The sequence below is a fragment of a genome, unplaced genomic scaffold (assembly GCF_019419815.1).
Source record: "Pyrus x bretschneideri cultivar Hongxiangsu unplaced genomic scaffold, Pyrus_bretschneideri_v1 Contig1, whole genome shotgun sequence".
Taxonomy (NCBI): domain Eukaryota; kingdom Viridiplantae; phylum Streptophyta; class Magnoliopsida; order Rosales; family Rosaceae; genus Pyrus; species Pyrus x bretschneideri.
In genome coordinates, this window is record NW_025999390.1 from 3,285,284 (window position 1) to 3,399,050 (window position 113,767).

General features: G+C 37.8%; 8 protein-coding genes, 1 long non-coding RNA gene and 6 pseudogenes across 12 annotated transcripts; 9 read left to right on the forward strand and 6 right to left on the reverse strand.

Annotated features, from left to right (window-relative positions):
• Window positions 1–844: 844 nt before the first annotated feature.
• On the reverse strand, window positions 845–8,277 carry LOC103955348 (annotated as a pseudogene).
• A 1,537-nt stretch (window positions 8,278–9,814) lies between these two features.
• LOC108867778 lies at window positions 9,815–12,548 on the reverse strand (annotated as a pseudogene).
• A 6,404-nt stretch (window positions 12,549–18,952) lies between these two features.
• Window positions 18,953–23,402, reverse strand: LOC125468271 (glutamate receptor 2.8-like). Its single transcript, XM_048579650.1, has 5 exons — window positions 23,084–23,402; window positions 20,762–22,092; window positions 20,346–20,661; window positions 19,798–20,204; window positions 18,953–19,701 (listed from the first exon to the last, which is right to left on the reverse strand). Exons 1-5 carry the CDS (start codon window positions 23,379–23,381, stop codon window positions 19,081–19,083), a joined length of 2,973 nt encoding a protein of 990 aa, XP_048435607.1. The 5' UTR covers window positions 23,382–23,402; the 3' UTR covers window positions 18,953–19,080.
• Window positions 23,403–34,572: 11,170 nt separating this feature from the next.
• Window positions 34,573–39,335, reverse strand: LOC103955331 (annotated as a pseudogene).
• Window positions 39,336–41,209: 1,874 nt separating this feature from the next.
• Window positions 41,210–43,162, forward strand: LOC125478792. Its single transcript, XR_007259598.1, has 3 exons — window positions 41,210–41,436; window positions 42,025–42,063; window positions 42,533–43,162. It is a non-coding gene; the product is annotated as an uncharacterized LOC125478792 (long non-coding RNA).
• Window positions 43,163–44,151: 989 nt separating this feature from the next.
• LOC103955321 lies at window positions 44,152–45,540 on the forward strand (annotated as a pseudogene).
• Window positions 45,541–45,666: 126 nt separating this feature from the next.
• LOC103955313 lies at window positions 45,667–49,776 on the reverse strand (annotated as a pseudogene).
• An 8,041-nt stretch (window positions 49,777–57,817) lies between these two features.
• Window positions 57,818–60,945, forward strand: LOC125467919 (zinc transporter 4, chloroplastic-like). Of its 2 annotated transcripts, none has more exons than XM_048579660.1 (4): window positions 57,818–58,172; window positions 58,246–58,303; window positions 58,467–59,197; window positions 60,239–60,945. In XM_048579660.1, the coding sequence occupies exons 1-4, from the start codon at window positions 58,158–58,160 to the stop codon at window positions 60,692–60,694; spliced, it is 1,260 nt and encodes a 419-aa protein (XP_048435617.1). In that variant the 5' UTR covers window positions 57,818–58,157; the 3' UTR covers window positions 60,695–60,945. The 2 variants fall into 2 exon arrangements, with proteins under 2 accessions (XP_048435617.1, XP_048435618.1); XM_048579661.1 differs by having other exon boundaries at window positions 58,481–59,197.
• A 598-nt stretch (window positions 60,946–61,543) lies between these two features.
• LOC103952097 (probable beta-1,3-galactosyltransferase 12) lies at window positions 61,544–64,579 on the forward strand. The gene is made up of 7 exons (XM_009363629.3): window positions 61,544–62,180; window positions 62,454–62,606; window positions 62,706–62,788; window positions 62,876–62,975; window positions 63,091–63,204; window positions 63,380–63,522; window positions 64,188–64,579. The coding sequence occupies exons 1-7, from the start codon at window positions 61,756–61,758 to the stop codon at window positions 64,274–64,276; spliced, it is 1,107 nt and encodes a 368-aa protein (XP_009361904.2). The 5' UTR covers window positions 61,544–61,755; the 3' UTR covers window positions 64,277–64,579.
• Window positions 64,580–72,520: 7,941 nt separating this feature from the next.
• LOC125478807 (putative GATA transcription factor 22) lies at window positions 72,521–74,728 on the forward strand. The gene is made up of 3 exons (XM_048587453.1): window positions 72,521–73,035; window positions 73,495–73,956; window positions 74,169–74,728. Exons 1-3 carry the CDS (start codon window positions 72,784–72,786, stop codon window positions 74,514–74,516), a joined length of 1,062 nt encoding a protein of 353 aa, XP_048443410.1. The 5' UTR covers window positions 72,521–72,783; the 3' UTR covers window positions 74,517–74,728.
• Window positions 74,729–77,446: 2,718 nt separating this feature from the next.
• On the forward strand, window positions 77,447–82,878 carry LOC103952059 (glycine dehydrogenase (decarboxylating), mitochondrial). The gene is given in 15 exon segments (NM_001302318.1): window positions 77,447–79,042; window positions 79,192–79,437; window positions 79,549–79,626; window positions 79,716–79,816; window positions 79,903–80,098; window positions 80,232–80,357; window positions 80,512–80,697; window positions 80,802–80,915; window positions 81,045–81,197; window positions 81,349–81,537; window positions 81,645–81,722; window positions 81,806–81,931; window positions 82,017–82,115; window positions 82,207–82,324; window positions 82,454–82,878. Coding segments are annotated over 15 exon segments (3,150 nt in total). The 5' UTR covers window positions 77,447–77,791; the 3' UTR covers window positions 82,543–82,878.
• A 2,134-nt stretch (window positions 82,879–85,012) lies between these two features.
• On the forward strand, window positions 85,013–94,611 carry LOC125480119 (annotated as a pseudogene).
• Window positions 94,612–96,982: 2,371 nt separating this feature from the next.
• On the forward strand, window positions 96,983–103,692 carry LOC103952008 (serine/threonine-protein kinase EDR1). 2 transcript variants are annotated; one of them, XM_009363533.3, is made up of 13 exons: window positions 96,984–97,483; window positions 97,927–98,367; window positions 98,572–98,675; window positions 100,215–101,221; window positions 101,303–101,343; window positions 101,613–101,681; window positions 101,778–101,878; window positions 102,165–102,243; window positions 102,331–102,429; window positions 102,516–102,584; window positions 102,698–102,747; window positions 102,830–103,006; window positions 103,105–103,692. In XM_009363533.3, the coding sequence occupies exons 1-13, from the start codon at window positions 97,052–97,054 to the stop codon at window positions 103,205–103,207; spliced, it is 2,772 nt and encodes a 923-aa protein (XP_009361808.2). In that variant the 5' UTR covers window positions 96,984–97,051; the 3' UTR covers window positions 103,208–103,692. The 2 variants fall into 2 exon arrangements, 1 of the variants encoding a protein (XP_009361808.2); XR_007256595.1 differs by lacking the exons at window positions 102,698–102,747; window positions 102,830–103,006; window positions 103,105–103,692 and having other exon boundaries at window positions 96,983–97,483; window positions 102,323–102,429.
• Window positions 103,693–105,198: 1,506 nt separating this feature from the next.
• LOC103952021 (protein REVERSION-TO-ETHYLENE SENSITIVITY1) lies at window positions 105,199–107,359 on the forward strand. 2 transcript variants are annotated; one of them, XM_009363552.3, is made up of 3 exons: window positions 105,199–105,386; window positions 106,012–106,413; window positions 106,576–107,359. In XM_009363552.3, the coding sequence occupies exons 2-3, from the start codon at window positions 106,126–106,128 to the stop codon at window positions 106,996–106,998; spliced, it is 711 nt and encodes a 236-aa protein (XP_009361827.2). In that variant the 5' UTR covers window positions 105,199–105,386; window positions 106,012–106,125; the 3' UTR covers window positions 106,999–107,359. The 2 variants fall into 2 exon arrangements, with proteins under 2 accessions (XP_009361827.2, XP_048435671.1); XM_048579714.1 differs by lacking the exon at window positions 105,199–105,386 and adding an exon at window positions 105,419–105,866.
• A 7-nt stretch (window positions 107,360–107,366) lies between these two features.
• On the reverse strand, window positions 107,367–109,579 carry LOC103952041. Its single transcript, XM_009363577.3, is given in 7 exon segments — window positions 107,367–107,734; window positions 107,971–108,061; window positions 108,134–108,240; window positions 108,242–108,605; window positions 108,722–108,780; window positions 108,886–108,956; window positions 109,383–109,579. Coding segments are annotated over 7 exon segments (921 nt in total). The 5' UTR covers window positions 109,525–109,579; the 3' UTR covers window positions 107,367–107,647.
• Between the last annotated feature and the right edge of the window lie 4,188 nt (window positions 109,580–113,767).

The window sequence follows — 113,767 nt, forward strand, 5'->3', positions numbered from 1 at the left end:
GTGGGAATTACCCACAATAGACCTTGTGAATATAAATTAGATTTACCATGTTTATTACACATAATCCAAGTAGGGAATTATATAGAGTTCCTTAATTAAATTCGTAAAATGATATGTTATCGCATTGACTTAAGATCATGCATCTTTGATTCATGAATTGATTAATTGAAGGGATTGTGGAATGATGTTATATATGATTGTATTAATATGATTAGACTCATTGATTAATGTGGCTTGAGATTAATATTGTGCTTTGTTGGTTCTTTAATATGTTGCATGCTATGAATTGCGATTTTATGTGGGAAACATGGTGATTTATGTGATGGATGAAGTGGAAATGTTAAGTGTCATATGAGATTGATATGTAGCCCTGAACCTAGTAATTTCATGCTTGTCAAGTTCTAATAATTGATTGATGAAAGCTATAATTTTCTACTTAAAAGTATGGTGATACAAGTGTAGTGTTTGGGAACTACGAATGGCTTGATCCTTGTTTAGGGTACGTAGGTAGTCTAACGAGAAGGTTAGATGTAGTCATAAAGTATACGAAAAATTACTAGGCGATTCGATTATCGAGTTGTGCTTTGACATATCCTAGAGGTGGGGTAGGTTAGAGATATGGGTATTTGGCGACATCATATGTCGATCTTGGATGAATGTCGGGATCGGGACGTGACAATTGGAGTGCAGATGTGCAGTGAAAATTTTATCGACTAATGTAGTATCTAGTCGAAGAGTTTTCAAAATGTTAGGCGGAGATTCAGGGAGAACATAGCCCTGCAGAGAACTTATCTCCGGCTGCATATAAATTCTTGCAAGTGGCGGGTGAGGGAAGACATCAATCTCTTCAACTCCCTTTGCATATCATAAATCATCAATTAAGATAAGAAAAACAATATAGGGAGAATATATATTTACAAAATAATTTACTCTGAATCAATAGCTTTCTTGGGCAATAGTCTAGTCTAATTTAGGGTTTAGGTCTGTCTCTCATAGCTTGGGGAGGAAGTTAATTCAATACCATATTCATGAGTACTATTGTCTTGGGTTGCTTGACCATTGGGATTCAGATCGCCACCATGCACGGAAGAATTAGGAGTTCCCACCAGCACTTGATGAACAATGTGCGGTCCAGCGGGGTCGGAAAAGCTTGATGATGACCTTGGGGGACAGCTGCTGTTTGGTGAAGATTCAGCCGCAGCTATACCATAATCACTATCTTGCAGCGTGCTCTTCGTAGAAGCATCGGAAGTGAGGTCTTTTCCGTAATAATATACTCTTAATATTTCATGAATTCTTGTCCGAAATGAGGCTTCGGAATCTGCGCGTGTCAAGATGTGGCTATGCTCATAGAGGAACATAGCCGTAAATATGAGGATAGCTAGTGATGAAGCAACACCAGCAATGATGAAGAGGCCCCAAAAGCTATCAAGACTAAGAGTGTTGGAACTTTCCACGGGGTTGGAGTTTGAACAGCTTTCGTTTTTCTTGAACCACTTATCTTCGATGGCCTTCATTTTATCTCCCTCGTGCACTTTAGTGATTGCTGTTGAAAAATCGTGCGTGAGAAGCGAACGTTTCGGAAAGACCTGCAGGTAAGCCAAAGGAAAAATAAGTCCCACACCAGAAAACATGTACTAGTTAAAGGAGAGAAGCCCAGAAAGAGAAACAAGTGTACTTACAAATGCAAAGCCATCGCCTTTAAATGTTGGCTCGACAATGGTATATTTTGAGCAATAAGTTGAAACAAAAAGTTTCAAGTAGGGCGTTTCATCAAAAGCAGCAGAAATACCTCCGTTTTCATTCCCCTTGCGAAGAAGTTCATCCAATTCTTCTTCATATTTATAGGTCCTAAATTTATCATCCTGAAATCCTAGCTGTTTCAGAATTCCATAAATAAAAGAACCTGCTTTGAAGCCAACATAGTCCCCGTTCCTCATGAGATGGTTTAAATCAGTAACGACTGGTTTGAGCTGTTGGACTGTTAAAAATGACGTTAAACTAGCTGCATAGCTTTGAGTGAGTATGAGGACAACAAAGCACCAGATGACCACTACAAACCTAGCCAAGTTGCTCGCTACTCGCTCCCCTGATTTAAAATTCAAAAGAAAACCCATTTACCATTTGGATTTACTTTTTTAAGACTGGATTCACAGAGTATATATCGATTTGTTTTAAAAATATTAATTACCAGTAAAGTGTAATTAATCATGAAGGAACTTACGATGTGCAAAAACCATGGTTGAGAAGGAGAACCACATACTTGCGCCAATTTGGTGATGTGCACGCCCCTGAAAGTCTTTGTTTTTTGGGTGTTCAAGAAACCAGACCACAAAACCAATGAAAATAAAAAAGGAGCCGCTGGTTACCCAAAGGTCCCAACTCAAAGGCTTCAAGAACACCCAGGTGTTTTTCGCACCATTGTTTCCCTTCATAGGCACGACCACTGATACCCCGGAATCTATATATGGCAATGTAAAGTCAACAAACAAGGATCTATTTGATCTAATGGTAAAATCTCCGACTGCAGCGTCATAGTTCTGTCAAGTAAAAAGGCCAAAGTTTCAATTGAAAAGTTTTGCTAAATCAAGAATGTAATCTGAAATAAAGAAAGCTTAGAATAGGAGTTTTTACCCCGAGAAATACTTGATAGATCAAATCACTGTAACTACCAGCTTTCTTACCATCAGGCCTTGCAAAGGGATGAAACTCGTAAGGAACAGAATACGGCAATTCTTCTATTACCGCAGTAAAGACATCTATGCAGTATCCAGTGACCTTGGTTGTATTAGTGCTTGGATCATATTTCACACTCAGAATTTCTTCAAACCCTTCTTTCACTGGGACTCCAATTCTTAAGGTCCCATTCGCACTAATCTGCCAACCCCTTGGAACCGAGGTGGTGTCTCCAGGCCATATAATAGGTCCAAGACTGGCATTAGAAGTAGAGTGTCTGCCTGCATTTTTGTCCGATTTAATGTTTCTTACGAGTCCATTTTTGGGTGTCCAATATCCAATCCCTCTTTCCCCATTATCATTCACATTAACTATCTGAAAAGTTGATGATTGTAGTTGCCTATTAATAAGGCTGAAATCTCCTGAAAGACCTCGGAATCTTGTACCTGATAGTTCTCGGACAAGTTCAGTACCACTTTGAGAGACCTCTAATCTCTCCGAACCAGTGGAATTGCCAGATCGTTCATCTTCTGGAAGCGGAAGTTTGTTGTTCCAACCTTCTCAACTGCCATGGCTAGTGCCCAAGCGGCATCATACGTCCACAACCCAAAAACATCCAGTTTAACACTAGGGATAGTTGGATTGTCTTGTCGGAATTTTGTTTGCCATCTAGCTCTAAAACTTTCAAGCTCTTTTGTAATGGGAACATAAGTTTTTAAACCCAACACCCCTTGCATGTCATCTATGTCGACAGAAGAACTCGAGGAAATAAAACTGTTAGTCATCCCATTTGTCATTATCCAAACATAGCCTTCATCCATCATGCCAAAGTCTTTTGCTTTTGAGAAAAACCGAGACCCAAGAGATAGGGACATATGCACTATGAAGACCCTGGTTCGCATTGACATCAACTTGCGAAGCTCTGCAACAATTTCCTCATCAGTGGCGATTGAAGGAATGAAACTCCAGTAGGGCACACGAGCACCAACAAATTGCAATCCAGTAGTCAGGTAAGGTATTACTCCCTTTCCGAACTCATTGTCAATGCTGATGGGCACTGCTTCAGTCCAATCAAAGGCCTGGATGACACTACTAATGGCTTTAACTTGAGATGAGTCATTCTGCGCAATTCGGAAAAAGTATGAACCCTGAAGAGAAGGGCTTGTTGCGGAAAATGATATTATGGGCACCTGAGCTTTATTTCCAAGCTTAATTACAAAGCTGGCTTGCATTGATGATTCTAACCCTATGATGGCTCGCACTTTCTCATTTTTAATCAAGTCTAGAGCTGTTTCAAAGGTGAAAAATGGAAATTAATTAAACTCTGATGTAACTTCAGCTAGAAATAAGCATTTCTAGAAAATTATAATGGTTGAACACGGTATAAATCCAACCCAACCAGATCCAAACAAACTTGGTTCTACCCAACTAAGCCTAACCGACCAGGTGGATGAGCCACGTTCGAGCAATTTTAGAAAACAAACAAAATTAAAGATATATGAATTGAAGAAGAACAAGAACAACGCGCACTTATTAGTTAACAAAATTCGAAATTTGATAGCACATATATAAAAAAAGGTATTATAACATTCATTTATGGTATAACAACAAACTTATATAAAACATCAACAATAAAATTATTGAGTAAAGTTGTAGAAAACTGAAACAGATTTGACGGCAGCCAAAAAACAGTAGCAAGCCAAAAGATTTGACAGATCACAGACATTTAGCATCTCCAAGTGAAAGTACCGAACCACACCAAATAACATGGAAGAGCCCGACTATTTGAACCAATTGGGAATCAACACCTTTAATATTCTAATAGATAGTGAAACATATTTAAGAGAAGAAAAAATAACACGCAAAAAAGAGAAGAGGTAGAGAAAGAACCTGCAGTAGCTGCAACAATGTCATCTTCTGCAGAGTCCCTTTTGTGCATGACCAGCCTCGTATTGTAGCCTGCATGAGAGGCGTTGAAGTCGGCGAAGGCCATGTCAATGCAGCTCATCCCCATTTTCCCAAACCCGGCGTCCAAGTCAAGAACCACTCCCACATGTACTGGGATTAATGTTGTGTTTTGTGCCCTGACGAAGAAAATCATAAAGAATAGGAAGAAAAGAAAGACGGGTTTGATCATAGGGTTTTTTGTCATGTTTGAATACTCTCTCTTGGAAGGTTTGGAATTCATGGCCGGGGGTGAGGGAGACTAAGAAACTTATTTATAAGATGATAGTAGGATTTTGAATGTAACAACGGTCAATTTGAATATTTCAAACGAAGAAGTGTCCCTTACTGCTGAATCACTGACTGCTGATGAGGAGGTATTTCAAAGAAATTTCCTATTCATTCCTAAGAAACAAGCTGGCATGGTTTTTCATACTAAGTAGTTTTCTTGTACTGGTTTTTTAGATGGGAAGTCAAGGTTCAGGTTTTACCACAAAATCAATTGAGAATATGAAGTAATCCAACTCCTTAAACTCTCGTGAATGGGCTTGCTTAACTTCCGATGTAGGACCTTTCCTCACAAAGTAAATTAATGCAACTTTTGGGTTTAAAAGTTATAATTGGCAAATGGTTAAATTTTTTGAAAGGTTTGACCAAACCTGGAAAAGAAGAAGAGTAAGATGAAGACAAGAAAAACAGGGTTGATCATATAATTATTGGTCATGTTCGTATGCTCTTTTAAATGGTTTGGAATAAATTGATGCTGTAGACCATAAGGAAGTTTTCCCTTACCATTGAGTCACTAGTTGTTGATCAGGAGGGAATTCGAAGAAGTTTCATCCTCATTCTTAAGAAACAAGCGTGTATGGTTTTTCGTTTTGTATACAGGAAGAGAATTGACTAACACAGTATTTTGATTTGACCAAACTCGTCAGTTTGGTCTCTAACAATAAAAATCAATAAATATAAATGACTTTGACCACCGCACATCAAATGTGGTCTTTTCGTCTGAATTTAGTCGATAATTTTGTTTGTGTGTTGATGTGGCACATAAACGATCTCACAAGTCTAATAATGTGGTGGATGTAGTGAGTCAACAATAGAGTTTCACCCTAGCTACATCCACCGCTTCAGCTCGTCTAGAGTCTTGACCTAAAAAATATCAAAGGTCAGTAGCACCTCAGCATCTTAAGTAAATATCCACTCTTGTCATGCATCAGCCCATACGTTCGAATTCAATTCAAACCCCAAATTAGCAGGAGACTTGGTCTTCTGAATTAAATTAATCAACAGCGTAGTTTATACTCCATAGTGATATTTTTACACTAGTAGTTTTTTCGTACTTCTTTCTCAGAGGGAAAGAAGGAAGAAAAACCTTGATTACAGTATCAGAAAGGTAAATGCAACTTCTGGGTTTTGCTCTAAGAGTTTTGTAATTGCATACTTGACGACAGTAAAAAAATTTGATTAACTGGTATCAACACAACGTCACCTAAAAAAAGTTACCTCCAATGAAGCTTCTTCTTTGTGATCCATGGAGATTGTAGTTTCATTTTTTGAAGTAAATCTCTGGGGCTGGCCAGAACTTTCAATTCACACTTTCTGCTAAAAGAAAAAACCAATTTCATGTTTTCTTTCTGGTGCCATGTATGAATTAAACAAGTCACTTATCGTAGCTCTAGCATACCGACATTGGTGAATTCTTGATGAATACCAGAATCTTGTCTCTTTCAAGCAATTCTCAATGGGATCGTTCCAAGAAACTCTACACGTCAGTGGAAATCAAATCAAATTCAAACGTCAGCTTCCTGAATCTGTTGCCAACTGCACAAAATTAGTGGTTTTAAACCTTGGATACAATCAAATAACGGATATTATCTCCTGCTTCTTGAAGAACGTTTGTTCTCATTCTGCGATCCAATAAATTATACCGAGGCATTGGATGTCCGGGATACCCAATGCAGTTGAATGTTAAATGGAAGCGATTTGAATTCAGGCAATGAGATTAATTGGGATGTTCTGAGTGTTGAAATTGCATATGTTGTTGGCCTTGAAGTTGTCATTTGGCTCACTCGTGTTTTGCGAGGGATGGAGGAACTGGTATTACCAAGCTTTGGAGAACGTATTCTTTCTGAAAAGCTTCAGGTTCATGCATGGAGATGAAAGCTGCTAAATTTACAACCAACAAACTGCAAGCTTAAATCTGTTGGTAGTAAAAATTTAAAACACAGCGTCTTACAAAGTAATGATATGTAAGAAACATTAGCATACCTCTGATATGTAAGTAACATTAGCATACCTCCAACGAAGATTCTTCTTCATGATCCATGGATATTGTAGCTTCCAGGGGCCTGAAAGAGTAATTTTCTGGAATGGTCATACAATAATCTTATTTAGCTTACCTCATCAGAAAAAAATAAGAGCAGGGAGAGATTTTGAAGCACATAAAAATCAGCAAATTGTGAAGTTACAGGATCCCATGTGCGGAATAATGTCTTTGTCAATTGGGGAGCATTGATGAAAAAGATGGCATTCTTAAGCTGCAATATTTGAACACAGTGAATTTAAGGGCCAAAATTCTAACATTCTCTTCGTAGAAACAATCATCACCTCCAGATGGCGAAGGGATGATCCACCAACAATGTCGAAGTGGGGTGGAGTCAAAGAGACATTGAAGGGATTTTAAACGACTTGGTTTAAGTGAAAGATTTTAGAGTCATGTAAGATTCTGCAAAGTCTATATGGATTTGAAAGGATGTAAAAAAAAAAAAAAAAAAAAAAAAAAAAAGGACTCCTAATACAAACATTCATGGATTTGAAAGGATTTTAGAAGACTCACTAGAAGATGCCCCATACTTTGCTGCGGGTGGTGAATGTATTATCCAAGATATACATGAGTAATTTCCGCTTATGTCCTCATTAGAATATGATGAGGCTTAAATTTGGAAATTCATATTCAAAGGCCAAAAAAATGAAGTAATCTTCTATTCTTCTAGGACTTTGAACAATCAAAGTTCCCACTTAAAAAAAAACAAATAGCACACTAAAGATAAAGTACAACCCACACATAATGGCCTTGGAAGTGCACGAAAAATCTTAGTTTAATGATAATTTCCCAATCTACATATCTAGAAACTATCATAAAGACCCTTCTCATTGCTTAAAACTAAGATGAAATAGGGAACAATAAAAACCTCATCTCAGGAGCTTTCTCTTCATCATAAATAAATTTTGATAGCTTCCTCATCAAGTCTTTTGTGTCGGCTCCTGCTAGAGCATTGCTTATCTGTTAATATATATGATATAATATGTCGGTCAAATACATCCTTTCGCAAAGATTATGTTGTGTTTGTGCAAATCTAAGTTTTCAAATAGGTTAATGCTGCTAAATATATCCCAGCATAAAGAAAATTTGGCCTGGCCAACTTTATACAACCTTACAGGGAATGCTCATTATTACCTCTGCTCGTATACAATTTTACTTTTGAATTAGAGATTCTGTTGTACGCTTGTCTAATATTGAATTTGCATAAAATTAGCCTTTCAACGTATATGCAAAAATAAAACACAAACGAAAGTAACAGTCATTTCACTAAGCAAATTGTAAGTTGTTCTTAAAGCTTCTGACAAAACAAACTATAAAACAAAAGAATATAAGGTGATACTAGCCTTTCCAGATTTCAGCTTCTCTTTTCCACGACTCTATCCAAAACTGTACCTAATACATGGTTGGTAAGAAGAAGATGAGGAATATATCCATGCGGCTAGCTGCCAAATTTCAGTCCATCCGTTGGATTTAGAATGCAGAGAGGGTAAAAAGGGCATGCTGCCTTTCAGGCCTTGAACCTCTTCAATGGGCCGTGTCAGCCACTGCACAAACCAACACCGAATCTCACGTTGGGCCCAAAAACCAAAACTCAACTCAGTGGTAGAGTTGTAAATCTAGCAAAATCGAGTCATGAAAGAGAAAGGGGGTGCCCAAACCCAAGCCCAACACAGATTTGGTGGTAGCAATGAGTAAATAAAGCAAAATCAAGGGGCACAAGTTTGACCGTAGCTAAGCTACTATTACAAGAATTTGAGGTAGTTTCCTTTTTGTTATCTCTGTCATGGCTGCATCAACCAATACTGCGCCCTCCTCGTGGAGCCATAACTCCATTATAATCCACTGTCTACAGACCCATCTTACACAGTAGGAGTGCAAGATGGATAGTAAAGCCTGATTGCTTCCATGAATATTTCCTTCAAATGCCAAGAAAAAACAGTGACTCCATTTCCTTCACCCTTAAACCCAAAATTTCCCAATTGATATGGACATCCACAGACCATTTTAGATTTTAAAGCAAAGTTTATTCATCCGTTTCAGAATTTAACTACTTCAGCTCCTCAAAGCAGAAGCAGTTTAAGCAGCAAGAATAGCAGGATAACTACTGCATTTCCCAGGCTATTGTGGTTAAGTGATAGTAATAAAAGCCCAGGTCTGGGGTTCAAAAGGTGGTCAAAGTTCACCCTCCTCGGGTGGGAGGGCAAGAAGATGATGAACAATCATCTTCTTCTTTAATTTGTCTATTATTTCAATTTTGTTAGACTTAATTTTATCTTTTTTATGTGTGGAAAAACTTGTCTAACTCTGTAGTTTTAATTGCATTCTAATGCTTTGTCTAATCTTTTTTGGCTTATTTTTAACTACGCTTCCTAAAATATGTGTGGGACCAACACCCACTAAGATTATGTTGCATGTGCAATAAATATGATTATAAATTTCATTATGCGTCAACATTCAACAATTATAGAATATTAAGTTTAAAAGAAATTGAAGAGATGAAAAAACAAAAATGATTAGTCTAACTCACCCAAATCAAATCCACATAAGAAATTAACATTTTAAGGCAATGGAGAGCGAATTTTGAGTTTTAAAAAGACAACTTTTAAGTTTCAAGGGGCAAACTGAGATCAAAATCAAGTTCCAGGTAGCAAGATGAAATGAATTTTGAGTTTCAAGGAGTGAAGTGGTGACTTTTGAGTTACAGAGAGTAAAATGAGATTAAAAAATCGAGTTTCAAGACGCGTGGCTAAAAATAAGTCATCTTTCTTCTAGCATATGGAATTCGGGGCCAGTTAAAATTCAAGAAATGTAGTTGAGATTACTCAACACACTCATATTCCATTGCTGATTATTATATGATGAGTGGGTTGATGTATCTAATTATTGAAAGACACTAACATTAATCGAAAATATATTTGCATTTCTCTAGACACATGATAAGTTGGAAATATTCCCAATTATGCTAAGGTTTTTTCTTTTTTCCCCTAAATATTGACACAATAATCAATAGTTTTCTTGGGCAATAGTCTATTCTAATTTAGGGTTTAGGTCTGTCTCTCATCACTTGGGAAGGAAGTTAACTCAATACCATATTCATGAGTACTACTGTCTTGGGTTGTTTGACCATTGGGACTCCGATCACCACCATGCACGGAAGAATTAGGAGTTTCCACCAGCTCTTGATGAACAATGTGCGGTCCAGCGGGGTCGGAAAAGCTTGAGTATGACCTAGGGGGACAGCTGCTGTTTGGTGGAGATTCAGCCGCAGCTATACCATGATCACTATTTTGCAGCGTGCTATTCTTAGAAGTATCTAAAGTGAGGTCATTTCCGTAATATACTCCTAATATTTCTTGAATTCTTGTCCAAAATGAGGCTTCTGAATCTGCGCGTGTCAAGATGTGGCTATGCGCATACAGGAACATAGCTGTAAATATGAGGATAGCTAGTGATGAAGCAACACCAGCAACGATGAAGAGGCCCCAAAAGCTATCGAGACTAAGAGTGTTGGAACTTTCCGCAGTGTTGGAGTTTGAACAACTTTCATATTTCTTGAACCACTTATCTTCGATGGCCTTCATTTTACCTCCCTTGCGCACTTTGATGATTGCAGTTGAAATATCACGCGTGAGAAGTGAACCTTTTTGAAAGACCTTCATATAACCCAAAGAAAAAAAAATCCAGCGTTAGAAAATATGTATTAATTGAAGGAGAGAAGCCCAGACAGAGAAACAAGGGGAACTTACAAATGCAAACCCATCAGAGTTGAATGGGGGTGTAACAAGGGTATATTCTGAGCAATACGTTGCAATAAAAAGTTTCATGTAGGGAGTTTCTTCAAAAGCAGCAGAAATACCTCCATTTTCATTCCCGTTGCGAAGAAGTTTATCCAATTCTTCGCTAGAATAATAGGGCCTGAGTTTATCGTCAAGTAAAATTGCTAATGTTTTAACATTTGAATCGATGTTTTTCATAGAATAAAAATATGAAGTAATAATGGGAAAAAATAAAGCTTAGAATAAGAGTTTTTACCCCAATAACTACTTGATAGACCAAACCATCGTAAGTAGCAGCACTACCATCAGGCCTTGCAAAGGGATGAAACTCGCAAGGAACAGGGTACGGCAATGCTTCTATTACCGCAGTAAAGACATCAATGCAGTATCCACTGATATTCGTTGTGTTAGTGCTTGGATCATGTTTGACAGTTACAAAGTCGTCATACCTCAGCGGGACTCCAATTCTTAAGGTCCCATTCGCACTAATCTGCCAACCCCTTGGAACCGAGGTGGTGTCTCCAGGCCACATAATAGGTCCAAGAATGGCATTAGACGTAGAGTGTCTGCTTGTATTTTTGTCCGATTTAATGTTTCTTACAAGTCCATTTGTGGGTGTCCAACATCCAATCCCTCTTTCCCCATTATCATTCACATTAACTACCTGAAAAGTTGATGATTGTAGTTGCCTATTAACAAGGCTGAAATCTCCTGAAGACCTCGGAATCTTGTACCTGTTAGTTCTCGGACAAGTTCAGTACCACTTTGAGAGACCTCTAATCTCTCCGAACCAGTGGAATTGCCAGAATTGTTCATCTTCTGGAAGCGGAAGTTTGTTGTTCCAACCTTCTCAGCTGCCGTGGCTAGTGCCCAAGCGGCATCATACGCCCACAATCCAAAAACATCCAGTTAACACTAGAGATAGTTGGATTGTCTTGTCGGAATTTTGTTTGCCATCTAGCTCTGAAACTTTCAAGCTCTTTTGTAATGGGAACATGAGTTTTTAAACCCAACACCCCTTGCATGTCATCTATGTCGACAGAAGAACTCGAGGAAATAAAACCGTTAGTCATCCCATTTGTCATTATCCAAACATAGCCTTCATCCATCATGCCAAAGTCTTTGCTTTTGAGAAAAACCAAGAGCCAAGAGATGGGGACATATGCACTATGAAGGCCCTGGTTCGCATTGACATCTACTTGTGAAGCTCTGCTACAATTTCCATCCGTGGCTACTGATGGAATGAAACTCCAGTAGGGCACACGAGCACCAACTGCTTGCAAAGCAGTAGTCAGGTAAGGTATTACTCCCTTTCCGAACTCATTGTCAACGCTGATGGGCACTGTTTCAGTCCAACCGGCACTTAGATGCATCAACAATTTAATGTTACACTGTGTGCCATAAATTGGCACTTAGATACAATTAGTTGAACCCAAACATTTCTACATGCAAAATGCTAGGCCTAAGTAGTCGGGACTACAAGGGTATATAAATTAATTAATAAATTGTTGGTTCATTAACTGTATGCTTGCATCTAATGTTTATTGTTTAGGGCATTGAAGAATATGATTCGGAAGAATCTTTTGATGAATTGATGACATACCCTACAAGGTCATCTAGAGTTGGCAATGAAGAGGATGATGCCTTTTATTTAGATGAAGAGGATTTGGATGATTGATTGATATCTTTGGTTGTATTTTGATTTCTATGAATAGGATTTGGATGAATGATTGTTTTCTTTGTTTGTATTACCTTTTGAATGATGAATTTGGATGATATTACCTTTGAATGATGAATTTAGATGATATTATCTTTTGAATGACTATGGATTTGAATGAAAAATTGAGAATAGATGTTTATTTTACATAGTATTATTTTTATACAATTATATGTATAATATATAAAACATATATATATATATATATATATAATTAAATCTCGTGAGGCTTCGCCTCACGCCTCACGCTTAGGTTGGGCTTGACCTCGGACGCCTCGCCCACGCCTCACGCTTTTAATACATCGATATATATATATATAAAAGAATATACTACCCACTCACAGATATGTAGTCGAAACGAAGATGTCTGAAAATGAGACACACATCCACAAATTCGATGAGAGGAATTCAAAACTAGTGTCCAGAGACCTTACCTTGGTCGAACTCGACAAGAACTCATTGGAGAAGATGATGAACAGTGGCAGTGGCCACTGTGCAGTGCAAGCCCCACTCATGGTTGATGCTCATTGCTCACGGTCTAAGCTTACAGAATAGAGAAGGACAGGGCACGGTGGTGGTCCGACGGTCTAACTCTCCGGAGAAGTCGAGTGATGGTGACTGGGGTTGGTGCATGGCCTTTCGGCCCCTCTGCGTGTGCAGAGAAAGGAGAAAGGGTTTGAGAGAGTGAAGTTTGAGTGCTGTGAGTTGAGGACGGATTTTTGGGTAAAATCTGATTGGTGATGACTTTTGATTGGTTGCCCACATTGAGGGAAAGGATGTGAGTGGTGGAGGGGAAAAGAAGGAAAAAGCAAAAGTTGATTAGTGGATGGGTGTGAAAGAAAGAGGACCGGATCCCTTTTAGGGATTGGATGAATTTGTTCAATTTTTAATGTACAAATCTATCCTTTTGATAGTTTCCGACACTGTGAATTCGTACATGCGTGTACAAAATTATCCGTGACTAACATACTCTAATGAAGCGTAACTTTTTCGTTACAGATTTGACTCGAGTCTAACACGCGCTCACGCATTCGTGACAACGAGTACTAATTTAGTATGAAACCAGGAAAATGAAACCGAAAGTCGACAACCACGTCCACGTTAGATTCCACTTTTGTCTAAAAAGTTCACACCAATGGAAAAGAAATTACAGTGAAAAGTAGGGACGGGTTGTCACAATCTACCCCCGTTGTTGTACAAAAAGAGATGCCACTCCGTCGCGATTGGAGTGCCATACTTTCTTTTTCATGCCCCCAACTCATACTTTCCTTCTTCTTCAGTACAATACTATAATATAATAGTTTTCGTAAAAACAAAACGTCGAAAATATTTATATGTACTAACATCCCATCAAAAATACATATATATAACAACATAAGGTTTAGTGTACTGATAGCAAAACTGAACATAGGATTTTTCTATTACATTCCCGCATCGCGTACTCCAAAAGTAAGTACATAATATTCTTAGGTCAAGCCCAAGTAATAAATAGGTAAAATACAACAAACACAAGTAAGTACACTAATGTAAAAGGACCTACCTATTTACTTGCTTAATGAATCCAATAAATAAGTCCTTGATATTATGGTCTGCAGCCCACGATATCGACAACTCACTATTATCATGATAAGTAAGTAACAAATTTCCGAGGGTGCAATACTACCATCATGCCCCATTGGGAATTACACAAACAACGTCCGGTCAAGTCTCTACCGTGCTCACACACTACCCCCTTGGCAACAACAACAATAAAACAATTCTATATTGTGAACTCTCACAATTGAACACTTGTTCATAAAACTCCTCTGTCAAACAAGTGCTAACAGAAGAATCTTCAAACTACGCCTCAAATGTGTCACAAACAAGACCAAAAATTGTAACCGTAGTTACAAGCAGTTCTAACAGAAATAAGTGTCTAATACGATCTTGCTACAAATATAGAGCATATAAACGTAACACACCATGAAGGTCCCGTTAAATCATTCAGACTAACCGTTAGTCTGAGGGTGAAATGTAGCCGACGACAAAACTTACTACATGTGGTCTTCAAGAAGACTTCTCCAAAACTTAGTAGTAAAACTTGCTTCACGAAGAGATACAATAGTGGCACACCTGCCATGTAATTGAGCCAACGTAGTCTGCAATGCCTTGGCAAGTAAATCCATAGTGAAGTTCTCTAGAACTTAGTGAAAAGTAACTACGTCAAGAAGGCTAGAAAAATACTCGAGAATTTGAGGATCAAAGCAAGCCCATCAAATCTAGTGTATGAGAAAACTGGATCGAATGCATAACATCAACTACAACGGTAGTTTTCGAGATAATCAATCACCACGATAAGATTTGTTCAACTGAGTATTTCTTGGGTGATTGAGTAATTAATGGTCACGACTGCACTTCCAACGTCAACGATTCTCTTAGACAGTGCATCATTTTCAAGGCAATACGAAGTGTAGTAGGGTAGACATGTACCCAAGGTTAATTGGAATGCCTTTCAGTACATAGGGGTAAAAATGGAATTACCGTCATAGTAGGTATTGATTGAAATGTCAGAAGATCCAATGGATTCACGATTGGGCACTTTTACCAAGATGTGTAAAATCTTGTCCATTTGGACCAACGGAACACGAATTGACTTGTGAAGTCAATCAATAATCATCGTACATCACCAAAATCTCCACTTGTACATGAACTTGTACTAGGAGCGTATGGCAATATTTTCCTATCTCAACTCAGATACAGGAAATGATTATAACCACTCGAACGATTCTTAATCATTTGTAAGTAACGAAAAATCAATACTCATGAATCTCGATTAGAATGGGTTAAGACAAGCTAAAGACGTTCAAGGGTAGATGTGTCTTTTGTTGCTGTAGTAGTAAATACGTCTGCACAACCAGGATAATACGCAATAGTGCAATTGTAAACATTTGGTTTAGTTCTTCCAACGTCGCTATAAAAAATTTAGAATGCGATAAGTTTAGCGACTGATGTAGTATACAGTCGAAGAGTTCTCAAATTGTTCAATCGCGGCAGAGATTCAAGGAGCACATAGCGCTGCACAGATAAATACTTCAAATTCGAAACAGTTTTTTTGTTAGATATATGTAAAAGCCACTTGGGAAACAAGTAACTCGTCTCCGGCTGCCTATAAAGTCTAGTAAGTCGCGGGTGTGGGAACATATCCATCTCTTCAACTCCCCTTCCAAATGCAAGAGTAAACCAATCATAAAAAATGTGTTCATACTTATAAAAACAATCATAGAGAGTGGTCCTCAAGGAATCTATCTTTGGTCCTGGAAAAGTCTGCAAGAATTGTTGAACTCGTTTCGCAAATTCCTCATGAATCTGATCATAGTATCTACCGTGGGGGAAGAACCTTTCGGCCTGCGCATCACTTTTTAGTGCATCTGGAGGAAGACCATGATTGAACATGTTGGGAAAATCGAAATTAAGATTTCTCCTTGATTCCCAGGAAATTAGCCATCTTTTCGACAGTAGGCGGGTTCTAACCAAATCTTTGGTTGTTAATAGACACAATATATGATAGAACACAATCAGGTATTTCATTGATCTGGCCCCCATTGGCCTGATGCAAACAAATGCATTACCTAGGGATGGTAATTTAATCTGTCAAATTCGATCCCCGCAGGTAACTAACCCAAACAGTTTTGTTTCGGGGATCAAATTTCAGGTTTTTTACGGTTATGGGTAACCGTTGGATAAATTGTTTCAGATTTGGTTATGATTATAGGAGTATCCGCTCTGAATCCGTACCGAACCCGTCCCGTTTTCATTCTTTAATAAAAAATATAAACATTTTTATTTATAAAAAAATGAAATCTTTTTTTTTTTTTTCTCCAGCAACTTTAATACTTCTTGGGAGACTCCAGGGGTCTTGAAAGTGCAGTGCAAACTTCAATGGTTTATATCTTTATTCTAAAATTTTTAATGATTTCAAGTTTCAATGAATCATGAAATCTGGAAGAACTCGAAGGTTAGAAAAATGGTTCAATACTTCAATTTTGGGAAGGAATCCTATTTGTTCTGTGCAGCTCCTTCACTTGGTCTGTGCAGCTCTTTCTGGAGAAACAATAACAACCAAAATCAGCCACCTCCAAGCCATCACCAACAAAACGGTTTCATTGTTGGTCATCGATTTTGGATTCGGCTCCGGTGGTTGGCGGTGGCGAAATGGGTTACTGGAACCCGGCGTTTACCGCGTGGTCGTCAGATCTTCCAACAACCAATGGTGCATATCATTAAGTCTTTTTTATCTAAGGAGATTTCTTCTTTGTCTTATAGCTTAGCTAGGTTCTATTTTTCTTTAATTTGGTTTTTATTTTTGGTTATGTTTGTGTGGGTTGTGACATTTACTACGGCTTCAGCATCAGTAGCTAATAGCTAATCCTTCTCTTTCTTCTCTGTCTGTATGCGTGTTTTAAGGTGTAAAGGATATGAGGGTGTACCAATTAAGGACCAGAAATTAAATTAAACGTTTGTTACTTGTTAGTGGTTCTTGATGTTATCATCACATTATAATTGCCATAACTTGTAAGGGGCTCTGCTTAATTGGATGCCTGATATTGGGGTGTAGGATTATTTTTCAAACTTAGTGTGGTGCGTAATTCTTGGTCGGTTCATAACGGAAAAACCGTTACCTTATGGGGAGTCCTTTACCCAACGAATTTGGTTACGGGGAATACTCGTTCGGGTTTTTTACGGTTTCGGGTACCGAGAAAACAAACGGGTTCAGTTATGTGGATAACACATCTGAACCTAATCTGTCCCGTTGCAATCCCTAGAATTACCCCAGGTAAGTTGAACTTCTTTTAACTTTCAAAACAGAAAATTGTGCTGTGTGGGACGAATCAAATAGCAAAGTTCATACCTCCATCAAGGGTCTTGTGTGATCCATGGCCCCGAAGGTCGTCCTAGTCTCCTGACCTAGCTTCGTTTAACGTATGATACTTGGTCAGGTGCGTTTTAACGGGTACTGCTTTGACTTTTGGGATATACATATCCCACTGGTTTTAGGTTACTTTTACAGTTGAGTTTGAGATAAGAAACTAAAAGGAGCAAATTATTAGGAGACACTGTTTTATATATCAAGGGAATTAGATACCCAATCACAAAATACACAAAGGGAATTGAATATATCCAGGTAATTAGGCTATCTTCAATGCAAGGTGCTAAAAATCTAAAATTTAACCTCGTATTTCTAACTGTTCCTAGTGGATTCAAATTGTTTGTTTTAGGTAATGCTAGAGAGACTAAATATCTAAATTAAATTGTACAAAATAAATGATGCAATTGTTCATGATTGAATTATCAATTAAGTGTTGATTAAGTAATATGCTTATTTGCTATTGGTGACGCATATTTTTATCCGAATGCATGTGACTTGAGATCCCATCCTTTTGTGTGAAATCCTGTTCCCGGATTTCACTATTTAAAATTACGTATTTCGTATTCTTAGTTTTGACACTTTTATATTTACGGCGTATTTCATCCCTACGTATATTTTCACTTATCTTTATATATTTGATAGTATTCGTCGAGACAAACGTGTGGGCACAAACAGAACGTAATTTGGAATAATAACGAAGATTTTATAAGGTTTTGAACGTCGATGATATTTTGGTAAATTGATAATTAATTGGACATGTGATATTTTTGTCAAACCATTGGGTGCGTGCCACGTGGGCACCCAAAAAATTCTGGAACTCTCTCTCCTCCTTTTTCTCTCCCCGTTCCCTCTTCCTCTCGAGAGTTGTCTCATTCTCTCTCGGCTCTCCCTTTCTCTGTGAAACAAACCATCACCACCACCAAAATTTTGGCTTGTTGAACACCAAAACCACCATTATCTGCATGTCCTCACCACCATAAACTCTGTTGTGGTTTTTGTTTCAATGAAAACGAACCCGAAACACGAGTTCGAAGAACGAGGTTTTGGGCCGAGACTTCTAGGCCTGATTCAGAAAAATTTCAGCCATCTTCTGGACTCAAAATAGGTATAAATTGATTCCTCATGATGTGTAGATGAATTTTCATGTTTGGATCGTGTGATTTGGTTGAAAAATGAGAAAGTTACAACGATTTAAAGTTTGCCCAATTTCTGACGAACCCGTGACCTTCCAGACCATTTTCCGACCAAACCACTGCGAGTTAGCCATCGGGAAAGGTACCAATCTGTTCGTCTCATTCCAAGATATGATTTTCATTTTTGAATTACTCAATTTGGTTGAGTATTGACAAAGTGTTATGGACGTTTAAAGTTTGCCCATAAATTCCGGCGAGTTACCAGTTTTTCAATGGACGGTAGTCTTTCAGGCCATTTTTCGGCCACCTCCAGCCATTTTGTGCAGTGAAAAATTTTAGCGACTAATGTGGTATACAGTCGAAGAGTTTTCAAAATGTTAGGCGGAGATTCAGGGAGAACATAGCCCTGCAGAGAACTTGTCTCTGGCTGCATATAAATTCTTGCAAGTGGCGGGTGATGAGGGAAGGCATCAATCTCTTCAACTCCCCTTGCATGTCATAAATAATCAATTAAGATAAGAAAAACAATATAGGGAGAATATATATTTACAAAATAATTTACTCTGAATCAATAGCTTTCTTGGGCAATAGTCTATTCTAATTTAGGGTTTAGGTCTGTCTCTCTCACTTGGGGAGGAAGTTAACTCAATACCATATTCATGAGTACTACTGTCTTGGGTTGCCGTTGCTTGACCATTCGGACTCAGATCACCACCATGCACGGAAGAATTAGGAGTTCCCACCAGCTCTTGATGAACAAGGTGCAGTCCAACCCAGTCGGGAGAGCTTGATGATGACCTTGGGGGACAGCTGCTGTTTGGTGAAGATTCAGCAGCAGCTATACCAAGATCACTATCTTGCAGCGTGCTCTTCCCAGAAATATCCGAAGTCAGGTCTTTTCCGTAATATACTCCTAATATTTCATGAATTCTTGTCCAAAACGAGGCTTCTGTATCTGCGCGTGTCAAGATGTGGCTATGCTCATAGAGGAACATAGCTGTAAATATGAGGATAGCTAGTGATGAAACAACACCAGCAACGATGAAGAGGCCCCAAAAGCTATCAAGACCAAGAGTGTTGGAACTTCCCACGGTGTCGGATTTTGAACAACTTTCATTTTTCTTGAACCACTTATCTTCGATGACCTTCATTTTATCTCCCTCGCGCACTTGAGTGAGTGCATCTGAAAAATCACGCGTGAGAAGCGAACCTTCTTGAAAGACCTGCATGTAACCCAACCAAAAAAAAAAAAATCCCCACATCAGAAAACATGTACTAGTTAGAGGAGAGAAGCCCAGAAAGAGAACAAGAGGACTTACAAATGCAAAACCATCAGTTTTGAATGTTGGCTCGAAAATGGTATATTTTGAACAATAAGTTGAAACAAAAAGTTTCATGTAGGGCGGTTCATCAAAAGCAGCAGAAATACCTCCGTTTTCATCCCCATCTTGAAGAAGTTTATCCAATTCTTCTCTAGAATAATAGGCCCTAAGTTTATCATCCTGAAATCCTACTTGCTTCAGAATCCCATAAATAAAAGAACCTCGTAGGTAGCCAACCTTGTCCCCATTCTTAATGAGCGTGTTTATATCGGTGACGGTTGGTTGGAGCTGCTGGACTGTTAATATTGACGTTAAACTGGCAGTATAACTTTGCGTTAGTATGAGAACAACAAAGCACCATACGATCACTACAAATCTAGCCAAGTTGCTCAGCACTAGCTCCCCTGTTTCAAAAGTTGAAAACAGATATGGCATTAATGAGTCATCGAAAAAAACAATTGCTTTGCTTAGTTCATAGAGTGCATATCAATTGTTTCTACAGCATCAGTGATCACTAAAGAATGATTAACATGATGGGCACTTACGATGTATGAAAAACATGGTTGAGAAGGAGAACCAAAAGCTTGTGCCAATTTGGTGATGTGGAGGCCCCTGAAAGTCTTTGTTTTTTGGGTGCTCAAGAAACCAGATCACAAAACCAATGAAAATAAACAAGCAGCAGCTGGTTAACCAAAGGTCCCAGGTCAAAGGCTTCAAGAACACCCAGGTGTTTTTAGCACCCTTGTTTCCTTTGACAGGCACAACCATTGATACCCCCGCTTCTGTGTACGGCAATGTAAAGTCAACATACAAGGATCTATTTGCTCTAATGGTAATATCTCCAACCAAAGCGTCATAGTTCTGTCAAGTAAAAGTGCTAATGTTTACATAATGTCGATAGAATAAACTGTAAAATAGTGGGGGGAAAAGAAAGAAGAACTCGTAGAATAAGAGTTTTTACCCCGAGAACTACTTGCTTGATCATATCATTGTAACTTCCAGCTCTTTCACCATTAGGCTTTGCAAAGGGATGAAACTCAAAAGGAGCAGGGTATGGCAATGCCTCTATTACAGCGGTAAAGACATCTATGCAGTATCCAGTGACATTGGTTGTGCCAGTTCTAGAATCATACGTTACATTTATCAATTCATCATACATTAGCTTCGCCGGGACTAGAACCTTTAAGGTCCCATTCGTGCTAATCTGCCAACCCCTTGGAACCGAGGTGGTGTCTCCAGGCCATATAACAGGTCCAAGACTGGCATTAGAATTAGAGTGTCTGCTTGTATTTCTGTTCGATTTAATGTTTCTTACGAGTCCATTTTTGGTTGTCCAATATCCAATCCCTCTTTCCCCATTACTGTTCACATTGACTATCTGAAAAGTAGGTGATTGTAGTTGCCTATTAACAAGGCTGAAATCTCCTGAAAGACCTCTGAATCTTGTACCTGATAATTCTCGGACAAGTTCAGGACCATTTTGAGAGACCTCTAATCTCTCCAAACCAGTGGAATTGCCAGAATCTTTCATCTTCTGGAAGCGGAAGTTTGTTGTTCCAACCTTTTCAACTGCCATGGCTAGTGCCCAAGCAGCATCATACGCCCACAATCCAAAAATATCCAATTTAACACTAGGGATAGTTGGATTGTCTTGTCGAAATTTTGTTTGCCATCTAGCTCTAAAACTTTCAAGCTCTTTTGTAATGGAAACATAAGTCTTTAAACCCAACACCCCTTGCATGTTGTCTATGTCGACAGAAGAACTCGAGGAAATAAAACTGTTAGTCATCCCATTTGTCATTATCCAAACATAGCCTTCATCCATCATGCCAAAGTCTTTTGCTTTTGAGAAAAACTGAGAGCCAAGATAAGGGGACATATGCACTATGAAGACCCTGGTTCGCATTGACATCAACTTGCGAAGCTCTGCAACAATTTCCTCATCCGTGGCGGTTGAAGGAATGAAACTCCAGTAGGGCACACGAGCACCAACTGCTTGCAAAGCAGTAGTCAGGTAAGGTATTACTCCCTTTCCGAACTCATTGTCAACACTGATGGGCACTGCTTCAGTCCAACCAAAGGCCTGGATGACACTACTAATGGCTTTAACTTGAGATGAGTCATTCTGCGCAATTCGGAAAAAGTATGAACCCTGAAGAGAAGGGCTTGTCGCGGAAAATGATATTATGGGCACCTGAGCTTTGTCTCCAAGCTCAATTACAAAGCTGGCTTGCATTGATGATTCTAACCCTATGATGGCTTGCACTTTCTCATTTTTTATCAAGTCTAGAGCTGTTTCAAAGGTGACAAATGGAAATTAATTAAACTCTGATGTAACATCAGCCAGAAATAAGCATTTCTGGAAAATTATAATGGTTGATCACGATACAAATCCAACCCAACCAGATCCTTGGATGAGCCACGTTGAAGCAATTTCAGAAAACAAACAAAATTAAGGATATATGAATTGAAGAAGAACAAGAACAGCATGCACTTGTTAGTTAACGAAACTCGAAAGTTGATAGCATATATATATATAAAAAGAAGTATTATAACAGTTCATTTATGTTATAACAACAAACTTATGTAAAACATCAACAAAAAAATTATTGTGTACAGTTGTAGAAAACTAACTTGGAGATTGAGGCTTGTCTGGATGCAATGTTCTAATGAAAAACTTGGAGAAAACTAACAAACTTTTTTTTTTTTTTTGAAATGCGAAGATAGCTTGTATGAACAGAAAAAAATTTGACGGCAGCCAAAAAACAGTAGCAAGCCAAAGGGCAGCCACTTCAACAAAACAACACTAATTAACAACATTCCTCATACGTAAGTGGCCGGTGAAAAGGTGTAGAGTATTTGCATAACAACGCGGGTTCAAACCCTGCCAGTAGTTAATCTAATACCTAATCTGACAAAATCTATCGTTTGACCAAAAAAAAAAAAAAAAAAAAAAAACATTCCTCAGACACAGCACTTAATAGAAGAAGAAACAGCCACCGGTTAATTTTTTTTTTCATTCAATATCAAAAATCAAATAATTAATATTTAAATTTCCCACAAGCCATACTGGCTCATCCTTGGTCGTGCTGAGCGGAATACACCAAGGTTGTGACAGATCACAGACATTTAGCATCTCCAAGTGAAAGTAACGAACCACACCAAATAACATGGAAGACCCCGACCATTTGAACCAATTGGGAATCAACACCTTTAATATTCTAATAGATAGTGAAACATATTTACGAGAACACACAAAAAAGAGAAGAGGTAGAGAAAGAACCTGCAGTAGCTGCAACAACAACATCTTCTGCAGAGTCCCTTTTGTGTAGGACCAGCCTGGTTTTGTAGTCTGCATGAGAGGCGTAGAAGTCGGCAAGGGCCATGTCAATGCAGCTCATCTCCATTTTCCCAAACCCGGTGTCCAAGTCAAGAACCACTCCCACATGTACTGGGATTAATGTTGTGTTTTGTGCCCCGACGAAGAAAATTTTAAAGAACAGGAAGAAAAGAAAGACGGGTTTGATCATAGGGTTTTTTGTCATGTTAGAATACTCTCTCTTGGATGGCTTGGAATTCATGGCCGGGGGTGAAGGACGCTAAGAACCTTATTTATAAGATGATGAATCGCTGACTGCTGAATTTGAATATTCATAGTCGGTAGGATTTTCAATATAACAACAGTCCATTTGAATATTCAAACAAAGAAGTGTCCCCTACTGCTGAATCGCTGACTTCTGATGAGGAGGTATTTCAAAGAAATTTCCCATTACCTTAGTCTTAAGTAAGAGGGAAGGTGGCACTGTGCAGTTTTGGAGAGTTTTTTCAGTGTGATCGGTACACACGAGGTGTTACATTATGTGTCGCTATACAAATTGTAGGATATGTGTGCTAAAAAGTTAATAACTTCTGGTTTTGTAGTCACTATACAAATTGTGAGATTGGGGTGGGGCGGACGGAGAAGGGGATGAGAGTGGATCCACGGGGGAGGGGATGTGGTTGGAAAGGTGGTCGAAGGAGAGGTTTGCGGGACGAGATAGACGGAAATAGGTGGGGACACGGGGCCTGGGAAGAAGCAAGGAAGAATATGAGTGTTTGGGTATGGGTTTAAGATGAAAGGGCTTCACAAGATGTATTCATTAAATCATTTTATACATCAAATATTTAATGACAAAATTTGTGGTTTTAAACCTTGGATACAATCAGATAACGGATACCATCCCCTGCTTCTTGAAGAAGGTTTGTTCTCATTCTGCGATCCAATAAATTCTACCGAGGCATTGGATTTCTGGATACCCAATGCAGTTGAGTGTTAAATGGAAGCGATTTGAATTCAGGCAATGAGATTAATTGCGATGTTCTGAGTGTTGAAATTGGATACGTTGTTGGCCTTGAAGTTGTCATTTGGCTCACTCGTGTTTTGCGAGGGATGGAGGAACTGGTATTACCAAGCTTTGGAGAACGTATTCTTTCTGAAAAGCTTGAGGTTCATGCATGGAGATGAAAGCTGCTAAATTTACAACAAACAAACCGCAAGCTTAAATCTGTTGGTAGTAAAAATTTAAAACACACAGCGTCTTACAAAGTAATGATATGTAAGTAACATTAGCTTACCTCCAACGAAGATTCTTCTTCATGATCCATGGATATTGTAGCTTCCAGGGGCCTGAAAGAGTAATTTTCTGGAACGGTCATACAATAATCTTATTTAGCTTACCTCATCAGAAAAATATTAGAGCAGGGAGAGATTTTGAAGCACATAAAAATCAGCGAATTGTGAAGTTACAGGATCCCATGTGCGGAATAATGTCTTTGTCAATTTGAGGTAGTTTCTTTTTTGTTATCTCTGTCATGGCTGCATCAACCAATACCGTGCCCTCCTCGTGGAGCCATAACTCCATTATAATCCACTGTCTACAAACCCATCTTACACAGTAGGAGTGCAAAATGGATAGTAAAGCTTGATTGCTTCCATGAATATTTCCTTCAAATTCCAAGAAAAAACAGTGACTCCATTTCCTTCACCCTTAAACCCAAAATTTCCCAATTGATATGGACATCCACAGACCATTTTAGATTTTAAATCAAAGTTTATTAATCCCGTTTCAGAATTTAACTACTTCAGCTCCTCAAAGCAGAAGCAGTTTAAGCAGCAAGAATAACAGGATAACTACTGCATTTCCCAAGCTATTGTGGTCAAGTGATAGTAGTAATAAAAGCCCAGGTTTGGGGTTCAAAAGGTGGTCAAAGTTCACCCGCCTCGGGTGGGAGGGGAAGAAGATGATGAACAATCATCTTCTCCTTTAATTTTTCTATTGTTTCAATTTTGTTAGACTTAAATTTAGAGAGTTTTAACCAAACACTTCTGCTATTATTCACTTTTAACGTTAATGACATTTTTACTTTAAAAAGTCATTCATGGTATTATTAACTACAACACCTTTTTTGTCATTTCGGTTAAAACTCAAAGTTTTCAAGCCTTTTTCATTAGTTTTTCTTTAATTTTATCCTTTTTATGTGTGAAAAGACTTGTCTAGCTCTGTAGTTTTAATTGCACTTTAACGCTTTATCTAATCTTTCTTGGCTTATTTTTAAATACGCTTTCTAAAATATATGTGGGATCAACACTTACTAAGACTATGTTACATGTGCAATAAATATAATTATAAATTTCATTATGCGTCAACATTCAACAATTAGAGAAAATTAAGTTTAAAAGAAATTGAATAGATGAAAAAAAAATTGATTAGCCCGACTCATCCAAATCAAACCCACATAAAAAATTAACAAATCTAAGGCAATGGAGAGAGAATTTTGAGTTGCAAGCAGACAACTTTCAAGTTTCAAGGGGCAAACTGAGATCAAAATTGAGTTCCTGGCAGCAAGATGAAACGAATTTTGAGTTTCAGAGAGTAAAATGATAACTTTTAAATTATAGAGTAAAAAGAAATTTAAAAATCGAGTTCCAAGACACGTGGCTAAAAATAAGTCATCTTTCTTCTAGTATATGGAATTTGGGGTCAGTTAAAACTCAAGAAATGCAGTTGAGATTACTCAAAACACTCATATTCCATTGCTGATTATTATATGATGAGTGGGTTAATGTATCTAATTATTGAAAGACACTTACATTAATCAAAAATATATTTGATCATAGGGTTTTTTGTCATGTTTGAATACTCTCTCTTGGATGGTTTGGAATTCATGGCCGGGGGTGAGGGAGGCTAAGAAACTTATTTATAAGATGATAATCAGTAGGATGTTCAATATAACAGTCCATTTGAAAATTCAAACGAAGAAGAAATGTCCCCTACTGCTGATTCGCTGACTTCTGATGAGGAGGTATTTCAAAGAAATTTCCCATTACCTTAGTCTTAAGTAAGGGGCAAGGTGGCACTGTGCAATTTTGGAGAGTTTTTTCAGTGTGATCGGTACACAAGGTGTTACACCACGTGTCATTATACAAATTTTGGGATATGTGTGCTAAAAAATTAATAACTTAAAAAGTAAAATTTCTCACCACTACTATTAAAATATGTGGTGTATCACTTAGGGGTGGTTCGGTATGGGATCCCATACCAAAACCATTGTCCCGATTCCCAAACCGAAATTTTTGGGAATTCCAAATTCAATCCCAATCCCAAACCAAATTTTCGGGAATCCCAATTTTCGGGAATCCCGAAATAATTTCGGGATTTCGGGACAAATCGGGAATCCCGAAATGTTTTTGGGCTTTTGGACTAAAATTTGACATATTATGTTTTTAGGCTAAAATTTGACATATTATAAAGTAATAAATAAAGTAACAAACTCAAAAGCAAAAATATTAGTTACAACCCAAGGTTTATAAATAAAGTAACAAACCCAAAATCAAAAAAATTAGTTATGAGCCAAAATTTCAATAATTAAGTTACAAACCAAAAGCTAAAAAGCAAAGCTTAAAGTCTATAAATATTGTTGGCCTCTTCGGCCCCTTCGTCCCCTTGATCTTGTTGATGCTTGTGGTTGCTCCCTTCTTGTTGGTAATTGTATATATATATATATATATATATATACACATATTAAATCTAAAACAATGAACGGTTGAAATAATTCTCTTATAATAAAAAAAATTATATATATATATATAATTTTTATTTCAATTCGGTATGGGAATACCGAAAAAATGGAGATGGAATACCGAATCCCATACCGAAAATTTCGGTTTGGTTCGGGATTACATACCGAAAATTTCGGGAATTTTGGTTTGGGATTTTTTTGGTTTGGGATCGGGATTTTTTCGGTTTGGTTTGGGATTTTTGGGATTTTTTTCCAGCCCTAGTATCACTTGTGTTTCCGTCACAACTAAAAATTTCTCGCAATTTTAAGTTAATTTCAGTTTATTTACAAAATTACCACTTGTTTGATTTCAGCCCAAATTTCGCTTTATTTACAAGATTGCCACTGGACTTATTACTTCAGAACGATATTTCGTCTGGACTTGGAATTGGGGGGAGAGAGGGAAGGGGGGCAGAAGGGTACGGGTTGGACTTTGAGGGAGAGGTTCGCCGGGATTTAGGGGAGAGGGGAGAGGATTTTCGGCTTTGCCACGCGTTTGCCCTCCTTTTCCACGCGTGTCTTCTCTTCTTCGTGAACCACAGCCTCTCTCTCTTCTGGACTCTTATTTCCGTTTCTGTTTGTCTCACAAACCCTTTTGTTTCTCTCAAACCTCTCCTTGCCTTGCTCTCCGAACAACCAGCAGCGCCCAACTCTCTCTCTCTCTCTCTATCTCTCTCTCTCCTTCTCTTTCCAAAATTCCTGGTCGGACCAAAACTTCAGACCTGAAACCACCCCAACGAAGGTTAACAAAAAAACAGAGGAAAATCCAGTAATTAATTTATGTATGGTTTTTTCCTTTTTTTCTTCTTCTTCTATTTATGGTAAATGCAAAATATTGGACAGTTGATTGTGGTTGGTGGGTTGATCTAGGTTTTGTTGATTGCTGGAATTTTGGTCGTAGTGGTCCAGATTTACTTGCTCATGGTCTTCTCATTGCTTTACTGTGAAAAGAAAAGATGGATAATTTAGTGCCAACTGTACTTAATTCTATGGAGATTTGCTAGGTTTTTAATACGATTAGGTTAATTGGATGAGTTTGGTGCTGAGTTTGGATGAGTTACTGTGAAAAGAAAAGATGGTTACCGTTAAACCCGATAATCGTGGATAATTGTCTGAATGAATTGGATCTGGATACGAAAATTCGGATATATTTTGGGTATGGAGAAAAACCGTGATTATTATTCGGTAATAGTTCTGGATATGGTTGTAGGGGTTCTCAATCTATATTTATCTCCAAATCCAAACCAAATAATATATATTATATATAATATTAAATTATTAAAATATATTTATATATATATATATATTTATTATTCACTCAATTCATTATCTTGACAATACAGAACTTACATTTTGTGGAAAAGTTCAAAAGTTTTAATATGAATCAAAATCTATGAGAATTTAATGATACTTATGAGAGATATCAAAGATCAAACCAACATTATCAACGTTTAGCTTTAATTTTTATGCTTCACAAGATCCATTCATTAAATCATTTTATACATCAAATATTTAATGACGAAATTAATATTTACTAAATTATCATACGTCAATTGAATGAATATATATTTTTTATTAACAAAGAGGGATTTAACCGTTAACCGATAGGGAATCCGTTACCCGGTAGGTATGGTTATGGATAATCCCCGACAGTTAATTTGTTGTTATGAATATGGTTAGTTTTTGTGGTTATGAGGATGGATACAGTATTTCCGTTCCCAAATCAAACCGTTGCCATCTCTAATATACATATACAATCTTTATTCCATAAGGAAATAAATAAAGGATACAAACAATATCCTGCCAAATAAAGGACTCCTAATATTTACAATATTTTACATTCCTTTTTTCCCTTATATACCGACTCACGTTTAACAGTTTCATCCTCATTCCTAAAAAACAAGCGTGAATGGTTTTTCGTAATTTGTATACAGGAAGAGAATTAACTAATGCAATATTTTGATTTGACCAAACTCCTCAGTTTGGTCCCTAACAATGAAAAACGATAAATATAATTAACTTCGACCACCGCACATCAAATGTGATCTTTCCGTTTGAATTTAATCAATAATTTTGTTTGTGTGTTGATGTGGCACACCTTCGGTCTCACAAGTCTATTAATGTGGTAGATGTAGTGAGTCAAGAATAGAGTTTCACCCTAGCTACATCCACCGCTTCAGTTCCTAGTGTATTGACCTCAAAAATATCAAAGGTCAGTGGCACCTCAGCATCTTAAGTCTAATAATTTGGGAGAGAAAACCCTTGATTACAGTATCAGAAAGGTAAATGCAACTTCTGGGTTTTGCTCTAAGAGTTTAGTAATTGCATAATTGGCGACGGTAAAAAAATTTGATTAACTGGTATCAACACAATGTCACCTAAAAAAAGTTACCTCCAATGAAGCTTGTTCTTCGTGATCCATGGAGATTGTAGCTTCATTTTTTCAACTAAATCTCTTGGGCTGGCCAGAACTTTCAATTCACACTTCCTCCAAAAAGAAAAAACCAATTTCATTTTTTCCTTCTGGTGCCATGTATGAATTAAACAAGTCACTTATTGTAGCTCTAGCATACCGACTGACATTGGTGAATTCTTGATGAATACCATATCTTCTCTCTTTCAAGCAATAATCTCGGTGGGATAGTTCCAAGAAACTCTAGACGTCAGTGGAAATCAAATCAAATTCAAAGGTCAGCTTCCTGAATCTGTTGCCAACTGCACAAAATTAGTGGTTTTAAACCTTGGATACAATCAGATAACGGATACCATCCCCTGCTTCTTGAAGAACGTTTGTTCTCATTCTGCGATCCAATAAATTCTACCAAGGCATTGGATGTCCGTCCGGATACCCAATGCAGTTGAATGTTAAGTGGAAGCGATTTGAATTCAGGTAATGAGATTAATTGGATGTTCTGAGTGTTGAAATTGGATATGTTGTTGGCCTTGAAGTTGTCATTTGGCTCACTCATGTTTTGTGGCGGATGGAGGCACTGGTATTACCAAGCTTTGGAGAACGTATTCTTTCTGAAAAGCTTCAGGTTCATGCATGGAGATGAAAGCTGCTAAATTTACAACCAACAAACCGCAAGCTTAAATCTGTTGGTAGTAAAATTTTAAAACACACAGGGTCTTACAAAGTAATGATATGTAAGTAACATTAGCATATCTCCAAGGAAGATTCTTCTTCATGATCCATGGATATTGTAGGGGCCTGAAAGAGTAATTTTCTGGAACGGTCATACAATAATCTTATTTAGCTTACCTCATCAGAAAAAGATAAGAGCAGGGAGAGATTTTGAAGCACATAAAAACCAGCGAATTGTGAAGTTACAGGATCCCATGTGCGGAATAATGTCTTTGTCAATTGGGGAGCATTGATGAAAAAGATGGCATTCTTAAGCCGCAATATTTGAACACTGAATTTAAGGGCCGAAATTCTGACATTCTCTTCGTAGAAACAATCAATCACCTCCAGATGGCGAAGGGATGAAAATAAGCCATCTTTCTTCTAGCATATGGAATTTAGGGTCGGTTAAAATTCAAGAAATGTAGTTGAGATTACTCAACACACTCATATTCCATTGCTGATTATTATATGATGAGTGGGTTGATGTATCTAATTATTGAAAGACACTTAAATTAATAAAAAATATAATTGCATTTCTCTCTCTCATTTAAAAATATAATTGCATTTCTCTCTCTCATTTATCACCTGACATAGACCCATGATAAGTTAGATGGAAATATTCCTAATTATGCTAAGTTTTTTTTTTCTTTCTAATTTAGACTTGATTCCTTAGCAAAATTGTTAGTTAATGTCATAAGTCATTAATTAAGATGAAAAACAATATAGGGAGTATTGTAGGCCTATTTGACTAAACTGTATTTAGGACAGAGAAAGAGAGAAGCCGGCGACACGAGAGAGAAGAGAAAGATGTTGTCACGCCCCGATCCCTATATACGTCCAGGATTGACACGTGACATCACCAAATACCCATATCTCTAACATACCATGCCTTCGGAAAATGGCAAAACACAACTTAAGATCCAATTGCGCAATAATTCTTCGTAGACTTTATAGCTGCATCTAACATCCTTGTTAGACTGCCTACATACTCTAAATAGGGATCAATCCATTCGTAGTTCATTATTCATTACACTTCGACGTTTATCACAGTACGTTCAAATCGAAAAGCATAGCATTCCTCAATCAATTATTAGAACTTAACAAGCATGAATTACTAGATTCGTGGCTACATAACAAACCCACATGACATTCAAGGTTTCCGTTCCATACATCATATAAGTCACTATGTTTTCAACATGATACCTCCATCCACAACATGTAACATATCCAATAACCAACGAAGCACAATATTATTCTCAAGCCACATTGATCAACTAAAATAATCATAATAATAACAATCATATCCAACGTCATCCCACAATCCCGTCAATTAATCCATTCATGAATCAAGGATGCATGATCTTAGCCTTTAACTACGTTAATCAATCAATACGATAACATATCATTTCACGTATTTAATTAAAGAACTCTATATAATTTCCTACTTGGATTATGAGTAACAACATGGCAAATCTAATTTATATTCACAAGGTCTAATGTGGATAATTCTCATTCACTCGAATCTAGGGTTCTAGACTAACCTTTTGGAAATGTGCAAAAATAAGGATTCTGAACTACTCAACGGAATCCAACCACATCGAGTTCCGTACCACTCAACAGAACCAAAATATCAATCGGTTTCTCGTAATCTACCCAGACTTGTCGCATGTAAAATCAGTGCCTACATCATGGAAATGGTGCACTGGGCAAATCAGAACTTGGATAAGCTGCGAAGCGCGGGTGAGTGACAATAATACAAGTATGTGAAATTGAATAAAAATTAACGATCAATCACAATCTATAAACATCAAGTATATAACCATGCTTTATGAAATCATAATCAAGCCCCTGAAAACTCCGAATGAGTCACCCAGACATCCAACGACTTTTCTAATTCAAACCATAAGATTCTCAAAAATCATCGTTCATATGTACATTAAAGACTAAGGCTAGAGGGATGCAATTCGGCCAAAGCCTACATAAGTAACCAAACAGGAAGTGGCCCCCCAAAGCAGATTAACCAAGCAGAGCCACCCCTGAGAAAGTAACCAAGTAGGCAGTGACCCCCCAATACGAATTAACCAAGTAGAGTCACTCTTACAGCTGTTAGGAAGTGATCACCTACTGTGGATTGACCAAGCATGATCACTCCTAAGCATACATGGCCATAAGGATCGCCCAACGCGGATTAACCAAGCGCGATCCTTATATAGTATGGTCCCCCAATGCGAATTAACCAAGCAGGACCACTAGTGACCCCCTTAATACGGATTAACCAAGCAAGGTCGAGATAATCAGGTAGGTAGTGACCCCTCAACGCGGATTAACCAAGCAGAGTCACACCTATATAACTGTTGGGCAGTGATCACCCAACGCGGATTAACCAAGCATGATCACCCCTAAGTATAAATGGCCATAAGAATCGCCCAACGCGGATTAACCAAGCGCGATCCATATATAGTATGGTCCCCCAATGCGGATTAACTAAGCAGGACCACTACTAATGACCCCCCAATGCGGATTAACCAAGCAAGGTCATTATTAGTCATAGTCTCCTACTAGCCCTCAATTTACGCAATTTGAATTTCTTTTTTCACAAATATTACCAATCCATGAATCAAATCACATTTAATAAAAATAGATCGATGGCCAATTATAAAAGAATCACATTTTAACAGAAAATATATTTGTAAAACCATGTCAAATCCACAAATGATATTAATATAAAGAATCGGGTAATCACCATATCACATATATTAAAGTCATTCGCTGAGACAAGTCCGCAAAGCTTCATTGAGTATCTAGTAATACTAATTTTAGTAATTCAAATGGTTCAAGACTTGTTGACCAAACGTCAACGGTGGGGTCCACACCCTAGCAATTTAATCCCGAAGATCCGCACATCATAAGCTAGATCCGTAACTTCCTAAGGTCCACAATATGCTCAAAGAACAACATACTAAAATATCATCGCGATTCGACGGTCGAATCTCCGCCAATTACTAGAATTAGGTGACGGTTAATAATTAATTTTACTAACTTAGAAATCTAATCCGGGAAGATCCGTATGTCGGATTCCTGATCCGTCAGTTCCAGTTATCCTCAAATATTATCTTCTATAACTCATTAGGGTTTGGTGACGATCCAACAGTCAAATTGGCGATTCATCCAATGATCAAGTGATGTATCGTCATGAAACTATGTTTAAACAATAAAACCACACCATACGGATATCAAATCTGATATAAGGACATCAATTTAGCTTAAGATAGCATCGGTGGCCCACTGGCTAGGCGCCGCCGCAGGTGACGGTTTCCGGCGAACAGAAACCCGATTTTCCAACTAACTCTAAAAATTACCAAATTTTACAGAAATGTAGATCTCAATGAGTAGAGCAAGTTTCATAGCTGTGACTAAGGCCAGTTTGGCCGGAAAATACCTCAAATCGCCCACGAATGGCTGGAACCCTAGAATTGAGTGTTCTTGATTCGATGCCAAAACGAACTACGACACCCCAACCAATGCATGAGCTTTCTTCCTGAGGTTGAGGAAAGTCTTTTGGTGGTGGTGGTCAACGGTAATCATTGTCGGATTCAACGAAAAAAATGAGAAATCTGCCGGAAAACCGTGGACTTTGTGGCTTCAGTTTGTAAAATTGGGTTACAAATTGAGAAATATAATACCACAAAGATGTTGGGTTCGCCAAGGGCTTTCTATGGACACCAAAATCACCTTAATCAGACGTCAGACGGAAGAGATACAACCGGGTCAAGGAACTGGGTCGGGGTTTGAAATCGGGTCAAGGTTGCTTGTGTGTTTCCTCCCCTCTCTGCTTTTCCTCCTTCCTTTTTCTGATTGGTTCCCTTAACTCGCATAAATATGGTTGGCCTCTTTCTGTGGGAGTTTAAAATAAATTTAAAATCTATAGTTTAGTAATACAACTTCAAATGTTTGTATCTATACTGTTATAATTCGGACTCGCAAATGACTTCCACCTATGCGTTCGTAGTTTCAAGATCTATTCAAATACGTTACTTGTGACCTTGAAAGGTCAACGAATTTTAGATAATTACTTTCCAAACTTCAAACTTCGTAACTAATTTAATTAAAATCTAAATCTAAATAATTTAATATAATTTCTCAAAAAATAATATAAAATCTCAACAATACAAATATGTAGATTATAACAGTGCAATCCAGGAAATGGATTTCACAGATGTAATTATGTGTGTTGTATCATCCCATTGTCCCTTTATTTATAGTAGTATGATAGGTTAAATCATTATTCTAATATGATTACAATTCTAACAGAAATTTAACTACTAAAGTGAATATACAAAGATATTCCTATATACAGTAGAATTTACACAATCACATTCCTAATACAATAGGACTGTAACTACTAAAGTGAATATACAAAGATATTCCTATATACACTAGAATTTACACAATCACATTTCTAATACAATAGGACTGCAACAGGGAGAATATATATTGACACAATAATCAATAGTTTTCTTGGTCAATGGTCCATTCTAATTTAGGGTTTAGTTCTGTCACTCACCACTTGGGGAGGAAGTTAACTCAATACCATATTCATGAGTACTACTGTCTTGGGTTGCTTGACCATTGGGACTCAGATCACCACCATGCACGGAAGAATTAGGAGTTCCCACCAGCTCTTGATGAACAATGTGCGGTCCAGTGGGGTCGGGAGAGCTTGATGATGACCTTGGGGGACGGCTGCTGTTTGGTGAAGATTCAGCCACAGCTATACCATGATCACTATCTTGCAGCGTGCTCTTCCTAGATATATCCGAAGTCAGGTCTTTTCCGTAATATACTCTTAATATTTCCTGAATTCTTGTCCTAAATGAGGCTTCTGTATCTGCGCGTGTCAAGATGTGGCTATGCTCATAGAGGAACATAGCTGTAAATATGAGGACTGCCAGTGATGAAACAACACCAGCAACGATGAAGAGGCCCCAAAAGCTATCAAGACTAAGAGTGTTGGAACTTCCCACGGTGTCGGAGTTTGAACAACTTTCATTTTTCTTCAACCACTTATCTTCGATGGCCTTCATTTTATCTCCCTCGTGCACTTTAGTGATTGCAGTTGAAAAATCACGCGTGAGAGGCGAACCTTTTTGAAGGACCTGCGGAAAAAAAAATCACACATCAGAAAACATGTACTAGTTAAGGGAGAGAAGCCCAGTAAGAGAACAAGTGGACTTACAAATGCAAAACCATCAGTTTTGAATGTTTGCTCGACGATGGTATATTTTGAACAATAAGTTGAAACAAAAAGTTTCATGTAGGGCGTTTCATCAAAAGCAGCGGAGATACCTCCGTTTTCACTCCCGTCTTGAAGAAGTTTATCCAATTCTTCTCTAGAATAATAGGCCCTAAGTTTATCATCCTGAAATCCCACCTGCTTCAGAATCCCATAAATAAAAGAATTTCGTCGGTAGCCAACCTTGTCCCCATTCTTAATGAGCGTGTTTACATCAGTGACGGTTGGTTGGAGCTGCTGGACTGTTAATATTGACGTTAAACTGGCAGTATAACTTTGCGTTAGTATGAGAACAACAAAGCACCATACGATCATTACACATCTAGCCAAGTTGCTCAACACTAGCTCCCCTGTTTCAAATTTTCAAAACAGATACGGCATTAACGAGTCGTCGAAAAAACAATTGCTTTGCTTAGTTCATAGAGCGCATATCAATTGTCTCTACACTATCAATGATCACTAAAGAATGATTAACATGAGGGGAACTTACGATGTACGAAAAACAAGGTTGAGAAGGAGAACCAAAAGCTTGTGCCAATTTGGTGATGTGGAGGCCCCTGAAAGTCTTTGTTTTTTGGGTGTTCAAGAAACCAGACCACAAAACCAATGAAAATAAAAAAGCAGCAGCTGGTTACCCAAAGGTCCCAGGTCAAAGGCTTCAAGAACACCCAGGTGTTTTTCGCACCAGTGTTTCCTTTGGCAGGCACAACCATTGATACCCCCGCTTCTGTGTACGGCAATGTAAAGTCAACATACAAGGATCTATTTGCCCTAATGGTAATATCTCCAACCACAGCATCATACTTCTGTCAAGTAAAAGTGGAAATGTTTACATAATGTCGATGGAATAAACTGTAAAATAATAGGGGAAAAAAGAAAGAAGAACTCGTAGAATAAGAGGTTTTACCCGGAGAGCTACTTGATAGACCATATCATTGTAACTTCCAGCTCTTTCACCATTAGGCTCCTCAAAGGGAAGAAACTCATGAGGAACTGGGTACGGCAATGCCTCTATCAAAGCGTTAAAGACATCTATGCAGTATCCACTGAAACTAGTTGTGCCAGTTCTAGAATCATGTTTTACAGTTACAAATTCATGATACGCTATCTTCACCGGGACTAGAATTTTTAAGGTCCGGTTCTTACTAATCTGCCAACCCCTTGGAACCGAGGTGCTGTCCCCAGGCCATATAATAGGTCCAAGATTGGCTTTCGAAGTAGAATGTCTGCTTGTACGTTTGTTCGATTTAATGTTTCTTACAAGTCCATTTTTGGGTGTCCAATACCCAATCCCTCTTTCCCCATTGTCGTTCACATTAACAATCTGAAAAGTTGATGATTTTAGTTGCCTATTAATAAGGCTGAAATCTCCTGAAAGACCTCTGAATCTTGTACCTGATAATTCTCGGACAAGTTCAGGACCACTTTGAGAGACCTCTAATCTCTCCAAACCAGTGGAATTGCCAGAATCATTCATCTTCTGGAAGCGGAAGTTTGCTGTTCCAACCTTCTCAACTGCCACGGCTAGTGCCCAAGCAGCATCATACGCCCACAATCCAAAAACATCCAATTTAACACTAGGGATAGTTGGATTGTCTTGTCGAAATTTTGTTTGCCATCTAGCTCTGAAACTTTCAAGCTCTTTTGTAATGGGAACATAAGTCTTTAAACCCAACACCCCTTGCATGTTATCTATGTCGACGGAAGAACTCGAGGAAATAAAACGGCTGGTCATCCCATTCGTCATTATCCAAACATAGCCTTCATCCATCATTTCAAAGTCTTTAGCTTTTGAGAAAAACTGAGAGCCAAGATAAGGGGACATATGCACTATGAAGACCCTGGTTCGCATTGACTTCAACTTGCGAAGCTCTGCAACAAGTTCCTCATCCGTGGCGATTGAAGGAATGAAACTCCGGTAGGGCACATGAGCACCAACTGCTTGCAAAGCAGCAGTCAGGTACCGTATTACTCCCCTTTCGAACTCATTGTCGACGCTGATGGGCACTGCTTCAGTCCAACCAAAGGCTTGGATGATACTACTAATGGCTTTAACTTGAGATGAGTCATTCTGCGCAATTCGGAAAAAGTATGAACCCTGAAGAGAAGGGCTTGTTGCGGAAAATGAGATTATGGGCACCTGAGCTTTATCTCCAAGCTCAATTACAAAGCTGGCTTGCATTGATGATTCTAACCCTATGATGGCTTGCACTTTCTCATTTTTTATCAAGTCTAGAGCTGTTTCGAAGGTTAAAAATGGAAATTAATTAAACTCTGATGTAACTTCAGCTAGAAATAAGCATGTCTAGAAAATTATAATGGTTGACCACGATACAAATCCAACCCAACCACTTGGTTCTACCCAACTAAGCCTAACTGACCAGGGTCAATTGGACGAGCCGCGTTGGAGCAATTTCAGAAAACAAATAAAATTAAAGACATGTGAATTGAAGAAGAACAAGAATTAATTAACAAAATTCGAAATTTGATAGTATATATATAAAAACGAAGTATTATAACTATGAAACCCCAATTTTAAAAATTGTTTGGGGTCTTAATTTGTGTGCCCGCACGTGTTTTAGTTTTGTCCCTTGGGGCTCAATTCCCTTTCCCTCTATTTCTTCCCTCTCCCGTGCACTTTACACCTCTCTCAGAGCTCTCCTCTCCTTCCCCCGAAGCTCTCTCGGAACTCTCACCGTCTTTCACTTTTTCACCCTCTATCTCTCTCTTGAACCTCTCCCTCTCAATCCCCTTCCCGATCGAACCCACACACACCTGAGCCACCACGACGACAGCGCAGCACCACCAGCAGCTTCGTGGACTCTCTCTCACTCTCCCTCACCTCTGTGGAGCTCGGTGAAGTCTATAAACCCAGGAAAACCCACGGCGCACCCGTGACCCTTGAACCCAGATTTCCGTCCATCTTCGTCATTTTCACGGCAAACCAAAGGTAATGATCTCTCCCTTTTGTCTCTACCTTCGATTTCCTAGTTAGATCGTAGAGTATAGGGGAGTTTGGCCGTCGACCGGAGCACGGAAGGCTCCGCCTTCTTCCCCGGCAAGATACCAAACCCAGGCCCTTTGGGTCGTTTAGCACTCGGGCCTTAGGCTTGTTAGACCCAAAACCCAGCCCGTTTAGTTTTTATTTTTAATTATTTATTTTCTTTCAAAAACCCAAAAGCCTCTGGGCCGGGCATTTAAGCCTAAGCCCTTATTTGTGCAGCCCAGGGCCTTCGGCCCGTTCATCCTAAACCCAAAACCCTAAAACCAGTTAACCCTAAGGCCCAACCCGGTTCCAACCCTAGCCCAACCCGGGTTGACCCGACTCCTGGTCTGTCACAGATCACAGACATTTAGCATCTCCAAGTGAAAGTACCGAACCACACCAAATAACGTGGAAGACCCCGACCATTTGAACCAATTGGGAATCAACACCTTTAATATTCTAATAGATAGTGAAACATATGTAATAGAAGAAAAAAGAACACACAAAAAAGAGAAGAGGTAGAGAAAGAACCTGCAGTAGCTGCAACAACAACATCTTCTGCAGAGTCCCTTCTGTGTAGGACCAGCCTGGTTTTGTAGCCTGCATGAGAGGCGTAGAAGTCGGCGAGGGCCATGTCAATGCAGCTCATCCCCATTTTCCCAGACCCGGTGTCCAAGTCAAGAACCACTCCCACATGTACTGGGATTAATGTTGTATTTTGTGCCCCGACGAAGAAAATTTTAAAGAAAAGGAAGAAAAGAAAGACGGGTTTGATCATAGCGTTTTTTGTCATGTTTGAATACTCTCTCTTGGATGGTTTGGAATTCATGGCCGGGGGTGAGGGAGGCTAAGAAACTTATTTATAAGATGATAGTCGGTAGAATTTTGAATATAACAACAATCAATTTGAAAATTCAAACGAAGAAGAAATTTCAAAGAAACAAGCTGGTATGGTTTTTCATAATTCCTATTCATTCCTAAGAAACAAGCTGGTATGGTTTTTCATAATTCCTATCATTCCTTAGAATTCATTCCTAAGAAACAAGCTGGTATGGTTTTTCATAATTCGATACAAGAAAGAATTGAGTAAAGCAGTAGTTACCTCAGAAGAAAAATAAGCAATGGTGGATACAGTGAGTCAATGACAGTTTTGCCACAGCTACATTGATCCATTCGTGTTGAAGAAATGGCATCCATCAGCGCATTTGAATTTGATTCAATGAACCTTCTTGTAAACTAAAGCAGGAGATTTGGTTTATACTCTGTACTCTAATGATGCTTTTATATTAAGTAGTTTTCTTGTACTTGTTTTTTAGATGGAATGTCAAGGTTGAGGTTCCACCACGAAATTAATTGACAATATGAAGTAGTCCAACTCCTTAAACTCGTGAATGGGCTTGCTTAACCTTCAACGTAGAACATTTCTTCACAAAGTAAATTAATGCAACTTCTGGGTTTTGCTCAAACAGTTATAATTGGCAAATGGTTAAATTTTTTGAAAGGTTTGACCAAACTTGGTAAAGAAGAAAAGTAAGATGAAGACAAGAAAAACAGGGTTGATCATAGAATTTTTGGTCATGTTCGTATGCTCTTTTGAATGGGCTGGAATAAATTGATGGTGTTGATGATAAGGAAATTTCCTCTTACCATTGAGTCACTAGCTGCTGATCAAGAGGGAATTCGAAGATATTTCATCCTCATTCCTAAGAAACAAGCGGGTATGGTTTTTCGTTTTGTATACAAGAAGAGAAATTCCTATTCATTCCTAAGAAACAAGCTGGTATGGTTTTTCATAATTCGAATACAAGAAAGAATTGAGTAAGGCACTATTTACCTCAGAAGAAAAATAAGTAATGGTGGATACCGTGAGTCAAGATAGTTTTGCCGCAGCTACATTGATCCATTGTGTTGAAGAAATGGCATCCATCAGCGCATTTGAATTTGATTCAATGAACCTTCTTCTAAACTAAAACAGGAGACTTGGTTTGTACTCTATACTCTAATGATTTTTTTTGTACCAAGTAGTTTTCATGTACTTGGATTTTAGATGGAAAGTTAAGGTTGAGGTTCCACCACATAATCAATTGATAATATGAATTAATGCAACTTTTGGGTTTTGCTTGAACAGTTATAATTGGCAAATGGTTAAATTTTTTGAAAGGTTTGACCAAACTTGGTAAACAAGAAGAGTAAGATGAAGACAAGAAAGACAGGGTTGATCATAGAATTCTTGGTCATGTTTGTATGCTCTTTTGAATGGGCTGGAATAAATTGATGGTGTTGATGATAAGGAAGTTTCCCCTTACCACTGAGTCACTAGCTGCCTTGATAGCTGCTGATCAAGGGGGAATTCGAAGAAATTTCATCCTCATTCTTAAGAAACAAGCGTGTATGGTTTCTCGTGACAAGCTGGTATGGTTTTTCATAATTCGAATACAAGAAAGAATTGAATAAAGCAGTATTTACCTCAGAAGAAAAATAAGTAATGGTGGATACAGTGAGTCAAAACAGTTTTGCCACAGCTACATTGATCCATTGTGTTGAAGAAATGGCATTCATCAGCGCATTTGAATTTGATTCAATGAACCTTCTTCTAAACTGAAGCAGGAGACTTGGTTTATACTCTGTACTCTAATGATTTTTTTTATACTAAGTAGTTTTCTTGTACTTGTTTTTTAGATGGAAAGTCAAAGTTGAGGTTTCACCACAAAATCAATTGACAATATGAAGTAGTCCAACTCCTTAAACTCCCGTGCATGGGCTTGCTTAACTTTCGACGTAGAACATTTCTTCGCAAAGTAAATTAATGCAACTTTTGGGTTTTGCTCAAACAGTTATAATTGGCAAATGGTTAAATTTTTTGAAAGGTTTGACCAAACTTGGTAAAGAAGAAGAGTAAGATGAAGACAAGAAAAACAGGGTTGATCATAGAATTCTTGGTCATCTTGGGGTTTTATAATTTTCTGGTGCACCTATGATTAAATACAACCTAATTTGATTTTACCCACAAGTGCAGATCTTACCCCGCAGTGCTCGATCCAGAAAATTGGTACTCATAATCAATAAGATTCGTACGGCTTATTGGTATCAATTTTGGTTGCAACAATGCTATTCTTGCTGAAGACCCGCCATGTAAGTGATTTAATTTTTATTTTTCGAATTTCTATTTTTCATGCATAATTATGAATATTTGGATGATTTGTGGGTAATATTTTCTACTTAATGTCCAATTCAAAGAGAAGGATATTGAATTGTATTATCATTTTAGTTAAAATGCGTTAACATTTTAGTTAAATTTAATCCCCTATTGATCTGACTAACAACTCAAAAAGGATTATCATACAAAATGTCTGCAAATAGATTGAATACTATTAATGAAAATTAATCCTTAATGCTTCCATCTGACTCATGATAGTATTTTGTGGCTAAACATAGTTCTTACTCGATCAAATATTTACCAACTGACATTGACAAATGCATTCTCCTTCATTTGAACATCAAAAGCCAAATCACACATGGATCCCCAAACTTTAGCTTTACCATTACTAATCCTCTTGCTTGGGAATTAAAAAAAAAAAAAAAAAATCATAAGCAAACATGAATCTTATTATATACCAACTCAGGATGTTATCATAAAAATCAATTGACACGAAGAGTAGAGCTATTAAAGACCTTCCAAATTTTATCATGTGTTACAGAAGTAATATATTTTGTATGCAGAAATTCAAAGCACGCAGAGATCTTGAGTCAAAAACAGAGGTACCCATCCCCTTTTGTTCGATTTTTGCTTTGTTTTATCATTGTTTTCATTTTTGGGTAGGATTTTGTGCTTTATAATTGGGTTTAATGTGAAATTTTTGAAGCAGCTAAGTCTCATTCAGTTCTGTTTGATTGATTGTTCATCTATGATTTGTTCTGTTATGCTTGGTAGGTTTAAATTGAATTGGATTTATATTTGATTTCGAGTTGATTAATTTTTTATTTTTATTTTTATTTTTTAGTTGTAAATCATATTAGTTGCAGATCATGAAACAATTTCATGTTTGGTTTAAGAGAATAGGCTTGATTCAATGAGATTTGGATTCGTGAGTTATAGCCATCTGAGATAGGCAAGAGTGTTTGCATTCCTTAGAAAAAATTTAGGAGCTACAAAACTATGCTTTAAATTTGAGTTTTGTGATTACTATTTTTGTTTTTCTATCTTACTAAGATTTTGGTAAATTTTCAGCAACTCTTGCACGGCGAAATGACTCCCACCACCCAACAAATGCAACTGCTACAATTTCAATTGCAGTTCTTGAAGAAAGGTAAAGCCTATGTTCTATACAAAGTCTTGAATTTTTTTATATTGGGTTTCAGTTTTTTGTGCTCTTTTTTTTTTTTTTTTTCTCTCTGTTGAGAATATTAATATTGTTGAGTTATTAAATTCGACTATTGCATATGTTAAATTTTACTTCGAATTGTAGTAATTGTCATACAAGTTTATATTTTTGTATAGAATTGCAGACAGTTTGAATTTTGGATGAGAGTTTAGAATATTTATAAGTTGGTTCTGTTGTGGGATCTCCATATAGCAAATTTATCCTATTTTGTATTTCAAAAATTGAAGGTTAGATTGTCTACTCTAGCTATACAATTCTTCCATGTTTTTCAGATCATGGAATGAGTTTCTCGTGCTGAGATTGTAACCCAATCAATAAGTAGGTGAAACACAGAAGTTCTATATCACATGTTAGTTTTGATCCATTTCTAAAAATCCTATGCATGGTACAAGAAAAACATTTCTTTGCTGCACAGAAGAGTGAAGTACTGAACAACAATGTGAAAAGTTGGGACCTAGAAAACAATATATTTTTAATGCGTATTATAACTACATAGATGTAAATAAGATAATTTTTACATATCAATTGTTCTTTATAGAACAAAGGGATGTAAATAGATTTTGAGATATTTATAGAACATATGGAACTGGAAAGAAGAATACCAAATGAAGCACTGACTTGTTGAGATATTTATTTTTGCTTGGAAAAAAATTGAGATATTGTGGATTATTACTGACATGTATAAAACTATATGCTTTTGAGATTGGGAGACAAAAGCCACATATTCAAATCAGACAAAAAAATAAATAAAAAATTTAACAGACTTAAAGAACAAACTCCAAAAGGGTATTAAAAACAAGGCTTATTTGATCCAATTAGTGTGAAAGTTTTGAGCTTTGAAGAAGCAGAGGAGGAGAGTTTCCAGTCCATCTTCAAGTAACAAGAGTCACAACAGTAGCAGAATCCACCTTCATCTCAAGAGATCTAAAACCTCTCATCCAAGCCAAGTTTAATCCAAAAAAAGGCATATGGATTCGGATGGATTTCGTTGAGCTGGAGAAAGATACTGCCTCTAGAGATGAGTGGTTATTGATGTGTGGAAAGCAAGTTGTTTTCTTGCAGATGATATTAATCAAAGATGACATTCATTATGGTCAAACAAACTCAGGCTGGTTGAATAAATCACTCATAGAGTTTGTTATGCAAAAACTCCTTGATGATGAGAATCATCATGCCTGTAGCAGTGTTATTGAGAGAAGGACCGTTGAATTCCTTGTTAATTTATTGGGTGCTTAGTATTATTGGATCGAGAACATGGTTTGTGTTAATTTTACATATATAAAATAAATGGGTAAATGGTTACCCGTTTATAGCCGCGGTTAATACTCATAATTGCTCATTTAAATTTTACGGATAAATGGTAATACTCATAACCGTTTATTTATCTAAACGGTTATCCATAACCGTAATCGTTTAATTTAAATGGACGGATAATCACGGTTATCAATAACCAATGAGTATTTGTCACCCCTGTTCCCAACACGCCATGACCGAACTCGTCTCCTCCGCCTGATCGAAAGAAATCAACTATATCGGGATTCGTGTTGGGCAATCAGATCATCAGTTTTCACAAGATTCTATCTTTTATAGAACCCAGGAAAACAAAACCCACGTACTACTATTCCCATGTTGTTCATTGAGGTTCTCTCTCTCTCTCTCTCTCTCTCTCTCTCTCGATTTCCCCGTTTCTCTGCAATTCTCTGATTCAAGCGCTGCGTTTTTGTGTAGGATCTCTGGCCCTTGCTCTGCCCCCCAGGTTCCCTGGAAAAGTCTCGGCTTTTCAAAGGTAATTACTAATTAATTTCATTTCCCACTCCGAAAATCCCAATTGGTATTTCTGAAATTGAATTAAATTAAGACTAAACCCTAATTAACAAATTAAAGAACAAGAACAAGTCTCGATTTTCTAAAATCTGTTTTGTTTTTGCAATTCTGTTGCTCAAAACAGAGTCCCTTTTGCAGTCCATGTCCAACACGAGCTGCGAGAGCGCGGAGCTCGAGGCCTGCCGCGACGAGTCGGTGGCGCTCGTCCTCAAGCTAAGCGCCGTCGCCTTGATTCTCGTCGCAGGAGTCGTCGGAGTCGCAATTCCCCTCGTCGGTAGGAACCGCAGCTTTCTTCGCACCGACGGTAGCCTCTTCATCGCCGCCGGCGTATTTCTTGCCACCGGGTTCGTCCACATGCTTTCGGGCGGGTCAGACGCCCTGAACAAACCCTGCCTACCTGAATTCCCCTGGACCAAGTTTCCCTTCTCCGGTTTTTTCGCCATGATGGCCTCGCTTGCCACGTTGCTCGTTGACTTTGTTGGGACCCAGTATTACGAGAGAAAACGGAGGAAGGCACGGCCCGCCGAGGACCAGGTGCGCGTCGGGTCGGATGACCCGGAGATTGTGGCGAGTGTGGGTCCGGGGCAGCCGGCGAAGGAGTGGAATGGGAAGGTGTTTGGGGAAGAGGAAGGCGGTGGGATGCACATTGTGGGGATGCATGCGCACGCGGCGCACCATAGACACAGCCACGCGCATGGGCAGGTAGCATGTGATGGGCACGTGACGAGATAACCCGAACAGGGCCACGGGCACGATTCGCACGGACACGGGCACGGGCATTCTCACGGGTTCGGGGATGATGACGAGTATGGTGGTGTACGGCACGTTGTCGTTTTGCCACGTGTCATGTTAAACTATCTACTAATCTTGGTCGGGTTGGCCTACTCATGGCAGGTTTTCTTGGAGGTCAAAGACTCAAAACATGAACCGAAAGGTATTAACCTTTTTGTGGTTATGGTGACACATTCACTGTTTGGATTGATTTGAGCAAGTTCTCTCTCTAATTTAAAGGTCATGAATTAATCGCGCATACTGAGCTAATCTTAGTAATGAATGTCTACGTGTATGTGCAACTGATCTTAGTAATATTTTTTATTAAAGGTATGAACGCTCAAAAAAGAAAGCGAAATAATAAAAATAAAAATGGTATCTTGAATATAAAAGTTAATCCCATTAAGTTGATTAAACCTCTCAAACTTTTTCATGCCGATGGCATCCATGTGGAAGGATATGGGCAGTTGAGATTGGAATTGTCTTGGTCAATAATTCAGTCACAAAAATCTAACAACTAAAACACCCGATCTATAAATAACAGAGCATACTACAAATTTTGTGAAACCACATACTATAAATCAATAGCTTACTTGGGCAATACTCTAATGTAATGATTATTCATGTGTACCGTCTTGAGTTGCTTGACCATTGGGACTAAGAACACCACCCTGCTCGGTAGAATTAGGAATTCCCACCGGCTCTTGATTAACAATGTGTGGTTCAGAGCAGTCGGAAGAGCTTGACGACGGCCTTGGGGAACAGCTGGTGTTTGGTGAGGATTCAACCACAGCTATACCACAAACATTATCTTGCAGCTGGCTATTACTGTAAGCATGGTAAGTGCAGTCTTTCTGGTCGTACACTCTTAATATTTCACGAATTCTTGTCCAAAATGAGGCTTCTGAATCGACGCGTGTCAAAATTTGGCTATTTTCATAGAGAAACATAGCTACAAATATGAAAACAGCTAGTGACGAAGAAACCCCAGCAACGATGAAGAGGCCCCAAAAGCTATCGAGACTAAGAGTATTGGAAGATCCCGCAGTGTAGGGGTTTGATGAACAACTTGCTTTCTTCTTGAACCACTTGTCTTCGATGGCCTTCATCTGATGTCCCTCATGCACTTTAGTGATTGCCGTTGAAACATCACGAGTGAGAAGTGAACCTTTCCGGAATACCTGCAGGTAACCCAATGGGAAAAAAAATCCCACATCAGAAAACATGTACTGATTGAAGGAGAGAAACCCAGGAAGACAAACAGAGAAAGAGAAACAATTGAACTTACAAATGCAAAGCCATCAGCTTTGAATGTTGGTTCAACAAGGGTATATTCTGAGCAATACGTTGCAAGGAAAAGTTTCATGTAGGGGGTTTCATCAAAAGCCGCAGAAATACCTCCATTTTCAGTCCCGATTCGAAGAAGTTGATCCAACTCTTCCACAGACTTATAGACCCTTAGTTTGTCATCCTGAAATCCTAGCTGACTCAAAATCCCATAAATAAAAGAACCTGCTTGGCAGCCAACATTGTCCCCATTCTTCATGAGAAGGTTTACATCGGTAACGATTGGTTGGAGCTGTTGGATTGTTAATATCGATGTTAAACTGGCAGTGTAACTTTGAATCAGTATGAGGACAACAAAGCACCATATGATCACTACAAACCGAGCCAAGTTGCTCATTACTTGCTCCCCTATTTCAAAAATTCAACAGAAATGGCATCAGCGAAGCATCATATATGTAAATAAAGCTCATTTCACCATTTGATGTTTATTTCTCACAAACAAAGAAAAATGATGGAAGGTATGGAAATTGCTTAGTTCATTAGCAGAAAGAGCTGTCGATTTGCTTAGTTCGTAGAGTGTATATCAATTGTTTCTACAAGGAATAATTACCACTAAAGAGTGATTAAACATGAAGGGAACTTACGATGTGCGAAAACCATGGTTGAGAAGGAAAACCATAAGCTAGTGCCAATTTGGTGACATCGAGGCCCACGGAAGTCTTGGTTTATTCGGTGTTCTAGGAACCAGACTACAAAACCAGTGAACATGAAAAAACAGAGGCTTGTTACCCAAAGGTCTCCGGTCCAAGGCTTCAAGAACACCCAGGTGCTTTTACCACCACTGTTTCCTTTGATAGGCACGACCATTGATACCCCGGATTCTGTGAATGGCAACGTAAAGTCAACATACAAGGATCTGTCTGCTCTAATGGTAATATCTCCGACTGCAGCATCATACTTCTGTCAAGTAAAAATGTTAATCTTTCAACAAATCGACAATTTCCAAGGAATAAGTTTTAAAAAATAGGGGGGAAAAAGAGCTTTTACCTTGAGAAATACTTGATTGACCAAATCTTTGTAAGTGCCAGACCTCTCACCATTAGGCATTGCAAATGGATGAAACTCGTAAGGAACATCGTAAGGCAATGCTTCCATTACAGCATTAAATACATCTATGCAGTATCCAGTGACATTAGTTGTGCCAGTTCTAAAATCATACGTTACATTTACAAATGCATCAAACACTAGCTTCACCGGGACTAGAATTTTTAAGGTCCCATTCGCACTAATCTGCCAACCCCTTGGAACTGAGGTGGTGTCTCCAGGCCATATTATAGGTCCAAGACTGGCAGTAGAAGTCGAGTATCTGCTGGTACTTTTATCCGGATATATGTTTCTTACAAGTCCATTTTGGGGTGTCCAATATCCAATTCCTCTTTCTCCATTTTCGTTCACATTGGCAATCTGAAAAGTTGATGATTGTAGTTGCCTATTAATAAGGCTGAAATCTCCTGAAAGGCCTCTGAATCTTATATCAGATAGTTCTCTGACAAGTTCAGGACCACTTTTCATCTTCTGGACGCTAATGTTATTTGTAGTCCCAACCTTTTCAACTGCCATGGCTAGAGCCCAAGCAGCATCATAGGCCCAGAGTCCAAAAACATCCAGTTTAACGTCGAGGATTGTTGGATTGTTTTGTTGGAATTTCCTTTGCCATCTAGCTTTAAAATTTTCCAGCTCTTTTGTATTGGGAACATAAGTCTTTAAACCCAACACCCCTTGAGCGTTATCTATGTTGACAGAAGAATTTAAGGAACTAAAACCGTTAGTCATCCCATTTGTCATTATCCAAACATAGCCTTCACCCATCATCCCAATGTCTTTTGCTTTTGAGAAAAACCGAGAGCCAAGTGAAGAGTGCATATGCACTATGAAGACCCTGTTTCGCATTGACATCAACTTGCGAAGCTCTGCAACAATTTCCTCATCAGTGGCCACCACAGGAATGACACTCCAATAAGGCATATTAGCTCCAACTGCTTGCAAAGCAGTACTCAGATAGGGTATTACTCCCTCCCCAAACTCGTTGTCAACGCTGATGGGGACTGCTTCACTCCAACCAAAGGCTTGGATGATGGTACTGATGGTGTCTACTTGAGATGAGTCGTTCTGTGCAATTCGAAAGAAATATGAACCCCGAAGGGAAGGGCTTGTTGCAGAAAATGAGATTATGGGCACCTGAGCTTTATCTCCAAGATCAATTACAAAGTTGGCTTGCATTGATGATTCTAACCCTATGATGGCTTGCACTTCAACATTGTTTATTAAGTCTAGAGCTGTTTCAAAGGTGAAAATTGGAAATCAGTTAAACGCTGATGCAACTTCAGCCAGAAATAAGGATAAGTCAGGATTAGTTCACCAGAAGATATGACACCTTTTCTTTATAAGCATTTCTAGGCCTATGATGGCTTGCACTTCAATAAAATATCCCCGCACCCTCACCTATAGACAATTATAATGGTTGAGCACACACAAAATCCAACCCAAACAGATCCAAACAAACTTGGTCCTACCCAACTAAGCCAAACTGACTGGGGTCACTTGAATGAGCCATACCGGTCATCCTTTGGTCGTGCTGAGTATATTACAAGAAGTTCATGACAGATCAGAGACAGTTAGCATCTCCAAGTAAGAGTACCAAACGACATCATATTTATGCTCTTCATTAGGTGACAAAATTTTCATCTCTGGCAAAAAAATTTGGTATATTAGTTTCTTTAACCACACCAAATAACGTGGAAGACCCCACGACCCCGAGTGCGACCATTTGAACCAATAAGGGGCGTCAACTCCATTAATATTCTAATAGATAGTAAAAGGAGACCAAACACGTTTGAATGAAGCAAAAAGAAAACATGAAAAAGAGAAGAGGTAGAGAAAGAACCTGCAGTTGCTGCAACAACAACATCCCCCGCAGAGTCCCTTGTGTTTAGAACCAGCCTAGTATTGTAGTAAGGATGAGAGGCATAGAAGTCGGAGAGCGACATGTTGATGCAGCTCACCGCCATTTTCCCAAACCAGGTATCCAAGTCAAGAACTACTCCCACATTTATGGCATTACTGTTGTGTTTTGTGCCATGGCCAAGGACGTTCTAAATGTTAGGAAGAAGAGGAGAAAAACAGGGTTGATCATAGGATTCTTGGTCATTTTTCAATACTCTATTGGAATATTTGGAATTCGAGGTGTTGAGAGAGACAAAGAAACTTATTGCTAAGATGATGGACGGTAGAATTTTGAATATAACAACAATCATTTTCAATATAAGAAAAGAATTAATTAGAGGGAGTTTTCACGAAAAATCCACGGTACTATTCACTTTAACGAAAAACCACATTTTTACACTAAAAAGTCAAACCTAGTACTATTCACTTTACCTTTATTTTGTCTTTATTGTTAAAACTCAAAGTTTTCAAGCCCTTTTCATTAGGTTTCCTTTAATTAAATCATAAGGAAGTTTCCCCTTACCGCTGATGAGGATGGAATTCGAAGAAGTTTCATCGTCATTCCTAACAAGAAAATTGAATAAACCAACATAAGCACAGACTAATTGGATTGTTATAGTCATGATAGAAAAACAAGAACAATAGGTAACGGTGGATACAGCGAGCCACTTGACCTGAAAAATGTCAAAGTCAGTAGCACCTCTGCATCCTAATTTAATATCCAATGCTGTAATGCATCAATGCCTTTGATTCAATTAGCAGGAGACTTGGTCTTCTGAATTAAATTTATCAATTTTGTAGTTTATACTCAGCAGTTTTTTCGTACTTGTTTCTCAGAGAGGAAGAAAGAAAGAAGAAAAACCTTGATTACAGTATCAGCAAGGTAAATGCAACTTCTGGGTTTTGCTCAAAGAGTTTTGTAATTGCGTAATTGGCAAATGGTCAATGCCACCTAAAAAAGCTTCTTCTTCGTGATCCATGGAGATCGTAGCTTCCAGGGGCCTGGAATAGTAATTTCTGGGACGGTCTGAACTTTCAAAATTCACACTTTTCTCCAATTCTAGTGCTAAGTTAAGGTTCCATTTTTATCAATATCTTGCCTGATTGATAAATAAAACAAAACAAAAATTGAAAATTAAAAATCAAAAAGGTAAAAATTTAGAGGCCGTTCAATAACTATTTTATTTTTACTTTTTTGAAAACTAAAATCTTGTTTGGTATATACACCAAAAAGTGAATTTGGATTTCAGTTACCAAAATTTCCAAGTGCGTAAACTTTTCAAAAGGTGGGTGCCAATCCTTTACGGTTGTCGTGCCTTGACTAATACAGATTCAATATGAAAACAAGGGTGAACTGCTGTTTTGCCCCTGAACTTTTACACCATTTCAAATTAAGAATTTGACTTTGGATTTTTGAAATCAGCAACATTTAGGCAAATTTAGGGGCTACGATCAAGTTTGAAAATTTCATTTATAACAATATAGAGAGATTATATTCACACACCTCAAATTTCTATATATATAGAGCATGTGCTGGTGAGGTGAGAAGTTTTTCTGTTATTTAAGGGGTTGATGATTGCATAGCACAATTTGATAGTTTATTCTTATATTGTTTTGTTTGTTAACTTATAGTCTAAATCAATAGCTTTCTTGGGCAATACTCTAGTGAGTTGTCTGTCCCTAATAAAAACAGGGTCGATGAACTTGACCATAGGATTCCAGGTCACGTTCGAAACGAATACTCTCCGGAAAGTCTGGAATTCATGTAGACGGTAGGAATTGGAATAAAACAAGGAAACAACAACCAACTTGAAAGTAAGAAAATAACTAATTAAACCAGAAGGAAGTTTCCACTTACAACTGAGTCACTAACTGCTGATCAGGAGAGAATTAGACGAAGTTTCTTCCTCATTCGTAAGAAACAAGGTTGTATGGTTATTATAGTCATGATATTAACTCAAACGAGAAGTAATGGTGGAAACAGTGAATCGATGACAGAGTTTCACCATAGCTACATCGGCTGCTTCAATCATGACCACAAGTGTCAAGATCAGTAGCACCTCGGCATCTAATTAAAATCCAATACTGTCTCACATCAGTGCACTTGAATTCAACTGTATGAAACCCTTTCTAAACTAAAGTAGGAGACTAGACTTAGTTAGGTATACTAAGTAGTATTTTCTGTACATGTTTCTGAGAGTGGAGGTACCACTGAAGAAGAAACAAGGAAGAAAATTACGATTACGCAACTTCCGGGTATTGCTCAAACAGTTGTAATTGCCAACAGTGAAAAAAATTTACTACCAGTAATTTTTAAACCGTTTATGAAATGGTTATCAAACAGGGATCTTAAGTAGTTTTTTTGTACCTAGTTTCTCAGTGTACAGGTACCACTGAAGAAGAAAGATGGACGAATTCCTTGATTCCCACATCCGAAAGATGTATACAAATTTCGGTTCTTGCTTAGTCAGTTATGATTGGCATTGTTTAACCTTCGATAATCCAATGTCAATTGGTTAATAAGTTGTCTTCTTGTTGATGAAAGCTGCTGTATTTACAAACAATTCAAGCTTGGAATCTTCGTTTCAGGGTATTTGAAATTGATGGTTTTGTTAAGCGCAACTCCACCTCTTAGGGGAAATAATAGCTCGGGCTATTGTGCAATTGGCAAGTATTGCATTGCTTTATTGAACAGTAATTGTCCGAGTGCATCTCCATTATCTAAATAAATTGCCCAGGCAATTGGTATTAAAAAATTATTTAAAAAAATTAATATTATGTTTAATTTCGAATAGAAGTTTTATTTAATCCTGTCACGCCACGTGTTATTGTCCGAAATTACAATCATGTCACCGTCACGCCACAGTTCATATGGATCGTTAGATGACAATAAAGGACCGTCGGATTTGGGAAATCCAACGGCCCAGATTTGTAGACTGCTGCTACACGGCCCTGCCGCCTGGATTTCATCAAACGACTCACACCCACGCTTCTGGCAATAAAAAAAATTTATAACATGGCTGACGTCATCCTAGTGTCATATACCCTCAAGCAAGGCCTCATGCCATTCTCGCCTAGGAAATGGGCCCACCCCATAGGTGGGGCAATTGGCATGGGCTAGAGCAGATTTTGGAGGGATTGGGGGTTTATTCACCCAATAGGTGGGGCAATTTGTAGGGATGGAATTGCTCTAAAATTGTCCAGCCGTTGGGTTCCGGGGCGTCTGAGTTACTTAAGTTGCTGGGGTTTCAAAAAGGGAAGACAGCACAGATGAGCCAGTATGACTTGGTTTTAATTTGTTCATGTTGGGGCAGTGAAGGGAATTCTCTATTGTCTCTTCTTCTAACCATTTAAGCACCATTTTGAATTCTAGGAAATTTTTTGAATTGTTATATGAACTTTTATACATTTTTTAATTTGTCATATAAACTAAAACTTTAAGCAATTTGTCATATCAACTTTCCGAAATCATTAATTTGTCATATCACCCTAACTTCATTATGTTTTTCATCTAATATAAGTCATGTGTTGTGTTCAGGGCTATTTTAGTCATTTTAGCATCTTTTTCACAAGTTTTTTTACTTTTCCTTAGTGCAAACACTTAAATTTTGTGTTCGAGAGTATTCATAGGGATCAATGTGAACAACATCTCTGAGAACAAGTATGGAAAAGTGCAAAACAAACTGTTATTGCTACATCTACTATGGAGGCTGAGTTTGTAGCATGTTTTAAGGGCATGAAACAATCAACTTGGTTGAAGAATTTCATATCAGAATTGACAATTGTTAGTTCAATTCAAAGGCTTGCGAAAATGCATTGTGACAATAATTCAACAATGTTTTTTTGCCAAGAACAACAAAATAACTTCAGCTTCTAGGTTAATGGATGTGAAGTTTCTTAAAGTCAAGAAGCAAGTCAAGAAATGGGTGATTGAAGTGCATCATATTAGTTGATCCTTTGACTAAAGCATTACCTATTGGAGAGTTTAAACGACATGTTGCAAAAATGGGATTGCTAGAATTGTTAGATCAGTGGGAGTAATACTTCGCATTTCAGTAACATGGATTGCAGTTATGAAACAAGAAGTGCAATTTTAATGCAACTAAGGTTAATTTATTTTAAATTATGGCTCGTTTGTTTAATTTCGTTTCAATAAATGTCTCAAGGCTCATTACTTCAATCTTTTGAGGTTTTGTGGTTTTCGAAGACAGATTAGATTGTGAATTGGTTTCAATTGATACTTTGGAAAACTATTTGTCTATTTTAAAGTTTTAGTTATGAATTGTTCTTTTGATGAATATGTTGCTCTCTTTGGTGATTAATGTTTTGACAAGTGGGAGCAAGTTTGTTAATTTACTTAGCCATATCAAGTTTGAATCATGAGTTATAAATTGCAGAGTGGATACATTTGAGCTCTGAATTAATACTACCTCTTGTTTGTAGTTCATAATTCTTAGTTTTTGTTCTTTGAGATGCACTGGTACATTAGTCATGATATTGAGTTTTTAATTAGGTTATGCGATCACTCCTTAAAATTGGTAAGGCAATGTCTGAAATTGATCTGATATTCAAATGGGAGAATGTAAGAGCATGAACATGAGATTGGATGTTTTGGTATTGTCTGTTGAAATCCAATAAGTATAAGGAAGCCTTATTGGACTTGGCAAGCTGAATTCTTGTTTATAAAAGATTCGATTGAAACTGATATGTGATGGAAAAACATAGGTTGTTTTTCATGTTTCGGTATTGTCTGTTGAAATCCAATAAGTATAAGGAAGCCTTGTTGGACTTGGCAAGCTGAATTCTTGTTTATAAAAGATTCGATTGAAACTGATATGTGATGGAAAAACATAGGTTGTTTTTCATTTGGATTCTAATAGGAAGTCCTTATTATGTCATGAGAGGATTGTGTGTATGTGTGTGTCTAGGTTGGCTTCTGCTCTCACATATTAACGTTCTTATTTGGAACTCAGCCATATTCTTAGTTTGAGCAAAAGGCAATCTGACAGAGAGGAGAAGGTTCACAGCGTACAGGTTTTGGTTTGCAACATACATGGCTTCATCGAGTGGAATTTCTTCAGGTTAATACATTACAAATTCTTGTATGTAATAAGGTTCTGAGTTTTGCTAATTGTGATTCTAGTAGCTTAATCTAATTGGTGGTTCATAGGTTAACATGCTCCACTTGAAGCAAACCCTTACCTTCATTCTTCTGCTTCCACCAAGCTTATTACTTGGAATGCAAGTATGACTACTGTTCTTGGACCGGAGTAAATTGCAGTACTAGTAGCTATGCAGATGTGGTCTTGACCTCAGCCGAGAATCTATATTCGTGGGATTGACAACTCCTGCAGTCGCTTCGATCTTCAACATCTTCAAACCTCAAATTTGCTGACAACGAAGATTACCAATCTCAAACTCCATCTGCATGGGACAGCACGAAAAAGGAAGATCAGAGAATAAATAATGGGGGCATCACGTACGTACCAAAGTCCTGCGTCAGCTTTTAGCCCACCTTGTAGTTGTCCATCTCAAGATTATCCCCACACCGAATGAGGAAGTCGCGCATGCGATCATGATTATGTCATCAATACTTTGTAGAAGTGGTGGTAACGTGAACAAAAGAAGGTCGGTAGGTAGGAACAAAAACTTTCAGAACGTTACTGTGGTAGCATGTAAAGTCAATCTTATATAAACAATACATGATATCAGTGTGTGACTTATGTATACAACCCGATTCGCCGAAGTGGCATCTAAATTATTAGTAAAAGTCTATGACATGTGGGCTCCATTTCGAAATGGCGAGGTATTCTAAAGTTTAATAAATTTTGTCATTGACATTACGGTTTCAGATTTTTCCTCTTTGTTATTAAAAAATGAAAAAAAATCTATTCTAATCATTATCTAAGATTACTTTTCGAATAAAACTATGTTTAAAATTAAAAACTAATTCTAATTCTTGGCATTTAATTGTAATTTAATATTGAATAGGTTGGAATAATTATTGAGTTTTTTGTTTGTAGGTTATATATTCATTCCCATAAATAATAAAAATGTTATTTATCATTAATAGTTATTACTAAGTTCCCGTAATAAGAAAAATCATATATTTTTTAGTGTGCGTGATTTTGTCCTTATATATGTATATGCATATATGTATGTACATACACATGTTTAGATACAATAATTAAGTACCGATACATTCGTACCGAAAATGATGTACCGATACATTCGTATCGAAACTTACGAACCGATACTTCTGTACCTATGAGTAAAATAAGGTACCTAAAGTTAATAGTACTGTACCGATATCTTCATACAGATACTTCCGTACCTATGAATAAAATAAGGTACCGAAAGTTATGTATAAATTGTTTTTGTTTTGTTGTTGAATTTTTTTAATAATAAGAATTTGAATTTTGAATAAATTTGTATATATTAATATGATTGGAGCACCAAACAAAACATTAATTATGGATGGGTAAAGAGTTTCGAATGGTAAGTTAAAAAAAAAAAAAGAAATGTGTTATAATTACTTAAATATGGTCAGCTTTAAAAATAGGGGTTAATATTGGATTTTGAAAACCATTCAGGTTAAAATCTAAAAACAATCTTATTGAAGCCCTAAAATATAACAATCCCTTAAAAAAAAACTCAAATTACACTGACATAGATTACGAATTTGTCGATTCGATATATTATTATTATGATTGAGTTAATATTTGTTTTAGCGGAAATTACCAACACCTTAAATATGATTACGAATTTGTTCTGGTATGAATGAAGGTTCGTGATCATCGCCCTACTCGGATATAGTTGGCCCAAAAAATCATTAACTTAATCATGTTTTACGAATCTTTTACGTCTAAATTGCTTTCATTAACTCATTACCAATTTTTTACGTGTGGAAGTGGAACTTACATGCTAAATACGAGACACTAGCAAGATTATTACATAAGCTGTATTAAATTGAAATTTTAAAAGATTTCATGGAGTTATAAATTTAAGTCAATTCTCACCAAATATCAAGGTAAGTAGGTGAAGGATGCTTTTAAAAATCTACCAAAATTCATAACATTTAAAATCCTTTTCAAATATTTACTAAAAAAAACAAAACTTTTTAACGTCCAGACACAGAGCAGGACAATACATATCATTATACATTTATACAATTGAAGGGACATTTGAAAAAAAAAAAAAATTCCTTCAATTTTATAATAACATGTGATGTTCCGCCCTATGTCCTGAGCACACTGAAAAATCTCACAAATTTGTGATTGAATACACTTAGATGTTAGACAGTTTTAAATTTTTGATTGACTTCACCCGAAATTTATGAATTTTCAGACTTTATTTGTAACACCTTTCTAATGCTTGAATATACTTTGTATCGAGACTCTCAAATTCACAATTAGTCTTGTGTAATTTGAAAGCTAATGTGCATATGTAACAAAGAATTTTTTTCGTCTAAGTTGGTAACTGGTAAGTTCCAAACACAAAACTCAAAATAAAAATTCAAGCAAAACAAAGTCGTTTTGTACATAAAACAGTATTCTATGCTTACCAGTGAGAGATATAAACTTAGGCTACATAATTAGCGAGCAGTTATAATTAGATATTGAACCTAGCAACAAAGTAAGTTTGATCATAAAACCTCTAAAGGTTTTGACTCAGAGAAAAAATGTGACTCCAATGACACACAGAATACGGGCAGGAAAAGAGCCCAAAATTGTTTAATAATGTAGTCCTAAACAAAAAAGTGACAAAACACTTTATCATTCGAGCATTATAATCAAAACTGTTTATTATCTTTATCATTATTTAAAAATTATATCAGCAAAAAATCATTCAATTTAAAGATCAGTACATGACAAACCAATTAACAGTCTTGATAACAAGTACCTTTCTTATGATGAACCATTTATCTGTTTTGTGCATATTAATAGCTAAAGATCTTCAAATTGAGTTATTTTTTGCATATATCATATTTAGATGATAATAAAGAAAATGAACGATTCTGGTTATCATACTCGTATAATAAGAATTCATAAATTGTAAGCAGAATAACAAGTGAACGATTCTAATTATGATATTTATATGATAAAAGTTTATAAATCATAACTGAAATAACAAGTAAGTCTCCATAAAGACACAAGCCGGAACCTGTTTTCCCCACAAGCCTAAAACGTTCACGAATCATCTCACACTCATCCATATATAGCAACTCACCATCTTTTTAAGTTACTTTTACCTTCCAAAAATGTGCGATAAATGTCGACACTCTCCCGCGCGCTCGTACTTTAGCACGAAGTCGCGACCCCAACCCCTCCACCTCTCTCGCGCTCCCTCCCTTTCGTCCAAAAGTGACGACACACTCTCTCTCCCTCCACCTCCTCTCTCTGTAATATTTGTATTATTGTATATATCTCTCTCTCTCCCAACATGCCATGACCGAACTCGTCTCCTCGTCTGATCGAAAGAAATCAACTCTATCGGGATTCGTGCTCGGCAATCAGATCATCAGTTTTCACAAGATTCTATCTTTTATAAAACCCAGAAAAACAAAACCCACATACTACTATTCCCATGTTGTTCATTGAGGTTCTCTCTCTCTCTCTCTCGATTTCCCCGTTTCTCTGCAATTCTCTGATTCAAACGCTGCGTTTTTGTGTAGGATCTGTGGCCCTTGCTCTGCCCTCCAGGATTCCTGGAAAAGTCTCGGCTTTTCAAAGGTAATTACTAATTAATTCCATCTCCCACTCCGAAAAGCCCATTTGGGATTTCTGCAATCGAATTAAAATTAAGATTAAACCCTAATTAACAAATTAAAGAACAAGAGCAAGTCTCGATTTTCTAAAATCTGTTTTGTTTTTGCAATTCTGTTGCTCAAAACAGAGTCCCTTTTGCAGTCCATGTCCAACACGAGCTGCGAGAGCGCGGAGCTCGAGGCCTGCCGTGACGAGTCAGCGGCGCTCGTCCTCAAGCTAATCGCCGTTGCCTCGATTCTCGTCGCAGGAGTCGTCGGAGTCGCAATTCCCCTCGTCGGTAGGAACAGCAGCTTTCTTCGCACCGACGGCAGCCTCTTCGTCGCCGCCAAGGCCTTCGCCGCCGGCGTAATTCTTGCCACCGGGTTCGTCCACATGCTTTCGGGCGGGTCAGACGCCCTCAACAACCCCTGCCTACCTGAATTCCCCTGGACCAAGTTCCCCTTCTCCGGTTTTTTCGCCATGATGGCCTCGCTTGCCACGTTGCTCGTTGACTTTGTTGGGACCCAGTATTACGAGAAGAAACAGAGGAAGGCACGGCCCGCCGAGGACCAGGTGCGCGTCGGGTCGGATGACCCGGAGATTGTGGCGAGTGTGGATCCGGTGCAGCCGGCGAAGGAGTGGAATGGGAAGGTGTTTGGGGAAGAGGAAGGCGGTGGGATGCACATTGTGGGGATGCATGCGCACGCGGCGCACCACAGACACAGCCACGCGCATGGGCAGGCAGCATGTGATGGACACGTGAAGAGGGAACCCGAACAGGGCCACGGGCACGATTCGCACGGACACGGGCACGGGCACTCTCACGGGTTCGGGGATGATGACGAGGATGGTGGTGTTCGGCACGTCGTCGTTTCCCAGGTACTTTTTATTTATTCGGTTTTATATTTATTTTACCGCCTTTACATTTGTTGTTTGCGCGTAAATTATTGCTCTTTAAAGTGTGGCGCTCAAAACAATGTAGCTTCTCTAACTTGTGTGGCTTAGGGAGTTTCGCTTGTCTACTTCGCACAGTAAGGGCAACTGTATTTTTGCTCGCCATGCTCGAGTCTCAGTTTAATTTTAAGATTTGTATTTATTTACTGTATAGATTTTAAAATTTAAACTTATTAAATGGTAATAAATAGGATGGTAAACTTGAGTGTGATGAACAAAAACAATTTTTGTAAACGTTATGTGTCATTTTGCCATGTGTCATGTTAAACTTTCTACTAATCTAGGTCGGGCCTACTCATGATAATGGTGTTCTTGGAGGTCAAAGACTCAAAACATGAACCGAAAGGTATTAACCTTTGTGGTTATGGTGACACATTCACTATTTGGATTGATTTGGGCAAGTTCTCTCTCTCTCTCTCTCTCTCTCTCTCTCTCTCTCTCTCTCTCTCATTTAAGGGCCATGAATCAAATCGCACATACTAAGCTAATCTTAGTAATAAATGTCCACGCGTATGTGCAATTAATCTTAACAATTTCCTTTATTAAAAGCATGAAAGCTCAAAAAAGAAAACGAAATAATAAAAATAAGAACGGCATCTCGAATTTAAAAGTTAATCCCATTAAGTTGATTAAACCTCTTAAACTTTTTCATGCTGATGGCATCCATGTGGAAGGGTATGGGTAGTTGAGACTGGAATTGTCTGGTGTGGGTTTTAATTTGTTTCCTCTGTTGTCTCTAATATTAAGAACAAAAGTTTTGTTTCAAGTAGCATGTGCTAAATTACTAAACATATATATATATATATGAAATATTATATCGTCATACTATCTTGGAGTACGATTTATTGAAATTTCACCTTGTTTATCAAACATTAGGATCAGTCGCGCTCGTTGACTGATCTGGACATTCATGCTTGTGGGCGGTTTGTTAGTATAGAGGTGTTAAATATGTTGTTTTTTGTGCAGATTTTGGAACTTGGGATTGTATCACATTCAGTGATCATAGGCTTATCACTAGGAGTTTCAGAGAGCCCATGCACCATCAGACCCTTGGTTGCAGCATTGTCATTCCATCAGTTCTTTGAAGGTTTTGCACTCGGAGGCTGCATATCTCAAGCACAATTCAAGACCCTATCAGCAACCCTAATGGCCTGCTTTTTTGCCGTCACAACTCCGCTCGGGATAGGCGTGGGGACTGCCATTTCCTCGTTCTACAACCCGTACAGTCCGGGAGCTTTGGTCGCAGAAGGCATCTTGGATTCCATGTCAGCCGGAATTCTAGTGTACATGGCCTTGGTTGACCTAATTGCTGCTGATTTTCTAAGTAAGAGGATGAGCTGCGATTTCAGGCTCCAAGTTGTATCTTATTGCTGTCTCTTTGTTGGAGCTGGATTGATGTCATTACTTGCAATTTGGGCTTAATTAGTTTCTTTGTTTTTTGCTTGGTTAATGTTTTAATAATCCAAGTGAAATTGAAATTCTTTCCACTTGGTTTATGTGATAGGGAAGAGAGGTGAGAGATTAAGAGCGGGATTTTCTTACATGCTTGTAGATTAGTTGTAGTCTTTCGGATTGTTATGGCTCAAATGTAATATAGAATCTCCATTACCTTTCTCAAAAACAAGAAAACTAAACAAAGTGTCTCTAATGCAATTCTTCTCCACCCTCTCGGAGCTGAGAAGACTCACAAAAACATTTTAGCCTATCCATCATCGTGTGATTCATCAATGCCAGGGGTCGAACCTAGAATGTGTCGTGTCAAATACAAGTCTAAAATTTGTCCCACCACTAGGCCACCATCTATAATTGAAAATTGATTCTATTTATTTAATTTTCAGTCCAAACTATATTCACTAATCTAATGATTCTTAAAACAATTTAACTTATCTTGTTTTTAATTAATTAACTTTAGAAAATTGGCTAAGATAAATTTACAAATCACAATTGCTAGAATTGATGAAAACTTAGTATTCACAAATTTGTGTATCTATGATTTTTAGACGGTTTTTAATTATGCTTCGTGTGATACGTACAACTCGTATCAATAACATGTCGATTCTATTATGTCATTGATACATCATCAAGAATATCAAGTTAAGCTTGTATTTTGTAAAAAGACATTTTGCACTGAGAATTCATGTGAATGATATATGTCATTGATACATCATCAACAGAAAAAACAACCGTCTTGCACGGAGAACACTGGAAGAAGAAGCTGAAAAATGGAAAACCAATTGGAGTTGGCAATGAAAAACCAAAACTGATAGAAAGAAAAGTAAATGAAAAAAACCCCAAAAAGAAAGAAAGCAAAGTGAAACTGAAAGGGACTTGAATGGTAACTTCCAACCTCAAATTTCTTTAAACTCACCCAAAGTTTGAGACTATGCAACCGAATAGATGAGACTTGAGTCTCACTCTTCACCTTCTGAGTCTGACCCTGAGATCTAGGAAACCTCACTCACGAACTGTTTCAAGTGATTAAAATGCCACTCTTTTTCCACCGCCAATCTTCTCTCCCCCCCGACACCGCCACCTCCTCCTCCTACTCCTCCAAGCTCCTCAAGCCCCTAAAGCCCCATCCTGCCCCTGTCCCCACGCGCGCTTCCCTGCCCATTATCGTCTTTTCACTCGTCTCCCTCTTCATCGGCCTTGCCGGAACCATCTTCGCCATCGCCGCCTTCCGCCGCTCGACCCCCATTCCCATTTTCCGATGCGGCAAATCGGACGACACTTTCCGGGGGTTTTACTCTCTGTCTAAGTCTCGGCAGGCCGGTGATAAAAATGGTGGCTTGGTTGATCGGCCCAAGCTTCTTGGGCTCGTCGGAATTCAGACCGGGTTCGGCTCGGCCGATCGCCGTTCAGCGTTGCGGAACACTTGGTTTCCTTCCGACCCAGATGGCCTTTTGAGGTAAATTTCAGTTTTTTGCAGTAAAGTTACTAAATTTTACAGTTAATCTGATGTTGGTTTCGATCGAATGTTGTCAAGTTACTAAATTTGTAGTTTATGTCCACTTGTTTGATATCACTTTTGGGTTTTGTATGATCAATTGCTGAGGTTGATCTTGATTAACTTAATGATTTTCATTAGCTTAACTAAGATTAAGATCAACAATCTGGCTCTGATTGAAATGTCCTTTAGCTCCTTTTATTGGGAGAGTAAATTTATGCCTTTACCTTGTAGGTTGGAACAAGCTACTGGTTTAGCATTTAGGTTCGTTATTGGGCGATCGAAAGACTCAAAGAAGATGGCAGAGCTTCAGAAAGAGATCGATAAGTACAGGGACTTTTTGGTTACTGATATCAATGAAGAATATTCAAACCGTCCATGGAAAACGTAAGATTTGTCGGTTTTTACTGAAGTTTTTGTCACGTTGATGATGGATTTGTGTTCTTGGCAGTTCATGTCATATTGCTTTCTCACGCTGTTTCGCAGGTTGGCATTTTTCAAAGCAGGATTTCAACTTTTCGAAGCAGATTACTATGTCAAAGCCAATGATGACATTTATTTGCGTCCAGGTATATTATATTGCCATGACTATATGCTGTCATGAAGCCGTGAATATGAATACATTGGAATTTACAGATGTTTCCATAATTTTCCAGATCGACTAGCAACACTTCTAGCCAAGGAACGAACGCATCCACAAACCTACATTGGATGCATGAAGAAAGGACCAGTAGTCACTGACCCTAAAATGAAATGGTTTGTTCAATGTTGGTTTCCAACTTGTTATCCCAGAGTGTTTACCTTTGTGCTTGGTTTACATATTTTTTGTAATAATCCATCCGTCTGTTATTCATCAATTATGTCCGTTCAGGTATGAGAAATCAGGACATCTAATCGGGAATGAATACTTTCAGCATGCTTTTGGTCCTATTTATGTTCTGTCTGCAGAGGTGGTAGCATCATTGGCAGTCGCTAGAAATAGCAGGTCAGCCACTTGTTTTTATTCGTGTTTTCTTTATGTCAGTCTTTGCCTCGTTTCAAAAAAAATTATATATTGATATTTAGAACCCTCGTGGGAAATATGGCTTAGGCTTTAGTTTTAGCTTCTCATCCCCTATGGACTGTCCCTTTGTTTGATAGATGTATTGCCTGTCGTTCAGTTTGAGAATGTTTAGCAATGAGGACGTCACGGTTGGATCATGGATGCTTGCTATGAATGTCAATCACGAGGATAATCGGGCATTATGTGACCCTCGCTGCACACCTACATCCGTTGCAGTCTGGGACATCCCAAAATGTTCAGGTACTTTATCCAACAGATCATATCGTTACAGTCACAGATATTTAAAAAAAAAAAAAAAAAAAAAATCCTCCTAGTTATACTGTAAATTTGAAAGACCAATTGTTGATTTCTGGTATGATCATGTACATAGACAGAGGCTTATGTTATCCTTTAATGAGAAAACTGGTGCACTAATTCTTCTTATGGTAAAGCGATGCAACCATATTGTTCAAGAATAAAACATTTTCAAGTTTGGTGAGGATGACCTTCTTTCCGTCGAATATAGTCCATACCCTTTGGCTTGCATTTGTTGAGTCATAGATTAATATAATACTTAAACCTTTGAAAAAATATAATGTGATATGTGAAGTAATCTCTCGAATGCTCTTTAAACAGGATTATTGGCCAGTACTTTCCTTACAAGGAAACTTTACCTAGATCTCTTGATCTGGGGCGTTTGTGATAAGAAATACCAGACTCGAATCTTGGATATAGCGAATGAAAAGCACTAAATGTCTTGTTTACCAAATAATTTGATTGTTCAAATATTAACGTCTGCTAGTTTTGAACAGACCACCTGGCTTCTTCTACGTGTACTGTGTTGAATTAGTCAACATAGGAGTGTTTTGAAAAGGGTGTTTATCGGTAAGATGCAGTGATGTGAAAAAATTCTTGAAAACTTGTAGGTTTGTGCAACCCAGCTATTAGGCTGAAAGAGCTTCATGCGATGAGAATGTGCTCCAAAAGTCCGACTCTGCTTCCTGATGACAGATAATGAACTATGGCACAGTGCCCTCCAATGCCGGTAATAGAGGAAGATCAGTTGGCTCCATTGACAGAATCTCGTTTCTTAGAAGATAAAATGAAGTCGTCTGGAGCCAGCTATGGAGAACTTGCTCTCAAAGTATTTATCCATTCATCGGTTCTTGTTGTACAAGTGACGTATTATAAACTGAGCATTTTTCCTAGCCCGCTTCGACTTAGGCAAATCTAAATGTAATCTTCGATTCCACTGAATATGTACAATACCAGTAATACAAGAAATACATGAATATACCAGTGCTAAATTTGTGCAGAAGACATGGATTTGAAGACTGATATGTTGGTGTTGCAATTGTCCTGTAACTTTGTCCAGGTTCTATTTTTTAACATATAGAAGTTGACACTATTGATTTTGTCATGGAAACTTGAAATGATACCATTTTCTCTCAAAAACCGAACTCTAGCTATAACATTAGAACACGAGGAATGTTAGGATCAGTTGTTCGCGTGATTAATCTTGGTTGTTCTTGCTTTGTGAGTCTCATAATTATGAATGATTATAATCACCTCCACTATCGCGCTTTAGTTTCACAAGCATAATTGTCGAGAATAACCCCCACAGTCGTGCGACTGATATCACGACTGTGACAGCTTGATCAGCTTGATGATCACTCCCAAAGGTAACGTGCCTCTACAATTGGTTATCATCTGACCCTATGTAAATACAATCTCAATGCACACTTTTTCACTTCTTGTGAGAATGACATAATCAATTGGTTGCCCTATTGAAGTTTTTTTGTGAGAAATGACAATCTCATCCACTTTGGAAAGGCTTGTCCCTTCTATACGACATCCACCACCACTGTTTGAAGTCGTCCAACTACCCCAAACACGGACCGTCGGATCCGTTTACAAAAAAGGTCAAGAGAAAATCAACGGTCGTACAGAGGACAAGTGATACATGTCAACCGCACAGAATCACGAGTCCTTCTCCATCTCCCAAATCTGACTCCGGTTCCTCAGTTTCAGCTACGACTTCACCCGACATAACTGAGTCCAGAGTATTGTCAAATTTTTTTTTGAGGATTTCGGATATTCGTAATTGTGTTTGTGTATATTATATGATCATAAATTATTTTAAATATTTTTATTTAAAAATAAATATAAATAAGTACTTGATAAAAACTGAAATCGATGTACAATAAAAATATATAAATTACAAATCTTTAGATTCTCATCAAAAGAATCCGAAAAGGATCCGTTAGGACATAAATACGCTCACGTCAAGTCATTACCTCGGGTCCACGTCTTCCTACGTGGCACAGTCCTGCCAGCGTGGCACATGCTTTACTCCCCCATTTATAATCCACTTGTCTACGCTTTTTCACACACACACACACACTCTGCTCTCTCCTCTGTTTTACTCTCACACACTCTGCTCTCTCTCATCAGAGTCCCAGCGCATGGAAGCAGCTGCCCCAAAGTCTCCTCCGCCGGAGTCTGCCATCTCCGTCCAGATCGCCGGAAAGTTGCCGGAGCTCATTGACGAGCTCTTGCCGGAGATTCCCATTAAAGAAGAGTTGATTGAGAAGGTCATGCAAGAGCTCTACAAGGAGATAACCGCCGGTACCACCACCACTACAGCTACTTCTGATTGCACCAAACCGTCTTCACCGGTGGCGACATTTCCGACGCCGTCTCTGGTGGTCGGGAATGGGAAGAGTGAGAGCTGCGGGGCGTCGGTTTCTGACTCCGCGTCAACGGTTATGGCCGGCGTCGAGTTTGTGGGGCCCGCCGGAAAAACCGGGGGATCGCCGGAGAATGGGGCGTGGATGAATGAATGCGGGTGGAATGATACTGGGTTGGGGGTTGGGAAGGAAGGAATGGACGGCTGTGATCATGCAAGGGAGGTTGATGATGAATGGCTGGAGAGAGTGCTGATGAGCACGTGGGGCCCGGTAGATCTTGATCCATGGCTCTGATGATCAATTGGATGTTTTGTTGTTGTAGAAAGTGTCCGTACATATCAAATCAATGGCTTAGATAGATAGGTTTTATTAAGAGTAGAAAGGAAGCTTAAGACTCAAAATAGTCAAAAACTAGTCTTATTTATGATATGTAAGTCAAGTCAGTTGGTCCGTAATAATGCGTTCTGGTTCTGCCATCGTAAATTATAGCAGTTGAAGAAAATGGTAATCTCATTAAGATACAGTCTTACTCTATTTTCATGTGGATGTTGTGTGTGAAATTGTGGTGAATCTGATGTCTAAACCCCAACTTTACTTTCTCTTTTTTTATTTGCTTCTTTTTTTTCTTTTTTTTTTTTTTTTTTTTTTTTTTTTGCTTTTCTTTTCCTTTTCCTCTCCTTTTGTCAAGGTATCAGTCTCTACCCATTTTCTTTAAATGAAGAGTTCATTTCCTTTTTGTTTGAATGAAGCAAACACTTGAACATAATCATGGTTTGTGTGGCATTTTGCTTTTATGGCATTAGCAAGTTGAATTTTTTTTTAAGCACCTGAAAGAAGAATCCATCATTTATCATCTTTATCCCTTGGCATAGTCTCTAGGGCAACTTTCTTTACGAAAAAGACTTATATCGAACAGATTCATTGTCACCTGGTATTTTGATTTAATAAAGCATTGTTATGTGTAACTTTTCCTCCAGATGGTATTGAATTACTAGATTGGGATGCCACAACAACGATGAATCCGTTCCATATAAATTGTTATCCTTCTTTAAGAAATGTCAACAATGATACACATAGTTTCGTCCCTTGTTTTTCTTCTAACTTATTAATTTTTAAAGTATATGAATGTAAAAAAGAGAAAAGAAATCACGAAAATCATTTTCTAAGAGCATTTACCTTCAACGAGGGTAGCAAATTAAAAAAATAGCAACTGACAGTTAGCAAATTGGTCTAGCAATATATTTTATTCAAAATATTGTTTAATAAAAAGTTTGAAGATAAAATTTGGACCAACAATATAAGTTAAGCTTAAGATGTTAATATTTTAAAGTGAGAAATAAAGTTTGAAGAGTTGTTGAAGAGTGAGCTAAAGTGACAAATTTTTAAAGTAACATAAAAGTGCCAAATGAATTAGCAGATTATACTTTTAAAGAAAAATTTGTTATCTTCTTTGGAGATGCTAAGCAAAGATGTATGAGTCTACAGACCACCATCTCTACTTTAAAAATAAATAAATAAATTTGCTATATTTTTTGGAGATGCTGAGCAAAAATGTACGAGTCCACGGATCACTGTCTCTATTATCTAGCATATGGTCGCATCTTGAATTCATGTTTCACAGACTCACAGTACTAAGTACTTATGAAATTGCTTCGGTACATATGTAAGGTTGACCCACTGTCTTATATAGCATACCAATAGGCCAGCACTCTTCACCTAAATTGCTGCCAGAGAAGTAGCCACAACATAAATTGAAAATTCAATGAGTGTGTGAATAGCATTTTCCAACAAATATAGCCCCTGTTTTCTGCACCATAAAAAATGAAGGGGTGTGATATCCACACATTCCATTTTACTTCTCACACACCCTTTTAATTTTCAGGCGTTGAATCAGATGAATTAAAGAAGATCAACAGACAGAAATTAACAAGGGGTGTGTGAGAAGTAATTTGGGATGTGTGAATAGCACACCTCAAAATGAATCCAATGCAATGAAGAACAGGAGTAATTGTGGCTTTTCTTTCCTTAGGCTTTTGGCTTTGCAGTCTTTAAACAGTAGAATATTTGCTATATGTGTCAATTATCCTTATCTGTCTCTCTCTGCCTAGCTAACCTAGCTTTGAGTTCTCTTCAAAGTGTTGGACCGCCCTCGAGAAGGACTTTTGTTGTGGTGGTATTTCAAGTTAATTCATACACTATTCTGTGACAAAATTAAAACGCATGACAACGGCATGTGATTGGATTGAAATATACAATAGCATCCCACTCATATGTAAATCTTTCTCCTCCAAAACACTCAATTTCAGTCATATAGTTGAGTTTAAGTCCCCTTTTTTGTGTCAGCAAGTGTTCTGGTTAAGTTTTGGGAGGGAATTAAACTCTACTTGAAACCGAGAAAGTTCATACACTGTTGTGTGAGAAAGTTAAAATGCATAGCAGTACATGATTAAATTAAAATGATTTAGACGAACATCTCAGTTGTAATAAGTTTGTCTCATCCAAAACACTCAATTTTGGTCTTAAATCCCCTCTTTTTTAGTCAGCAATTGTTCTGCTTAATTAAGATTTGGATAAGAGTTAAACTCAATTTCAACTGATGAATTTCACTCTCAAAAGTGAAGCAAGAACAAAACAATTAGACCAAATCGTTCAATAAATATTAACTATTCCAAGCTACCCTCCGAAATAAATCGATGTGTCTTGTCTTCCGCGTGTTCACATGTGGATGGTAATTGATTTTCAAAGGAGGAAAAAAAGGACCACCAGATGTGGCTTGGGACCTTTGGTATAGCAAGTTCAAATTACAGTTCGGCTACTTAATGTCTTTCTTCCTCGTAAGAAAATAGAGGGTGTAATCGGTTGTTTATATATATTAAAAGATCACAACTGAGCTGGTAACTTATTAGTCTGAAAGACTCGTCGTGAACAACAAAATATCTACAAACCCCTTAATTGACACCAAAGAGTGTGCTAAACTCCGATCACGAGTCTTTCTCCTTTCCTCCATGTCCTTATATGTATGCATTGAATGACATACATCTACAAGTTTGAATTTCTCTCTCTGTATTTAAAGACACAAAATGTTTTATTTTCTAGCCAAGTATGGAGAAGAACTTGCATGAAATATGTTGCAGTGTGCTTAAGTTTTTTTTTACATGTCATTTCATTATTATACTAGAAGGTTAAAATAGCAATAAACGCGTTTCATGCAAGTTATTCTCAATGTAATGAGATATTGAGATTATATAATTTGAAAAGGAAGTGAGAGAGCAAACCCCAAATATTATATATGCTGTGAGCTTTTTGATGGAAAATCTGGAAATAATTATGCAGAAAGCTTTAGGAGTTTCCAAGCAAGTACGCACAGAAGCTACTACTATTACAACCTCCATCTGCATTCTGCACTGCTGTTATTAATTAAAATTACTATTTGAGATTTGGTTTGGTGACGGTTTACTCTAAAGACAGACGTAGTCAGTAATGGTCGCTGTCATCTTTTAGGTGCAAAACCATCGGACTATATGGTGGTCCTTCTCCTTCCTTCCTATCCTATTTTTTTCAGGTTTAGGCATTTTGGGGTAATTGAGGACACTGAGGACTGAGGAGGGTCCTAAAATTAGATAAACTTTTGTCTTTGCGTTTAGAGTGGTCTCCAAGCAATTTCCATGTTTAGAGCTCAAGAGTAAAACCATATTTATGGTCTCTGAATCTTGGTAATGATTTCAGTTGAAGAAACCGTACTATGATCTTATGAGTATTGGCCCAATCTTGCTTAGGTTTTTGTGTGAATGAAGGCAAAGTATGGGCCAGGAAATTAAATTGAACCCATTCTTTGAGATCCAAATGCACCTTTGCCAGTTAACACCCTACTAAGGATAACAAATTGTGAGGTTGGAGGTGAATATATAGTATGTGGTTTGATGAGCTACCACACGGTTTAAGCCGAAACACAGCGATGCATTGCATGCCCACCAAGCAAGGACACAGTAGCGTCGTGTCACGTAGCTCAGAATGACAACTACATTCCTACATAAAACCATCCCATATTTTTGTTGCATGCTAATTCCTATATATTACGATCGAGTGAGATATATATACAAATATATATGTATATTACCTAGATCTGTACATAGCCCATATCATGACAAATTAATAAATTAATCAACTTACGTAGCATGCTTCTTGATCTCATAAATTCATGAATTATAACCAAATTAATATTATCTTTAAGTGAAAATTATGCACATTTTTTCTGGTCAGAGAGATCGATCATTGATGTGCCAACGTTGTCAACATGTTGACATTTCTAAGCTCACGATCACGTGTTGTTGTTGATTAGGTATTTCATGGTCGTGATTTACGCTTCAAGCTAGCTAGTTAGTATCATCTGTATTGTTCTTCTTCTCTTAGCGATTGATATATGATGTTTATGGTTGAGGAAAAGAAGTAAGCCGTACTATAGGAATCGACAACTAATTGTATGAACAAGATAATTTCATGGGAGGAAAATGGTGTGATTGAGATTCAAGTGGCTCAGATAGTTGTTTAGAACTTGAGAGCATCTGTATCCAAGGATGGAAGTCTAACATAAGTTCTCGACCTTATGTTTGAATGAAGAACCTTTACCTACCCAAAAAATTTAGACTAAATTGTTAAAAATGCACAACAATATATAGTACCGATGTATTACTCAAGCACTATATAAAACTGGTACTAAAGACTACAAATGCACTACAAACACTGTAAACAAAGAACCTTTGAGTGACATCTTTCTGAGAATCATTTGAAGTTTTCTCAATTGGCTTTTTCAAATCCCTCAATCAAATTTTTGTACTTGATTCCTAACAAATTTATACTAAGTTTCATGGAACTTTAAAAATGTCTCATCTCCAAACAAACGATTTCAAGAATATTTACACTCTTTGCCGATTAATTTTGAGTTTGATGTTCACAATATTCTAATAGTAGATAATAAGGGTTTTTTTTTTTTTTTTTTTTTTTCATGCAAAACGGTGTAATTTTTTTTTTTCTGTCCATTAGATTTGGAGTTTATACTGCTTTTCTTAACAAAATTGATTGATTCGGGCGTAGCCAAAACAATATATTGCCAAACTGTAGAGCAAACCTCATCAGGTGGGTATTGTGCATGCTTGCAGCTAGCTTATATATAAAAGGGGCGCCCCTGGTCCAGCGCCACTGTACGTATAAACCAATGTAATCTATAAGAGGCAGCAAAGATTTTTATGTGACGATGTATTGGGGAAAAGGAATTAGAAACGGACAAGAATTAACAAAAATCTTGTGAGACGACTGAATAAATGAGTATAAAGAAATTGCTTTCATATATTCTTCAGATTAAGTAGTCATTGCTGGCACCGTTTGACCTGATCATCAGTGTGAGAAAAAGAATAGAAGGAGAGAGAGGAACGAAATATATAGATGATCGAGAATAACGATTGTGTAAATATATATGAATGGACATATAAAAATTAAAAGTACATTAATTTTTAGAGGTATTGCTGAAAGAGAGAAATGAAAATATCAGAATTAGAAGAGTAAAATCGAGGGTGATAGCAGGTGTGGCCCTGTGGAGGACTAAAAGAGACAGAGAGGCGCTGTGTTACTGTCTGTTGCCTGTGCCAGCATTTGATGAGTTTTGGCAAGGCTAACTTAAGGATGGGAGACGCTCCCATATGCAAATAGGCTATCCACAGACATTACCATTCCATACCCGTCTCTTCATATGTCTCTGCACAGTTTTCTAGTTTTACTTTATCTAAGTATTAATTTATTCTTCAAACTATTTACTTTTGAATCTATATATTGAAGGAAGTTGAAGTTTCATTTTACTGTCAAACATATAATTAGACTATTATAGAATCTTTTTGGATAGAACCTTCCTAACCATTTTTTTGGCTTTTGTGGAGTCTGAGGACCCAATAGGCTCCTTGAGACATTTCTACCAATCGGCAAAATGAGAAACTTTCGATGTGAGACCTTTCTACGTTTTTACATATTAGTTAGATTCAGTTGTAAACGCTCATAGTTTAAACACGAAATTGGATATCTTCTAGCTGTTGCCAGTTTAAGAAGAGGATTAATTAAGATTGTATTATAAAATAGAAAAGGATTAAGATCTTATTATGTATACTCTCAACAAGAAGAAAATGTATTGGCGGTGACTTCTGGTGAGAGAATAGTTGATACTTAGAAGATTAAGTACACAGAGGAATAACAGTGATGAGAATAGATACTTGACCCTCTAAAACCCTAGCTATGACCCCACACACGCACACAACACGTACACGGGGACACGATAATATTAGTTTTTTACGGGCGGTAAAATTTTACATGTTGTGAGTTGTATGTATGTATTTGATGAAGTTTTTTTGTCAAGTGGTATAAAAATAAAAATTTTGGGAGGGGGGTAGTTGAAAAACTGCAGAAATGAATAAATAGGGTTTGTCATACATACTACTGGAGTGGCATTGCGAGCAGTAGCATTCAGCACCTCCTTTGTATTTGTCATTTTCTAGCAGCAGCTTGTTATCTATCTATCTATCTATCTATCTGAGTCCTGTTGACATGAAGTTAAGTGAATGCCTTTCAACCTTTCAGGACTCTCTCGATCTCTCTCTCCTCTTCTGGTTCTTGCCCTTTCTCTCTTATAAGACTTCTGAATATCTCAGGACCTTTTGATCAGCTTTTACCCTATCTCATATTGTCCTCCTTTGCTGGACACTCGATCGACACACAACACCCTTTAAACTCCCCCACCCCCCTCTCTCTGTCTCTGTATCTCTCTCTCTTTCTCTATCTCTCTCCCTCCTATATGATGACTCCAGTCTATCTGAACCCACCATCCTCTCCTTTCTCCCATGTCGAGCAACCAAATGATCAGGATCAACGCCTGAAACTTTTTATATCATCGTCATATAATAATCAAGCTGCAGCTTCATCATGTTCTTCTCTGATCTCATCATTTCCTACTTTCTTTGATTCCTTCAAAGATCAAAGAGCTGGGAGTTCTACTACTACTACTACTACTCTTGGTCATGATCACTCACTTCAATATCATCACAAGGTAAGAAAACCTACATAGCTACGTACATATTTATAAACTTAACTATCTTCGTGTTTAATTTACTTTTAATTGAAATTTTAGTACTTGATCTTAAATATTTTTCAAATCTTCCCCTAATTGACTCTTCGCTCTTTAACAAGTCCATGATCAACTTGTAATACCCCCAGTACTTTTGTGATCTTGTGATCTCATAATTAATTAATTTTGATGGGTTTTCTCAGATAAAACAAATGAATATTGCTACCATCTATCTATAAGTAAGATTGATCTTTTGTCCAATACTCCAAATAAAAAAGCCACGTTTGTTCTCTAATTAACTTTAGTGTTTTATATTATTGTATGATTGTTCACATGTACGACACACACCGACAGAACTCAATCGCTAATCAATTAGTAAGTAAATAAAGTACTTTGTATTATTATTTTTGTGAACTCAAATTGTCTTTCATTTTATCTCAGACTGAAAACCACATGTGGGATTGTAGAACAAGTACTTATGATCAAGCATCCTCGCCATCTTCTTTAGTTCAGCCTCATGTGGTGGATGTCATAAGCACCAAGGACCATAGATTAATGTCAGCATGTGCTGATCATGAAAGGGAGATCAATGGTAGAGGAGGAGAGGTGGGTAAAAGTAATAATAATATTAGGCCAAGGGCAGTAAAATGGATGTCCTCCAAGATGAGGTTGATGCAAAAGATGACCAACCCGGATCTCGCGCCGGCCGGTACCACTGAAAATCATATACTTGCAGCTGCTGAGAATGCTGAGCATAAATTCCAAGTTGTACAGCATCAAGAAAACAGTGATGAAACCAGCTTTTCCAGAAATAGCAACAATACTACTCCAGATGTTAGAGTTTGTTCTGATTGTAACACCAGCACAACCCCACTTTGGAGAAGCGGCCCTCGCGGTCCCAAGGTAAATTAAATAATGTACTTACTGTCTATAAAATATTCTATATTGTAAAGACTGTAAATCTAGACTGCACATTCTCATACATAAATAAACATGGCTGATGGTTCAAAATTATAGTCTGACAGTAAGTGATAAGGCAAATATATGTTGGGTAGATATAATATATATGTTCATGAATCAAGTATTCAGCTGTGTGCATATGTGTGTTGTTGCAGTCACTATGCAATGCATGTGGAATCCGACAGAGGAAAGCTAGAAGAGCCATGGCAGAGGCTGCGGCTGCTGCTGCAAATGGGTTTGTAGTCGGCGCCACTGACACTTCATCTACTCACAAGGAGAAGAAACCGCGCGGAAGCCATAGTATTAATGTTACACGATGCAAGAATAAGAGCAAGCTCATTGTCACCGACACTGCATCAATATCTCCCAACAACAAAATTAATAGTAATAATGATAATATTTGTTTCAAAGGTTTGGGTTTTCAACGAGTGTTTCCTCAGGATGTTGCTGAAGCTGCAATCCTCCTAATGGAGCTGTCTTGTGGCCTAATCAATCACTCTTAATTTTCATATTCCATTACATTTTTGTTCTCCCTCATCTTTTAATATCGAGGATTTTGTTTTGTTTTCGTTCCTTTTCTGTGGTTTTGCTAGAGTGTAGGTTGGAGTAATAAAACCAAAGAGTTACTTGAAGAACATTAATTTGCTGAAATTGTAACTAATTTATTTTACACATTGGTAAACTGTGAGCTATTGATTAATGGTGGAAATTAGCATATTTGAATGAGTAGTCAAGTTAATTAGAGCATTGAGTCTCTATCTTAATCCAAGTTTGAATATGGTTTTTCTTATCAATTTAGATTAGATTAGTATACCACTTCTCTTAAAAACTAATGACATGTTACTTACAGGATTGAAATGAATGAAAATCATTTTGGATTTTTGAGTTTCATGTGCTTACTAATGCACATATAGAATAAAAAAAAAATTATTTCATAATCCAATACTAAATAAGTAGAAAACACTCCTTGCTTCTTCAAATCCTAATTTCCTATTCTTGACTTCTCTTGTTCCTAATTAGTAAAATATTGTCATAGACTCATATGTACTGTTTTAAAAATACCCGCGTAGCGCCACCTAGGCGCTAGGCGGTTGGCCACCATCCCGATTAATGCCTAAACATTGAAAATTTAGAAAGGGAGTCTAGACCTATTGAGGCACCCACCTAGGCATCTGCCTAGCCTACCTAGACACACCTAGGTTGCGACTCATTTAGACAGAAAATAGATAACTTTCATTTTGCATTTTCTTTTTAATAAATTGTAAGAAAGTTGTTGAATACTTAAATGAATACACATTATATGCTTGTTCCCTATGTTTTCATTATGTTTCAATAGTTCATAATATACATGTCATTCTATTTTGTAATTTATGATGTAATTATATATATTTTAAGTATAAAGTATAAACAGACACTTATTTACATGACATATAATAGATTTACTTAAATCCGTCTAAGTGCTAGACCCCAACTCACCGCTTGACTAACGCCTAACGTCTTTTAAAACCAAGATCATGTGTAATGGGCGGTGCTTATTAAAGATAAGAGAGTTAGAAAAGTAGGTCTAAAAGAAGGTTATGAAATTGAGCTCATGAGTGGATGTCATCAAATGAAATGAAACCTCTCGGCCATGGTTCATGTAATCAAAGACGGTCAAAGATGATTCCATGGTAATTAATGGATGCAGAAATGTCTCTGTGAGTCTTTCTGACACATAAAATTTCACCACCAACTGATCCCTCTTCTCAAAAGTAAAAAAAAATAAAAATAAAAAAGAGGTCAAACTAAGCCTAAAACATTACGACAGTGACCTCCCTTCCCTCGTACCAATTGTAAGAATTCCAAGGAGTTTACAAATGCACCTACCCTTTGACTAAAACTAACTCCACGTTCATCAATCTTATGTTGAAAATTAGATCTTGGATGTAACGTTCACATTTAGTCAATACATACTTTATTATCGTAAGGGAGTAGGTTTTATTCAAGCAGCTGTAGAAAGTTTGCAACAATACAAGTTACATAGCTGATGTGTATGTATTTATCAACAATTGGGTAATTGTGTCTAGTCTCAAATTTTGTATTCAATTACAAATTGTAAGTAATTGAGTTAAAATCGTTTGACTATCATACCATCACTGATATTAAATATAGTTATAATTTGAGTAATTGTGTAATTGTAACTGTCATGTAGTTACTTTCAGTTGACCGTTTAACAAAATAGAGCAAAAAAAATTTTAAATTAATGTTTTCCCTTATGTGTTTTATTGTATCCCCTTTAGGGCTTCCAACCATACAATGAGGATGTTGAAACAATGTCATTTTTAGCCAAACTATTTAGTACTACGGTCTAATTGTATTTTTCACTTATAATTGAGAGTATTACGTTTAATTCTTGTCAAATGCGAAGTTAAACCATATTATTATGTTAAGTCCATTACAATACTTAACCCACTTTACCACTCATTTTAGTGTAAATACTATCGTTTGTTAAAAAATAACAATAATAATAATAAATCATTCCAACAATGCCATTACCTGCAATTTTTTTTTTCCTTTTTTTCTTCATTTCCAAAATTGTAAATCCTTTTTATTTCTATATTGTGATAAAATTGTAGATACCAAGCATTTTCCACGCATGCCACCGCAACCTAATTTTAACTCTGAAAAGTACACAGTGTGGACTCCTACTTCCCACTCCCCGGGGATTAAAAACTAGGAAGGGTTGAGACCAAGTACTAGATTGTCAGCCACAGACATCTTTCTCCTCCCAAGGATGATCCCCTGTTTTTTTTTTTTTACCAAATTTACCACACCAACCCCCACCCCACCAAATACAGTTGGTCCCACCAAAATGTAAATCCGGCAATTAATCACAAATTTGGAATTGGAATATTCAACCAAATTTCCGTTACCACAAATGTTCCATCATTATTTATTTGCTTAGACCTAAGTGTATTGGAAAAATGTTGGATGCAACTGTGTTCATATTTCACACGTAGCACATAAAAGTTAAAAAACAATAAATACAGAAAAATATATTACATGACTACACCTAAATTTTGATATTTTATTGTTAGACTGACGACCTAATCCTAACCTTATATTAATTGTCAAATTTTGTTTTTATTGTGTGTGAGGTGATAAAGGGAGATAAGTCTAATGTGATAGAAAATCTGCCAACAAATTACAAAAAGATTCCCAGATTTTCAACTGCAAATCCAGCAGATATTCATCAAAAACTCCATTGGTTGGTGCGTGTTTTTTCTCCTCCCTCCCCTCTCCTCTCCACCCTCAATACTATTTGGAGAAACCCATTCATTCAGATCCATTGAAACTCAATCTCCTTTCCTCCAATCCCTTCCATACGTTCATGATTTTGTGAACCATAATTTCTCTATTTTTTTTGTGGGTTTTTCATATCCTCCAAAATAATCCTGTCCTTTTCTCCATAGGTGCCCAGTCACGCACCACCCACCACCCACCACCACCAGCAGATCTTGAAACTCCATCACATTTTCTCCAAAATTAATATAAATTAATTATTTAATATTCAAATATTTATATATAGACAAAAGCCGCCACTGATTTCACTTATCAAAAACAAACCCACAACCACCAACTTGTTTTCTCACTCCCTCCAATATAATAACAGAGAAAGAGAAAAAGCAACAAACTTTGGAGGAAAAATTCATATTTTTACAAGTTATCTCACCAACCCAGTCTGCATTTCGAGTTTCTGCCCTCTGGGTTTTTCCAAACGCAGTCGTTTTCAGCTTCCATGGAGCGCGCGAGGCGACTGGCGAACCGGGCTTTCGTGAAGCGCTTGGTCTCGGAGGCGAAGCAGTTCCGCCAGAACGAGAGCTCTGTTCTGGGCTCCTCCACCTCCCCTGTTCTCTACGCGCCGTCGAGGTACGTCTCCTCACTCTCCCCATGCTCCTTGACGCGCTCCAGTCCCAGATCAGACTCGCTTCTCTCGAGAAACGCGTCCCACAATGCCGGGTTCCAAACACGGTCGATTTCCGTGGACGCATTGAAAAACAGCGACACTTTTCCCCGCCGCCATAACTCCGCCACGCCGGAGGAGCAGACCAAAATGGCGGAGTTATGCGGGTTCGATGGCCTTGATTCGCTGATCGACGCCACCGTGCCCAAATCAATTCGACTCGAATCGATGAAGTTTCCGAAATTCGATGAGGGGTTGACAGAGAGCCAGATGATTGAACACATGAAGAATTTGGCCTCCAAAAACAAGATTTTCAAGAGTTTTATCGGGATGGGATATTACAACACTTATGTCCCACCTGTAATTTTGAGGAATATTATGGAAAATCCAGCTTGGTACACTCAGTACACTCCTTATCAGGCTGAGATTTCCCAGGGGAGGTTGGAATCTCTGCTCAATTTCCAAACTTTGATCACTGACCTCACCGGCCTTCCCATGTCGAATGCATCACTGCTGGACGAGGGGACCGCGGCTGCCGAGGCAATGGCGATGTGTAACAACATCCAAAAGGGAAAGAAGAAAACTTTTGTCATTGCCAACAACTGTCACCCCCAGACCATTGATATTTGCAAGACTAGAGCTGATGGTTTCGATCTTAAGGTTGTTACCGCGGATCTTAAGGATGTTGATTACAGTTCGGGTGATGTCTGTGGTGTGCTTGTTCAGTATCCGGGGACTGAGGGCGAGGTTTTGGACTATGGGGAGTTTATTAAGAATGCTCATGCCAATGGGGTTAAGGTTGTGATGGCATCTGATCTGTTGGCGTTGACAGTGTTAAAGCCGCCTGGTGAGTTTGGGGCGGATATTGTTGTTGGTTCTGCGCAGAGGTTTGGTGTTCCAATGGGGTATGGAGGTCCTCATGCGGCTTTCCTCGCCACCTCACAAGAGTACAAGAGGATGATGCCAGGGAGAATTATCGGTGTTAGTGTTGACTCCTCAGGGAAGCCTGCGTTGCGTATGGCGATGCAGACAAGGGAGCAGCATATCCGGAGGGACAAGGCTACCAGCAACATTTGCACTGCTCAGGTTGGATGCTATTCTTCATTTGATCTGTCTTATGATTTCCTTTCTAGGGTGAACTGCTGAAAGTTTGAATTTCGATCCAATGATAGTAGCATTTATTTCAATTTGATTGACTTGGCTTTGTTTGATTGGGTATATTGTTTGTTTTATAGGCATTACTTGCAAACATGGCTGCTATGTATGCTGTATATCATGGACCCGAAGGCCTTAAAACCATTTCCCAAAGGGTTCATGGTCTTGCTGGGGCATTTGCAGTTGGATTGAAGAAACTTGGAACAGTGGAAGTTCAGAGCCTTCCCTTCTTCGACACTGTGAAGGTTAAGGTTGCTGACGCACATGCAATTTCTGATACTGCTAACAAGCTTGGATTAAATTTGAGAGTAGTAGACTCGAGCACTGTAAGTTCTTTTTATGTCCTCTTCCATCAGTTATTTGACTAAATGTTCTCTGAGGACGGAGGATGGAGTGCTTTTACTTCACGAGGTTGCTGAATGTTAACTCCTTTTCAGATCACTGTTTCGTTTGACGAAACAACTACCTTGGAGGATGTTGACAAGCTTTTCAAAGCTTTTGCTTTGGGCAAGCCTGTAAGTATTTCATATCTTTACCATAAAGTTGTTAATTTCAATTTATTATAAAGTGCATCCATTTATTAAGAGCTTTGTTTAATTTTCAGGTGCCTTTCACTGCTGCATCTCTTGCACCAGAAGTTCAGCCTGCAATTCCTTCTGGGTTAACAAGGGAGAGCACGTTTCTAACCCATCCGATCTTCAACTCGTATGCCTCTTTCCAAATGATTTGAACTCTCACAGCCTATATTTGAAAACTAGACTGAGTTTTTTCATTTACCGTCTATCTATTAGGTATCATACCGAGCATGAGTTGCTACGATACATTCATAAGTTGCAATCGAAAGATCTGTCTCTATGCCACAGTATGATTCCCTTGGGATCCTGTACCATGAAATTGAATGCAACAACTGAAATGATGCCAGTGACATGGCCTAGTTTCACCGATATTCACCCTTTTGCTCCTACAGAACAGGCGGAGGGTTATCAGGTAACTCAAAACGTTAACTTACAAAGGAACTTAAAACAGTTACTTTTGTTCCCCTAAATTTCTTTTTGCTACGTTACATTCCTTCATGCAAATAGAAATCTGATGCTATATGTTGTAAAATAATAAATTTCAGGAAATGTTCGGAGATTTGGGTGACCTATTATGCACCATCACTGGGTTTGACTCTTTCTCTTTGCAACCCAATGCCGGAGCTGCTGGAGAGTATGCTGGGCTGATGGTTATTCGGGCATATCATTTAGTAAGGAATCCTGAGTTTTACATTTTTGTTTTCCCTCTTTTTAATATGTGTTAGCAAGCGCTTTGCTGTCGAGCTTAAACAAACACTTTACCTTGAGGTCTTGACCTAAATGTTTTATTCTTGTTACTAATCACGCTGAACCATCCCACTGTAGGCAAGAGGCGATCACCACCGCAATGTGTGTATTATTCCTGTTTCGGCACATGGTACCAATCCTGCTAGTGCTGCAATGTGTGGAATGAAGATTGTAACTATTGGAACTGATGCCAAGGGAAACATCAATATTAAAGAGCTGAAGGAGGCTGCTGAAGCAAACAAGGATAACCTATCAGCTCTTATGGTAAGCATCCTACGTTGGAAGAGATATCATTTGAAAAGATCAGATACGGATTTGTGTCATTTGAAAAAGATTGGATAATAATTTGACCATATTTCAAATTACAGGTGACATATCCTTCAACTCACGGAGTGTATGAAGAAGGTATTGACGAGATATGCAAGATAATTCATGACAACGGAGGTCAAGTATACATGGACGGGGCTAACATGAATGCGCAGGTCTGTATCTCCTTCTATCCATGCTTGATAGTTATGTACTTATACTTAAAATTCAAATAGTTTCTTCCATGCGAACTTTTTTCTTTTGTTGTCGCGTGTTCCATCTGACAAAGCTTTTTGTTCTTGCAGGTTGGTCTGACAAGCCCAGGTTGGATTGGAGCTGACGTTTGCCATCTCAATCTTCACAAAACATTTTGCATTCCACACGGAGGTGGTGGCCCTGGCATGGGTCCTATTGGTGTGAAGAAGCACTTGGCACCCTTCCTACCATCCCATCCTGTGGTAACTACTCATTACATCGAAGCTTTCATGCAATTCTGTAAACTCAAGAAATAATCGATTTAGCTTTTCCATGAGAACAAAGTAATTCTGGTTTCAAAATTTTGGATTGCTTACATGCTGGATGTCTAAGTTTTGTGCCATTGTACTGAAGGTATCTACCGGAGGCCTTCCTGCCCCCGACAAGTCTCAGCCACTTGGAACCATCTCTGCTGCACCTTGGGGCTCTGCACTCATTTTGCCAATCTCTTATACTTACATAGCCATGATGGGGTCCAAGGGACTCACCGATGCATCAAAGATAGCAATTCTGAATGCAAACTACATGGCCAAACGCTTGGAGGTTCCACTTAGCTCCTTCACTCTTGTTTTGCTTTACAATTTGAGGTTACGGTTATACTCTATGTTAAATTTCCTCTGTTTGCTCATTTAGTCTATCACTTCTCACAGAATTACTACCCCATTCTTTTCCGTGGTGTCAATGGAACTGTTGCTCATGAATTCATTGTTGACTTGAGAGGATTTAAGGTATATTATTAACATTTGCCTCAATTTGTCCTCGCTTTTTCAATCTTTCTAATTGAACTCTGCTGCTTCTTTTTTCCTTGTAGAATACTGCTGGGGTAGAGCCTGAGGACGTCGCCAAGCGTCTTATGGACTACGGATTCCATGGACCAACAATGTCATGGCCAGTTCCTGGCACTCTCATGATCGAACCAACAGAAAGTGAAAGCAAGGTACACCTCGACAGAGATTTCATTTTAGTTTTTTCTCTGCTGTTTTTCTTCGGGTTAAAGTTATATTAATGTTTCTTGCTTGCAGGCCGAGTTAGACCGGTTTTGTGATGCTCTAATTTCCATCAGAGAAGAGATTGCTCAGATTGAGAAAGGAAAAGCAGATCTTCACAACAATGTCCTTAAGGTAAAATCTCAGTTCATCATCTCTCTCCTCTAAAGACTATAAGTTACTCATTTTACATAAGTATAAAAAGGTTTTTGAACTCCTTCTGCAGGGAGCTCCTCACCCGCCATCACTTCTCATGGGAGATGCATGGACAAAGCCATATTCCCGGGAATATGCAGCCTTCCCCGCTTCCTGGCTCCGTTCTGCCAAGTTCTGGCCTACCACAGGTATGCAATTTACACCAAAAATAAAGAAACTACAATGGCATGGACGTTGCTAAGTGTTTACTGTACATTCATTTTGGTATTGTCTGATTGCCTTTATTGAAGATTGAATTTTGTTAACTATTGTATCAGGACGTGTTGACAATGTGTATGGTGACCGTAACCTCGTCTGCACCCTTCAACCGGAGGCGGTGGAGGAACAAGCAGCAGCCACTGCTTAGTCTCATCGGCTTGGTGATTTAAGCTCAACACAAAGTCTGGTCCTGGATGTGTTATGAAATCATCATCAATTTCTTCTTCTTACTCCCACATTGTATATAATTTCTTGAATACAGCCCCTTATATCTGGTGACATTTTCATTTCCTATTCACTATGATGACGATTATCTTTTCTAATAACATGTGTTGCTAATTGCAACTCATCAGATGTTGTAATTATCATTTCCCTTCATTAGGGATTTTTTTGCCAGTTGATCACGGAAGTGCCCGGACCCTCTTGCACTTAAGTTTGAATCTTTTTCCTAGGCTAGATTACTTTAGGCATCCTCATGTCCAAAACATATTTTGAAAAAAAAATCTCTGTATATTATTTAGCATGTCACTATCAAACGAATGAGTTTTGAGAAGCTAACCTTTAATTTGACAATATTTATTGTCAATTTGTGACATCTAGATTTTAGGAAGAATAACAAAATCATTGTTCCCTCACTTGAATTTTAAAAAGCACATTGCAAGAGCGTATGATGATCGATCTAATAACATTCGATCTCTACTTTGTTGGATGTTTTATAATTAAATCACATGAATGCGAATATGATGTATTTGTATTACTCAAATGTGGCCCATTGTGACTTGTGGTCATTTAATGTCTGGTTATAAAAATAATTTGTAGAATCCCTATTGTTTCGTTAACTTCAGAATTAAGTCTACAAGTAATTTTAAAAGAATCGCACTTTTCTTTTCGGGAAATAAAGAATCTCAAATTGTAGATGCCAACATAAATATTTTAATTGATGTGTGTGTGTGTGTATTTTTTTTTTGTCGAACATTAGTCTAACTTGAATATGGTACATCTGAATCAACAACTAATAAACCTCGATTTCAAAAATCAATTCAAAGTACAAAAGAATAAACAAATAATCAATATTAATCAAACAAGGCATTGCCGGCATGCAATCTACTACTTGTTGAAGTTCTTGAGCAACTGATCGAAGGTGTTGGCCGTACATGCAAGCTCAATTGGCCCGTCAATCTTCGCATCGAACACATCCGGCTCCGATTTCTTGACGAGTTGTTGGAGAGTTGGATTCAAGAGATACTTCAAAGGAACTTGGTATAGCTTTCGTTCTTGTCCAACGTACACATTGATTGAACCTTTCTTGGGGCGCTGGGACTTGCTTAAAGCTGTGTAACTTTTCCTGGAGTACTGGGACTTGCTCAACTTCTTGACGAACGTACTTGTCTTTTCTCGAAGACTGTTTGCAAGATTCATTGTTTCTACCTCTCCTAGACGACTAAACGAAGGGTTTTCTGAAAGTTAGGGTTTAGTGAGAATTGGAAAGAGGAGAGACGAGAGCAGGGTTTTTTGAAAGATAGGGCTAGTTGGACGTGAAGATTGGAGACAAGAAATTGGAAGGCGAGAACTGAGAGACCGAAGGTCCAGCAGTGTTTATATATGATCAATTAAAGCGGCAAGGGTTTCCAAATCCTAGTCCTCAAGGGTTTCCTAAAAATCATAATTTTCGGAACAAAATCATAAATATTCGGAACAAAATGATGAACAAAAAACAATATTGATTGTAGCAGTCTTGATCTCTTAATTACTTGGAAACCAAGGATTCTTTATCATTCACATTTGGACTTGATATTAAGGGTTGAGATTAAAGCACTAAAAACACATTCAAATCCAATGATGGATCACCATGCATTCCTTGGTCAGCTTATATTTTAGATTTTATAGTGGGCGTAAATTTCAATTTTTTGGAGGAGTTTCAGGTACTTGTCTGATTACTTTTAGTGACGATTGAGTTTCGTTGACTCTATTGCATCAGGACGTGTTGACCACCGGAAGCGGTGGGGGAATAAGCGGTAGCCACCGCTTAAGTCTTCAGCTTGGTGCTTTGAGGTTGAGCTCAACACAAAGTCTTTGGTTATGGACCTGCTGTGATGGTCTAAAAAAAGAAGAAAAATTTTGTTGATTAATTCCTGGACTCTTCGCAAACAAGACTCTAAAAGCTCCAACTGTAATCACGTTTGATCACTATCATATTGTTTTCTGTTTGGTCATTCGATCATTATTAAACGAGAAATTTTATTTGAACCCATCTAACATTTTTCTACATCCAACTTACTCTTTCTACCCATATTATTTTTAATTAAAGAACTAATATCTCTTTAAACCCAAATTTACTACCTAAACTACTCTAACAAACCCATTTTAAAATATAAATTTATCTTTACTCCCATTTAGAACATAAAATCCCAAATGAATAATTTGGTAAAGTTTCTACTTGTTTATGAGAATGAAAGCTTTCTGGAGTTCGACTTTTGTGGACAAATTGAATAATTTGGTGAAGTTTCTACTTGTTTATGAATATTCCATATCTTGTTTTCTTGATATCCATGTCCCCATATTTTTATTTGCATAAGCATAAAGTTCCGTGCTTTCGTATGCCTGCCTTCATATTTTACATGGGTCTTGCAGCATTCCTGCTTGTAACTGATACAGTGCAAGGACCATATCTGCAGTTCAGTCCAAAGAGATGGGGTCCCATCACCGGCATAAGAGGATACTTGACATCTGCTTTCCTTACCATGGGATTCAAGGTCATGGCTCTTCTGTTTGCTGTTTATGTAACCTGGCCATTGCTTGGCTTTCCGGCCTTGGTTTCTGTCATTCCCTTTCCAGTTGGCTGCGTTGCTCAACTTGCATTTGAGACGGGTCTTGAAAAGCGTAAGTCATCTTCCTGGCCTCTAGTTCCCATTATTTTTTAGGTAGTTATAGTTATTTTAGATTCATCAATGTTCTTTGTTCTGGAGTTAGATCCAAGGATTTTGGCATCTATTGGAATTCTTCTTTTGTCAAGCTTGAAGATTGAACTTTACTTCCTCGAAATCGACCACCAAAATTCAAGGTAGATTAATGTTTTGCACAAGCTAATCAAGTTAGGACCAAAGAAATTCTCTAATGCCTAAAACGAATTTAGTTTAGAAGTAAAGATGTAATACAAGGGAACATTCATAAGGCACATAAATATAAGAAACTCTACAATCACCGAATTTTGTTCCTAAACTTAAAAAAAAAAAAAAAAAATTGAAATCAAGCGAAAAAGACTTGCATAAATCGATTCATACCTTGGTTTGAGGATTTAAAACTTCAAATTACCATCCATTGATAAAAGAGCTTGTTTTTACTCTATGAGCTCTTTGAGCTTTAGCCATAATTAACATAGGATAAATATTGCGTGATGGTGGGTTTGATTATTCGGTGTGGGTTTATTGAAAAAATTTAGTTTTATTGTTGATTCATGTTGTACTTGATGGTAATTATGTAATAGGGTAAAAGAGGCAATTCACATTTAAAGTTTAAGTTGGGTGTAAAAAGAGGTTATATGGGTTCAATTAAAATTTCTCTTATTAAACTCCTACTAAAGTTTTATTCCTAATGTATATTTTTTACTAACATTTGACAGTCGTAAATCAGTTATACCAAATAATAAACCGTGCACATTTTTTTTTATCTTCATATATTTATTTATTTTTAGTCATCCCATTAAATAAAACAAACGAAACAACGTGTAAGATTCAACCTAGATTGTATAAGAAAAAAATAATGTGTGGTAATCGTTTATGTACATGTCTGTGTTGGATATACTTTCTTCTCGGAGTGCACCATAGTTTTTACATGATGTAGTCCAAAAATCATAATATTTGGAACAAAACGAAAGTTCAAAAATAATATTTGATTATAGGCCATAACTTTGGAATAGACTCCGAGTTTATAAACGAGCCTTGGTGTACGCAGAGTTTATGCACATTGTGGTTGTTTAATGTCCGGTTATAAAAAAAAACCCTTGTAAAATGATATTGTTTCTTTATAAAAAAGACAAACACACACCATAGAAGAAGGTATTAGCTTCAGGAACTTTAAAAGAATCTCTCACTTTTCTCCTCAGAAAAATAAAGAACCTCAAATATTGTACATGTTGATAACTAATAAACCTCAAATATAAAAATGAATTCAAAGTACAAAAGAATCAACAAATAATCAATATTAAACAAACAAGGTAGCGCGTGCATGCAATCTACTACTGTTTGAAGATCTTGAGCAACTGATCGAAGGTGTTGGTCGTACATGCAAGCTCAATTGGCCCGTCAATCTTTGCATCGAACACATCCGGCTCCGACTTTTTGATGAGTCGTTGGAGAGTTGGATTCAAGAGAAACTTCAAAGGAACTTGATATAGCTTTCGTTCTTGTCCGACGTACACATTGATATAACCTTTCTTGGGGAGCTGGGACTTGCTTAAAGCTGTATAACTTTTCTTGGAGTAACGGGACTTGCTCAACTTCTTGATGAACGTACTCGTCTTTTCTCGAACAATGCTTGCAAGATTCATTGTTTCTACTTCTCCTTGACGACTAAACGAAGGGTTTTCTGAAAGCTAGGGTTTAGTGAGAACTGCAAAGATAAAAAAATGGGAGGTACGGATTGGAGAGACGAGAGGAAAAAGCTAGGTCTAGTTGGACGTGAAGATTGGAGACAAAAAATTGGAAGGCAAGAACTGAGAGATTGAAGGTCTTGTGTTTATAAATAAAAAAAAAAAGCGGCTAGGGTTTCCAAATCCTAGTCTGCAAGGGTTTCCAAATTGGTCCAAAAAATCATAATATTCGGAACAAAATGATAAATAAATAAAATATTGATAATAGGAGTCTTGATCTCTTAGTTACTTGGAGACCAATGATTCATAGTAGTTTATCTTTGAATTTGATATTAAGGATTGAGATTAAAATGCAAAAAACGCATCCAAATTAAGGGATGGATGACCATGCGTTCCTCAATCACTAGGTAAAAAATCTGGATAAGAATATGAACTCTCACTAGTGGTAGAGAGTTTACATCTTCGGTTTTCTAGTGGGCGTAAATTACAAATTTCTTGGAGGAGTTTCAGGTTTTTTATGCTTTTAGTGACGGTTGAGATTCGTTGACTATATTCTATCACGTGTTGACAATGTGTGTGGTGACCCGCAACCTCATCTGGAGGAGAGATTTTTCAATGTGACTGGTGCACGGGGTAGTACATCACGTGTTACTATACAAATTGTGGGATATGTGTGATAAAAAGTTAATAACTTAAAAAATAAGATTTCCCACCCACCACTTCTATTAGAACACGTGGTGTATCACTTATGTTCCCGTCATAATGAAAAATTTCTCCAACAGGAGGCGGTGGTGGAACAAGTGGCAGCCACCGGTTAAGTCTTCTGCTTGGTTCTTTGAGTTTGAGCTCAACCCTAACTGTCGGGTTATGGACGAACAATGTCATACATATATATCCTGGCACTGTCGTGATCGAACCATGAATAGACAAAGATTTTTTTTTTGTTTTTTTTTTTCCTGCTCTGATGGTCTAACAAAAAAATAAGATTTATTTTGTTGATTAATTCCTGGACTCTTCGTAAAAGACTCTAAAAACTCCAACTGTTATCATGTTTGATCAACTATTATATTAAATAGTACTTTCTTTTTGGTCATTCCTTTTACTACTGTTTTATTCTTAATGTATACCAAGTAATTCATGTTTCTTGCTTGCAAGCCGAGTTAAGACGGGTTTTGTTATGCTCTAATTTCCATCAGAGAAGAGATTTGCTCAGGTTGAGAAAGGAAAAGCCGATCTTCACAGCAATGTCCTTAAGGTAAAAGCTCTGTTCATCTCTCTCCTCCAAGATTATAAGTTACTCAATACATAAGTATAAAATAGTTTTTGAACTCCTTCTGCTGTTCTGCAGGGAGCTCCTCACCCGCCATCCCTGCTCATGCATGCAGCTTTCCCCGCTTCCTGGCTCTGCTCTTCCAAGTTCTGGCCTGCTACAGCTTTCCCCGTTTCCTGGCTCTGCTTTCCCCGCTTCATGGAAGTTGCTAAGTGTTGCTATACATTCATTTTGGTATTGTCTGCCTTTATTGACGATTGAATTCCGTTAACTATTGTATCAGGACGTGTTGACAATGTGTATGGTGACCGTAACCTCATCTGCACCCTTCAAACGGAGGCAGTGGAGGAACAATCAGCAGCCACTGCTTAGTCTCCTCGGCTCGGTGCTTTACCTCAACACAATATCTGGTCACGATGTTATGAAATCATCATCAATTTCTTCTTCTTACTCCCACATTGTATATAATTTCTTCAACACAGCCCTTTACATATAGTGACATTTTCATTTCCTCATTATGGTGATGACGATTATCTTTCTAATAACATGTGTAATCCTCGTTATGAATTATCTTTTTATCACGGAAGTGCGCCGACGCTCTTACACCTAATTTAGGAATAGTTTAGGCATCCTCTTGTCGAAACATATTAAAAAAAAAAAAAAAAAGTAATGCTATTCTTACCACATTAGTGTACCACATTATGTGGCATCTGATGTGGCTGTCCACATCATCTAAATTAATCATAATTGAATTTAAATTAAAAACCATTTAATAAACCAATAATAAAAAAAAATATGAAATGAAATGATGATTGTGGCATATGAGGAGTCTTCTCCTTCCTTCCTTCCTTCCCCGTTGCTTTTTCTCCCGTTTCTTCTTCCACGCCATTTTTTTTGTTTCAGCCCAGATTTTTTTCTGCAACCTTGCCATTAGTGGAAGCAAACGAAGTAATGGAATTGAAGTCGTTGGTTGATGCGAAAATAAAGCAGGTCCTCGGAGTTGACGACTTTGATTTGGAGGGTGTGTTGCCAGAAGGGTTCTTGGAGAGAATCATTCCTGGGCTGCAAACATCAGGGAGAAGAGGAAGATAGAGAATCCATTCATGAATTGGAGGTTTCTGCATTGGAGAATGAAATTGACATGAAAGACAATCTCAAATGGTGGGCTCATACTGTTGCTTGCTTCTGTAGTTAGATGACGAACATTCTGGTTCTAAGATTTTTTGTAATTTTTTTCTGGTTTGGCTTTTTCTTCAATTTTTTTGACATTTTTTGTATACAGTAGATTTACCAATTCAATCAATATTGTTCTACAACTTGTAAATGTGAATAAAAAGTAGAAACATTTTCATGATCAGATTATGAATATTGGAAGATTCAATTTTTGCTTCAATTTTTAAGACACTTTTTGCTTAACTTCCTCTGCATTCTTCTTGAGCTATTAGCATTGCTACAGGATTGCAAGATTGAATCTTGGAAGAAATTGGTTTCTGGTTTATAGCTTTAGAAAGCAGTGTTTGGATATAGGCATTTTGTTTTTCAATTTTGTTGATTAAACATCTACTCCTTTTAAGAATTAGTTGAGATTATGGTATCCACACTAACGTGAAAAAATCTGGTTTGAAACAAAAAAATGGGGTGAAAGAAGAAATGGGAGAAGAAGCAACGGGGAAGGAAGGAAGGAAGGAATGAGAGACTTCTCGTATGCCACAATCACTATTTAATTCCAGATTTTATTATTATTATTAGTTTATTAAATGGTTTTTAATTTAAATTAAATTATGATTTATTTAGATGATGTGAACAGCCACATCAGATGCCACATAATATGGTACACTAATGTGGTATATTAATGTGGTAAGAATAGGATTATTCAAAAAAAAAAATCTGCGCATATCATTTGGCCTGTACTTTTGGGAAGAATAACAAAATCATTGTTCCCTCATTTGGATTTTAAAAAGCACATTGCAAGAGTGTATGATGAGTTGGTCTAACGATGGTCACCACTTGGTTAGATGTCTTATGTTTAATTTACACAAATGCGAATACGATATTTTATTGTAAGTGAATATGATATATATTTGTACTGGGTTTAATTCTAAAATGCTAATACAATATATATGTGCTTTTGGAACGTTAATCTAACTTGACACGGTACATCCGAATCAATAACTAATTAATAAACCTTGATTTCAAAAATTAATTCAAAGTACAAAAGAATGAACAAATAATCAATACTAATCAAACAAGGCATGCGTGCATGCAATCTACAACTTTTTGAAGTTCTTGAGCAACTGATCGAAGGTGTTGGTCATACATGCAAGCTCAATTGGCCCGTCAATCTTTTCATCGAAAACATCCGGTTCCGACTTCTTGATGAGTTGTTGGAGACTTGGATTCAAGAGATACTTCAAAGGAAGTTGATATAGCTTTCGTTCTTGTCCAACGTACACATTGATATATTCTTTCTTGGGGGGCTGGGACTTGCTTAAAGCTGTGTAACTTTTCTTGGAGTACTGGGACTTGCTTAAAGCTGTGTAACTTTTCTTGGAGTACTGGGACTTGCTCAGCTTCTTGACGAACGTACTCGTCTTTTCTCGAAGAATATTTGCAAGATTCATTGTTTCTACTTCCCCTCGACATCTAGACCAGAGACGGATCTACAGAGGGACCTAGGAGGTCCCAGGACCCCTCGTACTTGAACACGAGGTCTGTACTGCAGGCTGCAGCTTGAAGGTTGCAGCTTGCAACGAAGAAGAAGACAGCGGGGCCGCGGCGGAGAAGAATGAAAACAAACAGGCCTTTTAAAAAATTGGTCCAAAACGCAGTGTTTTGGCCAATTTGTTTAATTTGTTTATTTTTTTTATTTTTTATTTTTTCAAGCCTGAGATAAACGGTGCCGTTTGTCCATGATTCCATACTCTCTTTTTTAAGGCCTAGCCCCACACGGGCCATCTTTCCCAAGAGTCCTTTCCCTATTCCTCTGTTTTGCCCCCCTAATCCCCCCATCTTTCTTATATTCACCCAATTCCAAAACCCTAAATTTCTAATCCTACCCAATCCCATATTATAATTACATTACTCTAATATCATACCTCCACTTGTTTCAATTCTCCAAGCCACCACTATTTGGTTCAAAATTCAAGTAAACTTTTTGGTATTCTAATCTAATCTCAATTAAATTATATTAGATATTGGTGGAGATTTTTAGTCTATTATTGATATGATTGTTGATATGTTTTGTGTTTTTGGTTAAATGTGTAGTTTAGAAATAAGAAATATGAAAGATTTTTCAAGCCAAAGCCAATAGCACCATCTACTTGTTCGGATAGTTCAAGCTCAAGACAAAATGAGTGCGACATTGATTTTAATAATCTTGAGAGAGACCCGGGAAAAAGAATTCGAATGAAAGACTATCCTTCTAATATTCAAGATGAGGTCCGAAGAGCATATTTGCAAATGGGACCTTGTAGGCCTACAAAGTATGAGTTCCCATTTTGTGCGTTTTGATAATGATTTTTCTCAATTGCGGGGGATTAATGAGCTTGCTAAGAAAATGGTGGAGAAAGGGTTGCATCAAACATTTGCATATGTATATTTGGTTGTTCAGTTGACTTTGGTTTTACCAATTGCAATTGCTTCAATGGAGATGACATTTTCCGCTATGAATATCATTAAGAGTCCACTTCGCAACAAAATAGGAGATCAATGGTTGAATGACAGCTTAGTTGTTTACATTGAGAAATATGTTTTTTCATGTATTGGTAATGAAGCTATCATGGAACATATTCAGACTATGAAACCTCGTCGTGGACGCTTTAATTAGGATTTTATAGCTTGTAATGTTGTTTTGCATATGATTTTTGAATGAAATGTATTATATTTAACTTTTCGACGTTATTTTTGTCTATAAATTTTTTGACCTTTATTATTGGGACCCTCCGAGTTTAAAATTCTAGATCCGTCACTGATCTAGACGAAGGGTTTTCTGAAAGCTAGGGTTTAGTGAGAACTGGAAAGAGAAGAAACTGGAAGGTACGGATTGGAGAGAAGAGAAAGGGAAAAAGCTAGGTTTTTTTTTTTAAACCAGGCTTAAGTTGGACGTGAAGATATATTGGAGACAAGAAATTGGAAAGCAAGAACTGAGAGATTGAAGGTCTAGCAGCGTTGATATATAATCAATAAAAGCGGCAAGGGTTTCCAAATCCTAGTCTGCAAGGGTTTCCAAGTTGGTTAAAAAACATCATAAGAGTCGGAATAAAATGATAAATAAAAAACAATATTATTATTTATAGGATTCTTGATAAATAGTTTATTTGGAGACAAATGATTCACAATCATTCACCTTTGGATTTGATATTAAAGGTTGAGATTAAAACGCTAAAAACGCATCCAAAGTCAAAAATGGATGACCATGCATGTCTTTGTCACTAGGTAAAGAATCTGGATGAGACCATGAACTCTCGCTATAGTGGGAGGGTTTATATCTTAGCTAGATTTTCTAGTGGGCGTAGAATTCAATTTTGTGGAGGAGTTTGAGGTACTCGTCTGAATACTTTTAGTGACGATTGAGTTTCTTTGACTATACTGTATCAGAACGTGTTGACAATGTGTGTGGTGACCGCAACCTCATCTGCACTGCACCTTCAACCAGAGGCGGCGGAGGAACAAGCGGCAACCACCGCTTACGTATTCAGCTTGGTGCTTTGAGTTTGAGCTTATGTGATGGGTTAATCATTTGTGTGTCTGTGTTAAAAATGAAGGATAATGCTAAGGAGACTAAAAGTTTAAATTAAATTTGCAAATAAATAACGTGGTTGTTGATGATTTGTTTATTACTCAAGCATTGATTAACATGCTTATTTTATATTTATGACACATTATTTGATTTGCAAATTTAATTTAAAATTTTGATATCTCCAACATTGTCCGTGTTAAAACACTTCTTCGGAGTGCACCATAGTTTAGTTTACATGATGTATGTAGTCCAAAAAAATCATAATCTATGGAAGAAAACGAAAAATAAAAAGATAATATTGATTATAGACCATAACTTTGGAATATACTCCGCGTTTATACACGAGCCTTGGCGTATGGCCGATTGACGATTGGGTTCCAAATTTGGACAAGTCCATACACAAAATGGAACAAAAGCAGTTTTATTTTAAGATTTTTTTTTCGAATTAGAAAGTAGAGAGAGAGTAGGGCCCCCTAAACAAAAATTAAATTTATAATTAACCATAATTGAGCAAGAATTGCAATTAGATATATAAAATACTGTTACTACTAGCGGTGAGAGCTTGCGTGCATTAAAAACATGAACAAATGCTAAAATCCAATTACAGGATCCTAATGAGTATATCCTAATGAGGTCACTAATTACATAAGCAGAGTGGGAGTTACGATATCAAATATCTCCTCTAAAATAGATATTATTAAACTTAAGTAGACGCTAAAGTTTATCTCATAGCTTTGAATAATTGCATTCTCAGTATGCATGCATTACGACTATTAAGTTTTGAATCTTACAATATGCAAATCGAAAACACAAAATCTACACAACAGAAAAAATGACAGTGGTGAGGCCCACTTCACTTCTTTCTATGTATTGTTTTACACTTTCATTTCGAACAAACACTTTACATTTGTCGTATTCTACGAATGTATTATGTCTCACATATTTTGAAGCGCACAATACCTAAACATAAATATACAGTTAACTCAAAAGGAAAGATGTTTATCTTCTTAATATCTTATTCTTATCACTAATTGAAGAATGTATATAACATGGAGTGAAGTGAAGTCCACTTGAACAAGGCAATGCCATTTTGGTCACAAAGAGTCATAAAACACCACGATCATCACCACAATCCTAACCGTTAGATATCCAACTCATCAAAAAGCCGATCTTCAGAACAATGTCCTTAAGGTAAAAGCTCTGTTCATTTCTCTCCTCCAAGACTATAAGTTACTCATTTTACATAAGTATAAAATGGTTTTTTCAACTCCTTCTGCAGGAAGCTTAATTCTCACCCGCCATGACTACTCATGGGAGATGCATGGACCGTATTCCTGGGAATATGCAGCCTTTCTCACTTCCTGGCTCCGTTCTTCCAAGTTCGATCTGGCCTATTACAGGTACGCAATTTACAACAAAAATAAAGAAATTACAATGGCATGGAATTAGTTGCTAAGTGTTTGCTGTACATTCATTTTGGTATTGTCTGATTGCGTTTATTGACTATTGGATTTCGTTAACTATTCTATCAGGACGTGTTGACAATGTGTATGGTGACCGTAACCTCATCTGCACCCTTCAGCCGGAGGCGGTGGAGGAACAAGCAGCAGCCACTGCTTAGTCTCTTCGGCTCAGTGCTTTGAACTCAACACACAGTCATTGTTCCCTCGAATTTTAAAAAGCACATTGCGAGAGCGCATGATCAATCCATCTAATAATGACATTCGGTCTCCACTTTGTTGGATGTCTTATGTTGAATTCACACGAATGTGAATACGATAAATATTTCTACTAAGTTTAATACTAAAACATGGCTCATTGTGACTTGTTGTGGTTGTTTAATGTCCGGTTATAAAAATACATCGTTAAACTTTAAAAGAATCTCACTTTTTGTCCTCAGAAAATTAAAGAACTTCAAATTGTTGATGGCAACGTAAGTATTTTATACGTGAATCAACAACTTACAAACCTCGAATACAAAAATTAATTCAAAGTACAAAAGAAAGAACAAGTAATCAAATATTAATCAAACAAGGCAGTGCGTGCATGCAATCTACTACTTTTTGAAGATCTTGAGCAACTGATCGAAGGTGTTGCTCGTACATGCAAGCTCAATTGGCCCTTCAATCTTTGCATCGAACACATCCGGCTTCGACTTCTTGATGAGTTGTTGGGGAGTTGGATTCAAGAGATACTTCAAAGGAAGTTGATATAGCTTTCGTTCTTGTCCAACGTACACAATGATATAACCTTTCTGGGGGCGCTGGGACTTGCTTAAAGCTGTGTAACTTCTCTTGGAGCACTGGGACTTGCTCAACTTCTTGATGACCGTACTCGTCTTTTCTTGAAGAATGTTTGCAAGATTCATTGTTTCTACTTCTCCTCGACGGCTAAACGAAGGGTTTTCTGAAAGCTAGGGTTTTTTTTTAAGCTCGAGCAAATTGGACGTGAAGATCGCAAGAGAAGAGATTGGAAGGTAAGAATTGAGAGACTGACGGTCTAGATCTAGCAGTGTCTATATATAATCAATAAAAGCGGCAAGGGTTTCCAAATCCTACTCTGCAAGGGTTTCCTAATTGGTCCAAAAAATCATATAACAAAATGATAATTAAAAACAATATAATTGGAGGAGTCTTGATCTCTTAATTACTTGGAAACCAATGAATCACAATTATTCACCTTTGAATTTGATATTAAGGTTGAGATTAAAATGCTAAAAACACATCCAAATTCAAGGGTGGATGACCATGCATTTCTTGATCACTAGGTAAAGAAACTGGATGATCAAGTAAAATAAAAAGATATTTGGAAAAAAAAAAAAAGGAAAAAAAAAATAGAATATGATTATAGACCACAACTTTGGAATAGACTCCGAATTTATACACGAGCCTTGGCGTATGGCGAATTGACGATTGGGTTCCAAATTTGAATCGCCAGCCCATACATAAAAGGGAATAAAACTTCTTATTCCAAGACTTTATTTCAAAATTTTGTATTAGAGAGAGAGAGAGAGAGAGAGAGAGTAGGGCCCTCTAAACAAAAATTAAATGAATAATTAACCATTGATTAAGACATAATAAGAAATGTAAATAGATAAAATACTATTACCATTAGGTACTAGGCTCTACGGCAAATTTGAACCACATTATTGCTAGTATATTGTGAGGCTTAGCCTATTCTACCACCCTTTGGGGTAAAAAAATATAGTTTGTTCAAAAAAAAAAAAAAAAAAAAAAAGAGTAGCATAAAATGATTGTATTCTCAATATGTAAGCGGTACGACTATCAAGTTTTAAATTTAACTATATATAAATCTTAAATATAAAATCTACACGATATGAAAAAGGATAGCGGCAAGTCTCACTTCACTTCTTTCTATGTTTTGTTTTACACTTCCATTTCAAACAAACATTTTACAATCGTCATATTCTCAGTACGCATCTATTATATCTGTCAAATCCTAAAGCGCACAATCTCTAAATCATAAATACAAAATCAATTCAAAAGGAAAGATGTTTACCTTCTTACTATCTTATCACTAATTGAACAATGTATATAAGATGGAGTGAAGTCCACTTAGCAAATGCCATTTTGGTCGCAAAGAGCCATAAACACACCATTATCATCATCACAATCACAACCGTTCGTATCCAAGATACACATCCAAATCTCATCGCACACAATCAACGGTCATGATCAAGTGAAATCAACGGTCAGGATCGAGTGAAGAGTTCTTGCACTTGAGTTGGGGATGGGGAAAATATAAAAAACAAAAAAATAGTACAAAATAAAATAACAAAATAGGTAGAAAAAAGGTCGAATTGGCCTCAATCCTCATGGAGTTTCATTTTATTAGGCGTGTTGGAGGGAATGCGGTTAATTTTTGAGTCTCTCTCTCTAAGCGGTGGTAGCTTGACGAAGAAGGGTGCGCAGGTTAAGCGAATCTGCTTTGTTTTCTAGTGGGCGCAGCTTAATCCTGTCGACAGGGAGGAGAAAGACAGAGACTTTGAGAGAGAGAGAGAGAGAGAGAGAGGAGGATTTCGTAATTTCCATTGATGATCCATGTCGAAGATGAAGCACCTACTAAGAAAGCTTCACATCGGCGGTGGACTCAATGAGCACCAGAGATTGGCGGAGGCCCGACCCTTGACGAGTCCGAGCGCGAATCTGAATCTGCCAGCTTCTTCTCCGGCGTCGTCCACAGGCTCCGCTACAATGGGGAGAATCACCGCCGTGGAATCGGTGAGTGATCGGACGGCTGGTGGGGAGAGTGGTGGTAGTGGTAGCGGCGGGGGCGTGGGCGTGGATTTCAATTTCTTGGAGGAGGAGTTTCAGGTCCAGTTGGCCCTAGCGATCAGCGCTTCCGATCCCGATTCGCGCGATGACCCCGAGACGGCTCAGATCGACGCCGCCAAGCGGATTAGCCTCGGCTGCTCGGCGTCTACTGTCACCGACACTCAAGCTCCCTTCGAGATGCTCTCGCTTCGCTACTGGGTACGTTTTTCTCACAGAAATTTTTCTAGGGTTCTTAATTTTCTCGTTTTTAACGACTTAGTCTGTGCGAATTGGAGTGGATTAGGTTCGCTGTGAACTTAGGATCTTAATTTCTATGCTTCTATGGTTTGTCATTTTCTTTTGGGATCATTTTCTAACGAGGGGAGATGGTACTAGTGTTTGATAGCTTGAATTATGGAATGCTTTGTATTCCTTATGGTGACATTTTCATAACAATTTCGTGTTGAATCATTCACGCTAGTCATGTTAGGTGGGCGCTTCTTGGTAGCTTCGGTACCTAATAATGTCCGTAAGATTGGTGCATTCGGTTAAAGGATAACAGTTGGGTTCATATTGAAATCTTTATGTTGCATATTGTTGTTTAGTATTGTCAATTGTGATGATTTTTCGGTTTTTACTAATTGTATATCTATAACTCGCAGAGCCAGAATGTTGTAGATTATAATGAAAAGGTGGTCGATGGATTTTATGACGTGTATGGAATGACCACAAACTTGCTTAGACAAGGGAAGATGCCATTGTTGGTGGATCTTAAAGCTGTATCTGTCTCGGAGAATGTTGATTATGACGTTATATTAGTGAACCGTTTGGTTGATCCTGATCTGCAACAACTTGAGAAAAGAGCATCTGCTCTCTTTTTAGAGTCACGGACTTCTCAACATGGTGTCCTTTTAAGCGGTTTGATTCAGAAAATTGCTGACATTGTTGTTGATAGAATGGGTGGTCCAGTTGCCGATGCTGATGAAATTTTGAGAAGGTGGAAAGTGAGGAGGTATGAGTTACGGAGTTCGATGAAAACTATCATTCTTCCCCTTGGACTTATTGATGTTGGACTTTCACGCCACAGGGCCCTGCTCTTTAAGGTTGTGATGGTTTTCTTAACTTACTTTTTTCATTGTGCACCATGTAACTTACTAGCATCTTCACTGGTTTTTCTCAAAATCCAACTCTCATCCTATTTTTTTTCTTTTGGAAAAAAGTTGATGACATTATGGAATAAATTTGTGAAGTTTTGTTGTCCTTTTGGGAATTTTTCTGTGGCTAATGTTTCGTATTTCTGGTTCTAGGTACTGGCTGATAAGATAAACCTTCCATGTATGCTGGTCAAAGGTAGCTACTACACTGGTACAGATGATGGAGCTGTAAATTTGATTAAAATTGATAGTGGAAGGTAGTGGCCTCCAGCTCAAAGTTTCTCCTTTTTTTTTTTTTTTTTTTTTTTTTTTTGCATAATTTTCTGATAACTTTGGTGCATGTAAATTTTGTGATGTAGTCCCCCCTTTTTTTTTTTTTTTTTGAGAAGAAACGATAACACTTAATTAAAATAATAACATGAATTACAAAATAGTGGATAAGAAATCCACCATCCAGCAAAACTAGCTAAGACCTCTCAAGAAGATCTATTTACAAGTACATAACCTCAACCAAAATATTTTACGGCTGCTAACATATCCCACACTATATGAGAAAGAGAATAACCCCTAAATTCATTTGAAACTGATGCCCAGAGGGCTGCCCAGTATCTTATTCTACCCCATAGTTCTGCTACCCCGACTCCATTATAATCCTCAAAAACTCTTCTATTACGTTCCAACCAAATGTTCCAAAAAACTGCCAACACCAAACAGCCCCACAAAGCTTTAGCTTTCCTCCCCTTTCCTAAAGCCTCAAACTTGGTGCTTAGAAGCTCAAAACAACCATTTGGAATGACCCAACTAGCTCTAACTTCCTGAAACAATTTCCAACACAACTGTATTGAGGAGGAACTGTATTGATGTAGTCCCCTTTAGATGACATTTTATGTGCCTTATGCTTGTCACTGAATTGTTAGTTTTACATAATGTCATGCTTGGTCAAGTGGGATTGCAAATAACAGTGGTGAAGTCCCGGGGGGTGTTTATGAGGGGTTCAGATTATCAGGTGTGGTGGGCGGTGCCATGGGTAAGGGGAGTACCAAAGGTGAGAGCTGCAAGCTCAATCTATAGCTACTATGATTTGTTTAGCACAGCTCTTATTCTGATAATGGAAATCTGGATGCTTAATAGGCAGATTACCTGTGTCCAATATTGTAGGAGATACTCTTTTATCGTTCAAAATTTATTAACACCAAGAGGCCCAGACCTATATACTAGTATCTAGGTTGTTTTTTTATGTGACTTGCTTGGCATGTGAATCAAACACGTGTTAGCAGTGTCCTTGTGTCTGAATGGTTTTTCTGGGGCTGCCCAATGCCCAATGTGTTTGTCCACAAACTGTAGGTGCTTGGTTGTTCCCTTAAGACACAGGAACCCAATTATAGTATGACAAATATAGTTCAACATACACCAATTTTTCTCTGCTTTTTGAACAGCTCTTGAAACTGCTGATGTTATTTCTGCAAGACATGTTGCTTAATGAAGTTTCTTGGAGTCTTGGATTAAGAGTAATTATGTTTTTTTTTTTTTTGGTCCCCGTTGAAAAGTTAAATTCATATGTCATTGCAATATCTCTGCAGTTCTTTTCATTTCGGATGTACCTCTACTTTTAAGCTGTTGGATTTGAATTTACTATCATGTTTAAGTAATGGATGTTAGAATTAGAGGTGCATGCTCTTGTTTGCTGCTTTGCTTCTACAATCCCATGCACATTTTTCATCTTGCTAAGGTGAATTAGTGCAGGCCGTAAGATGTCCTGGATTTATGATGATTAATGGGTTTGTTACTCGGTGCAGTGAGTATATTATTGATTTGATGGGTGCACCTGGAACACTAATTCCTGCCGAGGTGCCTACTAGTCAGCTCCCGAATTCTTTCTTTGCCATAAGGAGCTTTCAAGATGCCACCGAACTGCCCAAAGATGTGTGTTTGGCCCAAGCTGAGGGCAGTGGAATGTTAGCAGTTCCTTCTGATCTTGACATAGTTTCTAGAGCTGGCAGCTCACGGTCAGAAGAAGCATCATATGCAGGCATTCAAACAAAAGATGATAGAAGAATTGTTGTTGACGAAAACCAAATGGAGAGTTCTAGCAGTGATATGGGGACTCCCCTTAGATCACTTCGTAAATCATGTGAAAGTTCATCGGGTACAACTGAAAAAGCCACATCTGCACAGAAAAGGAAAGTGAAAAATGTATCAAAGTATGTCATCAGTGCAGCAAAGAACCCAGAGTTTGCACAAAAACTACATGCTGTCTTGTTGGAAAGTGGTGCATCACCTCCTGCAGATTTATTTTCGGATATGAATCCTCAATATCTGCATGAAGACAAGTTGCTTGGTCAAATGAATGCAGATGGGAAACTTGTAGATGATGGGATTCATAATTATTTGGTCCAATTATTATCAGGCAATGAGCTGTCCACTCAAACTGCTGCTGAAGTGAGCTATGCCAATTTTGATAACTTGCTGAAACAATCTTCCTTGGATTTAGCTGAGCAACGAAATGAATCAGAGACAAACAAGTTTTCTCTTCTCTTAGATACTGTTGAGGAGGGATTTGTAATCGTGTCTGGTGGAACTAGTGAAACAACCCAGATTTGTAATCCTGTTCTTGATAATCCCCCAATGAACTCCGAAGCTTTTAACGAGTATAAAGAATCAGTGAGTAAGCCAATGGACAGATGCAATAGTGGCCTGTGTACCAGTTGTGATAGTCACTATGAGAGGTATCCCGCACTAGGGGAAGTTGCAGAGTGGGAAATTCTATGGGAGGATCTTCAGATTGGTGAACGCATTGGCATTGGTAAGCACAGGTTCAGAATTTTGTTGCTTAAATTTGGAATACTTTGTAAAAACAGGTTCAATATAATTTCTGGTTTTGTAGGTTCCTATGGCGAGGTATATCATGCAGATTGGAATGGCACTGTAAGTGTTATTCATCTTATACTTTCCCATATTGTCTTTGTATCTCTAGCTCTCAAAGTGTTTGTATGATTCTCAAACATTGATATTTTGTCAATAATCGTTGAGATGTCTGTACTTTGAACTGTGATACTTTTCTAAACGTTAATGCTTAATATGTTGGTTGCTCATGGCATGAGACTTGTTGTTATTATAATTCTGGAATATGGCTGCTATTGGGTTCTATTATTTACAAATTGTTTATTGGTCTGTGTTGACATTTTGCATGACAGGAAGTAGCTGTGAAAAAGTTTTTAGATCAAGATTTTTCTGGTGATGCATTAGTTCAGTTTAAATGTGAAGTAAGCTCCAATTCTAATTTTATGAATGTATTATGAGCCTAAAGTTCAAATTCATTGGTTTTTTTATTAATTGATTCTTGGTGTTTGTTCATGCAGGTAGAAATTATGTTGAGACTCAGACATCCCAATGTTGTCCTTTTTATGGGGGCAGTTACTCGCCCTCCACATTTCTCTATCCTGACAGAGTTTCTTCCCAGGTTAATTTCGCAATCACTTTTTATTTATTTATCAAATTTTATATAATTCTGAAAATTGAATGATGAACACGATGTAATTTAACATCATACGAAGTAAAAAATACATTATGTGTATGCATGATGCAAACCTAACTAGGCAACAAATAGGCCTTTCAAATAACAAATTCGTATATAGAGCTAGGAAATTTTTTCCAACAAACTAGACATCTACATTCTGCAATGCTGTTCCATTATCTGTTTCATCTCATTCTCGTCTTGTTACTTAAAACATTCACTTGGTATACAGGGGGAGTTTATATAGATTGCTGCATCGTCCCAATTCTCAACTTGATGAAAGGAGGCGAATGCGAATGGCTCTTGATGTGGTAAAAACATTTTTGTTTCTTAGTTTGGTAGTTTTTCATTTCTGCTTTCCTTTTGATTCTTAATCAGAGCTCCGTGAAGTTATTCAGGCCAAGGGAATGAATTACCTGCACACTAGCAATCCTACTGTTGTGCATCGAGACCTAAAGTCTCCAAACCTCCTTGTTGATAAGAATTGGAATGTGAAGGTCAACTCAAACCAAAACTTACATTCTTAAGTTTTTGTTAAAAAATTGATTTCCATTTTCTCAAATATGTTGTTTATATTGTGCAGGTTTGTGACTTTGGGTTGTCACGCACGAAGCACCATACTTTTCTGTCTTCCAAGTCTACTGCTGGAACGGTAATATTTGTTAAACATGAATGTTCATATAATATCTGATTACCCTCTCGTATCATCATAGATTCTAAGTACCCGTTTGCTTTATGTACTCATTGTATACTATTTGATTGCAGCCCGAATGGATGGCTCCGGAAGTTTTAAGGAATGAACCAGCTAATGAGAAGTAAGTTGCTGAAAGGTGGATGTATTTTGAAAATTATACACTTTGGAGGTTTACATAAGCTTTGCATGTTGCCTGCTTTCAGGTGTGATGTGTACAGCTTCGGTGTTATCTTATGGGAACTGGCTACTTGCTGCGTCCCATGGAAAGGATTGAACCCAATGCAGGTTGTTGGAGCTGTTGGATTCCAAAACAGGCGTCTTGAAATTCCAGAGGACATCGATCCAGTGGTTGCCGAGATAATACATGATTGTTGGCAAACGTAAGTTATAGACTCCCATTGTTTTATACTATAACTGGGTTTGGCTAGTCCTACAACTTTGAGTCCTTTTAATTACTACTGGTATGTTTATTTTTCAGAGAGCCAAACTTACGGCCATCTTTCTCGCAACTCATGGTTCGCCTCCGACGCCTTCAACGTTTTGTTGGAAGAACAAACTCTACAAATCAAATGACTGAATAACCCAAAAAACAAAAGAAAAAGTTGACCACCGTGTTAATAATGGGAAGTTGTACCTTGTCTCGAAGAGTCAGGGCGCAGCAGCAGCGCAAGTTTTTCTCGATGCTGGATTCGGAAGTGTTGGCTCAGTCAAAGTGGGAGCTCAGCACAACCTGTATACCGAACAGAGTGGGAAATCCTCCTTGATTTTATACTGCATAAGGGGCAGTCGGGAGGTTCCCATTTCTGTTGAAGATGTTCGATCAGTCTCTAGCAGTAGTAATTAGTAGGTTGTATCAATCAATCTACACGTAAGAAAAAATTGTAGAAAAAAAAAAAAAAGGAAAAAGGGGGAAGAAAAGACTAATAAGTCTTAATTGTGTTAGGGTGGAGGTCTCATTTGAGAAATTGTAAACATATGATCTCTGCATATGCTATTGTGACAAGAAAAAAAAGAGAGTAAATACATTTGGAGGAAGAAGAAGAAAGAAGAAATAATTTCTTGCTTATTTACGATTGTGCATTTACTTGCTTATTTACAAGTTCACGCTGCATTTTGATGTCAATTTGTTACTAAGATGGTGCTATTTCTGTAAGGAGTGAAATATTTTCATACAAAAGTAGTCCGAAGAGTTCATGACCATCTTACTGAGTCCTAATGAGCCCATATATGGGCACCATATGGGATTGGACCGCAGGAGGGGTTAGAACTACAAAGTAGTGTATTTGCGCGATCAAACGGCCATGTGGTTTAGTTGTCCGCACCCAAGAATGCCTAAACCCTCAACTTGTTACTTCTCACTTTGAAAACGTTTGGTATAAACTTGCCACAAGTTTTCACGGGAATGCTTCTCCTCTGTCGTCTCTGTCGTCGGTGCCTACCTCAATGTCGATGGTTACAAATTTACAATCCCTCCAATAAAGCATTGCTCTGCTTGCCTGCCTCAGTGCTCGCATATCTCAATAGTCAATACTGTACGGCCGATGATGTTGGTGTTTGAATTGTTGCATCATGAAAAAGTGAAGTGCCATACATTGTCTTCCAAAAGCTAATCAAGGGTGGGGCTTGGATTGTGTCATTATATAATATCATAATAGGGCCTGTCCTGAGAAGAGACGAGTGAGGCAGTCGCCTAGGCCCCAGTTCTAAGGAAGCATGAAGATACATACTACTAAATGAAGAGTTTGATTACATTCTTAACTTGTACATCTTAACCCTTAATTTGCTTTTGTGATCATCATTTGTCCAATTACGAAATATCTTATACCAATTTTAAAATCAAAGCTGATACGATAATTTCTTTTTTTTTGAGAAGAAAAAAAAAATACAAATAAATAAGATTAACCTTAGTCACAAAATTAGTGTAATAAGTCACGATACTATGACAACAGTAAAAAATCATCATCCATGTTTACTATTTCATATCCCCAAGACTTTTTCACATAAAACTTTGTCACCGAAGTCCACTTTAGTGACATGTTGATTTACTTCTTCGTTCATTCATACATGTGACATTTACACTTAGAACACAACATCCCTTATAACTAGTTTTGGCGGGTATGATTAATGAAGAAGTAGGTTACAAACTTTCAGTTACAACAAACCAACCCCAACCTTTCTGTCAAGGAACGGAAAGAGAGAAGAAAAACTATTAAATGAGCACGTGAATGGGGCCCACCGAGGGGCATGAATCCCAGAGAGGTTCATATGCCGAGGTGGATTGTCTACCCTCTCATTTCCATACTTTCTCATATTTTTCTATTTGTGTAATCACGGTTAAGACACGTCAATATTTTATATTTTTATTGTTTTTTATTTTATTATTTTTATAAAAAATTAATATAAAATATTAACATGGGTTAACCGTAATCACACATTATAGGAGAGCATGAAAAGAGTACGGAAATAGAACGAGAGCCAATCCACCTCCTTCGTATGCACCTGCCCCTTGCCTCCTCCTCCTTCCTTCGTTTTCTAAACAAGAAAAACAACGTCCATAAAGCCAAAAATAAAAAACTTTAATTAATTAAAAATGATTAAAATTTCATCTATTTATTCATCTTATTCTTTCAATAAAAAACTTTAATTAATTAAAAATGATTAAATTTCATCTATTTATTCATCTTATTCTTTCTTATCAGAACTTCAACCTTTTCATGTCACCGACTTCAGTTTCTGCCCAGCTATCGAAATCGTCTGCAGGTCAGTTGGCATAAAAATCTTTGCTTAAAGCTCCAATCTTTGTCGACCCAGATGCATTTTCTGTGTTTGGATATTGTTTTCTTTCATTATTTCAATAAATTGATGGGAAACCCAATTGTATATTTGTCTGTTTGCAATTATAATCATTGGGAAGTCTATAAAGACTGAATTTTTAAGCCACCATTTCCTGCTATTAAGCACGACTGTATTGCTCTCATTTTCTTTTTCCCAGCTTAAAGTTGCATTCTTGGAAGCTGATGTTTTCATTTTTGAGCTAAATTTAAGAGCTTTTTGGGCTGCAATTTAATTTCCAGGAAGTAGAAGATCAAAACTATTGGCAGACATGAGTTAAGCCAGTTGACGCCTGCCACCCGCACCCAAATTAGAATTCACCTTTCCTCGTAAATTAGAGTAGTTTGGAATAAAATATCGTATTATTGTCGAAAAGAAAAAAATGATCAAACCTTTGAAGTTAACAATGTAAGCATATTTAGATTCTTAATATTTCCACATCCTCTTTGAATCTGTTGTACATGGTACTTTCCAGTTTTTAGTTTGTGTATCCCAGATTGGATAATCTTTCTGTTCTTCTTCTAAGGGCGCCTTTGTTTTCGTTTACTGGCAGATTGAACTGATATGGTAATTGTATTCGGAGACGCAATCAGTATTCTGAAGGTGTGACATTTGGGATGCTTTGATAAAGATTGAACAAAGTATATGCCAGCACTTCAGATTTCCTATGATGGAGCCAAAGGAAGCTTATGACATCGAGCGTATGACCTCTACGCAGAATATTCAGCATGAGCTGTGGCCACTCGATGAAATTGATCCGAAGAAGGCAAAGTTTCCCTGCTGTATAGTTTGGACTCCACTCCCGGTAGTCTCTTGGTTGGCACCATTCATCGGACATGTTGGCATTTGCAGGGAGGATGGAGATATTTTAGATTTTTCTGGTTCCAATTTTGTGAATGTTGATGATTTCGCATTTGGTCCCGTAGCCAGATATCTCCAAATTGATAGAAAACAGGTAATGTGTCGTGTCATTGTTCTTAAATTGTCCCTTTAAAAAGTTGAGTTTTATTTAAAACTTGTTTAGATCAAATTTTTATGCCCCTTTCCGAGCTAGATGAACAAGCAGTTAGACATAGGCGTCTTGATTTCTTATCATCTTTTTGGTTGTTACGTGCAGTGTTGTTTTGCCCCGAATCTGGGTAGCCACACTTGCAAGCATGGGTACAAGCATTCAGAGTTTGGGACTGCAATAACGTGGGATGATGCCTTGCAGTCAAGTTCGCGGTACTTTGAACACAAAACCTACAACCTCTTCACTTGCAACTGCCATTCATTTGTGGCCAACTCTCTCAATCGGCTCTGCTATGGCGGATCAATGAGTTGGAACATGATCAATGTGGCAGGCTTAGTACTGCTCAAGGGGCATTGGGTTGACGCCACATCCGTCTTGAGGTCGTTCCTCCCTTTTGTATTGGTGCTCGCTCTTGGTGTTGCCATGGTTGGATGGCCATTCGTTGTTGCGCTTTTCTCCTTCTCGCTCCTCCTTCTAGTGTGGTTTATACTGGGCAGTTATTGTTTCAAGACCTTGTTAGAGTGCTAGTTCCGTCACAATGTCGAAAAGTTCGAGGAGACTAAGCAGGATGTTATGTGGTAATGTTCCTCTGCATGGCTCCAGTTCCTGATGCAATTTTGTTATATGTTTTTTGTGAATAACGCTTCTGATGCCAAACTGAGTCAATTTATTCAATTGTAGATGAATGATTTAGAAAGCTTATCGACTTTTTGCAGTCTGTAACATGCTCGGGTTATGATTCCGAACGAGTCAGGGAAACCCATGTTGCATCCATAGCTCATACTGAGTGAACGTTCATAACTGGTCTATTTGCCAGATGATATAAACTCAGATTTAATCAAATTGTGTAACGGCTGCTTCGAATCAATAAAATTCTCTAATTTTCATACTTCCAATTAGAGCGAACAAAATTTCTATCAAGTTGATAACAGTGATCATTAGTTGTTGCCCCCGCTGTGGGGTGATCGAAACATTAGCAAGGTTTTAGTCACATACAGACTAATCTTATTACAAGTAGAGTCCGGTAAGGCAAGACCAAAGTTGAGAATTGCTTTGAAAAGCACTAGGACAACGTTTGAGATGAGCAACAGGAGCTTTGCCCCTCCGGTTACCTTCGTGCTTATGCGGAGGAAAATTATGCACCGTCGGGTATCTATAGCCTTCTCAGCACTTCAGCTCATGCTCCATACTTGGGGGCCTTCCAAAGCTTAAAGGCCACTTCGTGCAGAAACCTATCTGCCGGTATTACAAGATTTCCACCATTCTGCATAGAAAAGAACGAGTTTCAGAGTTCATTTGTAAAAATGCACTAAGCCATTCTAGTGAATGTATCCTAGTTTGGTAAATTCGGAATCTTTGAACTCGACGTGAGATTTATAACCAGATAATGCCATCTTGTACAACAGAGATCAACTAAGGAAGTTTTGTTAGCCGTAAATCTGTTAGGAAATCCAGTATGTGCCATCTTGTAAAACCAGTATCTGATAATCCCCAGCGTACCTCTTTGAAATCTTTAAAGGAAAATGTCTCTGCCATATCCTTGCGGGTTACGGCATATTGCCACTGAGCAATTAACATTGGGCAATGGTCCCTGTTCACACAAAGATAGCAGGAGTTATGAGTTATTTCAAATGGCGCAAGAAACCACTAAGTTTTCACTCACCTAACATCCTTCCGAGGATTCTCTCCTTTCATGGTGTAACTTTGACGAGGAATAAGCTTCGCAAGATCAGAGTTTTCATCATCTTTTCTGATTGAGACGGCACAAGTTGGTAACATCGTTTTCTGAGACCTTCCCATAGTTTAACACAACAGACAAGTGCAAGCGGGAACTGACCTCAGATCCCGGCTGGTCTATTTGCGATATAGCACCAACCAAAGCATTGAGATATTCCACCTCAGCAGCCCCAACATGAACAAAGACCAAATCATACTGGCTCGACTCCACTACCTTCCCTTCTTGAAATCCAAGCAGCTTAAGTAACTCAGATGCCCCGAAATTAACCGGTTGTTCAGCGCCTGCTGGACTGTTTTTAAGAAAACCATCAATTTGGAATACGCTGAAACCAAGTTTGGTACCAAAAGATTTCAAACTTGAATTGTTTGAAAATATAGCAGCTTTCATCCCCATGAACCTGAAGCATTACAAAAACACAACTTATGAACCAGTAGAAATTGGATTATCAAAAGTTAATCTTTTCGGAACATTGCTACTTATAACTGAGTGAGCACGAACCAAAAGTTGTTTTACCTTTCGGATATGGGAATCAAGGATTTCTTCTCTCTTTCTTCTTCAGTGATTCCTGAACTCTGAGAAACCAAGTACAAAAAAACTAATTAGGATCTGTTTGACAACCATTTCGTAAAACATTTATAATTACAGCTCCGTAAGAATGTCAAGTATGTCGATCATACCGTATAAAGGTAGGATTCATATGCATCCAGCAGTACTGCAAACTCTCTAACTATTCTCTCATCCTCGCTTTCTGCAGTCTAAACTCAAGTAAATCCCAGTGCTCTTTGACGAAAAAAAAAAAAAAAATCACAGTGCTGATAAAGCAGTAAAAAAGCATACCAAAATGTACATGGAAACGAAATCAGTAAAAAAAAAAAAAAAAAAAAAAAAAAAAAAAATTGAAATGCAATGTATTGGCAATTAATTTTTACCAGTTGGGTTAAAATGTATAGGGTTCTAAATGCCAAGAAAACTTAAGCACTTGAAAAATTAACAAACTTGATTAAACCCACAAAAGCAAAGCTGAAAATCCATGATTATCTACGTATTTAATTAGTGTTTTGATAAGAAATCAATTGGGATTATTTTTCTTAGTAACGATAATTACTGTATCTATTGTTCAAAGATTAGAATTTGCAGAGACACAGAGAGAGAGAGAGAGAGAGAGAGAGAGAACCTGAGGGAGGAGAAATGGGGAGGCTCAGGAATCCACAGGAAGCTTTGGAGGCGAGAGAGTGGAGATGGGTGTGTGACGGGTCGACGAACCGGGCCGACCCATCTCCGTACAGAACCAAAGCTCGGCAGGGTTTGTCCGCCATCCCTGTATCTGCGAGAGGAGGAAGATGAAAGATGCGATTTTTGGGAACGCGTACTACAAATAAATATGGATGGTAGGGGAATATTATGCACGTGGCGTGATTTGGAGGCGGTAGCAGTAAAAGCCAGATGCCTCTCAAGGCGAGATAATGGTAAATATGGTACTTTTTATCTACCACCAGGAAAGTGTGAAGTGAAAATTCAGACCGGTGCAAAACAATGGCTTGAAGAAACAAAGGGCAGGAGATTGAGGACTCTGTCAGGCCAGTGGAAACTGCAGTCTCCATGGATCACAAAGAAGAAGCATCCTCGAGGTAACTTTTAGTTGTCAATGACGACTGTTTGAGCAAATCCCAGAAGTTGCATTTACCTTGCTGATACTGTAATCAAGGAATATTTTCCTTGTTCAATGGCTTCCTGTGAGGATATGAAGAAATGTCCTGCGTCGAAAGTTAAGTAAACCCTTTCACTGGCTTATAAGGAGTCTGATTACTCCTCGTATTACCAATTAGTTTTACGGTTTCTTGACTTCCCATCTAAGAAGCAAGTACAAGACAACTAGTCAATCCAAAAACATCATCAGAGATTCAGAGTAAGTTTAAACTACACCATCAATTAATTGAAATTAGAAGACCAAGTCTACTGCTTTAGTTTAGAAGAGGGTTCATTGAATCGAATTCAAATGTACTGATGGATGACTGTAGTGGATATTTAATTATGGTGCTGAGGTGCTACTGATCTTTGACACTTTTCAGGTCAAGAGGAATCGATCAATGCAGCTTATGGCGAAACTCAGTCATTGACTTGCGTATCCACCAAAGAAGAGACATTAGAAAATTCATGGAGTTGATGAGAGAATTCGTTGTTTGAAAGGTCTAATGCTTGCAGCAATGGAAGAGAAAACTTAGAAAACGCAATGCCTCCATCGAGTAGGTTGGGACTCAAGTCAACAAACGCCAAATTGACAAGGTTTTCCCAATGAGTGGAACTAATGGAAGTAAGGAACCACTGAACTTGTTCTCTGACATTTGTAAATCGTACAAGTATGTGAGGTTTGCCATCAACTTTGGGAACTCCATCTCTGTCCAATCAGGCACAGATAGCGAGCAGAATCGAAATATAAGAAAGTCCAAATAAATCTCCCATTACTTGACGTTTTCAAGCAAATTCCCTTGTTTATATTTAGTTGTCTTGGTTCTGTTACATGAATCATTTCTAACCTGGGTTTTCATGAATATTGAACCCATCCACTAGATTTTAGTGCGCTCAATAATTCTCCCTTAAATACGAAAGACCCCCAAAAAAGCGAATAGTCCACTATAGACTGAACTCGTTGTGAACCTTTTCGATTTTTAGTAGCAGCTCGTTACGGGCACCTTGGAGATAGGGGTTGGGGAGAGGTTTTCTTGTGGTATTTAATGTGGGCATCGCTCTTTCCTTTGTCCTTTCCCCCGATTTTTGCTCTATCACTGGTGATTACTCCCGATCAAAAGCACCCCTTTTCCTTTCATAGAGATATCCGATCGTCAAAATTCAACTCCGGCGTGTCAGCTTAGTAATCCTCATAAATGCCACTTACTTGATCTCTAGCTTCCCAATTGGTAGTGGCACATTGGAATGTCTATTTCGGACAACATTTTGAGGTTGCCAATAGAGACGGGCAGTACCCCTGAAAAGTTTGTGATACTCAGGTTCAGAATTCGAAGAGAACCCTTTTTGGGAAATTCAGGTAAGGAACCTTGAAGCATTTGATTTACCACCAAGTCAACAGTCTGCAATGTAGAAATCCGGACGATCTCCCCGCGCGCCGGGGGGGGGGGCGGTGGGGCGGGGTGTGGAAATGTTCCACACAACCCACATACACTGAGAGTCAAGGAAGTCAAGTTTGAAAAATTGGCAAAGAAGGCTGGAACTGGGGAATAGAGGTGAGTATAATCGAATCGAATCACGGATATAGAAGTAAGCTTGGCAAGACACCGATCAATGGGGCATGAAAGAGAAGTGCTGTACAAGCCAACGCTCTCAGGTGCGGAAGTGAAGATGAAATCACTTTGCACCAGTCACCACCCTTTTCTGCTGATAGGTTTACATAATCAAAATATAACTCTTGAAGCTCGGTGAGACTTTGAACCAGCATGCTTAAATTGGGTTTCTTAAGTTCTAAGTAATTTTCAGAAAGATCAAGAACTGTCAACTTTATCAAGTGCGAAATCCCAATTGGTATTTGTCCCCCAAAACCATTACGGGATAGGTTTAGATACCTCAAATTTGCAAGCTTCCGATGGCAGATGGAATTTGAGAGCCGTAATATCTGTTATCAGCAAACTTGAGGCTTTGAAGATGTTGAAGATCGAAGAGACTGCTGGAGTCGTGAATCCCTTTGCGCATGATGTATCAATCTGAAATGAGCTAGGCATGTATGTTTAGTAAAAGCAATGTGTTTGTATATCAGTAGGTGAAGAAGTAGTTGGGGAGTTCATCCCTCTGCAGCCTGGTTGGCTGTAACTGCTGTACATATGGTCACGCGTTCTAAGCTACTTTTACTCTCCTAGTCCTAGACAGTAGACATAAAGGCTGGTCCTTCCTCCTGAGCGGTTGGTTGGTCCTGCATGCATGCAAGCCGGATTCAATGATTTAAACCAACCGGCAGCTCCTCGGGAGTCCCGAATGTCAGAGGCGGCGTTGAGGGGAGCAAATTGTGCAATCGCACAGGTTCCTAAATTTGAAGGGCTCCAAAAAAAATTTTGGTATCTTATATTTATATGTAATAATGTTATATATTAAAAAAATACTTTTATTAGCATTTTAAAATCTTATAGTGTACTTGTCACTTAGTACTACGGTTGGTATTTCTCTTCATTGGTAAGTGAGAGGTCTTATGTTTGATTCTCGTCAAAGACGAATTTGAACTACATTATTGCTAGCCCATTGTGAGACTTAGCCCGCGCCACCACTCTCTTAGTGTAGATAATTTCATTTGTTCAAAAAAAAAATATATATATATATATATATATCTTATAGTGCACTTTTATAAGTATAAATTTTGTTTCTTTCTAAATATAAAAATTTGGAATACATAATGAGATATTAAGTGTGCCAATAACAACACCTTAAAAAACGATTTTCTTTTCAATTTTATTATATAATAATGTTATATATTCAAGTGAAACTTTAAAGTTAAAGTTTTTGAAGTTTTATTATTTTTTTCTTTATTTGGTTGCTTAAGTTGAACTGTTTTTTATTATTTAGTGAAGGTCATGTTTGTAATTCTCTTTACTTATTTAATAGCACATGTAAACTTACAATAAGTGAGCCCTAAAGATTGTTTTGATTTAAGTTTTTTTTTTTTTTTTTGTCGAATTAAGTTATTATTTTCTAGTACCAATGTATTGTCCTACTTAAAAAAATAAAATAAAAATCTTAAAAATGGGTCATTTTATACATTTCACACAAAGCTCCCGAAATCTAAAACACAGCTCTTCCGAATGTCCCCTTGGGTCAACAGAGTGCCGTCGACTCCACTATGCTAATGCGGGCGGGCGGAGACCAGTTCCTACGTCGACATATGCTTTAGCATATGGTGGTGGAGTTGACAAAGTATCAGATTTGACGTTATTGCGAATCCATTGCCGTACAAACTCAACTAGTTAATATTTAATGTTTTGGTATCCTTTTTTCCCAGCTTATGGGGCAGCAATGATGCCATTATTCCTGGTTTAGTCGGCAAGTTAGCTGCAACTGCAAGTCCATCTCAACTCAAACATAAAAGAGTAGCTTTGTTGGCGTGTTAGATATCAAACTACGTCGTTTTCTTGATTTGTGAGTCGTGACAAATAGCCAAAGGCAATGAACAAGTTGGAGCTCAATCACGTACGCTTTTTCACGTTTCCAATTCCAATTAATGGGTAATGTGTGGGAAAATTATTAATAAATGTTATTTTCTCGTTTGCACATTTATGTTTAATTCTATTTATTTATTTTTATTTGATTAAAAGATGAAAAATAAACGTAAGAAAAAATGTGAGCAAAACATATTTACTTTTATAATTATGTTTTCCATTACATTAGGGTTACATATTATGCTAATCAAGTACAATGATGTTACTAAACTGTACCAACTTTTGTTTTCCTTCCGAACAAATTATTCAGTCTTAGGCCGTTATCATTTGCACTATATGGTTGGTTCCAAATCATCAAAAGCAGAGGGAACTTTCATGTGGCATGTTTCAATATTTCATAAAAGTG

Bases quoted from the DNA above. Each gene is read 5' to 3' on its own strand.
- LOC125478807 (XM_048587453.1), top strand. From the start codon at position 72,784: ATGATGACTCCAGTCTATCTGAACCCACCATCCTCTCCTTTCTCCCAT. The intron at 73,036-73,494 runs GTAAGAAAACCT...ATTTTATCTCAG, and splicing joins CACTTCAATATCATCACAAG to ACTGAAAACCACATGTGGGA. The intron at 73,957-74,168 runs GTAAATTAAATA...GTGTTGTTGCAG, and splicing joins GCGGCCCTCGCGGTCCCAAG to TCACTATGCAATGCATGTGG.
- LOC125467919 (XM_048579660.1), top strand. The intron at 58,304-58,466 runs GTAATTACTAAT...TGCTCAAAACAG, and splicing joins AAAGTCTCGGCTTTTCAAAG to AGTCCCTTTTGCAGTCCATG. The intron at 59,198-60,238 runs GTACTTTTTATT...TTTTTTGTGCAG, and splicing joins GGCACGTCGTCGTTTCCCAG to ATTTTGGAACTTGGGATTGT.
- LOC103952097 (XM_009363629.3), top strand. From the start codon at position 61,756: ATGCCACTCTTTTTCCACCGCCAATCTTCTCTCCCCCCCGACACCGCC. The intron at 62,789-62,875 runs GTATATTATATT...ATAATTTTCCAG, and splicing joins TGACATTTATTTGCGTCCAG to ATCGACTAGCAACACTTCTA. The intron at 63,523-64,187 runs GTACTTTATCCA...GAAAACTTGTAG, and splicing joins GGACATCCCAAAATGTTCAG to GTTTGTGCAACCCAGCTATT.
- LOC103952021 (XM_009363552.3), top strand. From the start codon at position 106,126: ATGATGGAGCCAAAGGAAGCTTATGACATCGAGCGTATGACCTCTACG. The intron at 106,414-106,575 runs GTAATGTGTCGT...TGTTACGTGCAG, and splicing joins TCCAAATTGATAGAAAACAG to TGTTGTTTTGCCCCGAATCT.
- LOC125468271 (XM_048579650.1), bottom strand. From the start codon at position 23,381: ATGAATTCCAAGCCATCCAAGAGAGAGTATTCTAACATGACAAAAAAC. The intron at 22,093-23,083 runs GTTCTTTCTCTA...CCTTTGAAACAG, and splicing joins TGTTGTTGCAGCTACTGCAG to CTCTAGACTTGATAAAAAAT. The intron at 19,702-19,797 runs GTAAGTCCTCTT...GGTTACATGCAG, and splicing joins AAACTGATGGTTTTGCATTT to GTCTTTCAAGAAGGTTCGCT.
- LOC103952008 (XM_009363533.3), top strand. From the start codon at position 97,052: ATGTCGAAGATGAAGCACCTACTAAGAAAGCTTCACATCGGCGGTGGA. The intron at 98,368-98,571 runs GTTGTGATGGTT...TTCTGGTTCTAG, and splicing joins ACAGGGCCCTGCTCTTTAAG to GTACTGGCTGATAAGATAAA. The intron at 102,430-102,515 runs GTCAACTCAAAC...TATATTGTGCAG, and splicing joins ATAAGAATTGGAATGTGAAG to GTTTGTGACTTTGGGTTGTC.